Source organism: Rhipicephalus sanguineus, chromosome 8 (genome assembly GCF_013339695.2).
Source record: "Rhipicephalus sanguineus isolate Rsan-2018 chromosome 8, BIME_Rsan_1.4, whole genome shotgun sequence".
In the NCBI taxonomy this organism is placed as follows: Eukaryota; Metazoa; Arthropoda; class Arachnida; order Ixodida; family Ixodidae; genus Rhipicephalus; species Rhipicephalus sanguineus.
In genome coordinates this window covers 20,587,626-20,731,804 of record NC_051183.1, presented here as the reverse complement: position 1 = coordinate 20,731,804, position 144,179 = coordinate 20,587,626, and the positions used below count along the sequence as shown (strand labels likewise).

At 47.0% G+C, this 144,179-nt stretch overlaps 6 protein-coding genes across 6 annotated transcripts; 2 read left to right on the top strand and 4 right to left on the bottom strand.

Moving 5' to 3' along the window:
- Positions 1-21,887: 21,887 nt before the first annotated feature.
- LOC119403072 (acetylgalactosaminyl-O-glycosyl-glycoprotein beta-1,3-N-acetylglucosaminyltransferase) lies at positions 21,888-22,913 on the bottom strand. The gene has a single exon (XM_037670020.1). It carries the CDS (start codon positions 22,911-22,913, stop codon positions 21,888-21,890), a length of 1,026 nt encoding a protein of 341 aa, XP_037525948.1.
- Positions 22,914-33,867: 10,954 nt separating this feature from the next.
- On the bottom strand, positions 33,868-37,780 carry LOC119402627 (17-beta-hydroxysteroid dehydrogenase type 6). The gene is made up of 3 exons (XM_037669751.2): positions 37,604-37,780; positions 36,010-36,142; positions 33,868-34,585 (listed from the first exon to the last, which is right to left on the bottom strand). Exons 1-3 carry the CDS (start codon positions 37,746-37,748, stop codon positions 34,249-34,251), a joined length of 615 nt encoding a protein of 204 aa, XP_037525679.2. The 5' UTR covers positions 37,749-37,780; the 3' UTR covers positions 33,868-34,248.
- Positions 37,781-44,440: 6,660 nt separating this feature from the next.
- On the bottom strand, positions 44,441-58,411 carry LOC119402626 (retinol dehydrogenase 7). Its single transcript, XM_037669750.2, has 5 exons — positions 58,214-58,411; positions 56,203-56,410; positions 54,671-54,853; positions 51,464-51,596; positions 44,441-44,779 (listed from the first exon to the last, which is right to left on the bottom strand). Exons 2-5 carry the CDS (start codon positions 56,330-56,332, stop codon positions 44,443-44,445), a joined length of 783 nt encoding a protein of 260 aa, XP_037525678.1. The 5' UTR covers positions 56,333-56,410; positions 58,214-58,411; the 3' UTR covers positions 44,441-44,442.
- Positions 58,412-74,718: 16,307 nt separating this feature from the next.
- LOC119403070 (retinol dehydrogenase 7) lies at positions 74,719-80,438 on the bottom strand. The gene is made up of 5 exons (XM_037670019.2): positions 80,231-80,438; positions 77,685-77,891; positions 76,876-77,061; positions 75,914-76,046; positions 74,719-75,059 (listed from the first exon to the last, which is right to left on the bottom strand). The coding sequence occupies exons 1-5, from the start codon at positions 80,436-80,438 to the stop codon at positions 74,720-74,722; spliced, it is 1,074 nt and encodes a 357-aa protein (XP_037525947.1). The 3' UTR covers position 74,719.
- Positions 80,439-96,048: 15,610 nt separating this feature from the next.
- Positions 96,049-116,242, top strand: LOC119403069 (D-beta-hydroxybutyrate dehydrogenase, mitochondrial-like). Its single transcript, XM_049418162.1, has 6 exons — positions 96,049-96,259; positions 113,089-113,295; positions 113,733-113,749; positions 113,919-114,102; positions 114,859-114,991; positions 115,764-116,242. The coding sequence occupies exons 1-6, from the start codon at positions 96,055-96,057 to the stop codon at positions 116,092-116,094; spliced, it is 1,077 nt and encodes a 358-aa protein (XP_049274119.1). The 5' UTR covers positions 96,049-96,054; the 3' UTR covers positions 116,095-116,242.
- Positions 116,243-117,605: 1,363 nt separating this feature from the next.
- LOC119401522 (D-beta-hydroxybutyrate dehydrogenase, mitochondrial) lies at positions 117,606-131,587 on the top strand. Its single transcript, XM_049418161.1, has 6 exons — positions 117,606-117,840; positions 127,258-127,464; positions 128,112-128,269; positions 128,492-128,516; positions 129,085-129,217; positions 131,257-131,587. Exons 1-6 carry the CDS (start codon positions 117,636-117,638, stop codon positions 131,585-131,587), a joined length of 1,059 nt encoding a protein of 352 aa, XP_049274118.1. The 5' UTR covers positions 117,606-117,635.
- Positions 131,588-144,179: the final 12,592 nt, after the last annotated feature.

The following is a 144,179-nucleotide window of genomic DNA, read 5'->3' as shown; positions in this document are numbered from 1 at the left end:
AATCTTATCCTGCAGGGACATTGCCAAAGTGTGCACTGCTTGTTGCGTTGACATGTAATGCATTCCCCCGGTGGTCTGAAGTTGAAGCCCCGTATTATTTCCCGACATATGCGACATCTGATAGAGCGCGCTCCGAAGGACCTTAATGGACTTTTTCCATCCATTATTACATATGCAAAATCTTGACAGGTAGAATATGTAGTGAAGAGTTCGATGAAAGTTCGATTGGTCAGGTAACATTAGGATGAAGTTGCGGTCACTAACCAAGTCAAGGCAAAAACGCACGAGGGATGTTCACGAGGATTGTTCACGCTAGGTTCCTTGATCACGCTAAAGCAGACAGAAGACGTCTCTTATACTAAAATATGACTTAGCGAATTGGTGTCGTCAGCGGACAGATTTCCATTGTTCCTGTTGGCGGTGTCGACTGAATAAAAATTTTAGAAGTATTCTAGTTGCTAGATTCTTCTCCTTAGCTATTGTATTGGAGTCATCCAAATCGATGCGGTGACCGTGAATGTCTGCATGCTCAGCCAGGACGTTCGATGCTTTCTTGTTGCCGATTTCTCTCTGACGCTCCTTCAATATCCTCCTGAACTTGCCAGTTTCGCCGACTTAGCTACAGTCTGCACATGGTACTTTGTGGACAAAGGGGAATTCTCGCTGTTTATCGGATCCCCGACGTTAGCAAGCTGATTTTTCAGTTTGTTGAACGGTACGCGTGGATTGTGAATGTCGTATGTAAACGTGCGGTTTAGAGCTTCGCTCACACCTGGAACGGACGGAACACCGGTGCGCCCTGCAGAAGGCCTGCTTTGAGACGGCTTTCGATAAAACGAGAGATAAAACAGCGGAAGGCTTCTGGCAAGCCTGATGGCATGAGTAGCCGGTATGAGTCCTTCCGGGCGCCGAACGAGAGTCTGTTCCTGTTCACTCACGCAGACGTGGAGGATGGAAAGGATGTTATCCAACTTGTATTCTGCAGTGAACTGTTTATATGGTGTTGAGAAGATTCAGGAGACTTGTTGCGTCTTACACTTGTATAATGCTGAAGCAGTCGTCTACATAACGGACGAAAATATTTGGTGTGGGCGCAAAGTAAGCGAGGGCCTTCTGTTTATGACCTCTGTTCCCAAGTTGCCGGTAGTCATGGAATGGAAGATCCCATGACAATTACGACCGTTTGCTGACATAACCGTTTCCTGTAGGAGGAGTATGTGTTGCTCAAGCACATCTCAAGCTCCCTTAGCTGTTCACTTAGCCATTCTCGATTAAGTAATTTTCTGCAGTAAAAGAGCTCAGTGTAGTAATTTTCAACATGACGGTTATCGCAAGATTAGGTTATCGCAAGATTTTTGGCTTGCAATTCCAAGGAGTTTTGTTAAGTCACCGTATAGCATGATTTCTCCTTATATAAGCAATGGTGTGGTTTTGTCTTTCCACTGTAGAAATATGCGTGCTCGTCTCCTTCGCAGGATCCGGAGAGTAGCAGAATTCGCGACGTGTCCTGGGATGCCCAGGGGTTCAGCTGTTTCGACAATGCTTCGCAGCGGCTCGGTGACCCATACCAGCGTACTTGGTGTCTTCTCCATCTGGTACTTTGGGGTTCTGTCGATCAAGTGTTCTGCACGACCGAGCGTGCTTGTCAGCGAGTTGCGTTCTCACCGCAATGGAGATGTTCAACCATTGCAGTAACGGTGGACCAAGAGCAGCAGAGTTCAAGGACTATGAAATGCTGGTGCGTAAATACATTCACCGAGGTGTATATTATCTATTGAGGACCAATAATTGCTTGCGTCTGGTTTCGCTTTTGAATTGGTCAATTGCGAAAGCGTATGCTCATTAGTTTGCACATTGAAACTCTTAATGAATGATGCATACGGAATAAAATTTCTGCCACCTTCATTCTATTACCACCGTAGGAGAATACTGGGCACAAAAATTATACCTTCAGTTCCGTAATAACTTTCAGCGAATGTTCGCACTAATGTCGTTGCGTGGGCAGTTGCCAACCTTATGCAGCTTGAATTTGACGTGTGCGGAAGTAGCGTAGACGTTAGGGTGAGTCGGGTGTAGCTCCATGTCGTGATGAATTGGCAACACAAAACCAACGAAAAGAACTGTGTTCTTTCTCCAGTCTGACTGCATTAGTATTTCGCGCCTAATTCATCACAACGTGACGTTTACTATTCGTTTAGAACTATAGGGGTTTAAGTCGAAGAACGCGTTGGTTCGTAGCGTCAAGTAGACTATTTAGGACCATACGATGTCAGAACTTGAGCCGGACGTAACGATAGCCGTTCGTTGTGTGAGCCCTGAACGCATACCAGTGCAAGCTTGTGTTACGTAGTAGTGCTGCGTGAATATTCCGAGCAGGAAAGACTAAGATAGTGGACAAGAAATGCCGGTGGTGATTGTTTAATCACACATTGAAGGACGTTAAGTTCAACTAAGCTTAGATTTGTCACACTTACCTGAACATGTGTGTTTACTAATAGGTCTTGTGGTTTTTTTTGCACTTAATTAGGGTGAAGAGGAGAAGGCTGGAGGTCGGCGAAAGTGAAGTTGATTCCGTGAGCGGCTCCTGGCGGTGTGCGTCTGCTTCGAAGGAGAACTCGCTCAAATCGTGGAAGAAGCGTCGATTAAAGGCAGCCGCGACGTGAGCGAGAGCTTACGCGAAAGAATGCGTGACCACCCTGTACGCATTGGATATGCCCCTAGACACTGCGCAATATTTATGCGCTGGACGTCGTATATGTACATATTTGTCGCGATTATTTTGGATTACTTTCTACTGCGCTATTCTATTTAGCTGGTCTTGTTATTGTTTGTCTAATAGCACGACCATGTTCATGGATGGGTTAGCCGGCTGGAACATTGGCTGACGTGCCATATTTTCCGTGTATAATAATACAGAAAAGTTATTAAAAGGTGCGTGCGGTTGTTGGTGCGTCACTGTCGTTCTTCCAGGCTCAGCCAGAACAGGTTGGCGTAAGGGGAACCTCTGAACAACAACAACAACAACAACAACAACAACAACAACAACAACAACAACAACAACAACAACAACAACAACAACAACAACAACAACAACAACAACAACAACAACAACAACAACAACAACAACAACAACAACAACAACAACAACAACAACAACAACAACAACAACAACAACAACAACAACAACAACAACAACAACAACAACAACAACAACAACAACAACAACAACAACAACAACAACAACAACAACAACAACAACAACAACAACAACAACAACAACAACAACAACAACAACAACAACAACAACAACAACAACAACAACAACAACAACAACAACAACAACAACAACAACAACAACAACAACAACAACAACAACAACAACAACAACAACAACAACAACAACAACAACAACAACAACAACAACAACAACAACACAACAACAACAACAACAACACAACAACAACAACAACAACAACAACAACAACAACAACAACAACAACAACAACAACAACAACAACAACAACAACAACAACAACAACAACAACACAGATTCGTGCCTGCGCGCACAGCAAACTTCGTTTGCTGGCGCTTGGCCTTACTCTGCCTGATGGTAGGATATGACAGATTCGTGCCTGCGCGCACAGCAAACTTCGTTTGCTGGCGCTTGGCCTTACTCTGCCTGATGGTAGGATATGACAGATTCGTGCCTGCGCGCACAGCAAACTTCGTTTGCTGGCGCTTGGCTTACTCTGCCTGATGGTAGGATATGACAGATTCGTGCCTGCGCGCACAGCAAACTTCGTTTGCTGGCGCTTGGCCTTACTCTGCCTGATGGTAGGATATGACAGATTCGTGCCTGCGCGCACAGCAAACTTCGTTTGCTGGCGCTTGGCCTTACTCTGCCTGATGGTAGGATATGACAGATTCGTGCCTGCGCGCACAGCAAACTTCGTTTGCTGGCGCTTGGCCTTACTCTGCCTGATGGTAGGATATGACAGATTCGTGCCTGCGCGCACAGCAAACTTCGTTTGCTGGCGCTTGGCCTTACTCTGCCTGATGGTAGGATATGACAGATTCGTGCCTGCGCGCACAGCAAACTTCGTTTGCTGGCGCTTGCCTTACTCTGCCTGATGGTAGGATATGACAGATTCGTGCCTGCGCGCACAGCAAACTTCGTTGCTGGCGCTTGGCCTTACTCTGTCTGAGGGGCGGATATGACAGACTCGTCCTGCGCGCACAGCAACTTCGTTTGCTGGCGCTTGGCCTCGCTCTGTCCTGAGGGGCGGATATGACAGACTCGTCCTGCGCGCACAGCAAACTTCGTTTGCTGGCGCTTGGCCTCGCTCTGTCTGAGGGGCGGATATGACAGACTCGTCCTGCGCGCACAGCAAACTTCGTTTGCTGGCGCTTGGCCTCCGCTCTGTCTGAGGGGCGGATATGACAGGACTCGTCCTGCGCGCACAGCAAACTTCGTTTGCTGGCGCTTGGCCTCGCTCTGTCCTGAGGGGCGGATATGACAGACTCGTCCTGCGCGCACAGCAACTTCGTTTGCTGGCGCTTGGCCTCGCTCTGTCTGAGGGGGCGGATAGTGACAGACTCGTCCTGCGCGCACAGCAAACTTCGTTTGCTGGCGCTTGGCCTCGCTCTGTCTGAGGGGCGGATATGACAGACTCGTCCCTGCGCGCACAGCAAACTTCGTTTGCTGGCGCTTGGCCTCGCTCTGTCTGAGGGGCGGATATGACAGACTCGTCCTGCGCGCACAGCAAACTTCGTTTGCTGGCGCTTGGCCTTACTCTGCCTGATGGTAGGATATGACAGATTCGTGCCTGCGCGCACAGCAAACTTCGTTTGCTGGCGCTTGGCCTTACTCTGCTGATGGGAGGATATGACAGATCGTGCCTGCGCGCACAGCAAACTTCGTTTGCTGGCGCTTGGCCTTACTCTGCCTGATGGTAGGATATGACAGATTCGTGCCTGCGCGCACAGCAAACTTCGTTTGCTGGCGCTTGGCCTTACTCTGCCTGATGGTAGGATAGACAGATTCGTGCCTGCGCGCACAGCAAACTTCGTTTGCTGGCGCTTGGCCTTACTCTGCCTGATGGTAGGATATGACAGATTCGTGCCTGCGCGCACAGCAAACTTCGTTTGCTGGGCTTGGCCTTACTCTGCTGATGGTAGGATATGACAGATTCGTGCCTGCGCGCACAGCAAACTTCGTTTGCTGCGCTTGGCCTTACTCTGCTGAGGTAGGATATGACAGATTCGTGCCTGCGCGCACAGCAAACTTCGTTTGCTGGCGCTTGGCCTTACTCTGCCTGAGGGTAGGATATGACAGATTCGTGCCTGCGCGCACAGCAAACTTCGTTTGCTGGCGCTTGGCCTTACTCTGCCTGATGGTAGGATATGACAGATTCGTGCCTGCGCGCACAGCAAACTTCGTTTGCTGGCGCTTGGCCTTACTCTGCCTGATGGTAGGATATGACAGATTCGTGCCTGCGCGCACAGCAAACTTCGTTTGCTGGCGCTTGGCCTTACTCTGCTGATGGTAGGATATGACAGATTCGTGCCTGCGCGCACAGCAAACTTCGTTTGCTGGCGCTTGGCCTTACTCTGCTGATGGTAGGATATGACAGATTCGTGCCTGCGCGCACAGCAAACTTCGTTTGCTGGCGCTTGGCCTTACTCTGCCTGATGGTAGGATATGACAGATTCGTGCCTGCGCGCACAGCAAACTTCGTTTGCTGGCGCTTGGCCTACTCTGCTGATGGTAGGATATGACAGATTCGTGCCTGCGCGCACAGCAAACTTCGTTTGCTGGCGCTTGGCCTCGCTCTGTCTGAGGGGCGGATATGACAGACTCGTCCTGCGCGCACAGCAAACTTCGTTTGCTGGCGCTTGGCCTCGCTCTGTCTGAGGGCGGATATGACAGACTCGTCCTGCGCGCACAGCAAACTTCGTTTGCTGGCGCTTGGCCTCGCTCTGTCTGAGGGGCGGATATGACAGACTCGTCCTGCGCGCACAGCAAACTTCGTTTGCTGGCGCTTGGCCTCGCTCTGTCTGAGGGGCGGATATGACAGACTCGTCCTGCGCGCACAGCAAACTTCGTTTGCTGGCGCTTGGCCTCGCTCTGTCTGAGGGGCGGATATGACAGACTCGTCCTGCGCGCACAGCAAACTTCGTTTGCTGGCGCTTGGCCTCGCTCTGTCTGAGGGGCGGATATGACAGACTCGTCCTGCGCGCACAGCAAACTTCGTTTGCTGGCGCTTGGCCTCGCTCTGTCTGAGGGGCGGATATGACAGACTCGTCCTGCGCGCACAGCAAACTTCGTTTGCTGGCGCTGGCCTTACTCTGGCCTGCTGGTAGGATATGACAGATTCTGCTTCCTGCGCGCACAGCAAACTTCGTTTGCTTGTGCGCTTGGCCTTAATCTGCCTGCTGGTAGTGCTATGACAGATTCGTGCACTGCGCGCACAGCAAACTTCGTTTGGCTGGCGCTTGGCCTTACGTCTGACTGCGTGGTAGGCTATGACAGCTTCGTGCCTGCGCGTCCACAGCAAACTTCGCTTTGCTGGCGCATTGGCCTTACTCTGACTGCGGGTAGGATAATGACAGATTCGTGCCTGCGCGCACAGCAACTTCGTTTGCTGGCGCTTGGCCTTACTCTGCCTGCTGGTAGGATAATGAAAGATTCGTGCCTGCGCGCCACAGCAAACTTCGTTTGCTGGCGCTTGGGCCTTACTCTGACTGCTGGCTAGGATATGACCAGATTCGTGCCTGCGCGCACAGCAAACCGCGTGTAGAATGTGCGTCGTTACTGCCTCACGAATCGACTGCTGCAAAAATTTTTGAAATCGGTCAGGTAGAAGCGGAGTTATAGTGATTTTGTCGCCCCCCGCTCGCATGATAACAATGAATGTGTTAATGTGGCGTTTTCCGGGAGTTTCTTGTTGTGATTTTTTCTACTTTCTAAATTAAAAGGGCGCTTTACAGTACGATGTTCAGGTTGGTCGTGAATAGGGGCCACAACTTCTTGAACTGATGTATTTTCATTTTATAACTGACAGACTGAGTCCCTGGCTTTCATGTGGCTCTGATCCAGATGAGCTTTCTAGCGACCGTCCGTCTCTCTTTTGTCTCTCTCCCACAGTAGTGAGGTTTTCATCGCCATCACAACGACAGGCCTGCGTTTTTTATCAATTCAGCAGGAAGTCACCGGCGAGTTTTCTTCAGCTGGTATAACCGCTTTTAGGGTCCTTCAATGCTTCAACTCCCATCGCTCTCCCTTTGCAGTGAGGCAACGGCCCCAGCACTCAAGGGTATTTCTCGGCACGCTTTGCGAGAACTGTTTTCTGATTATTTACTTGTAAATTTACCTGAGTCTACTCTTTTCTACCAAGCTGTCAAGATGAGAAAGAGAAAATAGACAACCACCCATTTGTAGCAAAAAGCCACAAAGAAATCCATACGGATTTCTCAGAAATAAATCCTCTAAGTCGCCGGAATATTCGTCCTGGTCCGCCTTCAGTTCCGCAAAACTGATTTGCAAGCTGTCAAGATGCGTGTTTCTAGCATTTGTTAAACAGAGCTCCCAACACGTCGTAATTCACGGACCTACTCGACATAGCACTGACAACTTGAGCATGGTAAAAGAGGAAAGCGTGCTGCAGTTTTACTAAGCATATAAAACAATGATTTTCACAACAGAGCAATACGAAGCGGTGCAGATAAGCAATAAAACGACAGGTGTTGTAGACCGCTGTTTATGTAGAATCCAGAATAGATCAAGATGGCTGATCAACTACAGAAATTCAGCAAAGTAGGGTACTTGTAAAGAGGTATGGGTGGACATTCAAAGATTTTGAAAGACACAGATGTTAGTATTCAGATTAAAATTAACCATAAAAATTTCCCACTTCATTACTTGATTTCTGTGCTGCAAATGCAGTGGCTTCTAGTTGTAAGCTGACTTTGTACACGATATGTTGCTTGCTCGTAGGGTGCTGCGAAAATCATGTCCTTCAAACTCATTACACCCACGGAAACACGAAATATGTACCTGCATAGATAAAATGACGCGCCAATGCTTCTAGTTACGTTGTACAAAACAATAGACGTAGTGAAGCGAGCCTTACTTCGCCTTGAAGAGTAGAACGCGACAGCATAATCGGGCCCCGTGCACATCGTTTTCAACCGTGCCGCGCGGAAAGGAACGTTCGTGCTTGACTGTTTCGAACTATCCTAGAATGTCTACTGCAAGTGCAGTTGCGAAGCGCCCACTACGCCATTATTCCTCCATTTGCTAATTTCCGAAGTACTCACTACGCGTCAGTTAGGTGCCACGCGCACCTGTGCACTTTGTAATGGTTGGGCAGCTTTAAAGGGACACTAAAGGCAAATGTTAAGTCGACGTTGATTGTTGAAATAGCGTGTCAGAAACCTCGCAGTGCTTGTTTCGTGCCAAGGAAATGCTTATTTTTAATGAAAAAAATCAGGTTTCGGTGGTCCGCACAGCGTTAGCGCATTTCAAATCATGCGCCTGAGAAGGCCTAACGTAGCATTTGCCTTGCGCAACATTGCCCGCCTTTACTGCCCGGCAGCCGACGCCGTGGTTTCTGCTCTCAAGGGCACATTACACAACATCGCATGGCCACGGCCTTTTGTCGGAGTTTCCGCTAGAGCGACTTTCACGAGCGTGCAAGGCACACACAGCAGTACGCGATAACGAAACTACCACTGAGACGCGACCGCGCGAGCGGAGCGCAGCCCGGCGAAAACGAAACTTTTGCACAACCCGTGTTGCACAACGTCTTGCAAATCTCGGAATGTTCTTTTTTATAATGAGTAGCTTGACTACTAGTGATAATTTGTACTCGGGACTCTTGAAGCCATCGGGCTCGTTCCAAAACGTCCCACTGGTGGCGCATACAGTGTCCTACATTTACCTTAAAGGGACTGTCTACCGTCCTTCATCGCTTTTCTGTTTTGTACCGCAATAGAAAGCGTACTGTCTGAAGTGTCCAACCTTGCAGCGGTTTCTCTGGACAGTGAGTAGAAATTTTTAAAACAGAATTTTTCCATCTGCGTTCGGTCTTCTTCCATTGGCGTGAAACATGCCCACAACACTGGTTGGTGGACGCGATGACGATTGTAGTGCCGGTAAAAATTAAAACCGAAAGCACATCTGATTTCTGTAGGATTACTTTATTTTCGCTGAACACTATGAATGTAACAGTCGTTTTCAGCGCGCTAGCGGTTAAATGATGCCTTGTTATACGATTACAGAACACTTGTTTTTCTGTAATCGCAGTCTATGCGTTTATTTTAGCACTGCTGCCGCAATCCAAGCCAAGTCGATTCATCAAAAAGAGACAATATATGCGCGCCTTCACAGCGCAGGACATGTGAGACATCCTATCAATAATACAGCGGCGCAGTGCGACCCAGCGCGGAGAGCCGCATGGCATAGCGCATGAGTTGAAGCAGAGAAAATCGAAGACGGCGCCGCAAGCAGCGCCACCGGGCGCCTTTTTGGATGCGTGAGGAAAAAAAAGGCATAAAATTACTCTCTGACGCAACCGAAAGGTGCCTCAAGTGCGTAAAATACAATTTCACGTTATATATGTTTGTTTTTAAGCAAAATGAGTCTACTTTCGAGGATTTCTTGTCATACCAGTGGATTGAACCACATCGCCGTTGGGTGACGCTAGCGGTCATTCTTTCACGATTTTCAACATCGAATTAAAAATATAATTCCTTTTTTGTGGGGCAAAAGCATGCTCGTTGCCGCCGATGTGACGAACGATCTTCTCATTTTCACCACAATCAGAAAAATTTTTCCGAGCGGTAGACACTCCCTTTAATTTCTTGATTACTAGAGCACTGCTATTTATAATATTGACGTTTTAGACGTTCTCAAACAATGACCTTTCACTCTGACGTAAATTTTTATTTGCCTTTAGTGCCCATTTAAACCACCCTCTCTTTGCTCAATTCAGATATTTTGACGCCTGGCGCGATTCTAAAATTCTGCCACGCAATATTAGGGTAAGGCGGGGCAAAATGAGACGCGGGGCAAAACGCGACATTTGACTTTGCCGCCCTCTACAGCTAATACAAAAAGTACCTTTTCTTCGTTTCTCTATTTCAGCGATAGGTGCCGATAGTTTTCGACGTTTTTGTGTAAAAGTTGATGATCGCTCACAGCGTTCACGCGGGAAAAATTGCGCGGCTGATGTCAGCAATGTCAGTGTGTTCGTGACCCGCCGAAAAGGGGCGTAATTCTGCTCGTCCAAATTTTCTGATGCGTGCATGAAGCTACTACGGCGTCAGTCCAACAACGCAAGTATTTACGTTGTTAGCTACATGCCCCCAAAAGTTTAGTTCATTCGGTGCCATGGGCCAAAGGGGAAATATTTTTTGAATATGGACATGTGAGAGGGGCAAAACGCGACAAAAAGGCATTGAATTGCCTTAGAGAGTGTCTTATTAAGTGAACCATTTATTTACGCTCATTATGTATAATATTCTTTTGTTTAGGATGGTGCGGACGTGCACCAGGATATCATCTAGAGCTTCCTGGGTAGAAAACGACTTGAAAAATGAACTGAATGTTGTTTGAGAGATTTGGAGTAACACAGCGCCGGGTTCTGTATTGATTCAATGCGTGGAGTGCAAAGACTGTGCTCATGAAGACGGCGTGAGGGCCCACGGAGTGAATTTTATGTGCTGTACTGTAAGAACTGAAGGGATGAAATTTTTTCACACCGTCTCGTTTCGCCCCACGCAGCGTCTCGCCTTGCCCTGCAGATTGGGGTAAAGTGAGACATCTGGTGCATTTTTGTTTCTTTTTAAAATAAACTTTTTTCTTTTTAAATAAACTTTTGTTCTCTTCTTTTGTTTTCTTTTTTTGTGTTTTTTTTTCGTGTTTCTAATATGCTTTCAATATGCTATCAATACAATATCGCTAGGAGGTCCCCCTGACAGTGTTTACTTCGGGACCTCCTTCTGTAATACTTATGAACCATGTCACGTGTATTTTCGTGATGTTAGAATCAACTTCAAACTTCAACAGTCCCAACATCGCCATATTTATGTAGCACATACCTCGTACCCAAAAGAAAGTTTCGGCGTTGATGTTTTATGGTAACAAGGGAAATAAAAAATAATATTCACTATTTTCACATTTTTGTCGCATTTTGCACCGCCTTACCCTACATGTGGTAAGGCGACCCCTCCCAATACATGACATTCTTATAGCGTTTTTTACGAAGCAGTTTCAAGCACTGGTGTAGCTTCGTGGTTGAACAGCAGCTTGTCATGCACAAGGCCTGGGTTCGATGCTCAGACGGGCCGAAGATTTTTCATTATTTACTTATTTGCATCTATCTCGAATTTTAGCTCACGGACAACGACGCCGCCGCCAAAGCCGACACCGACACCGGAATTTCTGTGAAACGAGCTCTTTAACGCTGTCGCGTTAACATTGGGGCAGCTCCGTACTATGGTGCGAAGACTGAGGAAACAGCGGCGCTGGTTGCATTACCCTCCTCCTTTCCCTCCTCTTCACCTTCTCTTGCCTTTCCCGCTCCTTGCTTTACTATAATGTACAAGTATATTCTATGCTTTACACTCTGCCATCCTCCTTACCCTCAAATGACTCCTCCTCATCCTCACTTTTCTTTCTCACCCCTTGCTATACTCTTCCATACATTGCTATGCTATGATTACCCTCTCCTCTCATCCTTTCTCCCCTCCTCACCCCCACATATCACTCCTCCTCACAATCACATCCCTTTCCGGCCCACTTGCTATATCATACTATAGATGGCTACGCAATGCCTTACCCTCTCAGAAGATCTTCTGTAGGGATTAGTTAGAACATAATGGATGAAAAAGTCAGCGATTCAAAGTTCACAAAGAAGGCAGACACGAACGATGAGACGAAGCGCATCCAGCAACTGATTTAAAAGTAGACAAGGAGTGGTGGGTAAAAACATAAAAGGATAGGGCACTGTTCGCAAACCGCGCATGGGCAAACGTGAATGCTATCAATTGTAAAAACCCTTGCATTTTTCTTGGAAATTTACGTTACCAAAATGCCATATCAGAATCCAAGATGAAAGATGTACGGCGACCAAAATCTTTGTTTCACTAGAAATGCAACTTGCTTGTCTTTAAGTGCAAGGACGGAGAGCTCACGCATGCGCCAAACTGTCCCGACGGCATAGCGTACGCTTCAACAATTGTCTTTTTTTTAATTCGGTTCCTGCTGTGTCAACATAGTTTTGGCACTGAAATTCGGGTTACGCTTACAGGCAGATCAGTGCTGAGCGTGATTCCCCTCGATTGCAACTCTATTACACATATTCTTTTGTTCCTGTAGCCTTTCGTTGAGGCACCTGCCCGTCTGTCTAATGTATAATGAGCCGCAGGACAGAGGAATCCTATAAACTGTATACTTTTTCCTTGCACTCAACAAATCACTTGACACGTTTGACGTTACATGTTGCATCTCGGGCGTCTTCACCGGTGCTCTACATGTTAATTTTAGACACAAACCTATCGATTTTTTGGGTGCCGAGAATATCATTGGCGCATCGCACCGGGAAGCCATTACTGTTAATTAGTGCGTTATTGTGTGCAAGAACGGCAACACAACCACCGGATTCCTGTTTCTTTTCTAACACGAAAGTGTTTTATGCCGGGGTCCACTGAGACTTTCATGACGTATTTCCGTCACTGAAATACGTCGGCAAAATGAAGGCCATGAAATGGCAAAAAAAAAGAAACTGTCAAGAAGTTTTGATGGCAGGAGTCGAACCCATGACCTCTCGGTCCGCGACGATGGCTGGCGGGAGTTTAGCCCACTGAGCTACCGCCAAACAAATGACGGAGGCTACATGAACGCGCCTTTTATCTTTCACACTTTCCTCTCTCAGTGCTCTTGGATCGATGCTATGGGCGTCCTCTATATAACGGGTCGGTGAGATGTGTGCCACCAGGTTTAAAAAAAAAACGCGCCGTTTTTTCCAGTGTAAACTGGAATTGTGTGTTTACACTGGAAATGTAATTTCTTCAACGCTTTAAACACCGCGGGGTGGCTTTAGCCCGAGCCTCGCTCATAGCATCCGTCGCTCTCCGACGCTCGCCTGGCTGTCGCAACGCGTTCCCCGCTCGCCCTGTGCGAATTAACGGCCAAGCTAGAAGACACGATGCGCGTAGCGTTTCTCTTCTCGTTTCACGGCGTTTTGACGGAGTGCATATCAAGTTTCAGTGTTTATTATGTGCCCGTTGATGCCATATATGCACGGGATTCACCATATGCGGTGTCCACATATATGTTAAGAACTTCAGCTGCAGCTAGGGTTAAATCATGATCATGGGCGTTAGTCGTAGGTGCGGTGATGTGCCACTAGGTGTCAACGTGAGTGCGTCCACATCAAGCGGTGCTATGTCTCCCAAACAACAGTAGACATTGTACAAGCTCTCACATACCTATGCACTATAAACAATCAACTGCTACTGTGACGACACGTTTCACTTTCGTGTTATACCGATTCCTATGACAGAGGGATCAGCCATCTTTTTCTTTAGCTTTACCGGGATTGTTTCTTTAGCTTTAACGGGAACACGCGAACTTACGCAGCTGTTCAGTGTGTTGATGCTTTTGCTGACGATGATGACGCTTAAATATGTCTCAGCGCTTTGTAACGGGTGGGCCTTTAAAACACCCACTCATCGTGTAATTCACATGTTTTGACGCCTGGCGCGATTCTACGCGTCTGCCACGCAATATTGCATGCGTTAAAGAAACTCCTTCCACTACATGACATTCATATAGTGTTCTTTTTTTTTCGAAGCAGTAGAACACGTGGTAGAACACGTGCTTCCCACGCTGACGGCTTGGGTTCGGTTCTCACTTGAACCCGAAGATTTTAATTATTTATTTTATTTGCATCTTTCTCGAATATTCATGTACTGTTCTTTTTTTGTCGAAGACGTTTCAAGAAATAGCGTGGCTCTGCGGTAGATTACCTGTTTGTATCAGACGGCCTCGGTTCGATTCTCACTCGAACCCGAAGTTTTTATTATTTAATTTATTTGCGTCTTTCTCGATTTTTCGGTCACGGACAAGATGCATCATTTTTCGCTCACAACCAGCGACGCCGTCACCGACGTCGACACCGACACCGACGCCGACACCGGAATTTCTGCGAAACGAACTCTTTAACGCTGTTGCGTTGAATTCCTGATACCATGAGAATAAATTGTTTAACTCGTATCCCACGAAGTAAAATGCACTACATTGAAATATTTCACGTGCAACAGCAGCGCCAGAAGACAGCCTAGGGAGCAGAAGCAAGATCGGAGGGGCGGAATAAACATCCGCCGTGGTAACTGGAATACCTCATCGCGAAGCAATAGCGTCCGTAATCTGGAAAAGTTCACATGCGCATAGCATGCGTATGTAAACTTTTCCAGATTACGCACGGACTAACTTATGCTTGCAATAGAACATTCCCAAGCCTAATTTCGGCGAAGCTTAGTGTGTGACACTCCCGCGTTAACGACGAAGTATAAATGTGTGGTTGTGTTCAACGGGTCGTATCTTTTTGCCCCCCAGTGACCCATGTCGGCGACTTTGGACTAATAAATGTTAGTACTGCCCTCTGAATTTTGTGAAGTGCTTATTGGTTGTATCGCATGACTGAATTTGTGAAGATGAGGGACAGCGTTGTCAAAGGCACCGAATAGGTGTGCTTGTCTGAACAGGAAAATCTCAAGGGTTCCTTATGCAATCACCTAAGACGACTCGAAGGCGAAAGCCATTTTCTTGTTCTTTTTATTCTCGGTCGACGTGCTGATCCTCCCCTCCACCGTAACATTCAAAAGCTTTCTGAACTTAAAGGGAGGCTGAAGCACTTAAAAAAGTGACTTTGGAGTGTGTAATCATACTTTGATCCCTGCTGCATTCGAAAACCAATGTAATAATTCACAGAAGTGAACGCAAATAGCATTTCTTGGCAAAAACTGCGGCTGCAGCCGCAGGGCTTCTTGAGATGCTGAGTGAACGCGGTGACGTCATCTTCGGCGGGCCGTGTCATCGGCAACATCAGCACAGTTAAAGAAAGCATGGCCTTGCGATCAGTTCCACGAACGCGCGCAGCCGGAACTAGTCACGGAGGCCACGGTTGAAGATACGACTGTGCTACGCGGCTCCGCCAAAGCTACCGACGACGACGTCGTTCCGGTTACTTTCGGCGCGTTCGCGTGGGCGGAGCAAGACGAACTTTTCTTTTGCGTATTTTAAAGCTCCTGCTGCCAAAACAGTGGAAACAATTACGTCATCGTCGACAATAATGTTGGCCCTTTTTAACAACAATGTTTTACCGAATTCTAAAACCTCTACAGCTTCCCTTAAAGGTGGTTTTGAACATGCCTCCAGGGTCGGAGGCATTGCAAGCTTTCTGCTCCTCACAAGGTTTTGCAGAGCCTCCGTGACTGGCCCGCCTTGACCAAGCAACGATGTCCTTCGATGTCGCCACTACGATGTCTCAAAATCTGGCGACGTACACAGGCACGCGCATATTCACGTGAGTATCACGTGACTCTAGACCCTGAATTACTTTTTTTGCATCCTTCGACGCCGTCGCCGGTCTCGCGAAGTATCGTCACATGTCGCCAAATCTCGAAGACGCCGGCAGTCAATTTTCGCGTTTGATGAGACACCTAAGGGCCTCATACCAGTTGGCTGATGTTTCTATGGGCGGTGTATTCGTCAGGTGCATCATAAGCGCGGCATGAAAGTCATGTCGTACATGATATGCATGTCCCAATTTGCATGTTAGGACCTGTCGTTTATGTTCTTTATACAATCATGTCATGCCATATCAATATTGGTATATATCCAATGAATGAAACGGCCGCGAACGCACCATGAGCGTGGCATGTAAATCATGCCGTACATGGCATACATGTCATGATTTTAATGTTATTACTTCTAATTTATGTTCGGCATATAGTCACGTCGCACCATACAAGTTTTGGTATCTATCAAACTAGCGAAACCGTTGCGAGCGCACCCTGAGCGTGGAATAATAGTCATGCTATACATGACATGCATTTTATGATTTTGATATTACCACCTGTCATTTATGTTGATCATGCAGAAATGTCACGCCATACGAATTTTGGCACATATTCATTTAATGACACGGCCGCGAGCGCCCCAACGCCGTGTCTTGTAAATCATGCTGTACATGACGTGTATATCATGACTTGCGGGTTACGACCAGTCAATTATGTTCGTCATACACTCTTGTCACGCCTTACCAATTTTGGTATACATTAATTTAACGAAACGGCAACGAGAGGACAAGACCGTGGCATGTAATTGATACCGTTCATGATATGCATGTCAAGATTTTGAGCTTATGACCTGTCATTTATGTTCGTCATGCAGTCACGTGATGCCACACCAATTTTGGTGCACATCCCGGTAACGAAACGGTCAAGAGCGCACAAAGTCGTAGGCGGCTTGATAGATAGATAGATAGATAGATAGATAGATAGATAGATAGATAGATAGATAGATAGATAGATAGATAGATAGATAGATAGATAGATAGATAGATACCATGATGAGGATGACCATGATTACTAAATAAATATAGATGTCAGTGCTATTATTAAAACGCTACATCGCCATTTCGGATACTTTTCGTTTGACAGCACTGAACACTAGGTTGCATATAATTAAATGATAGTAATTAATCTTGATTACTAATCAACGATAAAAATGAACAGTAGAAATCCATTATATCAAATTATAATCTATCGTCTTATCGTAACTATATACCTTGAAATACCGTCTATACTATACATGTGCTTCTACACTATGAGCTTGCGCCCATAAATTTCAAATAAATTGTTGTTATTATTTCTTACTATTACGAATATCCTATACGTCAGCGTGATAATGTGCATCACATCTGCAGACTTTTCTGAGTGTTAACGTGATCAACATGCACTTTCTCATCAATTTAGCGACAGGCATTTTTTTACCCCTGTAGGGCTGCTTTTCCGCAGTAGGATTTAGAAAAACTCTACGGGAAAAAAATCCAGCCAGCGCAATCATACCAAACTGCAAGCACATGGAAAGGTTGTCGTACTGTACATGCCACTAGAGTGCATTTAGCGAATAAATGATCGTTGCGCTACAATTAACTTTTGAAATATCACCCCATGCATTTTCAACGGATCCACGAAAGTGTCTCGGGAAAAACATCCAGCCGGCGAATTCAAACTAATCGCGATGTACAGCACAAGAACGTTGTCAGCGTTAAGTTCCTTAAGTGCAATTTGCGAAAATTAAGGCATTCTTCAGTAATCAATTTTTAAAGAACGCTCTCCATAGCGTTACGCCGAGCGCTTCCCCTTAGGGTCGACTTTGCCGCAGTACCCTATGTCCCAGATTGCTGGACATGGATACCTAACAGGGAAACAAACTCTCAGAACCGTCATCCATATTTGAGTCATTTTGGAGGTAGATATGTCGTTGGAATCCTGGCAAAAAATCCCCTTCAGAAATGACCCCATTTATGAAATATGGGAAAGGTCTTTCACATGGCAACGCTAGCTGGAATTTTGTACAAACTATTCCTACCCGCCCCCCACTCTTACCTTCGTCACTGTGCCCTGGCCCTTGCGGGAGTAAATTTACGTGACTGCGGCTCGTAAGCTGAGGTGAGTTTGAGACCCCTGGCATAAACAGTGAAGGTGCAGTTAGCAAATAGGCGCGTCATACATTTGCTATTTGGTCAGCCGTCGAAAATGAAAGGTTATACGGTAAAAGGTCGCTAATTCGCACCCCGTTAATTCGGCAAATCAGATAAATCGGACGTGTTCTCTGGTCCTGGCAAGCTTATGCATTGTTTAATTGTATCGAACTCTCGTTAATTAGGTTATATTCGACCGCAACCCGGTTAATTCGGACGATCCTCGGAGCGCGCCAAGCACGAAGCGCTACATATGCTCGACTCACAGGAGAGAAAACGGCGTTCGTGAACAACTCAAACGGCTGCGGTCCTTCATAATTACGACGGCTGCGGTCCACTTGTTTCATCTTCGATTTCACTCGGCATACGCGAACTGCGTGGGCGATATATCTATGATCGCGTACATAGCGCCTGCGGCAACTGCGGGTCAAAGCTGCGACAAGCAATAGTTTCGTTTTCACCGCGTCCCTTTAGAACTGCGTAGTCGCCACCCCATTATTGTGCATTAGCGAGCCAGGTTTATTCAGCAGCGGATGCTGTGCTATATATATATATATATATATATATATATATATATAAGATAAACTGCAGGCGCACGTACAAAAACAAAAAGTTACATTCATTCTCAACGTTTCGACCGGGGATCCGTTTCAACAGTAACTTTTTGTTTCTGTGCGTGCGCCTGCAGTTTATCTTACTTACTATTCACCGGATCCAAGAAACATCTTCCAAGAAACGCGCGCATGAAGACATGTTTCAGACATATATATATATATACATACATACATACAGGCCATGGCCTAGTGGACAGGCACCCTATCCACTAGGCCGTGGCCTAGTGGATAGGGTGCCTGTCCCGGCTACGGGAGGTAGGCGGTCCGAATCCTACCGCCGGACACCCACCGGTTGAAAGGGAAAGGCCTTACCCTTCTTGGTACCCGGTTGTGCATGGGGTGTATCTCGCCGGAGGATGTAATCTGGGCTTTGCCTCGCCGAATGGGCACATTAGTTTCGATCGCTATCCCTACGAGGTTTGTACGGCTACGAGGTTCCTGCTTCTTGGTTTGACAACCAGTATATGAATACAAGGGTTGGTTACAAAGCTACAATGTATTCTACACACATCTATGTCGACACCTATGTATATGAAACGTCGATACATATTGCACTCTATACATGTGCACATACATATCCGCATGAATTTCCAGCACCGTAAACTCCCAGCATGGTAAAGGTCAGCGCATATGTGGATGACATATGCATATGTGGGCCCGGAGCTACTCGTCCGCAATTGCGTTCTCGACTTCAACGTGCAGTGATGATAACAGTCAAACATCTACTGCGCCAGGGTCTCACTCTTTCCATTGATAAATGCGCAGTGCTTGCATTCACGCGCAAACATATGTCAAGGTACCCTATAACTATTAATGGAGCAGCGACACCTACTGTAACGCACCACAAGTTCCTTGGGGTAATCAGAGACAGGGATCTATAATGGTCAAGACACGTCGCAGCTCTGAAATCAAAGTTGAAAAGCTTTGTTCTCGTTCTTCTGACTGTGGCAGGTGCAAGATGGGGCCCATCGGAATTGTCACTTCTTCAACTCTACAATGCGCTGTTTGTAGGATATATACGGTACAGCATGCCGGTGCTCTCAAACATGAGACCGAACTGTGTGAACACGCTAGAGAGTATTCAAGCTCAGGGATTGCGAACATGCTTGGGCCTACCACGCTGCACGTCAACGAATGGAACCATCGCGCCACTTCGAGTGCATCTTCGCCTGTTGACCCGGCACAGGCAGCACCCGCTATCAGCACTCCGCGTCCCCCACCCAGACCGCACTTTTTCAAGAGCTACATCACGGCATGAAAACATTCTACCATCAAGATTTTCTTCCCCGAGATTTCCTGGCACGCCTCCGTGGGTCCTGCCTAAACCGCCTATTAGCCTTGTGATTCCTGGAATTATGAAGAAGTCCCTAGTTTCATTAATTGGCCTCAAACAACTGACCCTACATCACATTTATACAGCGTACGGCGGTACCGTGCACGTGCATACCGATGGATCTACCACGCTATGTACCTCCGCTGCAGCCTTTGTCATCCCACAAATGGTTATAGCTCGACGGTTCAAAGTAGACCACAAGACCACATCAGCTGCCGCAGAGCTTGTTGCTATCCGGGAGGCAATAAGATTCATTTCTGGAGAGCAACCTCATACATTGATGATATTCTGCGATGCCAAACCTGCTTTGCAAACTTATTAATTGCGTCATGGGACAAGGTCCATATTATATTTTAGCCATAGAAATTGCGGAGCTTCTTCACGTTGCTTTAGCAAATGGCCACCTCGTCACCTTTCAGTGGATTCCTGCCCACAGCGGCATAATGGGAAACGAAGAGGCAGACGCCAAAGCTTAAGGAGCCTTGAACAGTGGCCCTGAAGTGCGCATTGCGTTTTCACGGCCAGACACGAATGATCTGCTTCGGTACGTAATGCGTAAGCTCACACTTGAGCACTGAACCAAACCGGAGCGACGACACCGGCGACTGCACAAATGGGATCCGGAAATGAGGTTCTGCATGCCTCGTAAATTAAAACGACACAACGCAAGTATAATTCACCGATTTCGTCTTGGTGTGGCCTTCACAAGACGTTATGCACATATCATCGGCTGCAGTGACACCGGTCCCAACTGTGATCACTGCCAAGTGCCAGAAACACTTGAGCACATATTTTGTACCTGCCCAGCATACGCACATGAACGACACAAATTGATTTCCTCTGCTGAAGGATTGCATAATAGGCCATTAACTGATGAGGTTTTGCTGGGCCCTTGGCCTGACGCCAACAGTACAACTGTGGTCATAAGAGCGGTCACAGCGTTCCTACAATTCCACTGGACTGGATGAGCGGCTATAGCACTGCGCCACCTTGACGGGACTGTACATACTCACCTCCCTTACTTACCATCGTCATCCATAACTCCTTTTTCTCCCATTTCTCCTTCCCCGGTGTAGAGCAGCAGGCTAGAGCATGCTATCGCTCAAGCCGACCTCTCTGCGCTTCTGTAAATAAACCTCCCTCTCTCTCTCCGCATGAATTCTATATTATATTCTACACACATGTATATTCACATCTACGCATATAAAACATATATACTCCGGTCCTTACATGTAGAGATACATATCCACATTTATTAATATAAATTATATATATATTGTTAAGGTGTTTATTAGACGGCACTCGGAGACAATGCGTAATGGCGACAGTCACGGCCAGGCACGAACCCTCAGCGCGAGCGGCGTCCGTTCAGGAATCCAAAGAGGACGACCCACTAGAAGGCGCTGGAGAACGCAACCCATTTGTAAGTTCGAAGGCTTCGCTACAATTACCCCGGGTACGAAAAGGGAGCCGCCCGGCGGCTTAACAGCTTGTCACTATGAGCGGGTCATAGTAGGCCTTGAGGCGCTCCACGCTGGCAATGTCGCGCCCTCGACGGCGCATGTCTCAAGACGGTTCGATGGGTTCGATCAGATAGTTGACCGGGGTTGTGCGCTCGACGACACGGTAGGGGCCTTCGTATTTCGACAGCAGTTTTGAAGATAGGCCGCTTGCAGTGGTAGGGACCGAGAGCCATACGAGCGCTCCAGGAAGGAACGGGCGCTCAGATGTGGTGGTGCCATCACGAATGCTCTTTCTGCCGCTCTTGTGCATGCGTCGTAACGGTCTTGGCAAGCTCGACTTCGCTACAACATGTACGCATATCCACATCTATTTACATACAACATTAGCACTTAGATCTATACATGTGAATCCGCATAGCATATGAACAAAAACACAGTTGTGCGCATGCATAGAAACCTTATCAATGCAGAAATGATAAGGAACGTAAGTTACTCTGAGTGCTAATAAGGTTTTAATAAATATTGGCATTGTCCAGCGGAACGAAAAAGAAAGCAAAGAAGTATAAAGGAGGTAGTACTGGACTGCAAGTACACAATCGCAGCCGCGCCGCGCACGTCTTAATAGCTGCCCTTGAAACATTCTAACGAACAGTAGGAATTCATCTATTCCTTAGTTAATTGCGTCTTAATAGTGCGTTTTTCACTGTCCGTTCTTATACTCCTTAGTGCTCAGCGCGGACGACGCGTAAGGCATTCCTTGCAAATACGAAGACAAGTTAAGCGGCGGCAACTGCAGTCGTCTTCCTAAGGCACGTCGCGTCTCGTGAAAAGCGCGCCTGTACATCTGGTCGACCAGTCGGCAAGAGGAATTGAACGCGTGTCTACCAGGAGTTTCTGTCATTTGCGTCCAGATCATCAGTTCCCACTGCGCTCTCCGGCCAACGGAATTTCCGTAGGCAGAGCGCTCGTGCGTGAAGATCGCATTACGTTTGAGCATGCGTTCGGTGTTGACATCCCAGGTATCGAAGCTCATTTTTGTGTCAATGTCCACGTGTCCAACGTTGGCCAACAGGGCGAGATGTCCGCTCACGTAGGCGTCGTCGATCTGATAACCCTTGACAAACTTCGAGGCCCTGTACAGCTTCCTCATCGTGTCCGTCGTCATCATCATGGAAAGACCGGAACAGTAGTGCGGGTAGAAGTCCATGGCAAGCTGGTCCTCCGGGACGCAGTGTGAGTCGCCGCCGTCTCGTAATACGTCAGTGTAGCTCAACACGTTGCAATGGATCGAGCTGTTCTTCAGTGGCAGATTCTCGTTCAGGTATCGCCGAAGCTCAAATGGGTCCACGCCGACGTCATGGTCGATCTTGACGATGTTCCGCACCTTGGGACAATATTCGTTCACCCACCGCATGCCGCGGACGAACTTGTAGACGGTGGTGAAGTAGGTGTCGTTGTAATCGAATACCACGACGTCTCCCATCACCTCGGCTTCGAGCTTCGTCCAATCGTTGACCAAGGGGTCCTTGGCTTGTCCGACGAAGAAGACGCCCGTCCAGTTGAAAGCTGCTCGTGCGGCTTCTTCGAACAGTGTGGCCCTAAGGTGTATACGGCTTTCCCAGTAACTCGGCGCGACGTGCACGAAGAACAGAGTGTCCAGTAGTTGACTGCAGAACTGGCGGACCTCCCAGCCACCTGTGTGCCACTCCTTGACCGGTCCATGCATGTCCCATGAGTCGATCGTATGCGGGCAGCCGTCAGCTCGCGGGAATTGGAAGGCCCGCTGCGGTGTGTTGCGTTCGTCATGCGGGACTACCAGCGAGATAGAAGATGGTGCTGCTGTCGCGTGAAAAGCTTCTCTATATGGATCGTAGAGATCATGGAGAGCATGGCCGTTCCTGCGAGGAGGAGGAATTTTTGATGTTGCACTTCTGAGGAAATGTCGCCATGACGAGCCTTGATGATGATGATGATGATGATGATGATGATGTGCCTCTACACATGGCTCATACCCACACTGGGGAATTGTCCAAGAATTGTAGATATGAAGATTTAAAGTTATCACTACTCAGTTAAAAGACAAGCAAACAGAAAAAAGAACGAGTGCAATAATTATTTCTACATTCAGCCCAGACTTCTCATCCTAACTAGAAATTAGAATAATGAAATTAATGTGGTACCGAACGTCTTCTTTTTATTGATTTGTTTTTTCTCATTGATTCATTGCTACTATCGGAGCACGTTTGCAATTAGGAACTTAAAAACGCATTCGTTTTGTTTCATGGAGAAAAGCACTAACAGCATCAAAAACATTTCTGTGACACGCCCAAATCCGAAGCACCGAAGGTGAGAATAGCGTCTATTGTTAAGATTATCCCCAGCTTAGCACATGATGTTTCAAGGAGTCTTTTTCTTTGTAATATATAGCGGCGACACGATAAAAAATAATGCTCTATTGATTCGATTTCTGAACAAAATTGACACGGGGGAGATATCGCCAGACCAGCCCTGTGTGCATACAGATTCAACGCCGGCACTCGGCATCGTAATCTAGTTAATTTTACTTCTAATTGTTTAGTTTGACACCACTGGACTTTCCATGGAAATTTTAAATGTATAAATTCTGTCCATGAAGTTATTGATTTTATGGCGTCTGCTCGAAGGGAAAATTTCCTGTACCTAATCGCAGTTATGCTGGCTACTACAGGAAGGACCGAAATTATTGGACCGCTCAATGCCGCTCTCGCTATGTGTCGGCCATTTCATTTATTTCTAATCCACAATGGCCAGGTACCCATAATAATTTCAAAAATTTCAACTGTGGAGGAACTAGCGTAAGAAGCGTTTTTAAGGCAATTGAGTTTGATGAAGTTGTTAGAAACGTACGAGCCTTCGCTGGGGTTGTTGTTCTTTTTCCTCAGTGATCGTGGATCATACTCAGTGCACGGTACTGGTCAAGAAGTGGGAGGAGTTGGTGGCGATATCCTAAACACATCATGATGATGTGTTTAAAACATCATCGTGATTTGGGCGGTGGTGAATTAATCAAAAACTCGGGCGGTGAATAAATACAGTCGATTGAGGAGAAGATGTCGTTCACCTTCGAGTCCAATTCCCCAGAGTGGGTATGAGCCATGTCAGAGGTTACAACAACAACAACAACAACAACAACAACAACAACAACAACAACAACAACAACAACAACAACAACAACAACAACACAACAACAACAACAACAACAACAACAACAACAACAACAACAACAACAACAACAACAACAACGACGACGACGACGACGACGACGACAACAACAACGACAACAACAACAATAACAACAACTACATCGAGCCGTCTTAGGAAAATGCATAAGGAACTGGAGGGACATTTATTGTTTCGCTTCGCGTTGGATAGTGTTCCAAATATTAGGCTATTGGTTTATCGAGGCACATGCAAGGGAGCAAGCAAGCATATGCTTATGTGATTATAATGTGCCTATTTTCAATATCGGGACCTTTATGAACAATATATGTAGCCTCAAGTTTCGCTTTCGAGTGCAGTTTGAGACCGCTATTTAATTTACCGGGCAATACTGACTGTTCGGAACTCTATGGTGTTCAACCTAGTCTTCTAGTTCAGCCAACTTCCGGAAAACAACCACTAGCAGCAGTGAAATGGGACGCGCAGGCCAGCACACGCCGCCGCGCTGACGTTGCGCGAGCGGTTGCCGAATGCGAAACCGCAGAGAGCAAAGGGGGAAAAAATGGGGTGCGCACGCGGCTTTTGTTTTGTTTGTAACTTATTTTTGAAGGTGTTTACCGACAGGGAAGAAATCGTCCCTACGCGATTCGACCCGGCCAATACGAGGCATCCCTATACGTACATTATGGTCTTTTAGCGATCTAGCTATCTGCCGCTGCTCTGCCCTTCTAAGTCATGCGGGAAACGAAGAGACCCAGGGGTGTATTGATTCGAAGTGGGCACTTGACTCACCATGCTACGTAATAAAAGGAGAGACCGTGTTCTGCGAACCGTGCGGGAAAAAGGGCAATTGCACGACTATGCCCAACTGTTGGCGCCTTTGTGCTGCCATAAACAATAATATTTCTTGCCTTCCTGTTGTAGATACAGGTCGCGCACGTCTTTGTTTTGAAGTTATTTGTCATTTAACTTATTTGTTTGAAGTTATTTATGTAATAATTTATTGTACCTATATTTACGACGTCGGAGGCCTAAACCGTTGTTCTGCCTGCCTATTTCTGGCGCTTAAAACGCGCTTTTTTAGTGCTTAAAAATCCAACCGCTGTAATAAGCCTTCGCGACGTTAAGTCGATTGAAGCTGCACATAATTTTGTTTTAAGACGGGCAGTTGGAGCGACATGGGAACTGTGGCTTGGTGAAGGAAGGAAGGAAACAAGCGGAAAGACAGGGAGGTTAGCCAGTTCTTAGACCGGCTGGCTACCCTGTGCTGGGGAAGGGGATACGGGGGATAAAAGATGATAGAAGAGAGATGTTACGAAAAAAAAAGAGAGCGAAAAAAGGAAAAAGAGAGAGAGAAAAAAAAAGAAAGGAAAATACAACACTGCTTAGAGTCTGTCCCTAAGACAAGTTATCCGCAAGAAGCGCAATAATGCTTTCAGAGCCTTCTGTGCTGACGACGGACTCGGCCAAGGCCCCTAAACCCTTTCTTCCGACAAAGGGGCGATTATCAAGTTTACCTAGCGCATTGGAAAGTTCTTGTCTTGGCGCACTGAAACTGGGACACTCACACAGAAGATGGGAGATCGTTTCTTCGCAGCTGCAGTTATTGCATGCAGAGTTGTTGGCCATTCCGATCAGACAGGAGTAGGCATTCGTGGGCTTGGTGAAGATCGTTGCCGCTAACCAAGACGCAAAATGCCCTCAGCGTCCTGCGTGGCGCTCCTCTCCTGGGGATGCACTGGTATTTCAGGCCACGCAATCGATGCAAACACCAACTACGCTGTTAAATGGCCGTGAGGGAAAGCTTACCGAAAATACGGTCAACGGAACACCGAGACGCCTTGCTCGCTCTACTGAAAAGATAGTTGGCTCTCTCATGGGCTACATAAGGCCAGAGGTCTAGTTTATTTATTTATTTATTCATTTACTTATTTATTTATTTATTTATTTATTTATTTATTTATTTATTTATTTATTTATTTATTTATTTATTTATTTATTTATTTATTGAAATGCCCTCGATGCCATTTGCGGCGTTACGTAAAGGAGTGGTGTTACAAATTCAATAAAACTTTTGTTGGGCCTAGTTGGTACATAGCATTTAGGAACAGAACTTCAGCGCAAATGAAGACGGACCACGAATACTAGAGCGCCAGTCCTTGTCTTTCTAGTCTTCGTGGTCCGTCTTCATTTGCGCTGAAGTTCTGTTCCTAAATGTTGCAAATTCAAAATGGCAGTCTTGAATGATGCATGATCGGGGTTGCTGGCGAAGAAGGCAGAGGGATGATTCCGTTCTGATGATATCTTCCCGTAGGAGTGGACGTGCATGTTCGTCTGGCAGAATGGCACTGAACTTCGAAGTTATGGCTGATGTGAGACGAAACATAAGGTGGCGAGAACAACGTGCGTTTCAGTTCTGTTTGTAGGGTCCACGAAATTTTCGCAATAAAGTGCTCGAGCGAACTCTGGCGCGGCGCTCGTTGCAGCTATCACGGTAATTATGTTTACTTCATGAAGGAATCTGACCTTCGTGCCTGCGCTATCAAACGTTCCTGTGACATTATTTACTTAGTGTTACTGACCATACGGTAACTCAAAATGCTCAATGCAGTTACACTTACAAACATGCACTTACACACCTGTCTGCCTCCCTGTGTATGTACATAGCTTCACAAATCTCTCGTCGGCTGTGGTCGTGACCTGACCAAATACTTTAAGAGGGTATCAAATCGAGCTTGTTGGCGTGGCTTCATCATAGGAAGCAGCGCGGGCACATGGGTCTAGAAAGACAGACAGACGATGCATGCGTAGTGGCTTCCCCTTTCCCTCATCTTTTCTTGTTTATCTCTTTCGAAGGAAGTGTATATTTGTTCAAACGAAATAAACGCTCATGTTGTTAGCAGCGCAACATCCTGTCTGTCTTTCTAGTCCCGTGTGCCCGCGCTGTTTTCTATGCTGAAGGCAGTTGTGTGTCGGTGCGTCCCAGCATCCAACACAACCTGAGTTGCGTTGAATGCTGGGACGCACCGACACCGCTTACAATGGTGGGCCAGGTGGTCCTCCGAGGCAAGCGATGTGATAAGCTTCTTGCAAGGGTGCATGCACGACACATATCTTGGCACATGTACCCTTTCACATAATGGTGACGCTACAGTCAGTTTAGATGTTTCTTTGTGGTGGTCATCACTTCATACGTCATGTGTCCGAAGTGAAATTCAAGTTCATGTCTAACGATAATCCTATGCGCATCTTTCTTCGTCCCCGTCTTATTGTAATAATAATATCCGGGGTTTCACGTCCCGAAACCACGATGTGATTATGAGAGACGCCGTAGTGGAGGGCTCCGGAAATTTCGACCATCGGGTGTTCTTTGACGTGCACTGACATCGCACAGTACACGGGCCTCTAGCATTTCGCCTCCATCGAAATCCGACCGCTGCGGCCGGCATCGAACCCGCGACCCTCGGGTCCACAGCCGAGCACCGTAACCGCTACACCACCGCGGCGTACCCCGTCTTATTCTCGCTGGTGAAATACATTTCAGTGGAAAGCAACCAGCCCAACTTTCAGCTTCAACAGTGGTGAGTAGAGGGGTTTGCCCAGTTTTTGTGGAACATACGCTTTTACCCGCGGGCAGTTCTTCCTTTTTAGTGGAGTAGTGATTGGTAGTAGGGCTTGTCCAATTTCTGTGGCGCACATCTGCGCCACAGAAATCGGACAGTCTGTCTACGGGCATCCGTTTTGCATAGGCCTATACAGCAGCGCTGCGCAGAGGCCAAGTGAGTCGAAATGACTGGGGCCTTCATCCAAGAAGGGCGCCAAGCCTTCCCCGTACCTTTACCGAGTCGGACGTCTCCCGCCATTTGTTAATGTCCACGGCTATGACCACGCAGGTTATTGGCGACAATGATGGCCGAGAACCCCTTAAGTTGCATTCCAAGGACTGTTTACTTCCCATATTCATACGCTTCGAAATGCGTGACACCAAAGGCAGGCCGTTGCGGGAAGCATAGGGTTTCCTACAATGTCTACTAAAGGGGACTCGGGCGCTGCAATCTTTCAGTACATGCTGAGTAATACATGTATTTGCTTAGTCTTCGTGCTTATGGCTTCGAACGCACTTGTGGCTTTATTTATTTTCGCGTTTTGGTTTTTGTTTCCGGTAAAAGAATGGCTATCTGTGAACCTCGTGGACTGATTTGAAGCGGTCAGACAAAAAAAGGGTCAGGCTGGTGAAGTGGGGCTGCTGAACTTTATCTTGCGACAAAGCGGCTGTAGTCCACATCGAGTCGTACGGCGCTGAAAGAACGAAGCTTAGGCAAATAAATCCACGTGCTACGCTTCATTTTCTTGCTGCCTGAAACGCCATGCGTTGCTGCTCCCATAGACACCAACGCCAGATTTTTCCATAGTACCAGCAGGCCCACGAGGCGGCCGCCAGGTATTCTCTGTCGGTCCCTACGTGGGAGACGCCCGCTACGCGCTGAGCGCGTTCTGCAGGACGTAAATAAAGTTTTTCCAATCCAATTACGAAACACTGTGGTGGGAAGCTCGTCATCCATTTATTTTCATTTTAGCATTCACTGCGAAGTTTGTTTTCTCACGGCCGGTTTAGAGGCTCGCGCCGATCTAGAGGTCTAGAGGCTCGCGCCTCCAGACCGGCCGTGGTTTTCTTTAGAAATTATACAAAGAGGCGGGGGGGGGGGGGGCTTACGGGAGCACTAGCGATAACTCTCGAAGGTTCGATGACTGCTTTGTAAAAGACACGCGCTTAGCTGATCAGATTCCTCGACGGCCGACGACTGTTCACGCCGCTATCAGTTCACAGTGTGAATCGCTCGCACGTTGTCTTTTGATTTTCCGGGCACAAGTTCGCCCAAATAAAAAGTTTGGTCTTGAACACGCCGACTGCTGCCTTCATCAATGTAATGACCACGTGACAATATTCTAGTATGCTATACCATGCGCATGCGCCGCGGTATGACACGAGATTTCGCTTCCACTTGTTGCCGCTAAGACAGCGCCGCTTCTCAGCGTGAGCTCCTTTCACACATAATGAACACATAATAAAGCCGCAATTCATAATTATACACAAACTGTAATATTACGCACGAATTAATTATGGTGCATCTAAACAACAGCCCAGCGTGCCCGGTTGTCAGTCCCTTTAAAAGTCAGAGTTAGTAGAGACTAAAAAGGAAAAGCTGGGCCGAAAGAGCGCCGAGCACAAGATTTCAGCATTACACTCCCATTGTCAATGTTGCCTTTGCGATTATTTACAGATTGGCTCAAATTAGAGCTGTTCGATGTTAATGACATTGGCAATATAGATCAAACACGGGCATCTTGAAAGAATTGGAAACGTGCGGACAGTGTTCAATGTTTATTTAGAAGATCTTTAGAAATATTCAAGGCTATTTAGGCAATTTACTGCGCGCAGGACTCGTGGCGCAGAAAGATGATTGTGCAGGCACTTGTACTAGATGGCGCCACCATATCCACGTGAGTTCGAGATGGCGTCCGATTGCGCGTCTTGTGACTGAATTGTGAGTCTCTGTGCGTCGTCTGGCGTCGCCGTCTGCGCTTTCTGTTGACACGTACTTACAACTGTCCTTCACGTGAGCACACTTTCATTAATTCCGATGAAAACTGAATACCTCCCTCAAGTTTAACGCCCATCTCGGGGGCTAGTAACGCTCGTACAGTAGTGCAATGGCTGTAGTCGAGGCGCCCTTGTGGTCGGAGATTCTAGTGCATGGTCCCTATGGGGAGCTTTTCCTCTATAATCTATATAGAACTCCATGCGTTAAGTACTACCCCGTTTGTCCGATGTGACACTTTCACGTAAGACAGCAATGTCGTACACAGGCCCCCCCTTTACACGGAATAAAACGTATCCCGTGTTTATTTCTGAATCGAGTACTTCTTGGATGCTTTTAATTCTCCATACGTTTTTGTATATCGAGACAAAAACAATAACTTATGTCGAAGCCACTGATTCAGCTGGCTTCTGACATTCCTTATAGGTAGTGACTCACGATAATTTTCTAACTACTCCTATGCAAGTGAGAATTAAAAAAGTAACCTTTCTGATTTTCACCGAACTCATAAAAGAGCCGAAGGACCTGAATAAGGTTATTCATCCATCCATCCATCCATCCATCCATCCATCCATCCATCCATCCATCCATCCATCCATCCATCCATAAAAGAGCTTCTTGGGCGATTTACAAATGTTGACACGTGCAAAAAGCTACGCTAAAGAAGACGAAGAAGAGAGGTTGGTTAGATTTAGGTTATAAAATCTACTTTTCCAAATTTTTATTTCTATTTTCTTTTCTGTTTTTCTAAATTCTCGGTTTTATTGCTTCAACTCTATTCTTTATTATTACTATTATTATTATTATTATTATTATTATTATTATTATTATTATTATTATTATTATTATTATTATTATTATCCTTTTATACTTCTTCCGCATTAATTAAACAAAGTTTCAACTTCAATTTCAAATTTGCCTTTAAAAACTAACCGGTTCTTGGCCAATCCCCCAGTGTGGGTATGAGCCACAGCTTCGAGGGTCTACTCTACTCTATTCTACTCTTAGCCAATCCCTCAGTGCGGGTGTTAGCCATTCACAAAGGCAATCATCATCTTCATCAAGCGTCACGACCACCGGTCATGAAGACAATTTCCGTGAAGAGGAACAAGAGAAGACTTCTCGCCTTCGCTGCTACGACCCTAGTCAGCCTCCTATCGGTGACTTACATACGGAAGGCAAGAATCTCAAGCGCTCCACATTTTTTCAAAAAGCGGCAACACATGGGCTGCCCGCACAGGATCGGCTCCCTGGATGGGCCGGCACTGGGCAAGGAGTGGCACATCGGTGGCTGGGCCGTCCGACAGATCTGCAGTCAACCACTGGACACGCTGTTCTTCGTGCACACGGCTCCGAGCCACTGGACGAATCGCGTTCACCTGCGCGCCACACTGTTCGAAGAAGCGGCTAGAACCGCTTTCAACTGGACGGGCGTCTTCTTCGTCGGAGAACACGAGGACCCTTTGGTGAACCTCTGGACGAAGCTCGAGGTTGAGGTCATGGGAGACGTCGTGATGTTTCCTTACAACGACACCTACTTCACCATGCTGTACAAGTTCGTCGGCGGCATGCGATGGGTGACCGAGCACTGTCCCAAGGTGCGAAACATCGTCAAAATCGACGATGACGTAGGAGTGCAACCATTCGAGCTTCGCCGGTACCTGGACGAGAAGCTGCCCCTGAAGAACAGCTCGATCCATGGCTTCGTGTGGGCCGATACTGATGTGTACCATGACCCCCGAAGCAAGTACTGCGTCCCGGAAGACGAGCTCGCTATGGACACCTACCCTCTGTACTGTTCAGGTCGTTCCATGATAATGACGACGGACACGATGCGGAAATTGTTCCGGGCTTCGAAGGTTGTGAAGGGTTATGCAATCGACGACGCCTACGTGAGCGGTCATCTCGCCTTGTTCACCAACATTGGACATGAGAATATGTCAAGCATCAGCTGGTTACGGCCCCGGCATGACAAGACTGTACGCATGCTCAAAGGTGAACTCATCTTCACACACGAGTATTTTGTCTACGGAAAAACCATCGGCCGCCGAGTGCAGTGGGGACTTGTGCTCTGGGTGCATATGATGGAGGCTCCTCAGAGGCACTCGTATGACTACTCCGATAGACTGTCTGATAAAGAGTACAGAGACGATTTTCTGATGACACGACGCGCTTTACAGGAAGGATGGTACCTGCCATCACCTCAGTATTATTCATCATTGCTTGGACTTCGTAGGGCACGTTTGAACCAGAGAACCTAGTCTGTAAATGTGCAAATTACATCGTAAACTTTAGCTGCATAGCCGCGTCTTTCTGGAACATCGGAGTACGGCGGAAATAAAATCACACGCTTGTACGAAGCGGTACTGTGGGTTGAAATGCTGAAATTTTGTAATTCGCAGGAGCGGTGGGCACCGTCAGGCGAAAGAGAAGTCTTCTTCCTCTTGTTCTTCGAGCTCCTTGATGATGATATTAACGCAGGCAAAACCGCATATAGCACAGCCAACTGTAGCATGCGGCGCTCGCTCCACTCCGGCGCGTGCTCTAGTTTGATAGGAGACCGCTAGAGGGCTACAACTGCGCGCTTCCTCTCTCCTTCGACAGTCGGCAGCCAGTGCGCTTCGATACTAATAACATGAACGAAGAAGACAAAGTGGCGGAGCGGAGGGCTCGCAAGGCAGCAGCAGCGTGGGCTCGCCGCCAAGACCCTGCGGTGAGAGCTCGCGAGGCCGCAGAGAGACGTCAGCGTCGTGCGAACCCCGAGATACAAGCCCACGAATCCGAAGCAGCGCGGAAGCGGCGGCAAGAGAACCTCGAGGAAGTACGGGCGCGGGATGCAGCGGCCAAGCGCCGAAAGCGGTTGCTATACCTGAAGTTGGTGGCGCCGACGCGCGCTGCAAGCGCGATTTCCTCGACCACACGTTCGGCCACAGCTGCAAGGTCTGCGACCGCTTGTGGTTCGACAACGACCTGACCACAACCTCTACTATAACAACGTGTCACGTCTTTATATGACAGTAGAAGAATTGTACGGAGCATTCACGGTTTACCCGATTATCTCCGAGCAAGCTCCTCTAACATCATTCACTTCGCAGATATGGTGGGGATTTTTTACTCTCAGTTGCGTGGGAGTAGTTAAAATTATCCTGAGTCATTACCTATCAAGTATGTCGGAAACTTGGCTGCAATTACGCGTTTGTGTAATAACTACCTCGCCTCACGTGCATAGAGCAAGAGCAATGGCTTCGACATCCATTCTGTTTTTTTCTTGCATTACAAAATCTTCCGGAGAATGAAGAGCGGCCGAGAAACACACGATGTAGAACTAAATGCTGGATGCTATTTATCACTTGTAAAGAGAGGGCAGTGTACGACATTGCTCTGTTCTGAGGAAATTGTTACATCGAACAAGCTGGCTGGCACTTAAATGGACTGGCAACTAGGCAGAACATGTCGTCAGACGCTAGTGGAAATGGCAAGACCGTGAATTATAGTGACAGAATCGAGCATTACTTACGCGATTTGAATAGGATTTATGTTTGAAAATGGATTCGAAAGTTGCAGCAACCGGCGTGTCGTGACATTCATTATGTGCGGGGCACTTTGGGGGTCATGCCTGTCGTTTCATTTCGTCGCTTGGCGTCACATTCAAAGTAGAAAAATAGGTCAAAAGAGGGTGCTACAGGTCGGGTCGAGGCCGAGATAGGTCAAGAGAGGGCGCCACTGCGTCACAAGTGAAGGTTTCCCTTTCCGCCATGGAGGCCGCGCAGGCTGCGGGTTTGAAACACCAGCGCTTGCTTGGCCGTGAACGCCAGCGAATTAGCCTAAGGGCTAATTCGTCTGTCCAAGCCAGCTAAGCGATAGCGAAACGCCAGCGCCGGGAGCTAGACGCCGATCTACGGAAGAGAGAAGCGGACGCGATACGCCAGCGAATGCGTGGTAACCCTGAGCTTCGGAAGACTCAGACGCAAGCCGAGCGCCAACGGAGAAAGGCGAACCCGCAAGTTCGACCGAGACAAGCACACGCGAAGCGCCAACGGAGGCAGGCGGATCCTCCACTTTGCTGCGCAGTTTCTAGCGTTTTCACGGCGCGAAGGAACTGGCGCGATTTATTTTTTAGTGCGGCAATTACACAGCTAATGCTTAAATTGTGATGCGTTTGCTAGAGACGGGGTTCAAAACTCATGCGAGTTGAGCGCACGGTGCAAGAAAAATAGTTTTTCTTACACCGCGGTTTAGCGCAAAGATAAAAGACGATTGCTACTAGCTCTTCCACGTGAGTATCGCGAGCCTTCGCGCCACTTCCACGGCTTCGTCGACAATGTCCGTCGGCGTCGTGTCGAAGAACAAGCGAATGGCGGCATCCCGTAGCCCGCCCGGCTTGTACGACGCTCGTGGAAGGCGTTCTCGCACGGCCGACTTCATGGCGTCTACGGCCTCTTGCACGTTGTCCCTCGTGATGAACGAATGCAGCGCAGCCGCCGTGAGCTTAGAGCGCGCGACGGAGCGATGGTTGATGGCACTGCGAATGCCCTCCGGCAGCAGCTCCATGTCGCGGTCGTACGTCTCTTCCATCTTGACGTGGTCCATTATGGCCGTCCTGCGTGAAAGAACACACGGCATCGTGTTCCGAGTAATACGCATCGGTGTCCTTACCTTGCTACAGTAAACTACCACTTGAACAAACGGAAGTTTAGGACAAGATGCAAGCTTGAAAAGATGTAACATTTTTGAACACTGGATGTAGCAGTAGCCAACGTTTCGAGAAGCGGTCTTGTCTTCTTCAAGGCTGCGACCTTGAAGACGGGACCGCTGGTCGAAACGTCGGCTCCAGCAACCCCCCTTTTCACGAATTTTTCATCTCTTCAAGCTTGCATCTCCCGGTGAACTTCTGGCGAGTCTGGACTTAGGTTGTTATGTGTTTTTCTGTAGCCGCTCTAAAGAAGATTTATTTATTTATTTATTTGATTTGCATACATACAAGCACAAGGACACAGAGAAAAGAGGGAGAGAGCAAGCTGGCAACTGCCACCAGAAGGGGCAAAACGCCTGCCTGCTCTTTCGGGAGGAGGGAAGAGACAGAGGAAAGGGAGTTAGGAGGAGAAAAAAAGAGGAAAGGAGATAGGAAAGTAACGAAAAAATTCACGAAGACTTGGACAAAAATAGGTAAACACAGGCGTGATTAAAAAACCCACGCGGTCCCTTGCGCATTCGCCTAAGACGACTCGAAGTCGAAAGCCGTCTTCTATTCCTGCTTCTTTTTCTTCTCAGTCGACTGTATCATAACGTCATGACGACGTCACATATTTTGGCGATATGTGGCCTGATTGTGGTGTCATAGGGTGACGTCACTGATGACGTCATGTGACAGGAGATCAGTGGCCCTTCGGTACACCGTCGGCACACATACGTGCACATGCTTAAGTATTACGGGGCTTTTGACCGACTTTTATTAGTTTTTATGCATCATTTGCGTTGACGCTGCTGTCTCGCGATGTCTCGTCGTGTCTCGCCGAATTGCTTGACTCGATGAGACATATAAGGCTTTCGACATACGCCCCTAAACCACTCCCAGTTCAAAGACGAGAGAGTGGTTTCTTTTTCGCCTTCACTACCCTTCTTACAAGCGCTATCGCCTCCTCGCCATTTATTTATTCATAAAACACGTGGAGAATATCAGCACTAGGAGTTGAGCCTATCAGGATTTAGCGCTTTTTTCCTACACGCTTTCGTAAGTCTCCGCTTGTGTAGTCGCAAACGCACAAAACGAAGTGAAATCAGTTGATCGCGCAATACAGTCATGGCCGACAATGCAGAACGGGCGTGCGACTGCATGACAAAGCAGGGTAGTAGATAATTCACAAGTGATATCCTTCGTGTATGGACCAGTCGAGAGCTTAGTTCCTAATGACGTCACGTGAACCGACTTCTGGCGTCACGCAATGTGCCGTAAAGACGGGAAACGCCAGGAGAGAACGCTCTCGGTTTAGGGGCCCTCTAAAATTAGGCTGGCCATGTACAAACCTGTAGGCGGTGGGCTCGACGGTGCACACGTGAACGCCCCTGTTGAGATACTGACGTCGGAGACCGTCGGCGAGCGTTGCGCAGGCGCTCTTGGTCATGCAGTAGGCCAGGCATTCCGGTAGGGTAACTCGACCTGCGCAGAGCAAGCCACGGCCGTGTCGGACGAGGAAACTACGTCCGAGCGAACGTGGAAAATGAAACCAGAGCCTTTATATGGCTCTGAATGAAGCCAGACTATGACTGTACCTAGCAGAGCAATTGTATTACGGGGGATGATCACGTTGTGTGGTCGATCATCATCAGCATGATTCCATTTATGTGTACTGCAGGTTGTATGACGAAAACCTTACCTTGCAATCTCAGATTAACCCTTGTCCTTCACCGTCGAATGCATTCATTCGAATAATGATGATTGTTGGGATTTTACGTCCCAAAATCAGAATGTGATTATGAGAGACGCCGTAGTGGAGTGCACGGGAAATTTGACCACCTGGGGTTCGTTAACGTGCACCTCAATCTAAGCACACGGGCCTCTAGCATTTTGCCTCTACGGAAATGCGGCCACCGCGACTTTCGGGTCAGCAGTCGAGCGCCATAACCACTACACGTCCGCGGCGGGTTGTACCCCTTCATTTCATGTGCCCACGTTTCCTCTTGTCATAATCTAGCCACATGATCAAGATCTACACTGCAGTTCAATAATTTAAAGCAAGTGTCTAGTATGAAAAATAAACTAGAACTATTCCACTGCTGTGAAGACGGAAGCCACTGGCTGCGGCTGCATGTTCTGCGGCAGCGGCTTCGCGTCGTTTTCGCGCGCCCATTCACGCTTCTGTGCTCGTTGACGCCCCTTCAATTCCCGCTGTTCGTCCTCCGAGCAAACGACACGCGTCCATCCCATAGCGAGTTCAAGGGCAACTACTGATAACAGCGCTAGCGCGATCTCTACGTCACGCGACAAAGGGGCACATCGACTGGTGGGAAATGCCGCTGCCGAGTACCGCGACACTTGTGAGAGGCATCGGCTGCGGCGAAGGGGCGAGGCATGAGCGTCACTCAAAACTATTGTTATGCGTGTCGTTCGTCTACGGACGCGATCCGCCAGAATATAGACTATTTTACGGATGGGTTTTGGTGTCGTCATATTAGGCTGTTAACCTTGACGTTCTGCATTGTCAACAAATAAACGAACAGTGCTACAGGGGCTATACGCATTGCAGGTTTTGGGTCTAGCGCCGCGTACGAATTGGTAAGAAAGATGACAGATGATGATGATGATGTGCCTCTACACATGGCTTATACCCACACTAGGGGATTGGCCAAGAATTGTAGGAAAGAGGCGCCTCTTTCCTGTCATCTTCTTATCAGTTCGTATGCGGCGCTACACCGAAAACCTTCAATGAAATACCAACTAGCCTGCCTTGACACCCTTGTTCGCTACACACATAACCGGTTTCCTGACCTTATCAATTCACGTCACGAGATAAAAAATAAGAAAACATTAGTTTAACAGCCCAAGGTGGCGGCACCCGTCTGTCTTATGTAAAATCGTCTGTAGGCAGATGCAGCTTCGCAGTGAAAAATGAATACAGACCTAAAATACTGCTGACGAGGACTAGCCTTCCGCCAGCCTTCTTGAGTAGCGGCAGGAAGGTGGCAGACACGGAAAGAACGCCGAATGTGTTGACGTCGAACACGGAGCGGACCCGGCTCAAGGGCTGCCACTCGATGTAGCCCATGCTGCCGACTCCGGCGTTCGCGACCACTGCCCACAGTTCTAAGTGTTCAGAGAGAAAGGGGGGTAGATTAGTACGACGACAGCATCACAACCAGTTCATCAGCTCGGCTGTGCCAGCCGACGAATCTATGAAAGGACAACACGGGGCACAAAGCGTTGCAATAGGAAAGATAGAATACAACAGTTTTTTTTTTATTCTACGCCTTTATTTCGCTATCACAGCTCATCCCCCTCTAACACCTGTTGTTTTTTTATATTTTAAGTAATGTGAAGTTCTCGGCGCTTTACTACGAAGAACTCATCATCATCGGGCTCCCATATGGGTGGGGTTGTGGAGCTACGAAAACATAAACATAGATAAGCTGTCGCTTCCCAGAAAAAAAAATTCCTTTGAACGTTGGCGCTAGCGACGTTCCTTGTTGAATGCCTGTTGATCGTTGTCGTACTGCATTAAACAGACCAAAAATTCTCTCTTCTAACGGAAAGGTTAAAGCGGAAGACACGACCGATATCCCCTTCAGGCGCGAATTATGATCGACAGTCTGGAAATATGTCAAATTCGCAAAACACAACTCTAAGGCATCCGATATTACATACCAAGAAAGGAAATAAAGTAATATGTTGTTTTGTGCGATTTTTAGTAATTAATCGTTATTAGCGTGTCATTGAATGTTTAATAATTCTGCAGTCGTATTCTATTTTTGCATAAAAAGCATTAAATCGCAGGCTCGTAATGCATACGCAATTTGTTTTTGTTTTTGTTCATTAACAGCAAAGGAAAATAATAGTTTTGACGTTGGTCTTGAAACACGGCACGTCGGCCAAGGCGTCAAACATCGTAGCGCCTTCATCGAAGTGGTCAGATGCAGTGATACGCAGCACATCGAGGATAAGGAAATACACAGTGGTTATGCAGAAGGTTCCTGCAGTGGTTATGCAATTAACGCCAAGCGCAATGCGTCTTGCTCTGTCTTGGCCATTAGTCTAAAGAACTAGCAAAGTTGCGTCCACATATGGGGTCGCTGAACCTCAAGGGGATATGACAGAAGAAAGCGCAAGAGTACGAATTCTTGCTAAGTCAGCACTTGCAGGCCATGCTTGTGCGAGTGTCACTATGATCTTACTCCTGCCGTCAAGGGTCTCGACCACGATCTGGAACGCTCGAGCAACCTCATCTTCCTTGGTGACGTCCATCTGCAAGACCCGGATGTTCGTGAAGCTCCCCAGCAGCTTCGAGCTCTCGCTGTTCTCGTTCAAGCAGCCGGCGTAGACGAAGTATCCTTCCTCCGCCAGCTGCTTGGCAAGCATGTGCCCGAACCCGGTGTCGCATCCTGCCATAAATGATTTCACACCTTATCATAGCGCGAGCCTTGCATACCTCATCAAACGCGAAAATTGACCTTCGGTTTCTATACGAGTCATGCAAGAAATCATCATGATGTGATGACGTCACCATATGACGTCATCATGACTTGACAAGTCGCAAAACTTGTCCATGACGTCACATGATGACGTCATCACATGACATCGTCTCTAGGTCAAAGGTGGGCCGATCACGGAGGCAGTGCAAATTCAGATGAGCTGCAGAAAGGTTGTAATGCCTCTGATCCTGGATGCAACACAAAAGCACGTTAGGTGCAGAATACTTTCAGAGGGGAGTAGGGTAGGATCAGTACATCCACTGAGAAGGGAAAGAACCGAATACTGGACAAGTTGGAAATCCATACTGGAAAGGAAAGGCACAAAAGACAAAAAAAACAAACAAAAAAAACGGAGTGGACGACAAGACGCGGAGTTGTCCGTTCCTTCTCGTTCTTGGTTTTTTGTTCCTTTCATTTCCAGTAAGAAAAAGATGGCTTTCGCCTTCGAGTCATCTTAGGCGAGTGCATAATGGAATCTTGTGAGTTTTGGAAATTGGTCCATCATCAATTACCGTAATCTACCATTATGATGGAATGTTTTCCCTCATAATGGCGGATATTGTACTGTACATGGTGGAGATGAGTGTTGTGTGCCTCACTGAATGCACATTTAATGCGGCTTGAGCCACCTGCTCCCCACCTGCAGCCAACTGGAAGCCTATGCGTCTGCTTGCAGTTGGCTACCTGAACGGGGATCGAAAGAGAGCAGCAGTTCATACCAACAACTGCACACGGCATGAATATTCTCTGGGTCGGAGGATACGCCTACCGTGTGCGTCTGTTGATGTGATTCCACTACATATTAACACACTACAATAACAGAAATACACCCACAACCACACAAAAAGCTAGGTAGATCACCAGAATTGGACTGCAGACGTCTACAAACGAGAACCTTTCAAAATACACTGCACCTCAACCGCATCTACCCCAGGCAATTCCCTATGTAAACACGACTACGCAGACGTAGAACACATCCTATAGAAATGCACACACACTGCGAAGCTCTTTAACCATAAAAGCCTGGTCCTCCTTGAGGCGCGTTGGCGTAACGCTCTGGCTAGCACAGAAGGCACAGGACAGGCAGCGCCTGTCCTGTGCCTTCTTTTACTTCGTCGTCGTCTAGTGAGCGCTGTTTCAACAAAGCTGAAAATGCGACTGCGCTGAAATTTGCCTTCCTCCGTGCCCTTCGCACGAGCTCATTGTTGTGTTTCGGTTTCGGTTCTGTTGCACTGTACGAATGCCATGGGTTGGTGTTGAAAAACTTTAGTTTTGAGAAGGCCAAGAAGGTGAAAAAAATATTTAAAAAATGAAAAAAGCAGCGTTGTGGGCGGCCTTCAGGCTGCCGGTTGTGGGCGCCGCTCTGGCGTTCCTGTTTTACCCAGGCGACGTGTAAATAAAAGAGTGTGTGGAGAGTACTCGTTGAGTGCGGACGTTTCTCTGCTTCAGCGCTTCGCGCCAAACCGCGTTTTCGGGCTGGCTGGCGTCCCCGCCGGTCGCGTTGGTCACCGCCGGTCTTCGCCTGCTGCAGCGCCGGGACTACCAGCACGCAACACAGCACTCATGTTTCCCGACGTATTGCCAGATGGCGTCCATATCTCACACAGCGCCTCTTCTATCGTCTTTACACGACATTTGCAGCGAAGCACGCAGATACGCGGCCAATTTTTTTCTTCATGTATTATGCTCCAACCAGCGCAATAAAACACACTGCATACCATTCATTCTGACGTTTCGACCGCGGACCGGCCTTTATCAAAGGCCGTTTTCTGGTCGAAACGTCAGAATAAATGTTGGATCTTTCACCGCGACTTCTTACTCTTATATATCCACGACAACCTCACTCACGCGTAACCAGAATGCTGAGTAAACAGCTCTGATGGATATGGTCCCGGACAACTCCGTCATGGCGCCCCTGACAACTAACTTCAGTGCACCTTTAGAAAGTTGAAACCAGTCTTACCTGTTACGAGCACGCACTTTCCTTTGGGATCGACTATTCCGTTGAACAGAGCACGGTGAGCGTACCACAGCAAACAGTAGCCCGAGAGCAGCAAAACCAACAGTAATCCCGAGTTGGTCGCGAGATTCAGGAGCCACGGTATCCGCGAGAGCACCAGCCACAGCAATATGGCGGCCAACCAAGTTAGGCGGGTAGGGGTTAATCTGATCATTGCTAGTGCTGCACAACGATATTGGCACCGCGCGACCAAAGGTGGATGACTAGAAGACACTCTGCTTTGGAACGATGCGGCTATGTTTGTGCCTTAAGAAAAAAGTGTGGCTAAGAGTAGAGGCAGTGTCGAGGAGTCCGCGAAGAAAAAAAAAAGACGTAAGTGCTATGGTGTGGAGGAGATGAACGTGCACATATGTTTTTCTTTTTTGTTCCGACATACCGCTACTTTATACAATCATACTTTGTGCGCTGACGGGCGCGAGCATGCTGGGCACGTGGATGCAAGTACGTTCTGACTTACCCGCCAGGAAAGGAGGCATAGTTCAAGAAAAAATAATGCGTGAGGGAGGAGTTGTGAAGTTTAACTCACAAGACAAAGAGGGCTGACACAAAAGATGAAAAGGCGGTAAAAAAAAGAATTGAATACAATGTCAATTTAAGGTCAGACGGTGACTTAGCATTACAAGACTCCCTTGCTAAGTAGGCGTGCAATATGACGCCACAAAAATAAATGTGAAGGCGCGGTGGTACACCTAAACCTATATGGCAGAGTGTGGGGTAGCTTTACCGTAAGCTAACGCGGGGATTTAAAAAGAAGCAAAGTGGATGGACTGCGTCGTGCAACACAGTAACGTTTAAAAAGAATACGTGTGAAGGACGTTCAGTAGGCATATAACAATGCCTTGCGGTCAACATATTCGTCTCACACGGAGAAAGGCTCTCAGATGCCGCTGCCCTTTGCAACGGGTTAACGAGACGGTGGTCGTTTACGGGTTTCCTCTTGAATAACTTTGCCCTGTCACAATATCCTTAAAAAGAAAAAAAAATAGTATTTGTGGTTTGAAGTATTACCCGATAGTAGTATACTCATATTGTTCGTATCCCATTCAATCCGGTAATCTCGCTGTAAAAAAAAGCCTTCGTGCAGGAAATAAAAAAAAAAATATGGTGACTTTTAAATTTGCACACCTAAAGCGTATTATGCCTCGACATGTGGGAAGACGCACGCTTTTTAGTTATTTGTGCTTTGTACGGACTAATATAAAGGAAATTCCTAATTTTAATTCAAGAATGAAGATTGTTTCTTTTTCGTTGGAACCAGAAAAACAGATCAAAAGCGTAGTTTCTTTATAAAGCGATGTGCTGATCATCATCATCGATGCCTGGGCCCCAATAAGACTTTTCCATATATAAGGCTTACCTAACCTAACACCCTCGTTGTAAATATTTCTATCAGGTTCACTTGCGCATTTAATATTTTTTATATTCTTTCTTTTTATTATTACACATTTTCTTCCCTCTGTCCTCTAGTCTTTCCATCCCGTTCCCCATCCCTACACATAGTAGCATGCCAGCGGTATACAGACGCCGGCAAAAATGTCTGTTTTTCTAATAAAGAGTCTCTCTCTAGTGCCATGAGCAGTGAGTGACGCTCTTCTTTCTCTTGCAAGCATATCCGGTCGAGCACTTCCGGTTTGGTGAACGTTCGTAAAGAGCCTTTTAAGAATAGAAATGGGGGGTTCTCGTTCAAGTTAAGAGTTATATTGGATACGTATGATGTCGGAGCATGACTTAAGCACCAATTAACTGTCAGGATGATTAATAAAAATTGACTGTGTTAATTGAAAGATTGTGAGCAGGTGGGATCGTTGCGGCACCTGGCGTAGCAGATCTCAACCGAGCGCACCTTTCTACATGGCCTTTGAGATCTACTTCGGCAAACTGTTACGAAGTCGATAGTTCTGGTTAAAGTTAACAGCTATATTGGACGCATACGACATCGGAGCGCAATTTTACTTAAGATAAGAACCAATTATAGCTGTCAGGATGGTTGATAAATTTAATTGATTGAGTTCATTGAAAGACAGTGAACAGATGGGACTGTTGCGGCACTTGGAGAAGCAGACCCGGACTGCCCGCTTATCTCGACGTGACCTCTGATATTCGCTCTGGCAGCGCGCGGAAAGCAAAGTGAGCCCAATGAATAGACCAGGGCAGACGAACGCCGATGTGTGAGTGCTGCTACCAGTCTCTTAAATCAAGGATTAGGGTCGCTTACAGAATTTTTAAAGCGGAGCTGTTCTAGGAATGGACCTGGCGACTGATGAGTGCTCGTCGTGTCCCGCTCCGGTTCTCAGATACACCCATAGATGGCGTAACTGGCTCGGTCGCGGACGAAGCGGTATTTCTTTGTGGTGTTGAAAGGAGAGGCGCACCGGAGAGGCGCTAATCAATGCGAGGCCGCGGTAGGCGCGAGGAGGAGAGGCGCGGTGGAGACGGTGCAACCGGCTATCTGTACAGGAGCGGAAGTTTATGTGCGCTGCGTCCTTTCCGAAGATGGGCGAGACTTCTCCTAGGCCCTAGGACGAAGCCGTTTGTCGCGAGCGGAGCGGGAGTTGGCACGGGAGCGTATCACTGTTTCGATAGCTTGTAAAGACGATAGTCTTTCTCGAGGAACTTCAACGCAAAAATTTTGGTCTATCTATCTATCTGTCTGTCTGTCTTTCCGTCTGTCTGTATGTCACGCGATTCAGCCGCCCGGCCAAAGTTTAACCACTTGCTGAACGCCCAGCCATCTTGAACTGGTAGCTGCGTTCATACTTATGAACATTTTCGATCAAAAAGAAAATGTTACGCATATCTAAGGCTCAATATACCAATACGTAAGTATTAGGTGGTGTGTTCCTTTACTAGAAAACACATAGATACGTAATTCTAGACCCTTGTGTTTCTTAGGCTGCGCTGAAAATGCTAGTGTTTCTTAGGCTGCGCTGAAACGGCGCAGAAACGGCCGGCAGAAAAATAACGGCCGGCAGAAGACTATCGTCTTTCGACGACATTTGCAGTGTAGCATGCAGATACGTGGCCATTTTTTACTGCCGGGAGCTAACTATCTTTACATTTTTTTGGTTGGCACTTTACTTATCCCGAAAACCAAAACAGCGGAACTGGCTGGTAATAACACGTAAGCACAAAGAAACTTCAGCAGCAAATCACGTTTGCGTGAATTCATTGACGATGGCACTCCGGTAGTTTTCGGCATCGACAGTCCAGGGTGTCTTCGAGTCACCCTCAACCGAATCGCCGACGCCGCTTGTTTACTTTCTTTTTATGAGCGTGGATAGTCTGCGCGCCGCGTCCATCACTTCGTCGACCAGCTCGGTTGGCGTTACGTTGTGCAGCCATCGAACCACGTTGAGCGTGCTAGCTCCAGGAGTGTATGAGGCACGAGGCAGTTTCTCTTGAACGGCCATCTTCATCGCGTCGACCACTTCCTGAAGCTCGCCCCTCATGAACAACGAGTGAAGGATGTCGGCAGTGTGCTTGAAGTAAGCGACGACCTTATCGTTGACTCGTTTGCGCACCCTGTCGGAAAGTAAGTCCAGGTCCCGGTCGAACAATTCTTCCATCCGCAAGTGGTTCACCAGCGCTGTTCTGAAACAAACAACAGCGTGTGAGCGCAGTTGGTAAGTCGATCATCCGGTATGTAAATAACAGTTTGTTGAAGCGGAAGCCTATGCTTGGACCTTGACGCATGGTCAAGAACATAGATCGACAAAAAGAAAAAAAAAGAAAAGGAAACGCCAGCCAGACCTGCGCGGAAAGCGCAGCACAGTGGCAGCGAAAGCGGAAGGGCGGCATTTCTAGAGCCCGTTGTAAGGTCTCTTGGGGCCATGGAGGAAGGAATACTAAGGAGAGGCCCTATCGTATTTCAATGCATTGCGAAAAGTGTGGCGGAAGTGACGTCACATTTATGGGGCAAACAAACCGGTATGGGGCAAACGAAACAGCAGACGCCCCGCGGCGTGCTCTCCGCGGTGATTAGCTTCTGCGCAGATTTGTAGTACCGGCGTAAAGTTAGCGCGTATTGTGCGGTTCGCACGCAGTAAAATGTTGCAAGCAAGCGTTCACCAGGCTGTTCGTGCGTGGCAGGCCCGATCGCTGCGTGCTGAAATTCTTCGTGGAGCGTTCTTGTGCAACAGTACAGAATACCGGTACGTGCCGTGATCAAAAACGTTCAGCCCCTGCATCATCTTATTCGAACTCACCTAGCAGTGACTTACGCGTTCTGCTGGGCGTTAGGCCTTCCCTTTCTCGTAGCCCGATTTCCCGATCTGTTGCCAGATTAGCGGTTCTTTGTCCGTGTATATGGAGTGAGCGCGTAGTACGCCAACCTATAGTTGACGTAACTTCACGTCGAAAAGGACACCGCTATATTGTATACGCGATCGTGCACGTAAAGTTTGTAATTCCAGTACGCACACAACAAGCACGCAGCGAGCGCACACCGCACAATACATACATCACGTAGTCCGATAACAACAACATAACTTTATTGCCCTTTCGTTGAACGACACAGCTTCTAAAAACGTACGATGCCTTCGGAGCATGTTACGTACGGCGCGTCAGACGCCAAAAACAAAAGTTCACGTGTGTTTTGAGTTGACACAATGAGTAAGAAGCAACAGAGCGCACATCCGAGAGCTTCGCATGCAAATACCATGCATTAGTGATCAGCAATGAAGCGAACGTGTACGTACACATGAAAAGTGACACCCGGTACTCTCCGCAGTGCACGCGATTTGCACCGGGTATTCGCAACCATACGCAACAGCTGGGCATTGCGTAGCTTTCCTATAGAACAAACACAAGGAGCAGCACGCGTGAATCGACTGCGCCGCGGCGCCGCTTGCACGGCGAAAAAAAAAAAAAAAAGGCTCGAATCGCGCATGCGCTTGCAAACGACACGACGGAAGTCGCGAAATGTTTCGAGGCTCCTTCGCTAGGAGGCGATGCGGGTGTTTGCGATGTGGAGGCTTCACGAATGTGACGTCAGGGCCTCTCCTTATTTTTCCTTCCTCCATGCTTGGGGCTACTAATACAAGTACACTAGCAAGGTACCCACTACGCCATAAATCACAATATTTGTGAAGTTAGGGCGCACCCACCACATTATTCGTTATTATGCGGAGAAGCGAGGTACCATGTGTAAGTCATTATGCGCACTGTTGGTGCGACGGCTGATGACTAGAGACCGGATTTTAGGCAAATGTCTATTTTGTTCCTTGCATTCCTATCGTGCCACTTTGATATATGAGCATGAATTAGAGGTTAAGAAGGGGTTTTATAGTGTTTTTAATGTGCATATAAATGCCTATTTTTGGGGTTCGTGCCTAAATCACTAGTGCCTATAAATGCCTATTTTCAAAAACGGCGCCTATACGAGCACTATTTAACCTCAAATTTCGCTTCGCTTTCGAGTGCCGTTTGAAATCGTTATTCCTGTTACCGGGCAATATTGACCTTTTAAAACTCTATGGGGTTCAACCTAGCCCTCTAGTTCAACCAACTACCGGATAAACAACCGCTTGCAGCAGTGAACCGGAATGGTAGCCCGTCTCAGCGTCTGCAGGGGAATGGGGAGAGGGAAATAAAGACGGTAATCAGAAAGAAGAGGACAGTGGCATCCATTGCCCAGGACGCGGAGGGTGGCTTGTACAGCCTGTTGTCCAGTCCAGTGTCCCCAAGGAAGTCAAGAAGAGCCTTGAAGGCCTGGGTGTGTCGGTGGGCAGGGAACAGGAGGTTCCTCTGAGCAGCCGCGGGAAGGTGGAGAACGAATGCGAAACCGTGGAGTGCCGTGAGGGGAAAGGAGGACTTAGATCAAAATAAATAAAAATGTGATGCACACGCGGCTTTTGTTTTCTTTGTAATTTACTTCTGAAAAAGCCGCTCACGAGGTGACATAAGCAATTGTAGTTAGACACCGGGAGTTGTTGCGTGCCCAATGAAGAGCGTTCTACCACAAGAATGTTTCAAATTGGTTCATTATGAGCAGAGAAACCGTGATGCGAGAAGGCGATCTTGAAACCCTTGCCACTAGCCCCGTGTAGCCTTCGCAAGACAAGTCCCTTCCCTGCCCTCTTCAGTATCGGAGCCGTAGGATCACATGACGCAGACGCATCAACATGTCATGCGCACGCAAGGTGACGTGCGCATGACGTGCCAGGGCCAGCTCGTGAATGCGATCGCTGTTGTGTCGTTTCGGCGTTCCTCTCTGTGGGACGGACCCCTCGGTGCGCGCACGTTTGGAGAGGCTGGCTCGGATCATGTATCTTTACCGCGATACACCGCGTTGCACAGCTAGAACTGTTGTAAGGGACGATGCACCAAAAAGGCGCCAAGCGTTGTCGGGGCTGGCATCGGCACGACGCGGGAATGGCGAGAACACGAACGCATGCGTCGCACGAACGCAGGCAGATTAGTCTGGCATCTCGCTGCGATTAGAAGTCAAAAAGAAAAAGAAAAAAAAATGGCGATTGTTGCACTAAGCCGTGTAAAGCTCCAAACAGCGAAATTGGACGATTCTGAAGACTCATCTGGTCCGCTTCGGTTGTTTCTAGGCCTTAGCTAGGTGATGCAGGTTATTTATACGTTGATACTCAGCGTAGAGAGGTTCGAGTTAAACCAGACAGTCACAGACAAGACACGGACGTCCAAACTCCCGAGACAGAACTTCGCGCTGAAACGAAGCGTTCGCACCTCATAGATCTACGGGCACGTCGTCGTTGACGTAGGCCTTCCATCGCTTCGGGGTCTTCTCGAAGCCACCGTTACCTTTTCCGTTTCTAGTATTCTCTAGTTGTACGTACTCGGGCTCTTCGGCTCGCCGCCAACGCTTCTCAGCAATTTGTTGGGCTAAATGTTGCCTTCTTCATCTTTAGTTGACCAGTGGTGAGTAATGAGACTTACCCCATTTCTGTGGCACATACCCGTTTACGATGATGATAGTTTTCTGATATGCCGTGGCACATATCCGTTTTCTGGTAGGCCGCACACATTACGGCTAGCCTTAACAGCTTTGCTGTTAAAACGCGTGCAAATTCCGTTTCTGTGTTTTATTATTTCTCACAGCTTTCGGTTAATCATTCAAGGAACAGATTGAACAAATTCCACATGTCGTCTCGAATACTTCTCGCAGCGTCATATGCTATTGTTGGCGACGTCAGAGACTCAGAGCATCAATGTCTACGTAGGTGAGCGACGCAAGAGCACAGGACCACTCATTGTTGAACGTCAGCCCTTCCTGCACGACGCAGGACTACTCATTGTTGTACGTCAGCCCTTCGATCTTGGGGCGCGCGCCTACGAGAAGAAGGGCAACGGCGTTCAGTTTCAAATTTCACATCTTTCCGCGGCGCGTAGCGTTGTAAACCTTGGCAGACGTGATCGTGAGCACCCAGTGCATAAATTACACTTGTCAGCTCGAAATGCTCAAACATGGTGAGGGGCCCTTCGGGGTGTTCACCAGTAGGGGAGAAATTGACCCTACGCTATTAGCCCCGGCTATTATCCCTCCCTTCTGGTCTTTTAGCGGTCTGGGTATCTGCTCCTGTGCTGCCCTTCTGAGCCACGCCGAAAAGAAAGAGACCCATAGTGCGTTGATTCGGCGGTGGGCACTTGACTCACCATGCTAGACAATAAAAGGAGAGACCGTGTTCTGCGAGCTGTGCGGGAAAAGGGACAATTGCATCGCTATCCTGAACCGTTGGCGCCTTTGTGCCATCATAAACAACATTATTTCTGGCTTTCCTGTCGTACATACAGGTAGGGCACATCTTTGATTGAAATTATATGAATTTATGTAAAATTTATTGCGCCTATATTTACGATTCTGGAGGCCTAAAACGGTGTTTTGCCTGCCTATTTTTGGCGCCTAAAACGCACTTTTTTAGTGCGTAAAAATCCGGCCTCTACTGATGACGATGAAGAATTATGGCTGAACCCTTTATAATGGGTTGGTAGCTTTAACGACCCACTAGTTACGTAATTCGCATTGTGTGACGCCCGGTCGTTATTTCACTCTCCCACCACGCTTTATAACATACGTTAACGTGTGAAAGAGAGAGAGAGAGGGGGAACGAACTTTATTGTGACCCTGAGGAAATAGATCACGGGGGCCTTATGGGCTTCCTTGGCAACCAATAGAAGAGCGCTTGCGAGGAACCCTCTACGCTATAAATCATCGTAATTTTTGTGAAGTAGGGAAGGAGCCATTATGTCATTTTTAGTCATTCGGCTGAGAACCGTGGTACCCGCTAAACACCTGTAAGACATCATGTGCACTTTGTTGATACTGTGGCTGATGACGATAAAGAATTATGACAGAGCGATTTGTAATGGCTTGGAAGCATTCAACAACCCATTCGTCAAGCAATTCGCATTGTGTGACGCCCGGTTACAGAATTTGCGTTGTGTGACGCCTGGTTGTTAATTTACTCTTCAAGCACGCTGCATTACATATGTTAATGTGGTTCCTTCCCGACATGAAACCTTTACAGGGTCTTTTCGCAAACAGTTTCAAGCACCGGCATGGCTCTGAGGTAGAATACTGGGCTCCCACGCAGAGGGCCCAGGTTAGAACCCCCGTTCCATCCTGGATGTTTTTTCTTATTTCGTTTTTTTTTCTTATTTCGTGCGATAGCGGTTGCGGACACCGGCGGCAGCGCGCAACTACGGCGCCAAAAAAAAAAAAGCCCTTGTTGTGATCTCATAGCAGCTTTCGCTGTAAAATGGAGCTCACTCAGACTCACTCAAGCAACACATTTTACCCTTAGAGCTCACTGGTACTCAGAGTCACCAAAATTTTCCTCAACAGACTCACTCGTACTCAGATTCACTAAATTTTTTCTAAACCGGACTCGCTCGGACTCAAACTCTCCATTATATTACTCACTCGGACTCTCGCACACTCAGACTCATGGCTCGATCTGAGTCTGGGTGAGTCGACTCATGAATCCGTTCACGTATATTACCTTTTTTGATCGTGGTGTCAATACACTTTAACGCCAATATCTCGCAGAATCGGTGATCTACGATACGCATTTTTATCTCGTACCTTCAAATACAAGTTATCAGTGGTTGCAATCCTTTTTATTGAAAGTTATGACTCACACAAGATATCTTTATCAAGAACTTCCTGTGAAATAGTTTGCGGAGGGGGGGGGGGGAGAGCTCAAGGCACCTCAGTCCCCCCTCCCCCGTAACGCGCGCCTCATATCAATAAATATTGAGCTGGTTTATGAATGCTAGTGCGTTGAAGTATGTGTGAGTATAAACGTGAGCCGACATAAGGATAGTAATGCTGAAGTTGAGTAGTTATCAGACTCAAGACGTAACGTGGACGTTCAGTAAGGAAAGGAGCTCAGCAAGGAAGGATGAAAAAAGGAGTTCAGTTGCTGGTGCTTGCTTGTCACCTATGTGACTGGCTGATCATGACTAATAGTAGTGAAGATATACAGATAAAGGTGAAGAAAATACATGGATATTAAGCAGAGATGATTTCCAGTTGGCTGCCCTGAAATTGCGAAAGATGAAGTATGAAAGAATGAAAGACGAAAGCATTGTATGAAGGCGCCACATTATGACCATGGCAAAGTCGGACTAACGCTAAAAGCATAATCATTGCACAGACACAATGTGTTGGTCAAACCAATCTCGCTAAGGAGACGCAGCAACGCTTCTACGGCGGCTCGTGCGGACGTCTTTGTAGGCAGTGACCTAGAACTTTGCCTTTCCTGAGTGGGAAGTTGTCCAGCTCGACCGGCTGCGGCTGACATCGCTGATCTTTTGTACTTAAACCAAGGGAATTCGCAGAGAAGATGCGAGATTGTTTCGCTGCACCCGCAGATTCCCCAAAGTTTGTTATTAACCATTCCCATGATAAAAAAAAACAAAACAAACGTAGTTGTAATCCTAAGACTAGGTAAAGGAGACCACCGCCTTTTCCCGTTTACACATAAGATTCTAATCTACTTTCGGCTACAATAGCCTACAGTATCCTGCGTAAACAGAGTACATGATATGTTCGAGACATTGCATATAGACTTTCGCTCACGCTTACAAACAATGGCTACATTCGCAAGATCCAGCTGCTAACATGAACTTAGTTCTCAGTGTGTCTTCAAGGTGATGTTGTCGGAGCACCTTACCATAATAGGTAACGGCGAACGTGCTAGTCCTTCCGAGACGAAGATACACTTCATCAGAATGCGGCTGCACGACAATAACTTGGCACATTGAGCAAATCTTGGCCCAAACTGAATCACGTATAATACCTACCTGTATGCTCCTGGCTCAACAATGCATACGCGGAGGCCGTTGTTGAAGTACTGCCGGCGAAGGCCGTCAGCCAGAGAAGTTGTAGCACACTTGGACATGCAGTAGGCCAGGTACTCAGGCATAGTTATACGACCTGGGAAAAAATTGACAAAAACAGAGGAGCCATTCCAGTCGGTGAAAGTGGATGATCAGCGAAGATTTATAGCACAGGACACAGGCATAGGTCGGCAAAAGAATGTGGAGCTCACTCTGACTCACTCATGAAATATACTTGGCGCTTAGGGCTCACTCGTACTCAGACTCAACAAAATTTTCCTCAACCGGACCCATTCGCACTCGGACTTGCCAAGACTTTTCTCAGCCGGAGTCACTCGGACTCAATCTTACCAAACTATTACTCACTCGGACTCACTCAGACTCACGGCTTGATCTGAGTCTGAGTGAGTCGACTAATGAGTCCATTAGCGTATAATTGACTATTTTAACCTTGGTGTCAGTGCTCTTTAACACCAATATCTCGCATAATCGGTGCTCTACTTGTCGCCTTTTGGTATCGTACCTTCAATATGAGTTATCAGTGATTGCAATCCAGTAAGGACATTTTTATTGAAAGAGATGACTTACACAAATATTTTTATCAAAAACTTCTCGTGAAAGAGTTTGCGGGGGGAGGGGGAGGCAGGTCACGGCACCCCCTCTCACCATAATCCTTAACTCACGACTGTGATGAATAAATATTGAGCTGGCGTATGAACGCTGGTGCGTTCGTTGAAGTATGTTTGAGTCGGCGTGAGTATAAACGTGAGCCGACATGTATAAGGATGATAGTAATGCTGAAGTGGAGTAGAATAAACCATAGGTCGGCAAAATAAAATGTGGAGCTTACTCAGAATCGCCCAAGAAATATATTTTGCGCTTAGGGCTCACTCGTACTCAGACTCACCAAAGTTTTCCTCAACCGGACTCACTCAGACTCACTAAAATGTTTCTCAACCGAACTCACTCGGACTCAAGCTCACCAAAATATTACTCACCCGGACTCACTCAGACTCAGTCTCACGGTTAGATCTGAGCCTGAGTGAGTCTGCTTGAGTCGACTCATGAGTGAGTTTGCCGACCTATGCACATAGGTGATACAGAATTTCGAATCATAGTCGATCGAACCATAGCCCTGCAACTAAGTCCAAAATGCTTGCCAAGAAATCCCGTTTTCAATCTTAGCAGCATACGTCTTTGCCGCGACATGTCTTGTTATCTTTTGTTTGGCACATAGGTTGGTGTTTGACTCTCATGTTTGCCCGTCTTCACTTCTTGGGAACAAGGGGTGAGAAGTGGGGTTTGTCCAATTTCTGTGGCACATGCGTTTCTTCTTGCTCACAAGCGGAATGCCGTAGCTTCGCTGTAAAATAAAATTTGTCGGATCCTTACAATACACAGTACGCCAGCATAAACCGAGCAAAAGCAGCAGGAAAGCTAGCAGGAAAGATGAATTTTGCAATATACAACATGTAGACAGTCTCAAAAATCTCTGCGATAGTCCAGGAGCGAAAGAAAAATGTCATTTTAAGATTGTTTTCAAAGTAAGGATGGCCAGGAACCATCGGACTACAGCGGACAGTCGAGCGATTGCTTCTTATTCACCTTTTCTTAAATCTGCATAATTCTCAAGAGTTTTGTCGACTTTCTTTGCTTTCAATCGACGCTTTGTTCAACTGCAACTGTACAGGATGCGCGTATCGGAATATTTTTAGGACAATGTTGTTTGGATGTTTGGGAACACATGGATAAAAAAAAAAAGAACATGGTTGATCCCTCCGTCATAGGAATCGGAATAACACGAAAGTAAAGCGTGCCCTTACAGAAATAACTGAATGTTTGCTGTACATCGATATAAGAGAGTTTACACAATGTATACTTATGTCTGGCAGCTATAGCACCGTTTAACGTGGATGTGCCCACTTTGATGATTGGTGGTACATCTCCATCCCGACGATTAACGTCTTTGTTAAATGATTAAACAAACCCTTGTGGTAGCTGTAGTAGTTAACGGTGAAAGCGTAATCAGAGAACTACTAGTTGTGATAGCCAGAAGAGCGTCGCTTATTGGACGCAGAACTTGGTCGCCATCACGCGGCATGTTAAAATGTCATTGAACACTACGGCCGGACTAGAGGGAAACGCAAATGATCGTCACGCCGCCCCGGTAGCCCGGCCGCGATTTCTCTATAGGGGCGAGAGCGTGAGCGGGGAACGCGGTGTTACAGCCAGGTGAGGTAGGCGCGCGTCGCAGAGCTATGAGCGAGGCCGACGCTTTTACGACTGCTTTGCTAAGGTCACCACCTCGCGGTGTGTTAAGACATTGACAAAATTGAACTTCTATTGAAAACGCGCCGAATGGGAGGGACGTGTAAGGCGTTGCAGGTACTAATCGCGGAGGTCACAGTAATGACGAATTACTTTACTTTACCGCTCCCAGAGGGCAACACCACCCCACCGACCGGGAGAGTGGTAGATATAAAAGGCGCGTTTGTAGAGCCTCTGGAGTCTGTGACCGTGGCGCGGCGCAGTGGATAGCAGTGCCCGGCATCTGTTGTAGCGGACCGAGCGTTCGTGGGTTCGATGCCCGTTGACGGAACTTTTTGTCTTTCTCATCTGCTCGTGTATATTTTTCCATGACGGAAACACGTCACTGAAGTCTTGGTGGACTCCGGCATAAAACACTTTCGTGTTAAAAAAATGGCCACGTATCTGCGTGCTTCGCTGCAAATGTCGTCGAAAGACGATAGTAGTCTGCCGGCCGTACTACATGAGTCCTCCTCCTCTATGTTGAATCGCCGCATCTGGCTCATAGCGTTCGCATTTGCAGCGCAGCCCGAAAAAACACTAGCATTTTCCACGCAGCCTAAGAAACACTAGGGTTTTTAGAATTACGTATCTATGTATTTTCTAGTAAAGGAACACACCACCTAATACTTATGTATTGATGTTGCGCCTCAGATATGCGTAACACTTGCTTTTAGATCGACAATGTTCGCACGTATGCACAGCGGTACCTGCTCTAGATGGCTAGGCGTTCCGAAAGTGGTTAAACTCTGGCTGGGTGGCTGAATCGGGTGACAGGCAGACAAACAGAAAGACAGACAGACCAAAATTTCTGCGTTTAAGTTACCCAAGAAAGACTATCGTCTTTAAAAAAGAAACACAAACCCAAGAAGCTTGTCACGAGGACCAGCCTTCCCCGTGATTTCCTCAGCAGTGGCAAGAAGGCTGTTGAAACCGACAGGGCTCCAAACGTGTTTACATCGAAAACAGACCGCACTCTGCTCATGGGCTGCCACTCAACGTAGCCCAAGTAGGCGACTCCAGCGTTGGCCACAACTGCCCACAGCTCTGCAGATACAACACAAAGAACATGAAAGCGCAGCTGTCTTGAAATGGCGTGAATCACTAACGATTCCACGGCTACCTTGAAAACAACCATAAGTAACGTCCGAAAGAAGGGGAACTTCTACGATGTGCTCGTTTCTTTGTAAGACACAACCGGATGACACGACCAGACAGTCAGGTCAATGAAATCATAGGGAACATTAATCGTTGTCTTTAATTGTAGTGTAGTAATTAGGATGTGAGTTGAAGCAAATTAAAGCGGACTAAAAGATCCTCCTTTCCTTCGGTGGGATCCAAACCGACAACATTCGAATTACGCGTCCAGAGTGTTCCATACCGAACGCCTTGTCTACGAGTGGCGCTGGCTAACACTCCTGGGATTAACAGTACAGAAATGCCAAACGAAGTGGACGGGGAAACGCCTTCCATCATAGCCCAATTGGTGGAGCATCGAAAGCGTAATTCGAAAGTTGTGGGTTAGGATCCCACCGACGGAAAAGGTGATTTTTCGCGCACTTTAATTCATTTCAAATAATATCCCAATTACTACACTACAGCTAAAGACAGTTAATGTCTCATGCTTCCCTCGATCTAATTGTCTGTTGGATTCGGTTGGTTGTGTGTGTATAACATAAGTAATGTCGTTGTTTAGTGCGAAGTATTTCGCAAAGTACACTGTTACTAAGAACATCATACACACTACCAACAGTCGCGAGGTCACAGAGCGGCGAGTTCTTGCTCGCACATTCCAGTCGCCTTGCTTCCTGAATAGTGGTCACTTCCGCGTACCACACAGCTATGGAGCCATTGTGTAAATATTGCGTTAAAGAACATTCGCACCCAACTCTTGCAAGGCATGAAAGCGCGGTAGCCATATTGAATCGCACAGATAAGAACGTATGCAGGCAAGAACATTGCACCCACTGTATTCTTGAAATGGAGACCTGTTTTTGTATTGGTTGATGTAGCACAAAATAAGTAGCAGAAAAGAAGGGGTCACATAAGACTATACCATATTACGCACCTGCCCCGTCCATCTGATGTGATTTCTGTTTTAGAGCCAGCCTATTAAAACGTTCCATGTGTCATTTCAATAATTCTGCATGTTTTAGTACGGAATCCATATAGAGTCCATATATTTTCCATATATCTGTCATATATTTCCGTAAGAATCATAGGGAACCATATGGAATTGTTGTAATCGCATACGGAACGTTCCAGTAGGGCATTTTCTTTCTTTCAAATGAAATTCGCAGTACACCGCATAATTACTAATGTAGCTCAGCGAAGGCGACACTAATTTTTCATCTAGTAAGCATGATTAATAACAACGGTTAATTAAGAGGTCTCACCTTTCCCGTCCAAGTGTTTTTCTACCACCTCCAGCGCTTGATTTATCTCTTCTTCTTTGGTGACGTCCATCTGAAGCACTAAGGTGTTCTCTACGTTCTTTATGTACTTTCGCGCCCACGCCGTTTCCATCTAAGCACCCCGCGTAAACGAAGAATCCTTCTCTGGCCAGCTGCATTGCCAACAAGTGACCAAAGCCTGTGTCACAACCTGCAAATGATGGAGAATGAAACGAAGAGGGTTTACGGCTGTTCTTGAGAGACCAGTGCCTGGTACACGGAACGTTTCGTATAGTTTCGGATGTTTGTGCTAAGGTTAACAAGATAATGAAAAAATCGTGAACACGGAGTGCCTCTGGAGGCTCCAGCACACCCCATGTTCACGGATTTTCATCTCTTCACGATTCCGTCTTCCCCTGAACTTCTGCTTTTTTTTTTCTGGATAAACAAGATAATGTGGCAAAATGTAAAATAAGTTTTAGGAGAAATGGCCGCCCAAGCGCTCCGTACCAGAGAAGCTGAAACGCGAAGCCCCGATGTTTGTCACGAGCTGAGATCTATCGAAGGGCTATCTGTTGTAGCTTTTCATTTCTCTATCACCACATTTAAGAGATGCGTGTCTCAACCTTTGCTTTTGGTGACGTTACCTTGAAGTATATTAAGAACACCTAAATTATTTTATGGGTAGCGATAGGTGCTGCAGCAAGTATTATCCCTAGCTATATATGCAGAGAAAACCTGAAGAGAAATTAGTGCAAGCGCGGAAAGCCTTCGGGGTAGCTAGCATATATGTTAGAATTGCTTCTTAATTTTTGTTGGACCAGTGGTGACTAGTGGGGCTTGCCCAGTTTGTGTTGCACATGCCCGTTACTAATGATAGTTTCTGCGCACTCAGGGACCGCCCCATTTTACCACCCCCTATCCATATGCAACTTCGGCGTAAAACGGACAGAAATAGCGCCAGACATTCGAGTAACTTTATTTCTAGCACACCACCCAAACATAGAAGATCGTCAAAGAGGCGCAGAAGACGAAAGCGCAGCACATGAAGACACACTACCTTACGCCATGATCTGAATATCGAGATTTGATTTTGTAAGGAGACACGGAATGAACACTAATGCAGTCATCACCTTTCTTCTTAAATGTGATGCACTTCGAGGAAGGACAGGAAGAAGCCGGGAAGCATTAGCCCGAAAGGTGCGCGAGCCATATCACACTGATAACATGTGTGATGGCTGCATTAGCGTTCATTCCAAATCCCTGCACAAAAGTGAACGTGAGTGCTTAGATTATGTTGTCTAAGAAAGCGTGGCATCATTTGCTCCACTTTTGTTGCGTGTGCATCTTTGGCGAGCGTATATATTTGGGCGTTATGCTAGAAATTACATTAGTTGAAAGTCTGACTTCTTTCTGCGTTCTTTCTTCCTGAGGGTTTTTACGTTGGACCACATGAACCTGATACTTTTTGCGCTCCATCACAGAACGTGGTTATTCTACTCAGAGGCAACAGACACAGTGGCAGAGAGCAGGAATCGATGCTAACGAAGCCTGGCGCAGCGGGGAACTGGCAGTTACTGAGGAAGTTCCTGGTAGGGCATTTCATATAACTACGCTGACGTCGCCAGCATGTCAATCTCTATGCTTCTGTAGTATGCGGAGCTTTACAACAGCCGGTTTCTTGACAATGCATATTTTACAGTTAAAACAAGTATATTGTAGTGAAGAAGAGTGGCCCCAGCGGCATCGGACATCAGCTCGTGGTTGTGGCGGTTGGCCGAACGCTCCTGACTGTAGCCCATTCTTCCGCATTCCTTGCTAATAAACATCTTACCAAGTGGTGGAGGTGCTGGCTGGGTAGAGTGCGACTCAGATCTTCCAGGGTGACCGGCATAGCGCAGAGATGTGCAGGTCACTCTGGAACTTCTGACTTTCAACTAAGCACAGAGGTAAACATCACCAATCATAGAATGAGCACCACCTTCGACGGTAAAGCCAGCAACCTCCTTCTTACCTGTTATGAGAACGCACTTCCCTTTCGGATCAACGAGTCCATTGAAGAGTGCTCGCCGGGCGTACCACAACAACCAGTATCCGGAGTACAGCGCCAGCACCGCCAGGCTAACGTTTGTCACCGCGGTCAGCAGCGAAGGGAGTCGCTGAGCGGCCAGCCACAACAACACGGCCGCGGGAATGCTCAGTTGGGCCACCGTCGGCATGATTTTTTGCCCAGGGGTACGGGGTGTCCGCTCAATGTGCACGCCACAAAGCCAAGTGGCAACACGCGCTGGACATGGGCACGCGACTACCTGGGAACACTTTGTTTCGTTGGAAAGCGACCTCGAGCCGAGAAGGTTACACGCGTCCGACGGCTAATGGTTATGCAAGCATACGCGGAACGGAGCCCAAACTTAAGACACTTGACAACGTATTCCTCAGCCTTACGCGTTGCACAGCGCTGTTTGAACATGATCCCAAGACAGAGTTGTGCTCATTAAGGTAAGGGAAAGAGAGCGTTATACGGGAAATAATGAGCGAACACATCTACCCTGTAGTTCTGAAACAAAAAATTACCCTCACCATCTATCCGCCTTTCTTTAACGTATATAAAATGAGGGACAGCAGACGCACGTGCTCATGCTTGCCCTCAAGGAAGTAAACAACGGAGTAGGCGTGCCGTGCTTTGTTGTGTCACGAAAGCAACGGTAAAAGCCTGTGCTTGCGGTGTCCGCGACCATTTTTAGCGTTGCAGGAAGTGAACCAAATCGTTTTACAAAGAGAACAACACATGTAGGAGAGTCACTCGCAAGCAGGTACACACGTACATGGTGGCCGAAAAATACTTCGATAAGCGAAAACAGCCATAACTCTTCAACAAATGAACAAAATGAGGGACGCTTTCTTTTATTCTGTAGGTCATTCGATTCTGCACAAGAACGCAAATGTTAGTTCCGAAATGTCCACCTTGCACTTTGACACACGCTCGAAGACTGTTCTGGAAATTTTTCAAAATAGCCGCGATGTACTCCGGAAAGATTTTGTCCCGTTCTTTTTCCAGAGCACCACTTAGCAATTCGAGTAATTCCCGCTTTGGTGCCGGTCGTTGAAGCCGCCTGGCTCGGGAAACGACGCGACAAACTTATGCTGCAATCTGAGCATCTCTAAGATCTCTGGTATTGTCGCACCCTGCTTGCGGTGTGCAACGATTGTGTGGCACAACTCTTAAGAGAATACTTTTCGTTAAAAAAGGTTGGACACCAACGACAGTACATATGTCTGTTCTGTACCAAAAAACAATAACGATGACAATTTCAGTAACGCGTCTGCTGAAAGATGTGAATAATAGACTGAATTAAAATAAAATTCAAAGTGCTTTACATAGTTTTTCGGTCACCCTGTAAAAGTTAGGAACAGAAATGTCACATGTATGCGCACGTGTACGCACTTTAGCATGCGTGCACGCTTACCGTTTAACACAAAAATACTATTTGAAACGCAGAAAGCAGGGAATTGACCCATTCAGCAAGTTATAGTGGAGGGTGTACTTATCTGCGTAAGCATTACATGCAAACGCTTTGACACAGATCTGTCTGGCTGGGTTGAACAATTCCAGAAGCTGAAATGACTCCAGGCACAGTATTGGAAATGGACCCGATGTTAACCGCTCGCTCCGAACATGCACTAGACATACGCGCACGGCCTTTCGCCACGCTATTACATTCTAGCCACTGTAACGCTATGAAAAAGAAGGAGCCGAAGTGAAAGGATAAGAAGCGACGCCGCTTCCGAGACTAATACAGTAACCCCCTCTGTAAGGGACAGAACGGGTCCCGAAACGTCCGCCCCATTTCATAAACTGCGACTGGAGCCATTTTAGCGTCTAGGAATCTGCTTAAAGCAGCATACCGTGTGTGCAAAGTAGCCGGGACCTTATTGCGTTTCCGCATTAGAAGAACGAAAAAAAAAAACGGCAACAAAAACAACAGTGACATCTTGTGATTCTACGTGTCGAATCCCGGGCATGAGTATGAGTCACTGCAGATTAAATCTGACCACTTTTGCTTTCTTAACCGGCACCTAGTGTATGTACTTTCATGAACACATTCGTACTTTCATCCGTCCCCCATCGTACTTGCGTACTTTCATTCGGCCCCCATCGGAATGCGGTCGCCGCCGGCCGGGATTCGACCCCACGGCCTCCCATTTAGCAGCTCAACTCCACAGCCTGTAAGCCATCATGGTCGATCCGGTAAAAGATTGTCGCTAGATGCGTACGGACATGTAATTTGTGGGCCTGACAATCGAGGGTACACGCGCACAACTAAACAACAGAACACACGCCGGGATTGCGATGAAGGAAGCCGCGACAAAGCGAAAGCTTGGCATTGTGTACTCCGAGTAGTGACAAACACTTCCTCAAGGGATCGCGAACGAGTGAAACACAAAGGGTGCTGTACACCTTGCGGTGATCTTTTCCGTAAGCCCTGCATGTAGAATGCCAAACAATATGTCATATACGGGCTCGTCCTACAAGCTATTGTATGGGAGCACGGTAAAGAGGCGTGCATTACCGTGCAGTTAAAGCATGACGCCTGTGGTCCATCCGTTATTTGGTTGGTTGGACGCAGTTGGTTGATTAATGCACTTGCGATAAGCGGGGTTAGTCTGGCAACGCCTAAATAAGGGCACTAGCCGAAGCAGTTATCGCGTTCACCTCTTCACAGCAACCGATGTATAACAAGCATACGGCGCAAACCACTCATAAGTCGACTCACTCAGACTCGCGTTGACGTGAGTCGCTGTCCGAGTGGGTATCGCTGAGTTATACTTAGGTGAATCTGAGTCCGAATGAGTCCGCTCGAGGAAACTTTTGGTGAGTCTGAGTCCAAGTGAGTCCGGCTGATATCAGATATTTATTAGTTTGAGTCCGAGTGAGTCCGGTTGACGAAAATATTCGTGACGTGAATCAGAGCCCGAGTGAGTCTGGTGGAAGGAAAATTTTGTCAGTCTGAGTCCAAGTGAGTCCGTTCGAGGAAAGTTTTGGTGAGCCTTAGTACGAGCGAGTCCGGCTGCGGAAAACTTTCGCGACTCTGAGTCCGAGTGAGTCCGCTTCAGTAAAACGTTGGTTAGCATGAATCCGAGTGAGTCCTAAGCGAAAAACATTTATTGAGTGAGTGTGAGTTAGCTCCATTTATCTTGCCGACCTATGATAACAAGACATTGTATCGGGCTGGTTGCTGCATAACTGACAGTCTATACCAGCAAATGCTCTGCCTGATCAAATGCTTCCTTCACCTTTGGAGTTGGGCGTTGCCACGCGTCATTGTTCTTCAGTAAACCGCAGATACTTGGGAAGAGCGACAGACATCACTTATTACAGGCTGACTTACTTTCGGCGAGGCGCATGCGTAATTTTGCAGTGTATTGGCCTGGTTTTCCTGCCTCTTTGTGCATGCTGGCACATTAAGATGCCAAAGTTTAAATACACAAGATGCCCTAGCTTAAATACACAAACAGTGCAGTCTTCTTTTGCCATCGAAACGCTCTTTGTAGCGGCCAAGGATGTCGCACAGCGAGTAGCGGTAGCACTGAATAGTTAATGGTGCTCAGCTGCTGCGCACGAAGACGTAGCCAGGCCTCTTGCAGTCGCATTCTCAATGGCTGGTGGTGGTAGCCGTACTAGTATTTGGTCGTAGCAATAGGTGGGGCTTAGCCTGCCGATCGATGCCGGCTATTGATTCACCATAATTAGTTACAATGCCACCGACGATGTGGCATTTGTGAGTGGAATGCGCAAAAGCTCACATACTCAGATTTAGGTGCGTACTATAGCTGTGAAATGCTCGAGCTCGAAGTTCTAAACCCCTGGCAAACGACGGGTTCCATGGTGGAACAATGAGTGCCGGAAGGCGCGCAAAAAACAAAGCAAAGCATGGAGGTTGCTTCGGGACTCTCCGACAGCCGAGAACCTTGACATTTTTAAGAACATAAAATCTCAAGGCAGGAGAACGCGCCGACAGGCAAGAAGAGAAAGTTAGGAGAAGTTTTTAACGCGGATCAATTGGTATACAAAGGAGGCTAAAGTCTGGAACATGGTTAGTAGGGTAGCAAGGCGGCAAGTACATTCACTTCCTCTAGTCAACACACAAGGCGACACCTTGGAAGACCAGGCAAACTTCCTCGGCGCACACTTCGAACAAGTGTCTAGTTCCGCGCATTACTCAGAAGTCTTCCAACGGTACAAAACAAGAATAGAAAAACAAAAAACTAGAGCGGAAATGTACAAAACACGAGGCATACAACCAACCCTTCAGCTTAGCCGAGCTCCACGTATCGCTTAACAGCTGCAGTAATTCCGCCCCAGGTTCTGACCGTGTGGTATACGACATGTTGAAAAACCTACCTGCCGAAACGCAAAGAACCTTGCTTTCCTTGTACAATGCTATCTGGTTTTCCGGCCAAATCCCCTCGTCTTGGAAAGAGGCCATTGTCATTCCTATTCTTGAACAGGATAAGGATCCATCCTCCGTTACGAGCTACAGGCCGATCGCGCTAACAAGCTGCCTGTGCAAACTTTTACAGCGAAAGCTGTTATGAGATCATTTCACCGGCCGTTTTTGGCGCCGTAGTTGTCCGCCGCCGCCGCCGCCGCTGCCGCCGCCGCCGCCGCCGGTGTCCGTAACCAGTATCGCTCGAAATAAGAAAAAAAAGGAAATAAGAAAAAATTTCCAGGATGGAACGAGGTTCGAACCTGGGCTCTCTTCGTGGGAGCCCAGTATTCAACCTCTGAGCCATGCCGGTGCTTGAAACTGCTTTGCAAAAAGGTCCTATACAGGCTTCATGTCGGGAAGGAACCGCACTAGCATATGCAATATAGCGTGGTTGAATAGTAAAATAAGCACCAAGCGTCGCACAACGCGAATTTTGTAACCAGGCGTCACACAATGCGAATTGCGCAACGAGTAGGTTGTTGAATGCTTCCAACCCATTACAAAGGGCTCTGCCATAATTCTTCATCGTCATCAGGCACAGCATCAACAAAGTGCGCATAATGCCTTACATGCGTTTAGCAGGTACCAATGCTCTCCGTAGAATGACGAAAAATGGCACAGTGCCCGCTGCCCTACTTCTCAAAAATTACAATGATTTATAGCGTAGTGGGTTCCTCGCAAGTGCACTTGTATTGGTTGCCAAGGAAGCCCATAAGCGCATGATCCACTTCCTCGGGGTCTCAGTAAAATTACAATGATTTATAGCGCAGTGGGTTCTTCGCAAGTGCACTTGTGTTGGTTGCCAAGGAAGCCCATAAGCGCATGATCCACTTCCTCGGGGTCTCAGTAAAATTACAATGATTTATAGCGTAGTGGGTTCCTCGCAAGTGAACTTGTATTGGTTGCCAAGGAAGCCCATAAGCGCATGATCCATTTCCTCGGGGTCTCAGTGAAGTTCTTCGCCCCCCCCCCCCCCACCCGTCTCTCTCCCACGTCAACGTATGGTATACAGCATGACGGGAGAAGGAAATAGCGACCGGGCGTCACCCAATGCAAATTACATAACTGGTGGGCCGTTTAAAGCTTCCAACCCATTACAAAGGGCTGAGCCATAATTCTTCATCGTCATCAGTCGTCGCGTCAACAAAGTGCACATAATGTCTTACAGACGAGTAGCTGGTGCCTCGCTTCTCCGCAGAATGACGAATAATGGCTTAGTAGGTGCTTCCCAACTTCAGAAAAATTGTGATTTATGGCGTAGTGGGTACCTTTCTAGTGTACTTGTATTGTCGCCCCAAGAGAGCTTAAAACGGGCTCTAGAAACGCCGCTCTTCCAGCTTTCGCTGTGACTGTGCTGCGGTTTCAGCGCAAGCCTGGCAATTTTTTGAAAAGATGATAAACCGCCGTCTTACACATTTCCTGGAAACAAACAATCTACTTGACCCGTACCAGTGCGGATTTCGCGAGGGTAGATCCACGACCGACCACCTGTTGCGTATCGAGGCACAAATCCGTGACGCATTCGTGCACAAACAGTTCTTTCTTTCTGTGTTCCTCGATATGGAAAAGGCTTACCACACGACATGGCGCTTTGGAATATTAAGAGACCTGTCCCACCTTGGTGTACGTGGTAGAATGCTAGATATAATAGAGAGCTACCTGTCGGATCGTACGTTCCGTGTCCGAGTAGGAAATGTTCTGTCAAGACCATTCCTTCAAGAAACTGGAGTGCCACAGGGTGGTGCACTCAGCTGTACACTCTTTATTATCAAAATGAATTCCTCGCGTCTTTGCATACCACGAAATATGTTTTATTGCACATATGTCGACGATGTACAGGTCGGTTTTAAATCTTGCAACCTTCCATGTGTGAGCGGCAGGTCCAGCTAGGTCTGAACAAGATCTCTAAATGGGCAAACGAGAATGGTTTCAGTCTTAATCCCCAAAAAAGCACCTGTGTCCTGTTCTCTCGAAAGAGAGGCCTTCATCCTGACCCAGACATTGAGCTGCATGGCCAACATCTCTCCGTGAAGACGGAGCACAAATTCTTAGGCCTTATCCTGGATAATAAGCTGACGTTCGTATCACACAAGAAACAGTTAAAAAACAAATGCATAAAAGCAATGAATGTTCTAAAAGTGTTGTCACGCACTGCGTGGGGTAGTGACAAGAAGTGTCTGATGAATTTGCATAAAAGCCTCATACGCAGTCGCCTGGACTACGGGGCAATAATCTATCAGTCGCGACACCAAGCGCCCTAAAGATGCTTGACCCTGTCCACCATCTAGGCATTCGACTATCTACGGGCGCCTTTCGCACCAGCCCCGTGGAAAGCCTTTACGTCGAATCGAATGTGTGGTCGCTACACCTCCAGAGATCTTACCTATCATTTGTATATTTCCTCAAAGTGAACGCAAACAATGAACACCCCTCATACACTACAATCAATGAGTTGTCTGCTTCTGAACTTTTTCACAACCGTCCTTCTATGAGACAGCCGTACTCACTTCGTGTGAGGGGCCTAGCTGAAGAAATGGGTGTGCCACTTCTCGAACACTGTCTAATGGCTCCCGCTGCCCATCCCCCGCAGTGACAGTGGCAGCTTATAGATTGCGATGTTTCTTTCGTCGAACTTACCAAGCACGCGCCACTTGCGCATATCCGTACACACTTCCTCGAATTACAATACAAGTACCCACGCCCTGAATTCTTTACAGATGCCTCAAAGTATAACACTTCTGTGTCATACGCAGCCGTCGGTCCATCCTTTTCCGATTCCGGTATTCTGCACCCTGATTCAAGTATCTTCACGGCAGAAGCTTACGCGATACTTGCGGCAGTTAAACACATAAAACAATTGAAACTACAAAAGGCAGTGATATACACGGATTCTTTAAGTGTAGTGAAAGCTTTAAAAACTATGACAAAGCACACAAATCCTTTCCTTGTCTCGCTATACTCTATTTTATGCACGATCTACTCCCTCAAACAACATGTCGTAGGGTGCTGGGTGCCTGGGCACCGCGAGATACAAGGCAACGTCTTGGCGGATCAGCTAGCAGCATCCGCCCACGAAAACAGTCCCAATACAGCCGTAGCTCTCCCTCCGCTAGACGTAAAACCATTCCTCAAAAGAAAGCTCAGGGCCTTTTGGCAGAGCACATGGGATAGGCACGCGCAAAATAAACTGCACGTTATCAAGCCGCAACTAGGTAATTGGACACCAGTATCAAAGTCACGCCACACAGAAGTTACACTCTGCAGACTTAGGACTGGCCACACACACAGTACACATTCATACCTTTTGTCCGGAGGCGATCCACCTTTGTGCGACTACTGTGGCGATCCTTTAACCGTACTTCACACCCTACTACAATGCACGGAACTAGACGCTCTCAGGAGAAAGCATTTTTCATCTGCATACCTGCAGTTCCCACTTCATCCTGCTATGTTCATTGGCAGAGAACCCCTTTTTAAATATCAGTCCCTCTTTGAATTTTTAAAAAGTGTACATAATTTCAACGTAATTTTTCCAGGCGCTCCGCAGCGCGGCCTCGTGATTGAGGCTGCTGCTGCGGTTTCTATCAAAGGAAGCACCTGCCTCCCGGCCTTTGGGCTCAAAGGCCTTGAGGAGGCGCTCGTGCTGTTTTCCCGCCTCTCACTTGTAAATACCATACTCACTCGTCATTCAACCCACACCCACAGATCACACCACTTGTCACTGCCATAATTTTATACTCTATACACCCCTTTTACGCTTATTTATAGCGCGTGATTTTAGGCCTCTATACAGCCATAATACACCCTGTCGTCGAAATCATTGGTCATCGCCAACACCACACAAAAGACATGGCGCTCTTTGGCCACCCATGGCCCTTGCGCCACAAAACACCACTAATCATCATCATCATCATCGAAGTTCTAAACCAAGTAAGAACAAACTTGTTAACCTTTATTTCTGGCCATATAGACTACGTTTGTACAATACGAATAATCAGTTTTTGTACCAGTTACTATTAGTAGGGAGCATACTTTATTACTAAATGTTGTGCCGACACAACCAACGAAAGCATAGCGGACATTATTGGTTTTCTTTTTAAAACTGTAATCCAATGTTTATAACGTAAGTTGAAAGAAATTAAAGGGACAAAAAAGCACCCTTTCCGTCGGTGGGATCCGAACTCGCAGCTTTCGAATTACTCGACGGTCATTGCCTGTGTCTACCAAAGAAACGAGCCCGTAGAACAATTCACCTTCTTTCGTAAATGTTGTACTGGACTCTTGACGCCTGAAAACTCGTTCCACTGCGTCAAAACTTCTGCTATGTGTATTTTTTCGCTGCACCACGCTTAAACCAGGATGTTGAGGTGTCACTCGGCGTAGCATATGCACGTGTTCGACATTACACTATTAATGAACCCAGAGTGTAGTCCAAATTTTTTTCGAAGGACCGCGCACCCCGAGCTGTCTTCCTTTCCACCAACGCCAACGTTTCTCATAGTCCGCGTGTAGCATATCGGAATGTCAGAACCCGTAATGCCATTCTGAATCCGTGACCTCGGTCGCAACAGGAGAATGCCGTAGCCCATGAACCGTCGGGTTGTACGTAATGCGGGAGCAAAAAAAAAAAAAAAGCCGCTCCCCGTATTCCGCCGGCGTGGTGAATGCTTTCCGCTTCGAAACAATGGATGTCGTTGCCATCGCTTCGTGGGCGCACGACGACGTAATTGTGGCGGCTTCCACAGTGGTGGGTGGCGCAGGGAATGACTCTCACGGACGGTAAATGCCTCCGAGTGACCTTCAAGGTGGCGGAAAATACGCTGGTTTCAGCCCATCTCGTTTTCCGCGCTAATCTTTGGGGTTTCTCTTACAGTTCCGTGCACTCGCACGATTTCATATTTCTCTACGACCCGTCTTGGTAGCTTAGAACGTAGGGTGTCGCGTTGCGAAGCTCAAGCACGCGGGTTCGAATCCAGACCACGGCGACCGCGTTTCGATGGAGCCGAAGAACACCCGTGCGCTTAGATTCAGGTGCACGTTAAAGAACCCCAGGTGGTCAAAGTTAAACCGGAGTCCCCAAATACGCCATGCCTAATCACATCGAGGTTCTGGCAGGTGAAGCACCAGCACTTATTATTACTCGATTTCTTATTTGTGGACGCGTCGCCTTCTTGGACATTTATGCGAATGGCTGCTCAGTTTTGTGGGTCGTGACGTCAAAGTTTACGCGATTATCAAACGCCGAACACGTGCCATTTTCACTTTGACGCGAGTGAGCTTGTAATGCCGTTCATTTAAGTGTCGCGTACAAAACGACAGCTTTATCAACCCAAGATGGCGGTGGTGTCCGCCTCGGTGGTTCAGTGGTTACGGTGCTCGGCTGCTGACCTGAAAGTCACGTGTTTGATCCCGGTCCCGGTGGTTGCATTTCGATGGAGGCGAAATGCTAGAGGCCCGTGTACTGTGCGATGTCAGTGAACGTTAAAGAACACCAGATGGTTAACATTTCCGGGGACCCTCCACTACAGCGGGCCTCATAATCATAATTGTTTGGCACGTGAAGCCCAAGGTGTTATTACTATGACGTCTTGGGTTTCGCGGACTGTATATTTCAGGTGGGAGTATCCCGCCACGAGTTAATACTTTTTTTCCCTAAGGCATCTAAGGCTTTCGCCTTAATTGTGTCTGCGTGAATAGTTAAGACGATTGCCAGGCTTTAGATTAGTACTAGTACAACGCGCGAAGTAATTGAACACGAAAGGGAAGGCAGTCGGTAGACCTTTTCAAGCACACGAGCGCCACCAAGGGGCGCGCCAGCGCTCACGGGAAAAGTGTGTACGCCGCAGCAGTCGCCGCGACTAGCCTCACACTTTCCACCTGCGCCATGACAGCACGTCCCAGATCAAGTGAACGTGACAAGGTGTAACATATATACTACTGCATAATTCAGCCATGAGCTTATTCTGTGTTTAGCTACGGCGCTATCTGCACGATTTACATCTTTCTAGTGTTCCCCCGGGCCACTGTTGGACCAGCTGAGCGGTTGTGAGCGTTTTTTTTTTTTTTGGTGCCAGTATGCCCTACGACATAGATTAAACAAAAAAGATACAACTTGGTTTCCTAGAAGAATATTCCTCAAGCGAGAGGTCAATGCAGTTCGCGGATCCCTTTGCAATCACCGTCCCCCGACACTGTTGACGAGCACAAGGTGAGGATCTGAGATGTAAATATTACGCGAGAGAATACAGTCGGCATTAGTAAAATAAGATACAATGATTAGACAGCGTGCGCCTCGATCGCTCGCACCGCATCTCACAAAGGATAAGCTTTTATCACCATTCGTTCAAACTAACTGCAGATGTTATATTTTAGAAACGCTGGTGTGTGTCCGCGTGTTGGCTCACATGCGACCACAGTGTAGATATGTATAATCGTACTCGTAGTGGTGAGCAATACGACACTACCTATTAAAGGTCATAGCGGCTAAACGCAGTTGGCAAGCGCAGAAGTGTTCGGGACACTAAATGCTCGAGCGGAAAGCTATCGCTGGCAATTCGATACGTGACATTTGTATCATTACGTACTATCGCGCTCAGTATGAGCTACATCACGCGAGCGCGTGGCCGAGCGCTCTGCAAGGTTGTACAGTGGCGCCGATCACGGCAAATTTTTGAGTTATCGGGAGAGAGTTTGGCTGCTCGTGCGAGCGCGCATCGCCCCCACTTGCTTGCTTGCATCCTCGAAGTTATCATTTTCGAAGCTGATATCACCGCAGGGCTAAACGAGGGCGAGGGTGAAAGCAAGTGGAGGCGATGCGCGCTCGCAGGGACAGCCAAACTCTCTCCCAATAACTCGAAAATATGGCGTGATAGGCGCCACTGTACAACCTTGCAAAGCGCTCGGCCACGCGCTCGCGTGGTGTAGCTCATACTGAGCGCAATAGTAGATTACAAGTAATCGCCGAATAAACATGAATTCACTGTTCCAGCTCATGGACATGACGTCATCACTAACCCCATAAAACTAACACGCCAGGGATGACAAGGCGCCTTTGACAAAGATAGGTCCCCTATCGAAACGTCGGCCAGCCTGATCTGAGGCACTTTCTCCTGTTTTGAAATCTATAGCTCATATTGTAGTGCGTCTTGACGGTGCCGGCACGCGATAATGTGTATGCTGCTAACTGCTACATCCGATACATATACGGTCGGTAATACCTACACTACTCTGCGTTCATCCTTTCACATTTCATGCGTCGAGAGGCATGCAGATGCGTTCGGAAGTGTGCAGTATTTACAATGAAAGAATAGTCAAGAATCGGCGACGGTGTTCTTTTCGTTTCGTGCTCCCCACGGCGCCAACGAGCAACAGCCGACCGAACCGCCAGCTCGCTCGGCGAACACACTTTTCCCATCGTGCTCCGCGCGCCCGCGGGGTGCCCTGGGACTGCTTGAAAAAGGTCTAATTAGCACGCATCATCCAATCGAGAGGAAGGGCCACACACGTCCAAAGAAGTGTGCTGCGCGGGCTCGTCGCACTTGATCAACCATGCGCGACTATCTACAGTCTGGAACAGAGCCATCTTTGCGGTCATGACTGCGGTCTTACGGTAACCGCGATGACTTAAGGCACGAGACGAATCAGGGTCACACGTACGCGCTGTAATCGCGTCTTGCATTGACATTTTCTCAGGTTCAAGGCAACGTTCACTGTCGCGCAGGTGATTAGTGGGTCCACTTACAGGTTTACTCAATCGGTATCACCCTGAACCTGGTGGTAAGAATATCATACTGAAACACTTGTTTATTTTTTATTGGCATGCTGAAAAGAGATGTTTGCGCTCAAATAAGGCACTGGCTACTTCATAGCTCTTAGAGAAATCGAACGCCGAACATACAAAGTCTAATGTTTACATTTAAAACATTCTCTCAGTAACACCCGAACATAAGAAATACGCGGTACATAGAATATATAACTTGAATAACACCATAACATTGCAATATGGTGTCTCGAAAATACAGAGAATAATGACCCCTTATGTGAAGTTCTGAAGTCGCATAAATGGCATAGATGAATTATCACGTACAGACATAACATAATAGTCAAGACAACATAGTGAATAGTGGCGTATATGCATATACACGTTCACGTTAAAATAACACACACACACACACACACCACACACACACACACACACACACACACACACACACACACACACACACACACATGATAATTTTCTATCTTCGACACACGGCAAACCTCGGCCATAACAGCTATATACTGCAGTAGTACTGCCTTAGTGTGGTTTGGAAGGGAAGAAGCCTGGCATTGTAAGTTTTCGCACGGGCGCAGCACTGTGTGCCCACATTAAGTGACTATGTCTTAGCCAATCACAGAAGCGATCACGCGAGTATGAGCGTCCCTGCACCACGCGTCAATCACGTGGCGCAGCTATAGTGACGTCATACTTTCAGTCACAAATGCGGAAGCGGGTATTGTAGGTTGAATATGTTGTTGACATAATGAAATGCCAGTTTTATGTAACCGCACACAGCCGAAACGCCGTTCACCCGTCAAGAGAATATTGAAACACTTATTTATTAGAACATATATTTAACTCGGGCCGTGCAACATTGTACAGTTGTTCAAAAAAGGACGAAATGTTGTTGGATTTATGATTTGCATGTATCATGAATTATTAATTATTAATAAGGTGTAGCGTCAGTGGTTTGAGGCCCAGTTTGTCACTGCCTTACTCGACTACGGCTTTTCGGACAGTTTTTCTTTTAGTTCAGATGAGCAGATACAGGTGAAACTTCGCGCCGGCGTGTGAGCAAAGCGTTGCGCACTTGAATATGCATCGTGTGGTGTCACGTCGAGCGTGCCAAATACGACAAGTTGGAATTTGTGAATTTCATCGCCACTATCTTGCGATTTCGCATCGGCACACAAAATGACGACTGGGGTGGCGTAAACCAAGGTGCGGTTGAAACAGCCGGAGCTGGGAAACGTATGCAGTTCCCGAAGGACAGTATTTTGCTGAGTCCGACTGTTTGCTTCTCCACAGGGTGCCACAAGATTCTGCTGGCGCACATTACGGTGGTGCAAGTGACATGGAAGGCCTCGCCTGTCACACAAGAGCACCAAGTATTGTTTTCTTTTTGTTCTCAAACAATGCGACAAACCCAGGATGCGAATAATCAGCCTGAACTGAGGCGAATAATCAGCCCGAACAGTCAAGAGAATGTTGTCTTCTTTTTGTTGTCTCAGACACGCTGGTACACGGTGCAAATAACCCACCTCTGGTGCTTGGTCGTAAAATGGAGGGAAGCATTTTAAGCGGCGACGCATCCGATTCAGTTATTGCGCTGTCATCATCGCAATCTGCACTCGGACTTGGGGGGGATGGGTGTACGAATTGGAAATAGAAGCATCACGCGAGACAGGGTACACGACGGAGCATAAAATACATCCCGCCGCTCTGCGCCCAACTTGTAATGGACAATAAAATGCACACAGACAGATATACCAACAAAGAAGCAAAAACAAGCGAGCACGAAGGGGAAAAATGAGAAGCGTTCCGATTTCTTTGTTCAGCCAAAAAAAAAAACTATATTTTATTTTATTGTTTCAAAACCAAAGTCTACCTTTAAGCCACACGTCACTCGCATGTCCCGCATTATATGAAAGGGTCCTGGTGTAGCCAACGGGGGTGGGGGGTCAGACCCCACCGAATATTTTCAATTTTACATGTGTATATGTACACATACACATACAAACGCACGCACGAAGACGCATACAGTTCTGGTTACCCATGGTTGGATTCCATCTTAGGTCGTACAATTGCTTTCCTAGACAGCGGTGAACACCGGAACTTTCAACAGTGCTGGGACGAGCATTAAGTTTGGTATTCAGTACTTAAAACAACATTGTACCACATGAAATACCTCTTGCTCACATTAATAAAACAATCTGTGAAATCGAAAGTTGAGGTGAACGCTACACTTCACTTTGTTGTCCTGAAAGACTTCACATTGGAGGTCCAAATAAGGTAGAAGTTCAGGGGAACGTGCAAGCTTGAAGTGGTGAAAAATACTTGGAACGTGGGATGTCGCAGGAGTTCCAGCGACACACCGTATTCCAAGGATCTATCATCATCAAATTGGTGGTGCTACATAAGGGTTGGGATTAACAATGCTAAGTTTCTCAACTTAGTGGCCACGCTTCAGGTTAGATAAGAAACATTACAATACGGCTACAAGCAGTGGTGACGCGGTCATGTTACTGAAGTGCCGGGAAGAGTAGCATTGAAACGGTTGTGCAACGTGACCGTGGACAAGAGCACATCAAGGTCAATTTGGCTTGAAGAAGAGCACGCTGATGACGCGTATAAATATTAACACATGAATGTAACGTCAAGTTCAATTCGCTGTGCATAAGACAACGTTGTAAATATTTCAAACAAGGTGAATGCAACCACATGAAACTAAGAAAAGTGTAAGATGCGCTGTTTGTATACCTTAATTTAGGTATAGTAATTACGAGATGGTAGGAAATTAACTTGAGTGCACGGAAAAACAATATCTGCCAAGACTCAGACTAGGCTTTCCAGGGTTGTGTCTAACAAAAAGATTCGTTCAATGAAATGAAGAGCGCTTGATAATGAGTAATAAGGGATAGCCAATTTCTTTAGACGCAGCAGGCGGGATGACAATGCCTCAAATGCCCGCTGTTGCCTGCAGACATCCTGACAAAATGATGATGATGATGATGATAATAATAATGATAATAATAATAATAATAATAATAATAATAATAATAATAATAATAATAATAATAATAATAATAATAATAATAATAATAATAATAATTGTCCGGGTTTATCTTATCGTGGTCTCAAAACCACGATTTCATTATGAGAGACGCCGTAGGGGAGGGCTCCGGAAATTTCGACCAGCTGGGGTTCTTTGACGTGCACCTAAATCTAAGCACACGAGCCTCTAGCATTTCTCCTCCGTCGAAATGCGGCTTCCGCGGCCGGAACTTGATCCCACGACCTTCGGGTCAGCAGACAAGTGCCATAACCACTAGACCACCACGTTGGGTTAAGCCCTCAAGAGCGCCGACAAGCGAGAGAGAGAGAGAGAGGCGAGGAAAGACAGGGAGGTTAACCAGACGCACCTCCGGTTTGCTAACCTGCACTGGGGGAGAGGGATGAGGGGGCGAAAAGAAAGACAGAAGAAAAGGCAAATATTAACGGAGTCACGCGCAGAGTTGGGGGAGTACATTGCACACTTGTTGGTCGCACAGACCTGTCGACACTAAGTACGTCAGCAACGCTTTCGTTGCCTTCTGCGCCTTCGAGGCGCATGTCCATTGTCCTAGATAGATAGATAGATAGATAGATAGATAGATAGATAGATAGATAGATAGATAGATAGATAGATAGATAGATAGATAGATAGATAGATAGATAGATATGAGGAGGAAATGCAGGGAGGTTAACCAAGCTTTGGCGCGATTTGCTACCCTACACGGGGGGGGGGGAATGATAGATAACTTAGAGAAGAAGGAGTCAGAGTAAGAAAAGGAATAAATGAACAGTTAGCGGGAACACGCACAACTCGCGCTGGTAGTTCACGGGCGCTCGTTAAGTCCGGTCGTCTTCAAGCAGCACGATATGCCTTTCGTGACCGTGTGCACTGCACGAAACCAGTGGGCCAAGGTCCCAGGATCTTCTTTTCCGGTAGTGGTCTTGTATCAAGACGAATGAGTTCGACTTCTAGAATACGTTGTGGAGTCTGGTAAGGATGGGCACTGGCATAGAATGCGCTCAATCGTCTCCTCACAGCTGCATAAGCCGCATGCCGTGCTGTTTGCCGTTCCAGTGAGGTAAGAATATGCGTCCGTAAATGCCACACAGCAAAGATGCATCGCGTCCTAGAAGTTCAGTTCACAGATAAATGTCCTTGAGTCCAGCCTAGTCGCGAAGAGCTTTCATGATCACAATGCAGCAGACAGCTATTCTATGCTTTGCGCCTCGCAGCCCGGGCAACTTTGCGGATCATGTGGACCACTTCGTCCGTCACTTCTGCCGGTGCCACCTCGTACAGCCGGCGCAGGAGAATGTCCTTGAGTCCGCCGGCCCTGTAGTAGGCCTTGGGAATGAGGTCTCGCACGGCCGACTTCATGACGTCCACGGCCTCTTGCGAGTCGTCCCTCATGATGGACGAGTACAGAGTGTCGGACGACTTGCGCAGACTTCCCAGGGAGTGGTCGCTTATGCCGCTGCGCACGCGAGGTGGCAAGAGGCTCAGGTCATTGCGCAGTGTCTCCGCCATGGTGTCGTGGTTGGCCATGGGAGTCCTGATATGCATGATAAAATTAAAAGACGCGTTGGTGAGGACTTAGGGTATAGCATTGAAGAAGGAAGGACAGCGATAATGTAAGGAATTGTTTTCATTGCTCTCGCTGTGTGTTTTGTCAGTGGTGGCCGCCCGCTGCCCTGCCCTTATCACCTCTGATTATCGAACCAGGAAACATGAGCGTCGTGAAAGGAATAAAAAGGCACCAAAGGATTCCCTAAAGTTTACTGCGCAGCATTCAAAGCGTTCGATTCGTTTACTTGCAACATGAGCGGCTTCACGGTTGCGTGCTTTACCTGAAGATAGAATGGCTGTACAGTATCAAAACAAATGTTATTCATTCAGGCATGCCTGAACACGTGCGGAAATCCTGCGCATAGGCGCGCATATGTGCGTTAGTGAACCGACGTTGTTTAATAGTTCATTTAAGCATTTTGACACCACTCCAGGCCCTATTTATACAGTGAAATGAGAATTTCTCAATATTTGCTCCCGGTATGAGTATGCTCTGCTAACTTTTTCCATTGATTTTTAACGGTGCTTTACATAGAGCACATATTTATATAGGTTAGATGAGTGTCTTGCGAGCAGCTTAGACATCAAATAGTCAATGTCTTCATGACAAGCATTCTTGCAGAATATTCTCGAATTGTGTACGTCTTCTGTAAACTTCACAAAACACCCTAAAGAATTAAAGGCATTGCATCCATTGGGTCGGTGTTCGATAATTCTGAAGATTAAAAAAAAGCTAAGTCAATACCAAGTTCTCAATGGACGAAATCGCGCAAAGAAGTTAAAAACAAAACATGGTGCTTTGCCGTTCATGTATGGAAGAAACCGCTCAACTTCGCTCACCTGTATGCACCTGGCTCAACTGTGCTCACGTGCACACCCCTGTCGTAGTATTGGCGGCGAAGGGCATCCGCCAGCGATGTGGAAGCGTGCTTCGACATGCAGTAGGTCATCGATGCAGGCATTGACATTCGTCCTGCAGCAAGGTACAGGCGAAAACATAGAGGTTCAAGCAAATATTGGATAGTATGAGGATATTGAAACAAACCTATCAAAATCTTGCATAGATGAATACAATAAAACAACATTCCTGTAGCCCTAAGTCTTTGTTGAGATGAACGAAATGAAAGCAAAAGTAAATTAGCGATATAAAATTGTACAGTCCTACAATCCCTCAGAACAAACCTTGGGATTCCAAGAAAACTTGGTAAAAGAAACCTGAACAAAAATACAGACCCCCCCCCCCCCCCAATAACCCTTCAACTCACTCCGAGCCCGCAAAAATTTGCTCCGGCCGGACACACGCGCTCTTATTCTGCCGTGTGTCTGCTCCCTCTCCCTTCACCTTACTAGGGTGGAGGAAGTCGCGCTTAGGAGGCTTCGGGCCGGGGTGGCCCTTACACCGGCTGTCATCTCAACGTGGAACTGATCGAATTTACCACTGGGTGCTACGTGTCCGCACTGCTCTATTCCAGTGATGCAAGCAGATGCATACCCTTTTACGTGGACACGCCAAGGGTTACAGTCGGAACGCTTCCGTCACCTCCTGCATGCCGGCCTTCGCTACAGTGACGCGACCAGTTATGACCGCTGAATACACGATAGCGGATTCTACAAAAAAACTGCTTCACTTCATACACAACACAGATATTACGGCACACATGTAATACACATACACGCACAGAATGTTAGGCCTCAAGTGCGTGTCTATGTCGCAATGAAAAATTCAGAGAAGAAACCAACAATTCAATTTCTTGATATCAAACTAGCACTACCAGGACCCCGAAAGTGTAGCGCGAACGTACCTAAAAGACTGGTGACGATGACAAGCCTGCTGCCCGGAGTCTTGCGCATGAGTGGCAGGAATGCCCTTGCGACTCGGACCACACCGAAGGTATTCACTTGGAACACGTACTGTATCCGGCTCATGGGTTGCCACTCAATGTAGCCGAGACTCGGTACGCCAGCATTGGCCACAACCGCCCACAGCTCTGCGGAAGCAAGGATTGAGGGAAGTTATGGCCAGGGAACGTGCTTTTCCATCAACTAACTTCATTTTTTATACCAGTATCTAAATATACGTTGAATATACAAGGAATATTCAATAGCTTCTTTGGACCCAGAGCCAACAATGCAGTACCACGAAGCGCTGTGTACCTCTCTTCAGCGCTTCGCGGTGTCTGTCCGTTCATGTTACGTGTTTTGCGCTGTGATCACGTAAAAAGGCTATAGTGCCGAATCCAACCACTGCTTGTATTTCCTTTAAGGCGTAAAGTTGGGCTATTTCGTGTCGAGCGTAGTAAGACACGATTACTAGCGCAAAGGGGACAGGGATGTGAACAAGGAAAACGGGGCAAACCTGGACTTCAGCTCACTATGATCATTTGAAGTCCAGCATGTTAGCGCGTTTCTTGTTCAGGTCTCTGTGCGGTTGCGCCAGTAATCATGTCATCATGCTTCTGCCGTATTCCTTCATGATCTGTCGGTTTCACATAGTTGGGGTCAACAAAAATGGGTACCTCGATCCATTCCCCGTATTTCGTCCATTACAATGGTTCAAATTAACGTTTAGATACGAAAGCACAACCCTTACATAAAATGCCCCTGTACCTACCTCTTTTGCCAAGAGTTCTCTCCACGGTTTCATATGCAGCCTCGACGTCGTCATCTTTTGTTACGTCCATCTGTAGCACCTCTATGTTGGTCTTGGTGCGAAGGATTTTGGCTCCCTCTCCAGCGGCACTGAGACATCCCGCGTAGACGAAGAAGCCATCGGCAGCCAACTGCTTAGCCAAGATGTGGCCAAGGCCGGTATCACAGCCTGTGAATGGAGCATAGTATTCTCGTAATTTGTTATGGCATTTTCATAGTTATTATATGTTAGTGTACTCAACTTCGTTCCTTTTTTTATCCAGAAAATAGCAGTGATATAAATTAGGAACCCATAAAATGCACAGATACTTGTTTGGGGCACTGGGCGTATTACTTTACACTGGACATATGTGAAATGTGCATGCCTTCATGGCAAATTCATTTCACTTCATCATTCTATCTCCGCAAGAGAAAATATACGCATTAAATGTATTGCGTAATGTCACGTCGGCACTGACATATTTTGCTGTATATTTTTGAGTTCCACCAGCGTTGTGCATTTATAAATTGCATTTACCGAGAAATAGCGTAGTACTTTCATCGTTCGAAAAAAGAAAACACATTGGCTTCTGTTATTGAAATTTTCATATTCATCAGTATTCATTGTGCGTTATCATTCTGAGCTCAAATATTAAGCAGAAGCACAACTTGAATACTCGACAAACACAATAACAGGCCCGAGGCTCTAGATATAGCGATTTCGTTCTTTGTACAGGGCCCGTCAATGATTAATTCTTTGAAGGATCGAGCGATTGCAAAATAGTGGATGAAACGACGAAAACCAAGAATAAACGAACAATGTTTACGCACGACCTATTGGTCTTAGACAACGCAAATAGAAAGTGACACATAAAGTCAGCCACATAGGTCGTTCTGCAAGAAGGAACAAATTACGACGATATGATCACTCCCAGATTGAAAAGCTCAAACTGTTCGAACTTGAATGAGTCGGGGCATGTGTACGTGTTGGCACCTCTTCCTTGTCATAGCGAAGGAGAACCGAGTGCGCTCCGTTTACTGCGGAGATTCCTTTTCGAAGACCAGGCTAGGTTTCCAGCATAAGGCCAGTGGGTGTTTCTTGCTTTCCACAAAACTTAACATTGAAAGAGGCTTCTCGAAATTTTCTTCACAGGAATGACTCGAACAATATCATTAAGTTTTTCTTTATGAAAAAAAAAAACAACGAAAACAGTTCGAGGAAACACACACACGAGTACAATCCTTCAGGCGATCTAAGTTCAGACGATCTAACGGCGATCGTAGAAAAGCCTCAGTAATGACATACTCGTCGAATATTACTCTCACTGGGAGCAAAGTACTCTTATTTGTCTTATTGATCAGCGTGTAGGCTCTATATCTACGGTGATTTAAAATTGCCGAACAAGAAACGTCGCTGGGGTCAATATTTTGATTACTTACCTTGTTTGTGTTCGTCAGGGCGAAAACATTTCCTTGTCGAAACATGACCTCCAACTACAGTGTTAGCTCGACGAGTTCTCATCACTATTAGCCTCCATGTTTCCTTTTCGTGTTGGGATCTCAGTTCTACAGCTGCACAAGCTTACTTTAATACTTCAAAAGCGTGGGAAAAATTGAGACACAGCCTCAGAGACGCGGTAGTGTCTACAACGCCTGCAACGTGCATGTATTTATGTAATTACAACGATTTAATCACGTTGTTGTAAGTCTCGCAATGCAATAAACATAACGCATTGAATTCAAGTGAACAGGACTCGTCTTTTGAAACGTGATTATTTGCAGACCCGAAACTTATTCAATGCGATTCTTGCACACGGTGACCGTTATAGAAACCATGAACTCATTTTAGTTTCTAATAAAAAAAATTGCGTTGGCGTGTGCCAAGAGCGTGAGAGGGAGTGGATGGCAATCGACATTGGATTATGCCCAATGTCTGCTAGCAGCATGATGCCACGGGCATTATTAACGTTAACGCAAAGTTTCGTGAGTTGAAGGAGGAAGTTCCGGTGTTGTGTTTAGCTTTGTTAACAGCAGATTTGAGAATACCATTAACTGTTAAAAAGAGTGGTTATGAAAGGGAAAGTTGGCATCCACTAGTCTGCAGCACAAGGCAACAGTGAAGTTCTTGTGGGTGTGTAAAAACTTAAAGCTCAGTTGTTGTTTCTGATTTGAAGAAAAAATGGTGTTGTCCCTGCAGCAGTATCCGTAGCTCTGTGGAAGAAAACGTTCACAGACGGAAAGTTGTATATATGCAGAAGTGTACTAGAAGTGTATTAGGTATGTGATTCTTTTGGTAGTATATTCAAGAGCTATAGTATTTGACATATTCCTTGCCTTCTAACGACGGGTGTAGAAAAGCCTCAGTAATGACATACTCGTCAAATATTACTCCTACTGGGACAAAATACGGTTATTTATCAAAGATTACTACTAGCATTACATATAAACACATGTTCAAAGTTTTCTACGAAGATTATCTTGAAATTAGAGCGGGAAAAAGAAACTCAGAAATGATAGGCATTCACTAACCTGTAATGAGAACGCTCTTTCCTCGTGCTTCGACAGATGCGTTGAGGAAGCGTCTTCGTACGTGCCACAGTGTCCAGTACGACACGAACACTGCAAACGCTGCCAGAGCAGCGGCGGTGACCAGTTCCAGCGTGTGATGCGGCAATCGCCAGCTGAGAAGCCATAGAAGAGCCGCAGTTGGCACGGCCATCTGGGTAACTGTCGCCATCTTCTAACAGTGTCTATATCTTGCACGGACGTCGAAGATGCGGATAAAGCAGTTATGCAAGGGTAGCTTGACAGACCCACCCGTCAGCTGTGACGAAAGAATAATAAATAAAGAGCTTACGACTTGGATTGAAGTTGGAAAAATAGTCTTTGGGGCTCTCGAAGAAATCTTGGTGCTTCAAATAAGAGACGACTCTCAGGTATCGCCGCACCAGTAGTTGTGAAACCGTTATAGTCTTTAAGCTGGGCAAGAAACCTTGCTTGAGCTGTGCTTCAAATCGGTACACGTCTATTGATGCCCAGATATTGCTGCGCCATCACTTGGGAAACCGTTGTCGAGATGTGAAAACGGACTAGGGATACCAGGTCATCAAATAAAGCAGCTTGAGTTGAGTTGTAAAGGTCGACGCTTCTTCCCTTGCTCACGAATATGATGCATCACTGCTCAAAGTGTCTGCTGCTCTTCTAGGGTTTCCGCCGCAGGAGAAGATGCGAGCACGAGAGGTCTTGAAGACATCAGCAAGTGGTGAACTGACGGTACACGACGTGTCCTGTAATGACTGTCAGTACGGTAGCCGTGTTCTTTTAAATAGCAGGGACTACACACGGGATGCTGACTTGCTCAATCATTGTGCGACACTTTCAGAAAGGCACGGTGGCAATTACTGCCGCTTCCTTCTTGGAAAAAAAATTGTGCTCTTATCCGATGATGGCTTGGCTTCGTAGGCTCGCCTTCTTGAAAAGGAAGAGGCCAGGATATCGGGCTATTATTCTTTCTGCTCATTGCTTTTTAAATTAGAACGTTAGCACATAGTCGGAACAAAAGAGGAGAGTGTGTCGCAAGCATACGGATGATCCTGTCCGTATTTTGTAGAAAGGGTCCTTGAGAAATTCACGTAGCCACAGAAGCAGCAGTCAAGTATGAGTATATTGTTCTCACGTGGGGCTCTATGAGAGACAGGAGCCTTGTGTGATCCGTTATGATAAACGCAGCTAAGCAGTCATACTGGTACTTCAACTAGGCATGACACTGCGGCACTGCCGCTACGTAGACACTAGGCTGGCTGTTCAACACGTAGTAACAGACCCCTACCATTCAGGATGTGCTCAGGTGGAACAATCGCCGGCCATGTAGGCCAGGCTAACCCCGCCTGCTGCAACATCACCACCACCACCACCACCTAGCGCGATATTTTGATAATTCTGTTACGGAAGGAGCAGTTGACTAAATACGCTTATTTTGTTTTCAGGTGGGTTTTTATGTGAGACAGGAGCCTTATGTGATATTTTGTGATAACTGCACTAAGCAGGGATACTCATGCGTCAACTAGGCATGATACTATGATGCTGCAGCTACGCGGCGGAATGGTTTGGAAATTTCACGTAGCCGTGGAAAGCGCACTTGATTAGGTCTGGGTATTTTGTTCTCAATTGCGGCCTTATGAATACAGTAAATCTGCGATATTTTATTATAAATGCAGCTGAGCAGTGATACTGCTACTTCAAATGGGCATGATACTATGATAATGCAGCTATGCAGCGTGATATTTTGCGAATTTTACCACGGAAGGAGCAGTTGACTAAATATGCGTATTCTGTTTTCAAGTGCTTTTTTATGTGAGACAGGAGCCTTATGTGATCTTTTGTGACAAATTGCAGCTAAGCAGTGATACTGATACGTCAACTAGGCACGATACTATGATGCTGCGGCAACGAAGCGGGATATTTTGAGAGTTTCACGTAGCCACGAAAGGTGCACTTGATTAGGTCTCGGTATTTTGTCCTCAGGTGCAGCTTTACGAAAGACGGGAATCTTGTGCTGTCGTTTGCAACAAATGCAGCTAAGCAGTGATACTGATACATCAACCAGACGTGATAATATGATACTGCGGCTGCGCAGCTGGCTGTATTTTAATTTGTCACACTTTCAGACTACGGTTACACTATGCCTGTGTTGGCAACTATTGAAAGTTCCAATGCCTTCGATGTAGTTAATGATAACTATGTTGTGCGTTTAGCTCCTTTTGCAGGCACCACTCTCATTAAAGCACCACGAAACAGAGGCAAAGATTAATGGCTACTATTTCGCAACTGTTGCTTCTAAAATGATTGAACATGTATGAGCCTTTATTAGAATCAGGATGTCTCATTGGGCTTACCCTGGTTCTTTAAATTACTGTAACCTTGAAAAAGAGTTCAGGACGACTGTAGATATTTTTAACCGACTTCTCGTAGACCCTCTAGCCTTCGTTGGATTCGGCGCTGTGGCTAGATCACATTAACATAAATTAAAAAGGAACTAATCGTACTATTTCCGTTTATATATGCAGCTTACAGAATTCTGTCAGGAATAGCACCTAGCGGTGTGGGCACACAATGTTTTTTTTTCCTCCGCACAACGACTAAGAATGCATTTTTCGACTGCCACTTCGTAAGGCACAAATTGGAGTCGGCTGCATATGTTATTATTTGTATACTATTCGCAGAGCAGTTCAGAATGCATGCGAAGGTCGGCAGGGCATATCATAATGATGAAGGGGGGGGGGGGGGGGGGAAGGGGAGACGATTCCACAGCAGCTTTTGCCATAGTTCCCAAGCCGAGCGCGTAGAGACAAAAGCACGTCGATTTTGGCCGGCAAAAATATTGCCATATTGGCGCGCTTAGCTCAGGAAATGATCGAAGTGAAGTGGTTACGGTTTCCGTTGCCGTTTTTGCCTCATCAAGGACGCCGAGCGGCGGACAACACCGAAAGCGAACGAAGGAAGCGAAAGACAAGTGACACGTGCCTGAGAACAATGGGACCAGCCGAGACGGTGACGTGTTAGGACGATAGCAGGAAGGAAATACTCCGCCTGCCGTGACTTCTGTGAGCGCACATTACGCCGTATCACGTAGGCACTCGCGCATTTAAGAGGGTGCGGTAGCGTTCGGTTTTGGGCTAGTTGGTACATAACTCCATGTTAAAGGTGCAAGGCGTCAAAGTGCTTCCAGCAATATTTATTAGAGGGAACTGTGTCCGCCTCCGTGTTGCAGTGGTTACGGTGCTCGCCTGCTGACCCGAAGGTCGCGGGTTCGATCCTGGCCGCCGTAGTGGGGGGCTCCAGAAATTCCGACCATCAGGTGTTCGTTAACGTACATTGACATCACGCGGTACACGGAGCTCTAGCATTTCGCCTCCATCGAAATGCGACCGCCGTGTTCGGGATCGAACCCGCGACTTTCGGGCCAGCATGCGCCGTATACATCGACTTTCACGGGATGGAACGGAGGCGGAATTTCCTTTTTTTTTCTTCGTTCAATCGCGCGGTGTGAAACTGTCGCCTTTATCTATAGTGTTTCACCTTTTTTAAGTAGGCCATCCTTGTGGAGGCGCCTGTCCGTAAAGGCAGCGTGCGCAAGGATCCGTCCTTGAAAAGAGCGGTGCCCGAGGAGAAGACTTTCGAGCTTACTGAACTCGTTGCACTGTTTGCAGATATCTGCGAAAGTAATCGTTGTGGCCTCGTTTGTGATTCATGGACAGAACGAATGTCAATGTTGACGCTCTTGGAAGGCATGCGAGCTGCTGGTTTTGTGTCCTCGTCTCTTTCAAGTCAATTGGCGTAGCCAGCGCTGTGGGGGGGGGGGGGGGGGTCGTTATGCTAAACGGGAGTCGTTATGCTAAACGACGACCGTACAGTCATACACGCTAAAATAAAAGACTTACCTGCCGTAACAGATGCTGATAGCCACCAGCGAAAAGAAAAAAACTCCTCATAAACGCGTCGTTTTCCACTCAAACAGCAAAGACCAACGCAACGAATATCTGACGGGCAAAAACAGCGCGCAGACGGACGGGACGAAGAAAAGGTAACACAGAACAAGCGCTGTTCTCAACTGTGATTTATTGGAATATGTAGATTATTTAAACACGTACGATAAGCATAATGATAAGCAGCGCTTGTTCTGTGTTACCATTCTTCGTCCCGTCCGTCTGCGCGCTTGCATCACCAACTAGCCCAACTTTCAGTACGAATTGAAAATCAGTTCTGCGGAATCCCGCAAGGTGGCAGAAGGGTTAAGAAAGGGAAAACACATTAAGAGACTGTATTTCTGAGAATTCCGTATGGATTTCCTAGTGGCTTCGTGCTACAAACGGGTGGTTGTCTCCATGCCATGTCCTCTTGTTGAAACTTTGGTTCGAGCAACATTTTCTGTTCAACAATTTCTTGTCACTTCAAGTCACCAGGATCTCCTGGAGTTCTGTCTCGCGTGAAACCTTTTAGCAGCGGAGCAGTTTAATCCGGCCATAAAAGCTTTGGTGTGTACAAGTGTGTACAAAAAACTATCAACACCATGAACGGGTACGTGCCACAGACATCGGGCACACCCCTCTACTCATCATTGGTCCACTAAAAAGGAAGAAGGCAACAGACGGGCGGCAAACACCAATTCAGATTTCTAAACAGACGTTACCAGTAATTGAGAAAAGCCTTAAGAAACCATCGGGAATAACCCAGTGATAAACACCCTGGCCGCACATTTTGCTGAAGCATCTGTACGGAGTGCTTCAGCGGTACGTACAACGAGAGAATACTAGAGAACGGGAAAGGCAACGGCGGCTGCGAGAAGATACCCGAAGCGATGGAAGCCCTGCGCGAAAGACGACGTGCCTGTGGATCTATGGGAGGTTTCAGCGCGAGTTTCTGTCTCTGGAGTTTGGACATCCGCGTCGTGTCTGTGACTGTCTGTGGTTTAACTCGAACCTCTCTGAGCTAAGAAGCAACCTAGAAACAGCCTACCATAACCTAGATAAAGCCTAGCAACAACCTAGAAACTACCTAGCATCACCTATCTAAAGCCTAACGACAACCTGAGAGCAACCAGATTCGACTGCACGATCGTACAGCTTCCCCGTTTCAAGCCTTGCGCGACTTAGTGCAAGATTCGCCATTTTTTTTAGGGGCGAAGCTTCTCTTAGTCCAACCTTGTCACGCGTCCTGCGTAAGGCGTAACCGGCAGTATACTACGACCCATCACCGATCCTTTGCAAACTGCCCACTACTTCGTCTTTGCAGACATCCCACTACGACCCATCGCCGATCCATCACTTCACCGACCATAAAGCCGTTATAATGAAGGGGGAACGGAAGCCACGTCTAGCTACCACTTACGATTAATAAAATTTCTTGTATAAACATAGACAGTGTTTGTCACGCCTTTGACGACGTACTGGGCTATCGCTGTGATTACTGCTGGGCGAAACCACTAAAGATTTCACGGTGTAACCATGATTGCTCCAGGAGCTTCGCCCCAGTCCTTCATCATTCACCCGTGGATATGCTGTGAATTTTTTTAAAATTTATGTAAGTGTCTTTTTTTGGCGTTTCACACAGAAACCGAAATGCCTCAAATTGCCGATAATCGATCTTTATTTCACGGTCTCAATGTTTCACAGACCTTGATGAAACTCTTCATTAACAGAAAAACAAGGAATAATGCATATGCAGCGTTTACAAGGACTTTTATTGCTGCACGGACAGAACATCAATAGCCAATTCATTCTCTGTGCCTAAGAGCATGTCACAGAAACAAAGGAAAAATAAATTAAGGCAGCTGCGAATTAGTCGTGCCAAGCCTGAAGGAGCTGCGGAGCTGGGCGGCCTTCTTTCTCTTTATTTTCTTTTTCTTCCTTCCTCGCTTTCTTTCTTTTTCTCTCATCTCTCTCTTTTTTAATGTCTTTTCTGTCTCTGGTTATTTCTATTTATTTCTTTCTATATTTATGTATTTCTTTCTTTTACTCGCTTTTTCTATCTTTCTTTCTCTTTCTTGCCTTCATTTCTCTCTTTCTATTCCTCGCTTCCTTTTTCTGTCTCTCTCTCTTTCTCTTTATTTCTTTCTCTCCCATTCTGTCTCTCTATTTATTTCGTTCTCCTTCTTTCTATGCTATGTTTTACTCTCTCCCCTTCTAATTTCCCTCCTCCTCATCTCACTTCCCTTTCCCACTCCATGCGATACTATACCACACAAAGCATGCGAGTATGCTCTGCTAGCATTTGCCACCTTTTGCCACCCTTTTGCTATACTATACTATACAAGGCTATGCTCTGCTAGCGTACCTGGATAGCCGAGTGTTTACGACGCTCGCGTTCGGTTGCGGGTGCGCGGGTTCAAATACCGCCTCGCAAAAAATTTTTTTCGCCAAGAAGGTTTCTCTTTCTCTGTCGCTCTGTACTCGTTCTCTCGCCTACCGGAGTTATAGGGAACCCAAGCTCAAGTTTGCGGCGCGACGACAGCGCCGCGCCAGCCGCGCTGCGGCTCTGTTGGAAAACTCTGAACCGTGGCGCGGCCGACTCAAGCCCCTTTCACGGTAGCGGTAGCGCACGTGCGCTCGCGTTCTTCTCTCGGCGCGAGTAACTGTGGGGCCGTCAGCTCGGCACGTTGAACCGAGAGGCTTGCTGTGCGAAGTTGCGCATTTCCACGATGGCAGAAGCGACCCCGCGGAAGCGCAAGCGTGGTCCGAAGTATTGCGGTTTAGTGGCCAGCCACAACAATGCAGACAAGGCACACGATTCACGTGTTAAACTGTATCGGTTCCCGGGCGTGTCGCACGAGAAATAAAGGCGGCAAGCGTGGATAGCTGACAGCGCTGTCTCGCCTTCTATTTTGGCTGTCTGAGTTCATCGCTTTCGTTCGTTCCGACTACCTGAATCGGTAAGTAACGGGGCGCATGCACGCAGCGACTACAGTAATGATTACTCGCTGTCTTCTCGCACTGTTAAAGTCCAGTTACGGTTGTAGATGAAGCAACTTTGTGTTTTGATTCCCCGTGCTCGTAAGACCTACCCGTCGTTGTTGAACGTTCACATTTGCGTTATACCGTTAGCGTTGCGCGGTTGGTTGAATTCAACTGAACTTCGCACATTGTCAGAAGTTCGGCACCTGCATTTCACGCGTCGGGAAGGCTGCTTTATCACGCCGGAACGGACGTCTGTGCATTTTCAGCAAGCTTTGACATCGTTCTGCAGGTTTGCTTTGTTTTTGTCACTTTATTGGGGTGATATATATTTAAGCCGCTAAATATAACTGGCACTTCATACATGCTTTGCAATTGCAACCTTGAATTAACCACCTTCTGACTTTGTGCGATTTTCTAGCCGCGTTCACGCAACAGGTTTTATACGCGTGTCAAGTCGGTATCATAAATAGAGACTGCAAGCATGACGCGAGAGCCGAAAAAACGAGGCGAGCAGTTCATCTTGCTTCACAGTGGTTAAAGCTCAGCTAGCTGCCTCGCGTCTTAATCGGCGGGTGATTCTCCAGCGGCACGGAGGACTTGACTCTAACCTTCTCAGGAAGCAGTGCCATGGCCGTATAATCTTTTTTTCGCGCGCCGCAAACGTTTGTTCACGAAAGTACACGGCTGCTACTGTAAGCATGCCATATCAAAACAACAATCATATGATTCGTAGTCCACGCCGCAGAACATCGATAGCGTGTACGGCTTCATTTCGGAGTGCATGTGGACCAATATTCATCTTTAACGTGACAGAATGAGACTTACGTCGAGGTATACGTCCTACAGGGTGTAATCGCGACTTGGGAAATGCATTTCGCTTTGAGTCGGGCGTGGTTGTCGTCGATCGTCTGCTCTTCACCGTTAACGTGATTGACGAGCCTTCCTCATTTTATCAAGTTCGCTTTGCGGAAGTGCCAGTCAAGCTTGAAGATCCTTTTGAAGCCGCACTGCACGCGGTACATTGTGAGACGCCGCAAGTGCACCGCGAGAGCTCTGCACGTGCACGGAAGCGAGCGGCAACGCGGTGGCGAGAAGGGAAAACGCTCGCTGACCACGCCCCAGTTTCTCTTTTTCTGCCAGAGATGGCGCTGCCTGTCAAGAGCAGCAGCGCCGCTAAGCGTTGCTTGGGAAGCGCTCGTGTTCTGGGAGTGAAGCGGAAGACGACGAAGAGGAGAGCGCGTGCCGGCTCACGATGATGATAGTTTTCTATCAACGACTAGCGGCATAACGAAAAGCTTAACAGCTTGCACGAATACCGGAAAAGCCCTGCTTAGAGATTATCCTAATATATAAGGAGAGCCTAATGTATCCCAGTTTTTCAAGCTTTGCTCGTCTCTGATTCATGGCAACTACGATTATTCTGGGAGCACGTGTTGGGGTCTAGTTGGTAAGACACATTATGTTAACTTAAAATGCGCTTAGGACGAGACACCAGAGTAGAAGCAGACTGTCCTTGTCCTGTCGGCTTCTACTCTGGTGTCTCGTCCCAAGCGCAGTTAAAGTTTGCATAATACGGCTATTCTGACATCCCTGTTCGTGGCAGGGTTATGGTGATCTAGTAAGCACGATGCTTCATATTCCTGGAGTTATTATTATTGTTGTTTTTCAGGGAAAGAAATTAAGAATGGAACAGGTATGCTCTCAACACGTACATTGTACACCATGTTTATATCTATAGCAACCGCGCCGAGCGAGCGTGCTCGGCGCTCGGAGTCCACGTTCGCATCGTGTTGTGTTTACTGTGCGGGCACGGAGTGTGGCCTGGGAACTCGAGTTACGGCGGCCGGGTCGGCCGGGTGTTGTAAACACAGCCGCCGGGCCGAAGCTACGCCAGTCGCCCCGTCGCTGCTGCCTCGTTCACCTCGCAGCGCTTTTGCTTAAATATACGAGTTCAATTTGTAGACGTCCAGGGCGTTGGTTGCGTAATGATATTGCGTGTTCACAAGTAAAGAAAGACAAAGGCACGTCTACAAATTGAACTCGTATATTTAAGCAAAAGCGCTGCGAGGTGAACGAGGCAGCAGCGACGGGGCGACTGGCGTAGCTTCGGCCCGGCGGCTGTGTTTACAACACCCGGCCGACCCGGCCGCCGTAACTCGAGTTCCCAGGCCACACTCCGTGCCCGCACAGTAAACACAACACGTATATAGCAACCGCGCCGAGCGAGCGTGCTCGGCGCTCGGAGTCCACGTTCGCATCGTGTTGTGTTTACTGTGCGGGCACGGAGTGTGGCCTGGGAACTCGAGTTACAGCGGCCGGGTCGGCCGGGTGTTCCGTACCCGCGCAGTAAACACAACACGATGCGAACGTGGACTCCGAGCGCCGAGCACGCTCGCTCGGCGCGGTTGCTATAGATCAAACGCAAGATTCTTAATCGAAACATATTCACCGAATGTCAAGCAGTGCGTTATATTGGTTATCGTTTGTTAATATACACTGCAGTGCTTAAATTCACGCTTCCTAGTAATAATAACCGAAATTCGCCAGCGTGATGTATCCTATTGTCAGAACCAGAATTACCCTACCTTTTGTGTCCTATCATTTATTCTAGTTCGATTCAGCCTGTTTGCTTTGTAACAACATATATTTCTGTTTAACGTTCTTGTCATGCAAATATTCTTATTTCAGTTATGTACCTATTATCTGTGCATCACATTCTCACACTATTATTTCTTTTGTTTTCCTGAATATATAGTTTCTAATTATGCTTTGTATTTAATGTCATTTCCCTGCCTAATAATGTTAGCTTCCCTCTGACACGACGATTCCTATATGCCTGTTATTTGAACACTTCCTACAGCTTAATTATACTTAATGCTGAAAAACTGCTAGTGTTTACTGTACTCGATGTATATAAACTGCTGCAATCTATTGTTTACGTATAGCCTGTAAAAAGAGGTCCCATTGCAGTGTTTGAGTCTGCGGGACCTCCTTTTGCGCATTGACATTCTGTAATATTTTTAATCATCGCAATAAACTGATTCTGATTCCCTGTTTTCGTAGTGCTTGTCTTTTTGAATAGAGAGGAGACTGACGAAACTGCAGCAAATGAGCTAGGACGCGTCCTCGCAGAAAGTAGACGTAATTAAGGACCTATATTCTCTCTTCTCAGTAGTTTCAGCACAACAATCACTGATCGAGTGTCGTCGCAAGGCGGGAACGCAGCATTTAATTACTCATGCACGAGTTATAAATTCCTTTACTTTTTGGCTAGTACGAGATAACCTCCAGCCTTAGCCTTGCACACTTCCTCTCGTGTGACCTTTTAATTAGCCAAAGGTGCTGGTAACTACAAGTTCGAATCTCCGTGACTATATACACAGCATTAATATACAAAACGGGATTGACTTTCTCTGTGCAGATGAAATGGACGATATGAGGTGGGATTGCTTCCGCGGAGGTCGTCTTGTTTCGGTTGTTTCGAAGCAGCTGCAATAACGGTGGCGATGTGGTTAAGAACCCAGCGTCGTTGTTAAACATGCACGAATGAATTAATACGAACAAGGTCCTTTCGAATGTCTCGGAGCACGTTAATAATATATTCCTTAGCCTTTTCGGAGTTGCAGGCGGTTGCAATATCACCTCCAAGAGCCTAAGAAAAAAAGTCTAAATGATATTTCTCGCAGCGCACGTGAAGGACAAGGCCACATTATGCAGATTAGGCTATGCAAATTACCTACGATATCGATTGCTTGAAGGTAATCCTTGTTGCGAAAGAAAAAAAAGTAAAAAGAAGGTCCTTGTCTTTGTTTTACTCTTCTTTTTGCCCAAGGCCACACAGTCATCGGAATCGACAATACGATCCTCAAAGGAAAGTTTGACGGAGTTAAATAACTATGCTGAACATAACTGAGCTACACAGATGACGAAAGCTGCAGCTATTACACGCTCTACCGATCATAAACAGCTGCAGATCCCTGGAAGCCATAGTCGTCGATCCGTAATTAGATGACTGACTAAGAAACATTTGTTGGGAAATAATAACAAGGCCGAAGCTATTGTCATTGTTAAGACGAGTAAAGAGACGATATTACTCGTCTGATTACTCTAACATACTAACGCGGCCCCAGCGATGAGGCTCGAATGGTCTCAGACATTCTGGCGTGGTTTGCGCAAGTCATTAGCTACACGTGCAGTGGGCCGGTAACATAAAACATACAAAAGAAATGAGCGTGGGTGACAATATGCGTTTTGAGGAGCCCTTGACGTCAGTGTTGCTTACGGATCATAGGGGCAATTTGTGCTGCCGTAAGTGCTTTAAGTGAATAAATGTTAGTTTGACACTATCCCTCCAGAGAAAGTACGTAACATCCCCATCTTAACCGGTACTCACCCGCGGGGCATAATCTGGCTGGCTTACGAAAACTGGGTTCAACTTAAATTGAGGACGACGCAGCAAGCCTTGGAAATAAAAAAAATTATAGCTGTAACTTTAAGGGACAAGAAGAGAGAAGATTGGGCCAGGCAACAAACGGATTTTAAGGCCATGTCAGTCGAAATCAAGAAGAAGAAATGGGCATGGGCAGGGCATATAGCTCGAAGGCAAGGTAACCGCTGGTCATTAAGAGTAACACACTGGATTTCAAGAGAAGGCAAGCGCGCTAAGGGGAAGATGGGCGTTAGGTGGGCAGATGAGATTAAGAAGTTTGCGGCTATAACGTGGCAGCAGCAAGCCCAAGACTGGGTTGACTGGCGAAACACGGGGCAGCCCTTTGCCCTGCAGTGGACGTAGTCAGGCTGATAATGATGACAATGATAATGATTATGATGTTGATGAGCATGAAGTGCATTAAGCACAGGTACCGCGATGAGTACAGTTTGGAGAGACAAGCATGAGACACCGGTACCCATTTATCCTTCTCAAGAGCTTTGGGCGAGAGCACCGACCAATTCCTACATCGATGACCAGCACCAGATGGTATTGAGTGCTATTGAAAGAGGAAGAGATTTTGGACTGAAGACTCCACTGCTTTTGCACAATAAACGATGTTCATTCGAGAGTACAGATTTTTGGGCTAGTTGGTTCTTTGCTATAAATGGCGCCACAACGCTGGAAAGACAGGGCGTGCGCGAACCATCAACTGAATTTTATTTCAGAGAGCGAGGTGTTTATAGTGACACGATGAATACGCTGTCAATTGACACTGACACCACGACACCAGTTCTCGCTTTTTCACCTTATGTATAAAATGGTGAAAATAAAAGATTTTTATTGATTGATTGCTTGATTGATTGATTGATTGATTGATTGATTAATTGATTGATTGATTGATTGATTGATTGATTGATTGATTGATTGATTGAATTCATTCAGTGGTTAACCTTTAGAACATGGGAACAGGCAACCAGATCCCTTCTTCGGTCATTCGTTACGACGATGTCCTTGGAAAAGCCTTGAATTTTATCCGATTTATTTGCTGACACCACTTCCACATTTCGACATAAGCAGCGTAAATATACCATACTGAATGTTTTGTCTAGATGCGTTTCCTTCTTTCTTTTTGTAACTTTTTTTGCTCTTGAGCGAGTTTCTTCTGCTACTATAATTATCCTCGTACGAGCTGATCGAGTGGTCTACGTTTTGGCCGTACGTGGAACTCTCAAACCTTTTCAGAATGTCCTGGAAGTTTTTGACAAACCTGTACTGAAACGTTCCCGTATGCCATTCTAATAATTCCGTATGTTTCCTTAAGGAATCCGTATGTTTTCCATATATTTCCGTAATAATCTTACGAAAAACATACAGAATTATGGCAATGACATACGGAATGCTTCAGATAGGGATTCGTCTATCGAAAACGTTCACGAAGGCTACTTTCGCAAAGGGTCGGGATTCAACAGCGCGACCCTCTCACAGGAATGAGGTGAACTAAATATGGTTGTGAAATATTGTGCACCGCAAATAGTCTAAGACCTTGCTAGCACTTCAATAGAGAAGATTTGCCTAAGCCTGAACGGTCGTGATAAATGATTTGGCGGTGGCTTGTGTGAAGAAAGCAACCACTCCTATTACAAACCAAAAGCAATTTGAAATGTTGGTCGTGACGGGGCTGATAAACATGCTTAGCTTCCTTTGAAGTTTTACTGCATGCAACAAAGATGACTCGTTGCACGCGTGGGCCTTAACCAAAGCACGCAGAACTTCATCTTGTCCTTCGCGCGCTTAAATTTTTCTGAGCGCGAAGTTCCAACAAAACTTCAATTCACTCATCTCTACAGTTATGTACCTGCGTGCGTCCATATGTCTGCGATGCCGCTGTGACGAATTAGCACGCACAGCTTGACGCATATTTGTTTAATTACATGTTGTTTAGGAGATGTTGGAGCTTTTATATAACTGCAGCAAACTTTTATTAACGCCGGCTACTCATTTTCACCGATAACAGAATTTGTGAAAATCACAGCAATGAAAAAAAAAGTACATTCGAAGAACACCTAGGGAAACTTCACGTACGTCAGTGAGCCATACTGATGAAGTCCATTCACGTAGCAACACGAAAAAACAGAAGGAAGATACGGTCCAGTCACATAACACTACAGTTTATATAAAATGCATTCACACGAACACCTTATCTGCTGAAAATAACACTACACAGAATGTCCAGTCACGTAACGACACTGAAATTGGCAGTTTGAAGATACAGAGACTACAGAATAAGTTTGAATAAGTTTACACATGAAGGGACACATTAACGTTACACGGTCAGATGCAACTATATGCATAAAATCAGCCTAAAATGCATTAGTTTGTACGCTGTGCCATTGGTGCAGGTGTGACCTTTTCTCCTTCATTCAATCCTGGACCTGTTGCGTCTTAAAACCACAAAACATCCGCGAAATGCAACCTCGTTGGCGCGTCTGCGAGAAAAAAAAAACATTGGCCAAGGTAACAAACACAATCAGGAAGAAAAACACTCCGCGTGGAGGCTAAAATTAGATCGGATCGATAACGGCTGAAGTAAGACTGCTATCGCTATGTAGCATCAACGTTCTCTTTCGCACATATGGTCGATCGTTTGCCAGGTTAATCGGCTTTCTGATCTCATGTCCCGATATATGCATCCCGAGCTTATGCACACATTTTAGGGTTTCTTTAGTAGCGTCGACGACTGTGCCTTACTCACGGACTGAAACGCGAAAATTGAGGGCTAAGTAATGCACGCACTTTCACCTGACAGCGTCTGAAGTTCGTGTCATATTGGCGTAACTTTCACTCAAATGCTTACATCGGAGAAAACATTAGTTTAGGGGCCAGATTTGGCAGCGACATGATGCGGTTATTGCAAGCAGTGGCTTATAGCAGTCGTTATAAAAAGAAACGATGTCGAATTTCAATCCGCGAGTACTGCACATTCCGACAACACCCTCAGCAGTGGCACAATTCAACAGCCAGTTATACGAGGAGTTTTCAACTGTTTCTTCATTGTTCTAGTGCAGGAGACCGTACGCATCACTTGTTCAAGTGCAGTCCCAAAAGAAGCCGCACAGATTGCAGGTAGTGTGCGAATATTCAAAATGCCGAAAGAGAAGTAGTCGAGTTTGACAATTTATTGTATCTAAATACAATCTTTCGTGCCTTTTACAATACTAATAGATGGTCTTGCAGTATGCGCCGACATAGATGACTAGTCCCTATATGCGACAAAGGAAATCAAAGCGAAGACTTGATAGGCTAAATGTTGATAATATCGCATATCTACTGGATGGGATGAGCCATTACCGAGGTACCAATGCCACAGGTAGCGTTTGGATAGCGTGTGATTTCCACAATGTCTTGCTGTTGATTACTTGCTTACAGTGTTTGTAGCACAACGTAGGAGTGTTCTCACTACAATATCTTGTTTCGTACATACGTATTATACATCATTACTTCAGGTGGCAATTGAGACTGACTGATTAAGTGACTCACTGACAACAAATCAAGATGCTTCTTTCTTTTGTTCTAACGCCGATTCCATACACACATTATGGCAGAATGTTTTTTCCTGAGCTAACTCGGCCTCGCATATAATGGCGTCGTTTTTCCCCTGACAAAGCAAACATCCTGATTAAATTTCTATAAACAAGTATTTCCGAATAGGTGCATTCGATCTTGCCTGCAATCATCACTCGGTGCCAATCGCCGTCATTACAAACAATCACCACATAGCTGTTTCGCTTTTGTCGAAACACCAACGCACTTTGTTGTCCTTGCAACAGGGGGTCATTGTATGACGCAGGCGAAATCACGCGAAGGCGAGCGGAAACGAACCGATTGCAATTTATTACTGTGAAAGCACGCCTCTCACCTCTATATACCTTCCCGTTTGAAAAAACAACAACAACTAAAGACTAGCCATGCTGGTTTACCAATAGGTTTATCATCCCGTCAGATCAGAATACCCCTCTAGCTTTCACGCAATTGAACCCATTATCTACCCTCTCTGTCAGACTGCCGGCATTTCTCGTTATGCATAGGGCGCAGCCCCAGCTGCCAAGGTCGCGCACCTCGTATTTTGTCTATGCACAGCTTTCGCTCTCATTCTTTCTCTCCGCATTCGACGCTGCGTTTCGATTCCTCACGAAAAGAGTTCCTTTCTTACTCGCGTTCGCGCATTTACGAACCTTCGGCACCGGGGTGGCTACCCTCTCAATGACGACCTTCAGGTTGCCTATCGACAAAAGCTGCCCAAGTCGCTGCGTCGCGGAAGACTTTGGGAAGTGGCCGCGTTGCGACCAAGCTACACGTTGTCCCTACTCGATGCTATACTACCACCGGTGACGTCCGAAGGCTGCTACAGAGAGCGAGTGAAGACTTGTTACCTGGCCTTGAAGCAACAATCGACCTGGTTTGGAAACAGCATGCAGTCCGTGCTGCTGGTGACTGCCACGCTCATACTGCCCGTGCACTTGCTGTGCCTTCGAGTGCCCCTGTTGAAAGAAGTTGCCGGTTTTCTCGGCTCCTGGATACTGACCCTGGTTGCCAGCTACTGGCTCGCGTGCTTTCTCTGGAACAGGACGCTGAAGAGATCAGTGGAGCCCAAGGGCAAAGCGGTGCTGGTGACGGGTGAGCGATTTCTTTGGCTCATATTTTTCAAGCGAAGTGCGTTATGAGTTACAGATTCCGGTAACGGTGGCGGCGGCGTTGTACGCGAAAAACCCGGCGCTGGCGAGCCCTCCAAGGTGCGTCGGTCATATGCGTATTCGTATCCGCCGTTTTCCGATAATTAATTATTGCTCTCTCGATCGTGGGCTTTCCGGTGATCAGCCGCTTCTGGCATGGAAATGTGATCTTTTATCGTGGTCGCATGTCACTTCATGTTGTCACATTTCATTGCTGCCTGGATACGAATGCATGATCGTCGTGGTCATCTGTAGCAACTGAACTGTTGCGCTGCTGAGCACGTGGTCAAGGTCAGATTCCCGGCATGGAGGAAGGAAACATTTAAGAGGGGGCTTTGCGCAAAGCGACAGAAAGAAAAAGAAGTAGTAGGTCACGCACGCACACGCGAAGCTTCGCTTGTCCCCATGTTCCCGATGAGATAAAGGCTCTTAGATTTTTTTTTTTGCATTTCGCCCCCCATCGAAACGCAGCCGCCATTGTCGCGAATCGAACCCAAGCCCTCGTGCTTAGTAGTGGAACACTACAGCCACCAATGCAGCACGGCGTCTACAATGCACGTTGCATTCGACTAGTCCTCAAAGTTTGCTCGAAAGTGGTTACGGAACATTCACCCAATGAATGAAGTAAAGTCCATGCCGAACTGTTCAATGATTTATCCCCACTGGTCTCCGCACTAACTTGAAGTACAAATTGCACTAATTTGACCGAGACCATCGTGGCGTCACGAAAGATGCAATGGGCCTTTACGATGTTCGCTTCGAATACCAACACGCAACACGAAAATGAAAGTCGCAAAGAATAATTGTTGGGGTTTAACGCCCTAAAACCACGATATGATTATGAGGGACACCGTAGTGGAAGGCTCCGCAAAGTTCGACCACCTGGGGTTCTTTAACGTGCACCAAAAACTAAGTACACGGGCCTCAAACATTTTTGCCTCCATGGAAAATGCGACCGCCGCGGCCGGGATTCGATCCCGCGACCTTCGGCTCAGCAGTCGAGCACCATAACCACTAGACCACCGTGGAAGCTCACGTCGCAAAGAGTCAACCCGCCAACTCACCATACGAGGTTACACCGTAATCTGTGTTAAGTGAAAAGAAAGCGTGTTTTTGCTCAGAGCAGGGGTGACGCCAAGAGAGGGGGCGGCACTCCACCCCCCCCCCCCTTTCACGAGAGCGCCCCTAAAGCTGACCCAAATTAAGCGGTATGTCCCTCCCTGCTCCCCCGAAAGGAACTCACTTGTCGACGGTGCCCCTCGTCCCCCTCCCTCCGGCTTAAAAAAGACCTGACGCCTTCTTTGACGGTGACTAACTTGAGTAAACCATTACTTTCTGGGTAACATTGCCTAGCTGAAGATATTGCGTTGAGCGTCTAATCGAGGTACTTAAAAAAATGTATTACCGCGTCTGTATTGTAGCAGCCGCTCATAAGGACAGGCGTAAAGGCGATCATTTCGATCATTTTTTCTCTTCTACACCGTTTTCTATACGAGACATAACTCCAAGGAACCATTCAAGCTATGCGAAATCATCGACGACGGAGTGCCGCCGGAGCCGGTGTTTCGACGGGGGCTTGTCTGGCCCGACGACGTTTCGGGCCCTGACGCAGGCAACGGGGGGTGCTCGGGGGGTGGGTTGGGGACGGCCGCTCCCCCTAATAACCTAAAGAAGGGTATAAAGTTGCCCCCCCCCCCACCTTTACCTTTGCTCAGTCGGACCTGTCGCGTCATTGTTTGAAGAGCAACGTTATGGCCACGCAGTTTTAAACGATAATGGCGGCCGAAGGCCTCTGATATTGCATTCCAAGAATTGTTCACTTCCCATCATTACTGCCGATAAGCCAGCGACCAAAGGCAGGCCACTGTGAGAAGCACTTCATCACTGCATTTTAATTTAAATTGCGGAGCACTTTGGGACCCGGGCTGTCGTATGCTGTCCTCGTAGCTTGGCGTAACGCAGGCAAAATCACGTATAGCGTAGCCATCTGTAGCATAGCCATGTAGAGCGAGGGGGCGGGAAAGGGAAGTGGGGCTGAGGAGGAGCGATGTGAGGGCGAGGAGAAGGGGAAGGAGGAAGAGACGGGGAGGATGAAGAAAAGATGCTGTCATTGTATGGTGTTATTTATGACGTTCCTTGGCGTCACGCACACAAAACAGTGTATAGACGATTTTACGTAAGACACATGGGCACCGCCATCTTGGGCTGTTAAACAAATGTTTTCTTATTTGTGTACATCGCTACATGAATTGATAAGGTCATGAAGCGTCGAATGCACCAACCTAACCATTTTCATGCGCATGCGTCTACCATAGAGCTGTTCGTTTAGTTGTTAAAGGTACAAAACGGCGAGGTTAGCAGCCCAGTATGGCGGCACAGAAACCCATCCGTAAAATAGTCTATAGCATAGTCATGTATAGCAGGGGGACATGAAAGAGAAGTTAGGATGAGGAGGATGGAAAGGAGGAAGGGAGAAGGTAAAGTATAGCATAGCCATGTATGGGTATTAGGCAGCCAAACCATCTAAAGCGTAGCCATGCGTTGCAAGGCAGCGGGAAAGGGAAGTGAGGGCAAGGAGGAATGATGCTAGGGTGAGGGGAATGGAAAGAGAGAAGGGCGAGGGTAAAACATAGCAAAGCCATATATGGCGTCACGCAGGCAGGACCATGAAAGCGTAGCCGTGTATACCAAGGGGTGAAAAAGGGAAGAGAGGGTGATGCGGAGGGAAAGGAGGAAGAGAAAGGATAAAGCATAGCGCAGCCATGTATGGCGTTAGGCAGACAGAACCATGTACAGCATAGTCATGTATGCCAACGGGTAGGAAAGACCCGCCACGGTGGTCTAGTGGTTATGGTGCTCGACTGCTGACCCGCAGGTCGCGGCATCGAATCCCGTCCGCGGCGGCAGCGTTTTTGATGGAGGCGAAAATACTAGAGGCCCGTGTGCTTACATTTAGGTGCACGTTAAAGAACCCCAGGTGGTCGAAATTTCCTGAGCACTCTACTATGGCGTCCCTCATAGTCATATCGTGGCTTTGGGACGTTAAAACCCAACAATTATTATATTATTAAGGGTGGAAAAAGGAAGTGAGGATGAGGAGGATGCGAAAAAGAGGAGGAGAGAAGGAAGGAGGAGAGAGGGCGCCACTGCATCACGAATGAAGGTATCCTTTCCCGTCATGAAGGCCGAGCATTCTGCGCGCTTGGAACGCCAGGGCGCGCTCGCCCGTGAACGCGAGCGTCGCTCAAGGAACGCAGATCCTTCAGCGAAGCTCACAGGCTGCGTTCGTATTGTCTACATTACTCTGGTGTCTTGTCCCAAACGCACTTTAAGTTCATAATACTGTCTGGCCAACTAGCCCTCCCCCAACACACGCTCCTTGTGTTCGTCGCTGAAGAACACGCGAATCACTGCTCCGTGATTTCTACAGCTTTCACGTTGAGTGCAACTGTATAAATTTTTGGGGGGCGAAGCTCCTTAAAGCGGCACCCGTTCGTCCCCGTCGTAGTGCGCAACCAGTCTTAACGCTAGTACCAGATCTTGACCTCAAAGGTGGTGCCGGTGGGAGATTTCTCCTGTGCGTTGTTGAACAATAAAAAATTCGCAGCCTGAGCGTTAACTAAAAGCCGAATTCTTCTGTCTCTCATTCCCCATTAACAGCCATTGGCATGTTCCAGTAGGAAACGTTAGTAGAAGTAGAAGTGTAAGTGTTAGCTAAAAGCCGACTTCTTCTGTCTCTCATTCCCATTAGCAGCCATTGTTTACCTCCAAGGTAGTGCCTGGTGAGATTTCTCCTGTGCGTGATTAAACAATAAAAATTTTGTTCAAAACGCCGTTGATTGATGAAATAAACCAACGAAAGACGCCAGATGTTTTCTAAGAGCAAAACGAAAAGACGCCAGATGTTTCTAAAGCAAAACGAAAAGACGCCTGCCTAACGAAAGACGCCAGATGTTTTCTAAAGCAATGGTTTTCTAAACAATGAAAATTGACAGCGTACATGTAAAATTAAAGTGAGCTGCAAGTCATAGCTCTCATCGAACCTTTAGTATAAACGCGCCCGATCTCACGTCGGTGATGATGTACTGGGCAGAATTCACGGAAGATTCACGGTTTACCGATGAACCTCCGCAGCTTCGCCCACTCATCATCATTCACTCCGTGGATATGCTGTGATTTTTTCATCCATTGTGACGCATGTTGTTAGTCTCGACCGATGGGGACGACGGGAGGAGGGGGGGCTGTAATAAAACTCTGCCCTCCTCGAACGGGGAACCCTGCGCATGCCTATGCCATTGCCCAAACGTCGTCTCCGGCGACTTTCCTTGTTCGACGACTTCTCATCACTGCATAGTTTTCCGTACTTGCGTTGTGACACGCTTGTTATGACGCCCCACGAAACCGCCGTAATCTCCGGCGCAAGGAGTTGAGCCTCCGCAAATAGCCGTTTCACTCGCGGGCGAATGCGCAAGGTCACAATTCTTTATCCGTGCCTCACCGCAAAGGCTGTTCAAACTGTCGCTAATGTATCCGGCTACTTGGAAGCTGCACGAGAAGAACCTCCGCTTACGAAAATGACACGTTCTTGAGGAATTCGTTGCAAGTCCACTCATGATACTGGCGTGTTTGCGGAGCACGCACGCTGATTAGGCGGCGATGAATGCTTAGGAGTCTCTCCACGCTCCTCTGAGGCAGTTGACGAGGGGGGGGGGGGATCTTTTTTCCGCTCTTGCAGTCTCCATTGTGATGTTAAATTACGCAACGAGTGTTTACGCAGCGCGCACTGACCGACAGTGGCGCTCCGCTTCGATGGCCAGAGACACTACGAAATGTTTTTCACGGAGTTGTGAACCGCTAGATGGCGCCACCTTATTTTGCCAATTCTTGGGTTAGGGCATGTTAGATTTTCTCGCCCGATGGAAAGGGCACAGCTGCACATCATCATCATCGTCGAAGACCAATGTTTTTTTAACAAATAGAAGCAAAGACACCGCCAAGTCCGTAAAACGACTTGCAGGCATGTTTATAAATTAGTTTGAAGTGCACCGAAGACGCGGACAATGGAAGTGGATAGGCCAGGACATCGGTAAGCGCTGTCCTTTCAATTTCTATTGTCCGCGTCTTCGGTGCGCTTCAAACTAGTCCTTAAGCTTGAACGTCTACTAACTAGCCCAACTCGCCATCTTGTTGCCAGGCATGTTCGTGTTTCTAATATAAGTTTTCACCAGCTTGGTTGGCACAGCACTGTTGAATGTTGTTGCATTGCAACGGCCATTTAAGTTTGTAAACATGCTATTGTCGCTGAGGAGTTGAATATGACGTTGTGCTGGTGCAAATACCTTGCTCTGGTAAAGATCTTTCATGGTTTAGTTTTGCAAGCACAGATGATCGCCACGTATAATGATGATTGAAAGGGAGTTTGTATTAGACACTGCGGGGAAAAAAGAAAAATGTTGAGTCATTAGCCTTTATACTGAATGGAGCATGTGAGATGGGATCGCCGATGTCTGTAAAAATGTGGTGATGTTTTAGCTTGCGCCAAACGGCGCGTCAAGTGTCAGAAAATGTTCAACTCGTCTAAATTTCAATAAAACTACTGCTGAATGATTTGCGTGGGGGCTTCAAAATACCAGACAGTGTCTTTGACTCGCGACAATCCCATGAAGCAACATGACTGATAGCTACTGATGCTTCACGGAAGCAGTCGTTACTGTTATGGGGAATCACATTCTGCTGCCAACGCGAGAGCGCTTTGCGCCTTGCTTTTTCAATAGGGCACACCCCTGACTCTGTGGGAGGGTACATTTACATCAGCTAGGTACAACCCGGTGTGCTTTTCGATGGTGAAAACAAGTGAGCACATAAATGAATAAAAAAGTATTCGATCAAATAATGAGTCACCAAATGAGAGTCGCTTTGAAAATGAAAATCTAAAGTGGCGCTTAAGATCTTAAAGTGATTGTGCAGTTATTCCCATAGGCGCGCGCACAGGGCGGGGGGCCGGGGGAGCAAATCCTGCCCATACATTAACACAATCAGACCTTTCACGTCATTTTTTAATGCTCAGAGTTATGGCTGCGCACGTTTTTTGGCGATAATGGCAACCAAGGACCACTCATGTCACATGCAAACAGGGCTGTACCCAGGAATTTTTTTCGGGGGGTGTTTTTGCGTAGAACGGCTAACTTTGGCAACTCGTGGTTGCTGTGAAGGCGTGAAAGTATTTTAGTGGCACCCAAAAAGTTAAAGCATGAAAAAATTTCGGGGGGTGTCAGAACCCCCTCAACCCACCCTCAGTTACGGCCCTGCGTGCAAAGACCTGTTAACTTCCCACCGGAAAGTCGGCGACCAATCGCAGGCCTTTGACAGAAGCAGGTCATCGTTTCATTTGTATTTTTGCATTCATTCTAGAGCTCGTTTTCTTTCGGACTCAAACAACGGCGGGACGAGGGAGTGGGGGGGGGGGGGGGAGGCTTTGAAACTTGGCCGCCGCCTAATGCAGAACCCTGCGCACGGCTATGGTTATTCCCTTCCCTTCAAGAGGCCAACAACTTTCCTTGACTCTTGGCACAGAAGGAAAGCGGTGCAGCGGTTCCCTCCACCGTTCCTCCTTGCCAAACCGGAACGGTCTCGCGTGCTAATCTCGTTTATCGTGTGTCTATGAACCGCTGCAGGCATGGTCGCCCTATCGTCCGCGGAAGACCGGCCAGCGTGTACGAACAGGGCGGAACCTTGCGCTTCGGCTTTCCCTTTCGCCAGTGTACTTGCGACATCGGCCTCCGTTCACGGTTAACCTTAAGGGCCGCATGAGGCCGTGCTATATCATGCAGTGTGGGCCGGCAGTGTACCGTGCTTCGGAGAATTCGAATCGAGGACGAAACGGGAAATGTATGGCCGGGCCTTGTCTCGTTATCTCTCCTAGTGAACGGTATGCAGTGTCAAGACATTGCGCATGTCTGAACAGCTGCAGTACCGTCGCTTGTTTGTTTTGCTTCGTTCGAAGCAACCTCGGGTGCTGTCCTTATCAAGAAAAGTAGTTGCATCGAAGCCAGCAAGCCTCCTTTGGCGGTAATGACATGGTTGCAACAAGAAATCGTTGCAACATCCGGTATTCTCTCAGCTGCAGAAAATCCCCATTAAATCCACCCAATCCTTACAACACCAACGGGCTGTGGAAGAGAGCCTTGGCCAGCTCCAATATCGACGATCAGCTAAGGCTGATCGCGAAGACCCAGGACGTCGCCCAAGCTCAAGGCATCCTGGACTAAGAACGCCTTCCTGAGCTCGCTTCTCAAACAAAGACGATTATTATCACTCTCTTGGGCGAGTACGAAAGGTTCTTGAGTTGTCTTGTGATCTCACATTTCACGAGAAAGTATGAATTGAGGCAATTCCTGAAGTGGAATTTACCTTTGGAACATTGAGCTTTACCACTGCCAAGGCACATTCGACTGTGAGTACGTGGCTTTCACAAACGCATGATGAAAAAACGCGAAAGGTTACACCGGCCAAAGGAAGAACTGTAAATTTAACGACTTATAAACCAGTGAGAATCATCCGAACCAGTAGTAGCTCATGCACCTTTATAAAGAGTTCATGCGGTTAAGGCAGGTGTGAAGTAAAGCGGGCGTGTTCCACGTAGTGTGACATCACGCGCGAGCGAGCAAGTCCTTGTTGCTGCGTCCCTTAATTTCGTTGACATTGGAATGGGTTCCATGCCAACCACTGAAAAGTTATATTATGTCCTTTGTCCATTAGTTGATGGTGCAGTTTTCTTACTTCCGACACTAATTGGTCTTGTGCCCCACGACGTAGAGCAGCTAGAAGACATTTACAAGCATGCTCGCTTTCTTTGTCCCAAAGAAGTAAAGATAGCGAGCATGATAATTTGTGCCTTTGGTTAACGGTACGCTATCAAAGAGGATATACGTTGAAGCGGTCCGCTCTATGCACGGCTGGTGCGGAAGCCTAGCTCTGGTTCCAGCCGCACACAGTCGTGCCGTGCACGTGTTAACGTCCCCTTCCCGTAGCGCAAGTAAATGCAGCTACGACAGTTTCGGGCGAATAAGGCAACAGGCTAGGTCAACAAACAACACGTTATGGCTACGCTAGCAATAACGCGTAACCGTCGCGTAGAGGGATAGTCCGCTGTATGTAGCAAACAAAGGCTAAGGCTCACTCCTTCGATCGATCGTCGGCTCGCGAGTCTTGGAGGGCGAAGATGGTGACCGCTGGCACAAGAGAGAGCGTCTCTCTGTCTCGTCATCACCTTTATCAACTCTCGTCTCCCTCCCCAGCGAGGGTCCTTTCCCTCGCAGGCGACGAGTACCCTTTCCTGCGAGCAGGGAAGACGGGATTAGCGCGTGGTGTGGCGGGACTGAACGGGTTTCCAGAAAAGGGACAACGGTGCTCCCTTTGTGAGTGGCCCTCTGGTTCCCGCCGCCAGTCCGAGTTCACACCAGCGTTAAGGAAAAAAAAGGGCGTGGTTGCTCTCCTACATCCTCCTGCCCTTAGAAAGCTCTCGTAATATTTTGTTATTCCTCATCGAGGTAGGCTATGATGGATGGGTCCAGGCCCATGCCTTTGGGGTTGGGCCTCTGCCGTGTGTGTTGCCGTAGCCCCCACTGGTGTCGACGCTACCCCCAGTGTAGCAGCTGCCTCCGAAGTAGCCACCACCGGCATCGTGGCCGCCGCTGCCAGGTCCGCCTGCATCAGCTTTCCCAGTCGTCGCCTCCACTCTTACCCTCGCCGCCGTTGCTGCTGCGGTGCATCCGTCCTGCGCCGGCAGCTCGGTGGTCCACCCCTCGCCCCCTTGAACCCGGCTACTCCCCCTTGAACCCGGCTACTCCCCCTTGAACCCGGCCCCCTTGACCCAGAGGCACGGCCGCTGGATCCAGCGGCCGTGCCAGAGGAGCCATTCGGCGAAGTATTTCATTGCGGCCTGCCCTCTCCAGCATAGGCTGGGCTGCCGCCTTGGGCCAAGGCTGCTCTAATCTGGCGGGGCTCGGGGTTTCCCTTTTCGGCGAGCGAGCGGCGCCAAGGCCTCGAGGGAACACAGGCCACCGGGGGGTCCACACCATACTGGCACTTCCAGGTGGCCACGTCCCGGCGACTGCGGCACGAAGCGAGGCAGCTGGCTCTTGCGGCTGGGCTGGGGGATTGTCTCCGAGCGTCTCTTGCGCGGAGGCCGGGCGTTGAGGCGATAGGGCAGTGTTTAAAGGGCGAGACAGACGGTACGATTTTTCATGCGATTCGACGTCCGACACGGCGGAGGGGAAACCGGAATGGTGACCTTTCATAGCATCGTACAGCCACCATTCCCTCTCCCCCACCGCCGCGTCGGCCGTCGGATCGCATGGAAAATCGGACCGTCTGTCCCCCGCTTAAGTGCTGGTGTGATGTGCGTCCGTGGCGATGTTTGCCGTGGGTGGTGGGGCTGCGACAACGACGACGGAAAGCGGGTGTGGGGCTCGCCGTCAGAAGGCAGTCTCTCTCCGAGCCGTCCCGGCGGCACCTCTTTCAATTTTGGTTATCCATATGCTCGGTTGAAGAAAAGGTAAACACTCGCAGAACTCATTGCGTGTGATTCGGTACAACCCGCGTAGAACATATCAAACGCGGCTTACCATGCAGTGTTTTATCCACCTGTTACGCAAGTAGCAACGTGGCTCTTTACTCGGTTTTGAGCGTTCTCACCTGCGGCTTGGACTGATCGTCATCCCCATGCTTCTCCCGTGACACGTAGCGTTTCAAGTCGCATACGTCCGCCGCTCGGTTTGCTTTTCATGTACGCGAGCCCATAAACGAGCGAGGACACCTCTCTCACTTGATAACGGCTCGGACCATTCCGGTGCCAGCGAGGCTGCGAATTGTTTGGTAGCATCGCTGAGAGCATGATGGCGTCGCAGCGCCAGATCGCCCACTTCGCAGTGTACGTTCCGATGCGAGCGGTCGTACTGCGCCTTCTGCTGTGCCCTATCAGTGCCGAGATTACGGCGTGCTTTACGTAGAGCTTCCGCTAGCTGCTCGCGCAGCTTCGTTGCGTATTCAGCTCGTGCTGATGACGCGACTGGCACTCCACTGCTATGCGCAAGAACCGTCTCCATCGGATTCGGCAGTATTCTCCCCGGGTTGAGAAAAGAAGGCGCATACCCAGTCGAGCGGTTCCCAGTCGATCGCAATGCAAACCCGATCCCTGCAAGGTAGGTATCCCAGTCCTTGTGCCTTTCAGAGAACGTGATAAGCATGTACTTTATGTTGCGATTGACTCGTTCCGTGGCGTTCAACTGAGCATGATAGGTGGTTGTTTTCAGCGCGGCGCACTTGTCAACAAACATCCTCGCAGTGAAATAAGACGTGTTGTCTGTTATCAACTGCTCAGGGAAACCGAACCTGGTGAAAACCTCCATCGACCTCTCCTAGATCACTCAAGCAGTCAGCTTTCTAAGGCGGACAAGTTCTACCCACTTAGTGAAGTAATCCTTGACCAGCAACAAGAACTTGTTTCTGCTAGGAGTTGTGGGGCACGGTCTCATTGCGTCACATGCGGCAATTTTCCAGGGGTCTAGCCTGGCTGTTGATCGCCTCCATGAGGACGGCCGGGCGGTCGTCCGCCTCGGGGCTTGACGCTTTGGCACACGTGACATCAACGGGCGTAGCGAATCACATTCCGCTTCATGCCTCGCCAGATAGCGAGGCGACACAATTTAGCATATCTCAGAGCCCCCTCGCATACCCAGCGATGCACAAGTCATGAAAGTAGCGAAGCAGTGCTCCTCGCAGCTCGCGCGGTATCACGACCTTGAATGACTCACTTGTATCATCGTCGGATGGGTTGTACCTCAGCCGGACGCCATCAGAATCCAGCAGATGAGAATCCAGCGCGACACAGCACTACGAGCTTTTGCCGAGTGCCCCACACCGACAGCAATACCAGCTGCCTCCGTGTGCGCGGTGGCTTCGCCACCCGGCTCCCGGAGCCCGTCGAACACCTTTCGACAAAATGGGTCTTTCTGCTGAGCTTCTAACAACTCCCTTCTGCTGAAAACAATCCCCGCGCTAACGACAGCCTCGACGTGGTTCACACTTCTGCCTTGAACTAACGTTTGCTCCACCTTTCCCGTTCGCGCTGCGTCTAGTGTCTCACTCTGAGTCCATCTCGTGTTGGTTTCGTGACTTGCCTCGTGTTGGACTGAAGCACGTGATGGTGCGTCGTCCGTGGCATTGTTCTTGCCTTTACGGTAGTGCACGGTGAAGTGGTAACGCTGTAGCAGCAATGGCCAACGAGCCAGGTGGCCACTTGGTTCGTTCAAGCGCCTCAACCACGTGAGCGCCATGTGGTCTGTCTCAATAACAAACGCAACTCAGTCGACATGCCCGTTGTCCTACGTTGACGGAGCGTCGGTAGTCGCTCGCGTCCACGAAACTAGCCGCGTCGCCAAATTCGTTAACGTTTGGCGCCAGATGAAGAGGTCCACTCTACGCACGGCTGGTGCAGAAGCCTAGCTCCGGTTCCAGCAGCACACAGTCGTACCATGCACGTGTTAACGTCTCCTTCCCGTAGCGCCAGTAATCGCAGCTACGACGGGCTCAGGCGAATAAGGCAACAGGCTAGGTCAACAAACAACAGTTACGTCGCGTAGAGGGATAGTCCGCTCTATGTAGAAAACAAAGGGTAAGGCTCACTCCTTCGGTCGATCGTCGGCTCGCGGTGCCTGACGGGTGAATATGGGGACCGCTGGCACAAGAGAGAGCGTCTCTCTGTCTCGTCAGCACCTTTATCCCCTGTCGTCTCCCTCCCCCGCAAGGTTTGTTTCCCGCGCAGGGGACGAGTACCCTTTCCCGCTAGCAGGGAAGAGGGGATTAGCGCGTGGTACGGCGGGACTGAAGGGGTTCCCAGAGAAGGGGCAACGGGGCTCCCTCTCTAGGTGACCTCCTGGCTCTCGCCGCCTGTCCGCGATGGCACCAGCGTGAAAGAAAGAAAATAAAGAACGGAGGAGATTTCAATATTAATGTTATGGACCTGACAGGCGCTGCTTCCGATTTTATGTCTGTTATTTCAACAAATGGTTTCCAGAACCTTATCAAAACCCCCACACGAGTCACAGCATCGTCCACTAGTACACTTGACTTATTTATTGTTGATGTGGCTTCTATTGTAAACTGTGCTGGCACGATTGCTTGTGACATCAGCGATCACTGCGCTATATTTGCCTGTTTTTCGTTTCAAACCGATGACAGAGCTTGCAACCGTTGTGTATATTCTTACCAGTGTATGAGTGAGCAGGCTCTCTGTCTTTTTCGCGACTGTGTGCTAAACGCCGATTGGTCCGCAGTTCTTGCTTGTCCTGAACCTGATCAATCATACGAATTATTTATTACTTCCATAAAAGAAATTTATGACAGGTGTTTTCCGTGGAAAACGAAAGTTAAAAACGTTAAATTACGTAAGCCATGGATAACTCCCGAACATACCAAGATGATTAAACGCAAGAGTAAGCTTTTCAAACGTTTTATGGTTACCCGCGACCCTGTTGACCTGAAGGTGTTTAAAGCTTATCGAAATAAACTGAACAAAGAGCTTCGAAGGTCAAAATCTGCATTTCAAAACTGTTTCTTCGAAAAAAACAAAAACAACTCGAAATTGTTTTGGAAATATCTAAACGACACATTTCTAAGGAGGAGTAAAGGAAACGCCCTTGGTGAACTGACCATCGAAGGTATTGCAGCCTCCGGGACTGAATTAGCTGATAAGTTTAACGAATTTTTTTACAAGCTTTACGCCTTCTGGATGCCCACAAAAAGCGCTTAGTTTCGTTTCAAACACTGTTAGTGAGTCTGTAGTATTTCATGACACTGACAATGACGAGATGTTTTCCGCACTGATGAACCTTAAAACGACCTCCGCTAAAGATTGCAATGGGCTACAAATAAAGCCAATTAAGTTTGTTGCCGATATTTTAGTTCCTTGTCTAGTACATATATTCAATCAATGCATTGCATCGGCTGTTTTCCCCAAAGGAATGAAAACCGCGAAGGTTTCTGTTATTTTCAAAGGTGGCGAAAAAAATCTTTTATCTAATTATCGTCCAATTTCCGTACTTCCTTTATTTTCTAAAGCCTTTGAAAAAATTTTATTGAAGAAAGTAGACAGTTTTTTCCACAAGCATTCATTGATAACCGATTTCCAGTTCGGATTTCGTAAAGGGAAATCAACCGAGTCTGCTTTGCTGTTACAGAAAGAAATTATTTTGCGTAATATTGACCAGAAAAAATTAACGCTTGGAATATTCATAGATTTTACTAAGGCGTTTGACCTCTTAAATCACGAGATTTTGATCGATAAGCTCAATAAATATGGTATACGAGGTCCTTGCCTTGATGTTTTTCGGTCGTACTTGAATCAACGTAACCAAGCAGTCACTGTTGATGGTCAGGTATCTGCTCTGCGGTCAATCAAATGCGGTGTTCCCCAAGGTAGCTTGCTCGGCCCTCTACTTTTTAATGTTTATATTAATGATATAATTAACATTTCTAGTGACCCACAGTTCATTCTTTATGCTGACGATACAAGCATATTTCTTACCGGGCACAACCCCGACGAGCTTATATATAGAGGAAATGCTGTTTTAGAATCGATGAGTGAATGGTCAAGGGCAAATGGATTGCTCATAAACACTAAAAAAACGAAAGCTGTCTTTTTTCGGCCCATAAATATTGTGGTTGCCCCTACAAACCGCCTAGTGCTTTACGAAAATCAAATAGGTATAATAGACTCTTTTAAGTCACTTGGAGTAGTTTTTGACTCGTTATTGAGATGGACAAATCACGTAGCGTACATTGAAAAGAAGTTGCATCAGTCAGTTGGTTTCCTTTCCAGATGTCGATTTGATTTCCCTACCCGCTTAAAACTAAGAATCTATCATGCTGTCTTTCAATCGCACATTAATTATTGTCATTTGGTTTGGGGCACGACATCACAAACTAACCTAAACAGACTATTGGTATTACAAAAGAAAGCCGTGAGGCATGTTGCTGGCGTTAGTTACAGAGCACACACTAGAGAGTTCTTTGTTAAATATAATATTATTCGCCTTACCACAACTTTTGAACATCGGCTACTGTATCACTTTAGATTTTCACCACCCGCCTCAAACGAGTTTTTCATATCTTTAGCTAATTTAACCTTAAAAGACAAAGCTGTTTGCACTAGAAGTACTGATAAGTATACTGTTCCTCGCGTGAGAACTAACTACGGAAACCAAACTCTGCAATTTCTCTTGCCAACGATCTTAAACACATATGAAACAGCTCATAGCCACGTACTCACCTTGACACCTAAAGAACATAAAAAATATTTTGTAAGCTGCAGTGTATAGTTTTTCTTGTTTTTGCTTTCGTATGTCTGCTATACCAGTGGCGTATTTCATTTCATTTTTGTCGAAACTTGCGTTGATCTAGGTTGTAGGTCTAGCTTGTATGTAACCATACAACGCTATGTACAGTGTGATTATTTTACTTGTTGACTGCGTTTTTGGTATGTCTGCCATGTATATTGTATGAATGTATTATGTTGGGCCTCAGGCGCACTCAAGCTACAGTTTTGTAGCTTTTGGTCTGTGGTCCTTTCCCCCCCTTTTTTGCATGGGAAAAATAAAGACTATTTATTTATTTAAATGGGCGCGGGCGCTCCCCCACAACGTTGAGCGAAGTAGAAGTTGCCAATACTTATCAGGAAGCTCTCCGTTAGTGCCTTGGTCCGCCTACAGCGACCGCATGCCAACATCATGGCGCAAGCAGTGAACGATATCAATGCAAGGCGACGAAAAAAGGCCTTACAAGTCTGTGTGAGAGCATACGAAAGGTTTATATTAAAATTGCAAATCGCAAATTGAAAGCCTAATTGCAAACAAAGATACGTACCAAGGACTGTGTTCCTAGTATTACGCAGTGTTGCGACATCGCGCACTGATTTTTATTGAGTCGACTAGACATAACGCTAACCCTGCCTGACGAGAAGAAAGGTGACTTTGTTAGGCACAAGGTGAAACTAAAAGTGGTCACTGAAACGCTAAGGCCTTCGCTCGTCTCCAATCTTCGGTAGCATTCATCCGCACAGACTGACGAGGGAGGCAAGGTTGTACTTTTTCTTAATCGGTCTCTGATAAGGGTTACACAAACAGGAAGCACTGCAGAAGCAACCAGAGATCTTAAGATCAATAACGCAACGAAATGGGCGCGTGCGATAATAATAAACACGAACAATCGGTAAAGGGGTTAAACGCTGTAACTATTGCCTTGAGAAGTGTGCAATCGAAGGTAAATGTAGTATGTGTCTTAGGTAAAAACCGAAGGCCAGTAGAGGCCGCGAAATTGGCAGTCTTGAGGTTTTCTGCGAGCCGCTTAATTGCTCTAATGCTTTCCAGACGCCATTGCAGTAATTAAGCGATATAACGTGGACAGAGAAGTTACAAAAATTTCAAATAGGTAGCGGGTCGAATAACTAAACACACGCAAACAAAAAATTTAACGGAAACATTATATAAGGTAATATTTGAAATTAAGTCAACTGACTAATATTCATAAAGAAAGTTGAAGCCTTGTTTTTTTTTTTATTTATACAAGTACCTGCAGCGCCACGAGGGCATTATTGCAGGGGGGCAATTCAGGAAAAAATAGATACAATAGCAAAATATATGTAAATTCACATACAGACATGAAAATGTGAGCAAGCGTATAAAAAACTTAAGCCTGTAATGCCCATCTATGGTTCTTCCCGAAGAAAAGTTATTGCAAAATCTTCGCCTTTTTTTCTGTTTATGAAGAGCACATTCGACGACAATCACCAGTAAAATGTTATTTGTGGTATATGACATAACTACCATAAAATTAGTAAATACATTGTGGAAGTATCTGTCACTGTAACTTTGCTGCGTTATATGAAAATTGAAATAATGTGATATGCAAAAGTTTTCCCGCTTTAATCGGTAATCATGAGGCATCGTAATCAGTGTAACAAATACAACACAGTTGGTAATGCAGGGCTAACTAACTAACTAACTAACTAACTAACTAACTAACTAACTAACTAACTAACTAACTAACTAACTAACTAACTAACTAACTAACTAACTAACTAACTAACTAACTAACTAACTAACTAACTAACTAACTAACTAACTAACTAACTAACTAACTAACTAAACTATTTGAGGGAACTAAAGTACATATTTGACCTGACGGTGTCGCGTTTTGTGTCGCTTCACGCGCGAACTTCTGTGTCCCTGTGACTGGACGTAGCCAATTTCAATGTTGTTAAGTGACTGAACGTTACTTGTAGCGTTATATTCAGCATATCCGATGCTCGTGCGATTGAATTTTATGTGAAATATAGTGTTATGTGACTGGACTCTATTTGGTGTCGTTTGTATTGTGGCTACGTGAATGGACTTCGTGTATACGTGATACATTTTATGGCTTGACTGGCTTGCATGAATTGTCCCTAGGAGTTATTTTATGTATTGTTTTTTCATTGCTGCGATTTTCACGAACTATATTATCTGTCAAAATGAGTAGCCGGAGCAGTATAAAAGCGCTAACGTGTCCTAAACAGCATATAATTACAGACATTTATGAAATTGAAGTTAACATGTATTCAGATGTGAAAATATCGGTGTAGAGACACGGCGAATCCCGAAAAGGAATTTCAGCAGGGTGTGAACTACAGGAGAGAGCAATAGAACATTGGATTGACTGAACGAATCTCTCTTCTAGGTTGCGATACGGGCTTCGGCCATCATGCAGCGAAGCGCTTTGCAGACGATGGTTTCACCGTGTTTGCCGGCTGCCTGAATGCAACTTGTGACGGCGCCAAAGATCTCGCCAAGCGGTCCAACGTACGTGTTCTCCAGCTGGACATCACCAAGGAGGAACAAGTGGAGAAAGCACTTGAAACAGTCACGGCAAACCTAGGATCCAATGGTGAGATGACTTGCCAGAAACTAGTGCTCCCAAGACACTTAGTGCCATGCGTTTAAACTCGGTAATAGAAACCTGGGCTGAATAATTTTAACCTAGTTTAACGTCCTCACAAGGTTAGAGGGGACGAGCTTTGAGAGGGATAACAGAGACAAACTGTTTCAAGCAGTTTTGGGTCAAACTTGAAGGCGGTTGAAGCGGAAAAGATTATTTGAAGCCAGCGGAGGAAGTGGGGAGCGGGGCAGGGCAAGTTTCTCCGTTTAAATGACAGCCAGTAGGCCATGGGTCTTGGGGACGTCTTCGATGTGTTGGAGCGCCAGGAAGGTTTACTAAAAAAAAGGAAACGACTACATATGAGCAAATTAATAGTCACGTGTGCAGCATATAGTATTTACGAGTAGAAGCATGATCTATTAGGGTGTAATGAATTCCTTGTCCAGAGGACAACAGGCACAGAGTGAGAACAAAGGAACAGATGACGGCGCTCATCAGCAGTGACCACAGCTAGCTAATATTGCAAAACAAGATAGAAATGAAATCTGCTGTTTTTGTGTGCATAAACATGCATATTGGCTCCGCCGGTGGGCTTCAACGTTTCGTCCTTATTCGTTTTCGGTGACTTACAGTGCTCTGGGCAGTGCTGGCCAAATGCAGGCATAACTGCCGTGGGCCCAGTCGAATGGAATTCAATGGAAAGGATCAAGCAGATCTTCGAGGTGAACGTGTTCGGACACATACGAGTAACCAAAGCGTTTCTTCCATTGCTGAAGAAGTCCAAAGGTCGTCTAGTCATGGTCACTAGTGGTCTTTGTAAGTACAGGATATCATCGATATACTTTTATAGTGATACGTTTTTCATTTTCGGTAGCGTATGCGGGTGTATTAGGTTTCAAATGATTGCTTATACCGGCTAATGGCGTCTATCCTGTAGTACAGTAAACAGATATTACTTTCAGTCTCTCCTAAAGAGTAATGTTGCACTGCATACCTTATTATGGTGCGGTAATTTTTCTTTAAATGGGCAAGTACGGGAGAGGGGTTCTTTCTAGTATTCAATACTCATAAATGTAGTAATACATTTTTCATAGCTAGTGTTTATGCAAGGCAGTAAGAAATTGTTAGATGAAAATCGGGCGCTCTTTGGTAAGATCGGAACTATTGCTGTAGTCGGATAAAACTTAAGAAGGCAAGAGATGGCCCGCCCTGGTGACCGAAGCGCGGGAGCCCTCCGCTACAAGAAAAGTCCTGTTTATGTACTCTGCGATGTTGTTCGGTGGTGGGGCCACCAACCGTGCGGCTTATGACATCGCTCTGGAGCGCTCGCTCATTGGTGCAGGCTTGTGTTCATCCACCAATGAGGTGGAAATGTACCACTGTCTTATAAAGTCGCACCCGACTGTAGTATCCAGAACTTCATAGTTGTGCGCGCGAATGACCAGTAACGCCAATTTGAGCAGCAGCGTATAACGTAATAGTAGTATGGTTAAAAAAACCGTAGATTTTTACTTCATGTGTCCCACGACCACAGAAGTGTCTGAGTGAAGTCATTTCGTTGTCGCACCGTAGGCCGAGTAACCATACCTGGAGTCACCGTGTACTGCATGAGTAAGCACGCCATGCTGTCGCTGGTGGACGGTCTTCGAAGAGAATGCGAGGAAGAAGGCGTGGACGTGGCAGCTGTGGAACCCACAGCGTACAGGTGAGCCAAATATAGGAAAATATGACAATAGTGTTTATTTTCGCATCAATACAGCGTAAGGATACGAAGGGGTGGGCGGCATAAGCTGTCATTTGGATAGCTTGACGAAGCCGCAGGTCCCCTCATTGGCGATCGAAGCAGTGATGTCGTAATAGCACAACAACACTATTCTACAATGAGCATACAGCAGCAAAATAAAATACAGTCTAAGCTTTACAAAAAATACAGTCCTTTGCAGAGACACATAAAAAGCACGAGATATATAACACTATACAAATGGAAATTTTGCTCGATGAAGACCATGAGCGAAACACAAAACTCATCCAGGGAAAGCTCCAGAAACTGGCAGCACCCCATAGCACCTGTTACTGGCAGCACCCTATATTTTGGGAAATGTTCAAAGCTCTTCTGAAAGCGCTCTGTCGTATAGTTTGTTCAGCGCATCCTCGGATCGTGGTCCTACGCGCCGCAGGCCACCAAAGCGATGCGTTCATTGATACTGCTTTTAAACTCGACCGGTTTGAGCGATTGCATGTAGGCATGTAATGGACAGGCGCACATGTACCCTGACAGTGCTTTCTTCAATATTCTTTCTTTCTCTTAATTCGTTCATCACTATCCTTCAGTGTCGGATAGCAAACCAGACGCGCGTCAGGTTGACCTCCCTGCCTTTCATTCCTTTCCTCCTCCTTCAAAGCTGCATAACAACAACCATCATCTTGTTGATAGACTGCCGTAATGGTTTTGCTAATGTTACTGCTCCTTATTGCAGGACAAACATGCTCGAGAACATAGCCTGCCCGAAGTTCGTGGAGGCAGACCTCAAGCTCCTGCCCGACGAGGCGAGGAAGCTCATACCGGAGGACAGCGTCGACCGTTGGGCTAAGTTCCTGAGAGGAATGTTTGACCTGCTCACTCGCGAGAATCCCATGGAAGTCGTGGACCAGATGAGTTTTGCCGTCAAGGACGTCAGACCTCGCCCTTGCTACCGGGCCATGACTTTGCCGGATAAGTTCTACCTTCTCTTCGTCAAGCTCTTTCCGGACGAAGTCCTGGACGTCTTCTTCACGGTGTTTCGGGCGGTGGCCCAGTTCGTGAAGTAGGACGGTGCAGCAGTCAGTAGAACTTGTGTGCTGCGTTGTTAAAGTTTATAAGGTGTCCGCTGGCTGGCGACGTAGAGTTTCACTGCAAAACGCCTGCTAAAGAACTGACAGTTGGGCGAGTTGGTAGTGATTCATCGTTCAGTGCGCAAGAGTGGACAAGGACGAAGAGACCAGAAGAACACGAGTGCAAACTCGCAACTGGTGTATTAGAGCTTTCGTAAACCTGTCGAAGGCCAGTCCACCAGCCGCAAGGCTAGTTAATAAATTATCCGTTATTTTTGCTTGTTAGACGTGTGTATGTTCATTTGCACACACACACACACACGCGCGCGCACACACACGCGCAAACACACACACACACACACACACACACACACACACACACACACACACACACACACACACACACACACACACACACACACACACACAACACACACACACAACACACACACACACACACACGCACGACGCACACACACACACACACACACACACACACACACACACACACACACACACACACACACACACACACACACACACACACACACACACACACACACACACACACACACACACACAGTCTTACGCGAGCGGCAACTCCGAGACTGCTGGAAAATTGCAGCGTGTGCTATACTCTTACCTTTCTCGGACTAATACTTCTAGACCGCCAGTGTAGTAGTCATGAGTAGGTTGTGAGTATATTCGAGATTTATTATATATCCCACGAGTCATAAAATCGAGATTTTGCGAGACCTGTCGATACGGCGCGAGACTTCACGCCTTTGTCACAAGAAGTCAACACTTGACTCTTTCGCTTTTTGTCTGAAACACCAACGCACTTTATGTCCTTGCAGGAGAGGGGGTCATTGTATGACGCATGTGAAGTCAGGCGAAGGCAAGCGGAAACGAACTAGATTGCAATTTATTACTTCGAAAGCATTGCCTCTCACTACCTTGCTATTCGAAAAACAAATAAAGAAAGCAACAACAACACAATATTAGCCATGCTGGTTTACCAATAGGTCTATCATTCCGTTAGATCAGAAGACCCCTCTCACTCTCACGCAATTGCACCCATTATCTACCCTCTCTGTCTGGCTGCCGGCATTCTCTCGCGCTCCATCGTTATGCATACGGCGCAGCCCCAGTTGCCAAGGTCGCTCACTTTCAATTTTGTCTATGCCCAACTTGCGCCCCTTCCACCCCCTCCCCCTTACCACCCTCTCCCATTCAACGCTGCATTTCGATTCGTCACGAAAAAAAAAAAACTTCCTTTCTTACTCGCGTTCGTGCATTTACCGACCTTCGACACAGGGGTGGCTACCCTCTCAATGGCGACCTTCAGGTTGCCTATCGACAAAAGCTGCCTAAGTCGCTGCGTCGCGAAAGACTTCGGGAAGTGGCCGTGGCGTGACCAAGCTACACGTTGCCTCTACTCGATGCTACTGCTACCGACGACGTCCGAAGCGGGCTATTGAGAGTCAGTGACTGGCATACCGGCCTTGAAGCAACAAACGACCTGGTTTGGAAGCAGCATGCAGTCCGTGCTGCTGGTGACTGCGACTTTAATACTGCCCGTGCACCTGCTGTGTCTTCGAGTTCCCCTGTTGAAAGACGCCGCCGGTTTTCTCGGCTCCTGGATACTGACCCTGGTTGCCAGCTACTGGCTCGCGTGCTTTCTCTGGAACAGGACGTTGAAGAGCTCAGTGGATCCTAAGGGCAAGGCGGTGCTGGTGACGGGTGAGCGATTTCCTTGCCTCTGATATTGTGATTCAAGTCAAATCTAAGTTTATTTCACATTACTTACGCAGGTAACAAACACTTATCGGACCTGTAGCCATGGATAGTTGAAGTTACGATAAATAAATACCTAGGAAATCCTAGCACAGCAAGGAATATCAAACAGCAGTAGTAATAGTTGAATGAACAAAGATGTCAATGTTAAGTTGTCAGGTATATAGAAAGTAAGTCAATGAACCAAGAACTGACATACATCAGAGTACCGAAGAAGAATGCAAGGGCTACATACACTTACAGGAAAGGAGCTATCGCAAATTTAGGATGTGCACTATTGTGAATTTTTTTACACATGTCCAAGAAAAAATGCAGCGTAATTATCGGTTAAACCTGCAGCGGCGTTGCTGTTTCCGTGGCGTTATGCTATTTCGCTCCTAGCGAAACACACTTCCCCTTACAGGGCACCATTGACGTAGTCGTGGGGAGGGGGGGGGAGGTTCAAACCCCTCGAAGTTTTTGCATTTTGCATGTGCATGTACTCACGTACACATACTTATAAACACAAGAACATACATACAGAGTGGTTGAACCACCCGCACCCACGAAAAGAATTCTCGCTACGCACCTGCAGCGCATGCTAGACACACACACACACAAAAAATCCCCGCCCAAGCAATCCGTACTAATAGTTAGCCTGTGAAGCTGGCACGTGCGGCCCCGGTATTTATAATTTGGTTAATCCCTGACGGAGCATTAAAATCTATGTAAATAATTGGTTACGTCTGGCCACAAAGCTTAGTTGGTGTTTGCCGCCCGTGTGTTCACTTGATATTTAGTGGACCAGCTGTGAGTAATGGGATTTACCGAATTTCTGTGACACATACGTTTTTTTTTTGCCTGCGGACGACTTCTTTAATTTTTAGCGGACCCCTTCCTCCCTTCTTTCCAAAGAAAGAAACATCCTGGCACTGCCTCTGACAGAGAGTAAAATTAGTAAACCGTTACTTCGTTATATTGCGTGCATCAAGATATTGCCTTCAGCGTCTGTATTGTGGCAGCCGCTAATAAGAACAGGTTTAAAGGCGATCATTTTTTTTTTCTTATTCTACAGTGTCTCATAAAGAGACTTAAGTCCAAGGGAAGATGGAAGCAACGGAATATCATCGAAGAGTGAGCGCCTCCAGAGCCGGCGTTTCGACACTGGGCTTGTCTGTCCCGACGACGTTTCTGCCAAACCATTTTCCGTACACACTCAAGCGCCGCCATCTTGGACTGATAACGTCGCAGTTTTATGTCCGTATCAAATAAACAAACAGTGCTACGGTGAACTCGCACGCATGAAAACGCTTGGGACGGTACATTCAACGTTTCATGGCCGTGATCATTTCATATTACGACACAGAAAATAGGTAGAACAATCGCTTATCAGTCCAAGATGGCGGCGCCCATGAATCTAAAATAAAATCGTGGGAGGGGCGAGAGGGGCGATAGCCCCCCTCCCCCCTTGTCTTCTTAAGGAGGGTGGAGAGCCTACCCCGTATTTTTACCGCCGGACCTGTCGCGTCATTCTTTAAGGTTATGGCCACGCAGTTTTTTTTACAATAATGGTGGCCTAAGGCCCCTGATATTAAATTCAAAGAACTGTTCACTTCCCATCGTTACTCCCGGAAAGCCAAGGACCAAAGACAGGCCATTGTGAGAAGCAACGTCATCGCTTCAGTTTCATTTTTTTTTTCATCCAGTGTAAAGCATGTTGTCTTTCGGACTCCCTTGCCCAAACATTGTCTCCGGCGACTTTCCTTGTTCGACGACTTCTCATCACTGCATAGTTTTCCGTACTTGCGTGGTGACACGCGTGTTGTGACGCCCCACGATACTGTAAGACAATTTCTCGACGCGAATCATGGAGCCTCTGCAAATAGACGTTTCACTCGCGGGCGAATGCACGATGTCACACTTCGTTATCCAGGTCTCTAAGGTATCCGTCCCGTCACTAACTGTCACTAAAGTATCCTGTCCTGTCACAAGTAACCTGTCACAAAAGTATCCGTCCACTGCGAAGCTGTACGAGAAAGCTTGCTCTTACGAAAATGCCGCGTTCTTCCAGGCATTCGTAGAAAGTATGCTCGTGACACTGGCGGGTTTGCGGAGGACGCACTGTAATTAGACGGCGAGCAATGCTCATGAGTCTGTCGACACCCCAGCGAGCCAGATGACGGGGTGTGTGCTTTTTTTCTACATTTAAAACCTCCATTGCGATGTCAGGTTACGCAACCAGAGTACGCACGGCGCAGAAACAGCGACAGTGGCGCTCCTCTTCGGTGGCCAGATACACTACGGAATGTTTTTCATAGCGTCGTCGGCCGCTAGACGGCAGCACTTTTTGAAGTTGTAGGCAAGTGATTCTTCAAAAATTGAGAACCCCTCCACTGTGAAAATGGAAGCCAGCGAAGTTTGCATATGGTGGGTCTGCTAATAATAATTGTTGGGATTTAACGTCCCAAAACAACGATATGCCGTAGTGGAGGGCTCTGGCAATTTCGCCCACCTGGGGTTCTTTAACGTGCACCTAAATCTAAGCACACGGGCCTCTGTCATTTTCGCCCCCATCGAACATGCGGCCGACGCGGCCGGGATTCGATCCCGCGACCTGCGAGTCAGCAGTCAAGCACCATAACCACTAGACCATCGTGACGGGTCATGCGGGGTGTCTGGTATAGGGAATATAGCTATAGTGAACTTATATATTATAAATACTGACTATAGTGAGCGAATACAGTCACATACCATCAAAGATCCTTGTGGTTCCTTTGCGCACGATGCGTGTTATTACATCAGCGGCGGCTAACGGCGGTCTCATATTGAAATCCCGTAGTACGTAAGAAACCCTGCTGTCTCGAAAGTACAAAAATGGCATGACGTTCGGTTCTTGTGCAAGTGGTCTTGTCTTTGATGCAAAATTGTTCACTTTATACTGTCTTGTCGGCGAAATCGTACACCTTTATATTTACTTTACGCCGTATCATTTTTTTTTTGACGCAAAAACGCTGGTTTAGTACAGTTCATCGGTTGGCCGAAATTGTTATTCTACGCGACTTTTGTCCGCGGACGCGATCCACCAGAACTTCGCCATATATAGCTTCGATGTAAATATAAGAACACGGACACCGCCAAGCTTCCGTACAAACTTGCAGGCATCTTCGTACTTCCGGTATTTAAGTTTTCACCAGCGTGGTAGACCACGGCCGGACTGGAAAGATGGAACGCGCGTGTGTCTTTCCAGTCTGGCCGTGGGTAGACAAAGAAGTAATGAACTGCATTGCCTGCGTGTTCAAACTGGCACTGATTTCGTACATACGCAATTTGATGAAATAGGACTTAAGGCATTACGCGGCAATTCCGTTTTTTTTACAACCTTAGAATGCTTCGACGAGAACTTTAAGAGCGGTTTATCGATAGTAGTGGAAGCGCATGCGGGAGCCAGCCGTAGATTAACCTGCATAAAGAAGAAGTGAAATATCTGACTAGTTATCTCTTGCGTCGGTCCCCACGTCGTGCCGGATTGACAGGTGGCGCTCGCGTGCGCAGATAAGTTATTGTGTCTATATATTCTTTCTTTTCCGCCGCCATGTGCCTTTTCAGTTGATCGGCGTTTGTGTTGTCTTGATCAATTCTCTTGCACATCTACCTTCTTTTGAGATGAATACTCACCTACTAGTTCAACTTTCTCATTCTTAACTTGGGGCCTATACCGTACCATGGAATGCGGAATTGGATTCCGTGTTGGTCCTTCCCGATTGACCATTTCGAAATACGTCATGGCGGTCCACATGGGCAGCGCCGGCGGTATGAAGCGTGACGACACGGAGGAAACGGAATAATAGTCCGCATTCCAAGGACTATTTTACGGACGGGTTTCGGTGCCGCCATATTAGGCTGCAGCCTTGCCGTTTTGTAAACAAACAGTGCTACGGTAGGTGCAGACGCATCAAAGTGGTTGGGATAGTGCATTCGACATTTCGTGACCTTATTAATTGACGTCGCGATACCCTAAAATAAGAAAACATGTGTTTAACAGCCCAATGTAACGGCGCCCATTTGTCTTACGTAAAATCCTCTATAGGGCCGCTTATTGCTCAGTTATTCCGTTTCTTTCAAGAGGGCAACAACTTTTCCGGACGCGTGACAGAGAAGGAAAGCGGCGTGTTGGTTCCCCCCCGCCCTTCCTCCTCGCCACACTGGATAGGTCTTGCGCGGTAATCTCGTTCATCGGGTGTCTGTGAACCGCCGGCGGCACGGTCGCGATAGCATCTGCGGAAGACTGGAGGGCGTGAGCGAACAGGATGGAGCCTTGCGCTTCGGCATTTTCCTTTCGCTAGTGTACTTGCGACACCGGCCTCCGTGCACGGTTAACCTTAGGGGACCGACGAGAACAGTGCCGCATGGGGCCGTGCCACGCACTGTGGCCTGCAGTGTATCCAGCGGCCGTGGCAGTGTATAGGGTTGCGGAGAATTCGGCTCGAGGACAAAACGAGAAATGTATGGCCGGGCCTTGTCTCTTTATCTCTCTTAATGAACGGTATGCAGTGTTCAAGACATTGCGCATGCCTGAAGAGCTGCAGTTCTCTTGCTTGTTTGTTTTGCTTCATTTGAAGTAGCCTTGGTTGTTGTCCTTTGAAAACTAGTTGCCTTGAAGCCCCACAAGTGTCCTTTGGCGATGTTGACACGGTTGTAACAAGAAATCAGTACGACATCCGGTGCTCTCTGAACTGCACAAATTCTCGATTAAATCCACTCAACCCTTACCACACCAATGGGCTGTGGGAGGGAGCCTTGGCCAGCTCCAATCTCGACGATCAGCTAAGGCTGATCGCGAGGGCCCGGGACGCGGCCCAAGCTCGAGGCATCCTGGACTAAGGACTCCTTTCCTGAGCTCTCTCCTGAAATAAAGACGTTTATTCTTTCTCTCTCTCATGGGAGAATAAACGTTTAAAAAATAAACGTCTAAACGAAATAAGGACGTTTATTCTCCCTCTCGTGGGAGTGCCGAAGGTTCCTCGAATTCGATCAATTAGTTTGTCTTCTGGTCTCACAATTCGCGAGAATGTGCGCCGCCCAATCCGATTGAAGCGATTCCTGAAGTTGAGTTTAGCTTGGGAACATTTATCTTTAGCACTGCGAAGAGAGAGAGAGAGAGAGAGAAGCAAGGAAAGACAGGGAGGTTAACCAGACGCACGTCCGGTTTCCTACCCTGCACTGGGGGAGAGGGATGAGGGGGCGAAAAGAGAGACAGAGGAAGAGAAGAGGGATGGACACAATCACGAGCACACTTGAGGGAGCACATCCAGTCTACAGGTGGTCGCTCAGATGTGTTGCTTTCAGGTACTTCAGCAGCAATTTAGTTGCCTTCTGCGCTCTCGAGGCACATGTCCAAGGTCCTAGAATCTTGTCTACAAAAATAGTCTGGGGTCCAGTTGATCCTGAAGCATCCGGAGCGGGCATGGCTGGGCGTTATAGCGAGCGCAGCTGCACAGGAGGTGTTCGATTGTCTCCTTGGTTCCGCAGGAGTCGCACGTAGAGGTGTCCGCCATACCGATGCGAAACGAGTACGCCTTTGTGAATGCAACACCCAACCATAGGCGGCATATTGGCATAGCATCGGAGCGGGAAATCCGCGAAACGTTTGACAGTGGGTACGCGGCTTTCATGAACATGATGAAGAAACGCGAAAGGGTACACCGACCAAAAGAACAACTGTAAGTTTAACGACGCTTTGGCTTATAAATCATGGAGAATCATCTGAGACAGTAGTAGCCCATGCACCTTTCTAAAGAGTCTGTACGGTGAAGGAGAGTGTGGACTAAACCGGGCGCGTGTTTCACATAGATCGTGCGACACCACGTGCGAGCGAGCAAATTTTTGTTGCTTTGTCACTGTCACGACTCGGGGCCGAAGCACAAGCTTCTCCCATGATGTGGCATGGGGGTTGGGCCTTTGGTGTATGGCTTGCGCCAATCGCCGGTATGAAAGAGTCAAGGGCCTTCTCCAATCAACGAACAAAAAAAAACTTTAATAATGAGTTGAAACAAAGAAAAAGATATTCCCAATCGAACAGAACAGTTATCTAGAATACAAGGGTGAACTAATTGTACATTCCACAATTATTCAGATAAGTGCAGCATGCATGAAAATTCAAATATGTCAAGACACTGAGCAGTATCAGATGAATTACCAACACCAAGAGCCGAGCAAATAATTAGAGTCCGCAGTCCACCAAGTTCAAGCGAATGACATACGTAACCGGGCGCAGCAGAGTCCTTCAACACCGGCGCCGTTCATGAGCGACCGTCGAAGCTGGCGAGATGGGTCAGCGGCGGCTGCACGATGACCGGGGGTGCTGGGTGGCTGCGTTTTGTCCCGGGAGTTGCCCAGCGTCGATCTCTTCTCCGGCGAAGAGCAGACTGATGAAGCATAGGATGGGGCCGTTTTTTATACGTTTCTCCGGCCGCCGGTCCCAGCTTATAGTGTAGTGTCGATGCATCCTTGAAACGGTCACGTAGGGACTGGTTGCTGCCGTGCATGGTTCACACTTCACGTTCGGTGTCCTTCACGGGCGAACCATTAGCTCACAGACAAAACACCAGTCACACGGTCGCTTAGGCACACGGTCTAAGACGTAGCTCGGATACAACGTCCCGTGATTCAGATTCCGCCGTCGGTGACATTTACGGCAAGCCGTTTAATAATAGACACAACAAAAGCACATGATCTGACACGTGGCTCGGACACAACGTCCGGTGGTTCAGGCAAAACACAAACAAAAGCACATGATCTGACACGTAATTTGGATTCGCGTCTTAAGGCTCTGGCTCTGCTGGCGGTGACCTTCACGGCAAGCAGTTCCATACTAGACAAAACAAAAACACATGATCAGGCACGCAACTCGGGTGCTCGTCTTACGGCTCACGCTAACACACACTAAGCGGTGCACGTACGCTCACGGCACACCATTCTTAGAGCAGAATTAGAGCGCTTTCGCCTTGGGCGTAAGTGAAAAAAAAAAAAAAACCCTTTTCATGGCGTACCTTAGGACATTATGCGCAGGCAATGTTAAGCATATGCGACTTTTTTGACAGTCACTTTTTCACATTGGAATGGGTTCCATGACGCCATTTTCGTGAGCTTTCTGAGTCGAATCATCGGCATGCTCGTTACGGAAGTGATGATGCCACATTGACCTGGCAACCAGTGAAAAATATCATGCCGTTTGTCCATTAGTTGATGGTGCAGTTTTCTTACGTATAGCACTAATTGGTTTTGTGGCCCACAACGTAGAACAGCTAGGAGACAGTTACAAGCATGCTCGCTTTCATTGCCCCAAAAAGGTAGAGATAGCGAGCATGCTAATTTGTGCCTTTAGTTAACGGTACGCTATCAAAAAGGATATAGGTTGAGCAAAGTATAAGATGTCTATACTCATCGTGAAACTTTCTATGGACCTTAGTGCCTTGGTCCGCCTACAGCGACCGGGGGCCAATGTCATGGCGTAAGCGATGAACGATATCAATCCAAGGCGCTGCTCGCAGTATGCGACGGAAGAAGGCTTTGCAAGTCTGTTTGAGAGCACAGAAAAGGTTTATATGAAAATTGCAAATCGCAAATTGAAAGCCACATTGCAAACAAAGATACGTACAAAGGACTGTCTTTCTACTATTACGCAGTGTTGCGACAACGCGCACTGATTTTTATTTAGTCGACTAGACATAAAGTTAAGCCTGCTTGGCGAGACGAAAGCCGACTTGGTTAGGCACAAGGTGAAACTAAAAGTGGTCATTGAAACACGACGGCCTACGCCCGTCCGACCTCTAGATCTTATACTCCAATCTTCGATAGCATTCATCCGGGTAGGCTGACGAGGGAGCCAAGGCTACACTTTGTCTTAACCGGTCTCTGATAAGGGTGATGTAAACAGGAAGCACTGCAGGAGAAAGCAGACATCTTGAGATCAACAATACAACGAAATGCGCCAATGCGATAATAATAAACACTAACTATCGGTAAATGGGTGAAACGCTCTAACTATTGCCTCGACACGTGTGCATTCGAAGATTAATATGGTATATGTCTTAAGTAACAGTCGAAGGCCAGTAGAGGCCACGAAATCGGCAGTCTTGAGGTTTGCTGCGAGCCGCTTAATTGCTCTCACGCTTTCTAGACACCAGTGCAGGAATTAAGTGAGATAAGGTCGTGGAAAGACAAGTTACAAAGATTTCATATACGTATAGCTGGTCGAATGACTAAACACAGGCAAACAAAATAATGTGCCGGAAACATTATATAAGGTAGTATTTGAAATTAAATCGCCTGACTAATATTCATAAAAAAAACTTAAGCCTGTAATGCCCATTTATAGCTCTTTCTAGTGAAAAGTTACTACGAATTCATTGCTTTTTTTCTGCTTATGAAGGGTACACTCGAAAACAAACAGTAAAATTTTATTTCAGCTTTATAGCATACTTACCATAAAAAAGGTTGAATTAGTTAATACATTGTTGAAATAGCTCTCACTGTAACTTTACTGTGGTATACCGAAATTGAAACAATATGATTTTCATAAGTTTTACTCGCTTAGTCAGCAATCATGAGGCACCATACTCAGTGAAATATGATACAAGGGGTATTACTGGCTTCTTGTTCCTCTGTTTTCAACTTGGAATATAGCAATAAAAAAGTTTTATGTGCGTAATAACCGTCAAACGCGCATAAACTTGAAACACACCTAGAAGTTTAATAAATAAATAAATAAATAAATAAATAAATAAATAAATAAATAAATAAATAAATAAATAAATATTTGAGTGAGAAAAGTATGTAATTTGGCCTGACGGATTCGCGTTTTGTGTCGCTTCATGCATGAAATTCTGTGTCCCTGTGAATGGACGTAGCCAATTTCAGTGTTGTTAAGTGACAGGCCGTTACGTGCAGTGTTATTTTCAGCATATGCGGTGTTCGTGCGATTGCACTTTATGTGAACTATAGTGTTATTTGACTGGACTATATTTTGTGTTCTTTTTCTTGTTGCTACGTGAATGCACTTCGTGTACACTTGGTACACAATTATGGCTTGACTGACTTGCGTGAATTTTCCCAAGGTATTCTTTCATGTATTTTTTCTTCCTGACTGCGATTTTTCATACCTCTGGAAAGGAGTAGCCGGTGCACTATAAACGCGCTAACATCTCTTAAGCAACGTATAATTAAAAAAAAGCATTCATGAAATTGCAGTAAAAGTTCAGATGCATTCGGATGTTAAACATCAGGTGTAGACATGGCCAGCCCCAAAAAAGGAATTCCAGCAGGGTGTGAACTACGGTAGAGGGTAATGGAAAATTGAATTGACTGAATGAATCTCGCTTTTAGGTTGTGACACGGGCTTCGGGCATCACGCAGCGAAGCGCTTTGCGGACGACGGTTTCACTGTGTTTGCCGGCTGCCTGAATGCAACTTGCGACGGCGCCAAAGATCTTGCCAAACGGCCCAACGTATGCGTCCTCCAGCTAGATATCACCAAGGAGGAACAAGTGGAGAAAGCACTTGAAACAGTCACGGCAAACCTAGGATCCAATGGTGAGATGATTTGGCAAAAACTAGTGCTCCCAAGAAACTTAGTGCCGAGCGTTTAAACTCGGTAAAAAACATCTGGGCTGAATAATTCTAACCTAGTTTAACGTCTTCACAAGGTGAGAGGCGACGAGCTCTGAGAAGGATAACAGAGAAAAACCACCGCGTTTATGTAATTCAAAGACTGTTTCAAGCAGTTCTGGCTCAAACTTGAAGGTGGATGAAGCGGAAGAGATTATTTGAAGCCAGCGGAGAAAGTGGGGAGCGGTGGAGGGCAAGTTTCTCCGTTTAAATGACAGCCAGTAGGCCATGGGTCTTGGGGACGTCTTCGATGTGTTGGAGCGCCAGGAAGGTTTGCTAAAAAAAAGGAAACGACTACATATGAGCAAATTAATGGTCACGTGTAGCATGTAGTATTTGCGAATAGAAGCATGATCTATTAGTGTGTAATGCATTCCTTGTTCCAGAGGACAACAGGCACAGAAGTGAGAACAAAGGAACAGATGACGGCGCTCATTAGCAGTGACCACAGCTAGCTAATATTGCAAAACAAGGTAGAAATGAAATCTGCTGTTTTTGTGTGCATAAACATGCATATTTGCTCTGCCGGTGGGCTTCAACGTTTCGTCCTTATTCGTTTCGGTGACTTACAGTGCTCTGGGCAGTGCTGGCCAATGCAGGCATAGCTGCGGTGGGCCCAGTCGAATGGAATTCAATGGAAAGGATCAAGCAGATCTTCGAGGTGAACGTGTTCGGACACATACGAGTAACCAAAGCGTTTCTTCCATTGCTGAAGAAGTCCAAAGGTCGTCTAGTCATGGTCACTAGTGGTCTTTGTAAGTACATCATCGATATACTTTTAAAGTGATACGTTTTTCATTTTCGGTAGCGTATGCGAGTGTGTTAGGTTTCAAATGATTGCTTATACCGGCTAATGGCGTCTATCCTGTAGTACAGTAAACAGATATTACTTTCGGTCTCTCCTAAAGAGTAATGTTGCGCTGCATACCGCTGCATACCTTACGCTGCATGCCTAGTCATCGTCACAAGTGGTCTTTGTGAGTGCAGAATAAGATGTACATGTTTTCAAAGTGATGCTATTTCCATATTCGTGAACATATGCGAGTGCTTTAGGCTATAAACGATTGCTAATACCGAATGATGGTGCCTATGGCGTAGTCTTGTCAAGAAATATTTTTTTTCAATGTGTACTAAATAGTAATGTTTTACAGGAGACTGCTATGGTGGTGTAGTTTTTCTGGAGCGGGCATGTAGTTTAGGAAGGTGCTAACATTTTAATACTCACAAAGAAGGGGTAAATTTTTTCCTAACTAGTGTGTATTCCATGGAGCAAGAAACTGCTAGATGAAAATATTGTATTGTTGCTCTTGGTAAGAGCTGATATATACATGGTGTCTAAATACTTCGTGGTTGTGCCTGTCGATGTTGAGGACATTCAATTTGAATGGCAGCATATGACGTAATAAGTAGTATGGTTGTGAGACTTGCATAGTTAATGACCACCGCTGTTTTAGCCTACAGTCCTACGAGACTCTAGGTTAGCATTGCATGTGCTATATGAATACAGAAGTTTCTGAACGAGCTCATTTGACTGACCCACCGTAGGCCGAGCAACCATACCAGGAATCACCGTGTATTGCATGAGTAAGCACGCCACGCTGTCACTGGTGGATGGCCTTCGAAGAGAATGCGAGGAGGAAGGCGTGGACGTTGCAGCCGTAGAACCCACAGCGTACAGGTGAGCCAAATATAGAAAGATGATGACAATGGTAATGACGCTTATTTTCGCGTCAATACAGCGTAATGATACGAAAGCGCGGGCGAAAAAAGCTGTCACGTGCACAGCTTGACGATGCCGCAAGCTCCCTCATTGGTGATTACAGGGTGATATAGCAATTACACACCAACACTCTTCAAGAATAAATAATACAATGAACACAGAGGAGTGCAATAAAATACTCTAATTTTACACAATAAATGCAGTCTTTTGCGGAGACGCATAAAAAGCACAAGGTATGTAATATTTTACAAATATAATTTTGCTCGATGTAGAGCAGGAACGAAACACAAAATGTAGCTTGCAAGGGTTGACGCTTGGGTAAGCTGGTGTGGATTCATTTCAAAATGTTGACAGCGCATAGAACGATTAGGAAGGGACGAGACAATAGAGGTAAAGAGCGCTGACTTTCAACTAGTTTTATTTCGATAAGAAGTGCATAAATACATGACAAGGGAGAGGGCGCTAGACAAGAAACGAAGAGAGAGGATGTACAGGTGCTGCCATCGTTGCCTCGTCATCTCCAATACAGCGCGCATATCACCACGTGCGCCCTAAAACCCAGCCAGGTAATCAATTTCTTGATTTAGAAGCGCAATAGAAGGAGTCCTAACGCATTTATCTCCTAGCTCATGTATCAAATCTGCTTCAGTAACTTCGCGAGTTAGCTGATCCCTATGTCTCGCCATCACTTTGCTCTGATTGAAGCAGGGTGTACAACCGCAGTCACGGCAATGAATTCCAACGTGACCCTGGACCGTATTGAAGACGTTATTGTGGTGTTCGCGCAAGCGGTAATTTAGGCATCTGCCCGTTTCACCATTTAGATGTCTAAATGACCGCTTGCGCGAACACCACAATAACGTCTTCAATACGGTCCAGGGTCATATTAGAATTCATTACCGTGACTGCGGGTGTACACCCTGCTTCAATCAGAGCAAAGTGATGGCGAGACATAGGGATCAGCTAACTCGCGAAGTTACTGAAGCAGATTTGATACATGAGCTAGGAGATAAATGCGTTAGGACTCCTTCTATTGCGCTTCTAAATCAAGAAATTGATTACCTGGCTGGGTTTTAGGGCGCACGTGGTGATATGCGCGCTGTATTGGAGATGACGTTTCAACGATGGCGGCACCTGTACATCCTTTGTTTTCTTTTCTTGTCTAGCGCCCTTTCCCTCGCCATGTATACATGCACTTCTTATCGAAATAAAACTAGTTGAAAGTCAGCGCTCTTTACCTCTGTTGTCTTGTCCATTCCTAATCGTTCTATGCGCTGTTAACATATTGAAGTTAATCCACACTAACTTTTCCAGATAAATCACAAAAAAGGAGTTTTTTTTTATATCAAGGAGCATCAATTTGGAGGTGACACTAACTGCGAATAGCTGTAAAGGCCATGTGCTCTAATTGAACCATTTCGGTGATCATTCTGTTTAGTAACCTTGGTAGGCTATTTTCAAGCCTTTGTTGTCCACATATTGCTCCTACGGTTTGTATTTTCCAGCATTCCTTTTTCCGTGTTGCATATAAAGTAGTGAAAAAATCCGTAAACAGGGGGTGGGTGCTTGAGCTGACGTTTCGACAAGTGCACTTGTCTTCAAGGCTGCAACGCAGTTCAAAGCTTGAAGAAGAAAAGGCCACTTGTGCTCTTGGAACGCTGTTCCAGCCTTGAAGAAGACAAGTCCACTTGTCGAAACGTCGGCTCGAGCACCCACCCTCTGTTTACGAATTTTTTCATCGCAAGCTTCCATCTTCCTATTTCTGCCGTTTTTTGGATATATAGGGGTGTTATTTTGTAACCTGGAAATGGGCTTAAGAAAGACCGGTATAGTTTTGAACTCCTGTTTGCATGCTTACACAATCGGTAATCATACAAAGTCGACAATCGTACTTGCAGCGCACTATATTTTAGGAAATATCCAAAGCTGCATAACAACAATCGTCTTGTTGATAGGGTGCCGTAATGATATACGCTTATTACTGTTCCTTATTGCAGGACAAACATTCTCGAGAACGTAGCCTGCCCGAAGTTCGTGGAGGCAGACCTCAAGCTCCTACCCGACGAGGCGAGGAAGCTCATTCCGGAGGACAGCGTGGACCGTTGGGCCAAGTTTCTGAAAGGAATGTTTGACCTGCTCATTCGCGAGAATCCCATGGAAGTCGTGGATCAGATGAGTTTTGCCGTGAAGGACGTCAGACCTCGCCCTTGCTACCGGGCCATGACTTTGCCGGATAAGTTCTACCTTCTCTTCGTCAAGCTCTTTCCGGACGAAGTCCTGGACGTCTTCTTCACGGTGTTTCGGGCGGTGGCACAGTTCGTGAAGTAGGACGGTGCCGTGGCCAGTAGACCTTGTGTGCTGCGGTGTTAAAGTTATAAGGTGTCCGCTGACTAGCGACGCAGAGTTTCACTGCAAAGCATCTGCTAAAGAACTGACAGTTGGGCGAGTTTGTAGTGATTGATCATTCAATGTGCAACGTAGACAAGGGCGAAGAACAGACTGGAACAACAAGACTGTAAACTCTTAACTGGTGTATTAGAAACCAGAGCGACACTTAAATGCACCATCTTCTCCAGCACAGCTGGGGGTAACTAAACACGTGGTTGTATTGAGACACCATGATCCGCAATCACATTTACGTCTAAGTGTACAATAATGTAAATGTGAAAGCGGGCCGTGGCATGTCAGTACGACTGCGAGTTGCCAACAGGTGTGTTTGCGACGGTTATTTTATTTAAAGTGTTGCTCTTGTCTCCAATAAACTAGTCGAGACTTTGCGCTCGTGTTGTTTCCGTCTTCGCCCTTGTGTAGTGTTGGGCACTGAATGATGAGAGCGTCTGCTACCCGGCGTGGTGAATCACTGGCCATGTGGTTCTGCTATGAAGCAGAAGGCCGTGGGTTCGATCTCCTGTCGCGGCGGCCACTTGCCGATGGTCGCAGGATGCAAGAATGCTTTTCCAGTTGCATTAAGGTGCATGTTATAGACCACCAAGTGGCCGAGATTTTCAACTCCATCGTTTCAAATCAACACAACGCATGTCGTAAGTAACGCGACTGTCAGATTGTATCACGGCGCGACACAACCCTCACGACCGATAGCTGTGTTCATTCGCGCAGGTTTCACGCGCTTGAATCAGGTGCTTCGATGAAATTGCAATATTACAGGAAAGGTGGTTTTCATTATTCAGATACTTGGCTTCCGTTGAGATCAAATAACTTATTTATATTTTCCGTTCAGGAACTACGATGCGGCAAATATACGAAGCCAAAGTTATCCGCAGCACGTTTTTAGTGCAATAACCTTATCAATTTTGGGATGTGAAGTTGAGGAGGACTTGTTGTTGGGCTACTTGCTGTTTGGAGATCGTCATAGTGTAACGCGAACATACAAATACAAGTACACGGACGCGCTTGTGTTGTATGTCACCGTGTATTCGTGTGTGTTCGCGCTACACTATGGCGATCATGTCGAGTTGAGTACCGACTTGGCCCTTACATACGCTCATTGTAAACTCTACGCGGATAAGACCTCCAACCAGTCTCCACCGCCGCCGGGAGCAGGTTGCATCAAGAACCATTCATGTGGATGCTGTCTTGACGCCCGCTGGAGGTTGCCTGTGGGCTCTAAATCGTCAACCACCTTGCGGTACGACTAGTGTTCCCAGCCTTCTGCTAGCCGCCCTCGTAAATTTGTACAGGGACTTTTGGGGCACGTCCTTGGGAAACAATGCCGCTTCCACGACCTACATGATCGACCCCCAAGAAGGGGCCGAACGGATACCGAAGCTTCGGGTCCATTACACAAACTGTGGCTGGCGGCACTTCTGCATCTAGAAAGCTTTGGTAATGGGACAGCTAAGTAATTTAAAAATATTATTTATTTCTTACAATGTGTTTTCGATGTTTTTATTGTAGGCAAAAAAAAACTTAAATACTTGTATCAATGGTCACAGTGGTGACGCTTTCATCATGGCGCATAATTCGGCGTGCATCGTGGCTTATTGCCTTTAGAAATGTCGCGGGAAAGAGGTGGTATAGAGCATATTGTTGGGTTTCTTTATTTACAAACTCATTTTCGCTTGCATTTGTACAAAGTCACATCCTGCGACAATAAAAAGTGCAATAAAATGTTCAAGCACCAAGCGTTATTTGTGTTCTCTTTTGTAGCGTGTTAATCTTGGAATGGACACGAAGCGATGGGAAGCGTGGCCAAGGACGGCAAAGGGTTGTGTGGTGCGCCGAAATTAAGAAATTTGGAGGCATAGAAATGGAATGAAGCTGGCACAGGGCAGGGTGGGTTGGAGCTCATTGGGAAGGACCTTTATCCTGCAGTGGACGTAAGACGAGCTGATGGTGGCATCGAAAAGGTGAAATGGCGCGCTTTCTTACGCCGACATATTTACATAATAATAATATATTTGTTGGGGTTTAACATCCCAAAACCACGATATGATTATGGGGCACACCGTAGGGGAGGGCTCCGGAAATTTCGACCACCTGGGGTTCTTCAACGCGCACCTAAATCTAAGTACACGGGCCTCAAGCATTTTCACCTCCATCAGAAAATGCGACCGCCGAGGCCCGAGTTCGATCCCGTGACCTGCGGGTCAGCAGTCGAGCGCCATAAGGACTACGCCACCGTGGCGGGCAAACATTCATAGAACTGGAAGTTGTAGCCCCGAGAACAATAATGAATTTGCTCTGAAGTTGTCCCAGAAAGTTCGTACTAGGAAATGCGCCGCAAACGGTGTTACAAGCGGGACAGCTAAGTGGTGCGTGAGATGACACCGAAGAAGAAATGAAAAGATCACATACGGTGTGGTGCAGTATTAAAGGGAGCAGTTGGAAATCGGTGAAATGCGCATAACTAAACGCTACTCGTACCCCTATTGGTAAAAAAATCCTCTGATATATGTATTGTGCCTCTAAAAGAAGGAGGCAGTCATGGTGGCTAGAGCTGCGCCAACCAAAAGAGGCAGGCGGTTTATTTCGAGCCATTTTTAAAGCGAGCGATATGAAGAGAGGGAAAGGAAACAAAGGAGGACAGACTGAGTGTGACGTACAGTCACACTGATAAGCTGCAGTCTGATACAATATAGTCCATTAGACAAACATTTACCCATCAGAATTTGTCTGCGTTTTGCCCCACATCTCACTAACAATCGATTGGAGATACAAAACGCCGTGTCCTGTTTAACAGTTGACTGGACTGTACCTTTATTGTCCATTCATATGGAATCATATAAGTATGCCATTGTATGACAAGTGCATAGATATGCGTATGGAAAATGTTGATGCCACGAACGGAGGCCAGAATTTGCCTTGGTTCCGGCAATGCAAGGTCTGTGAGGTCACCACAGGTCTTTTCACCCTTACAACGTGAACTGCGCATGCGCGTTGATGCATCGACAAAATCATGGCGGCTTTGCCAAAACAAATTGTGGCGTGAGCATGCCTAATGCACCTGTATGCTGTCTTGTATCGCAGTAGTAAGTACTGCCGGAAATGGCAAGTTCCATTCTCAAAATGAGACCATTGGAAACATCTACCCGCGAACTCCCCTGTAAGGAATACCGTCACGCAAGAACGGTTTGCAACAGAGGCAACCGATGAAACTACTATTCAGATATTTAGAGAGCATCGGTCAGCTCGACAAACTTTAATGGCACCCTGAAAGCACGTAATAAGGCACTGTCAGCACGCGTCCCCGCCCAAGATACAAAAAGCTCAGCTTCTGTTTTTACCTCTTTTTTATTCTATTTTAACTTTTTACATTTTTTTCAATCTCTCTCTCTCTCTTTGTGTCTTCCACTCCCCAATCCCCTTCCCCACGCAGAGTAGCAAGTCAGCGAATTTACACACGCCGGCTAAATTGTCTGCCTTTCAATAAAGAGCTCCCTCTCGCTCTGTCTTTGCGTGGTTGCATGACCGTATGACCAAATGCTTCTTATTTCCTTTGAAGCTGTAAGAGAAGAAATTAAAGTGGACAAAAAGAATTCACCGACGATTACGATACTGCCTAATGTGAAGTCTGAGCGAAGCTTCGTGTTTGGGCAATGCCTACTGTGTTTGAAGTTCTGGCTTTCGGCAAGGTATCGATTACGCCATAAATCATAATTTTTATGAAGTAGGACAGCACCCACTACGCCATTATTCGTCTTTCCGCGGATAAGCGAGGAACCCGCTACACATCTGTAAGGTATCATATGTACTTTTTTGATGCTGCATGCGGCTGATCACGATGAATAATTATGGCTGAGCTCTTTGCACTGGCTGGGAAGCATTAAACCACACACTTCGTTGCGCAATTAGCATTGTGCGATGACTGGTTGTTATTTTGCTCTTCTGCCGCGCTATACTACATAGGTTAACACGATTCCTTGCCCGACAGGACGCCTGTATAGGGTCTTTTTGCAAATGAGTTCCGTGCACCAGCGTGGCTCTGTGCAATAAAGAAAAAAAAGCAGCGTGGCTCTGTGGTAGAATTCTCGACTGCCACGCAGAGATCCCGGGTTCAAATCCCACTCGATCCTATGTATTTTTTTCTCATTTTATTTCTTCGTGTCTGTCGGTTGCGCCACTGACGGCGACGGCGACGCCGCTCAACGCAGGGACGGGCGCCTAAAGGCCCGAACACACGTACGCGTTGCAGCGCGTCAACGCTTGACTTTTTGACGCGGCACCACGCCCTCTCCCTATGGAGAGGGAGGGCGCGCAGCTTCGCGTAGCCGCGCGCCCTCTCTCCCCATAAGGTGAGGGCGCGGCGCCGCGTCAAAAAGTCACGCGTTGACGCGCTGCAACGCGTACGTGTGTTCGGGCCTTAAAGGGGCCCTGCAACACTTTTCGAGCATGCTCAAAAAACGCTGCCGATCGGTAGTCGAGGCTCCCGAGAACACGCGAGCCAAATATTATAGCGATGCGCACGGCCTGGAATTTACAATAAATTCTCAAAGTCAGCTGAAAATCGCTCCCTCTTCTCTCGACAAATGATGTATTAGTCCGCAAAATATGACGCGATTGTCGGCAGTTCCACCATTGGCTGATGTTATAATCACGATAACACCCTCATTATTACTTTCGTTGTTAATTTTGAGTTCAATAAGTAGATAAAACGTTTGTTTATATTCTGTTATCGCGTTAAAAACACCGAACAAACATTAATATTAGCACTTCCGGTCTCACCGACAGCTCGTCTGCTCGTAGTTGCGTGGTTCCGTTTTCTTCGCCATGCGCAGTGCCTAAAACGTGAATATTTCTGTGCTTTTGACCATCGCCGGTTGCCGTTGAGAGTGGCAGCCGTTCGAGTGTTGCCTCGTCAGCTGGGAACTGCATCGTCGGCACGTTCTCACGACCGACCGAGGCAGCCGTGCAGCATGTCTCCGATAACAATGCTGGCGTCCGGTAATGGCGGCGCTTCGGGGTCGTCTGCCAGTGCCGTCTTACGAGGCGGTGTATCGGAGTGTGGGCCGAAACCGATCTCAGCTGTCATTCGTTCCGAACGAGCGCGCAGGCTTGCTTCCATGGTTGGCAGAGCGATGAAAACACTACGGCGTTCGAGGTGCACACCCAACATTACCAAACCGACGCGCAGTTTTCAAGCACGCGCGATACACATCGGCTCCGCTCGACGAGAACGACGCAAGCCGACCGGAAGTGGCGGCACAGACCACGTGGTTGCGCCCAGACGTCAGAGAGAAAAAAATGAAGAAAAAATTTCCGCCGGCGCTCTTGGGCGGAGCCTCGCTCGTCTGCGCTCCCTCCCTCGAGTCGCTGCCTAGCTCTCCGCGCGCTCGCGGCGTTGAGTTGAGGGAGAAAGCTGCGGAACGTGATCTCTATAATTTGGTAACACCACTTAGACTCGACGGATTCGAAAAATTTTTGCGGCATATGACTCGTGAAGAGTCATACGTCAATAATGAGACTATTCCAATATAACTAAGAAAGGTGTTGCAGGGCCCCTTTAAGAGATGCGCTCTAAAGTAAAAACTTGGAGGACGCTTGCGCTTCGCCTTCAAGAGTAGAACGCGATAGCGTAATCGAGCCCTGTGCGCATCGCTTTCCCAAATGCTAGCCTGGCTTCGGTTCTCGGTGCATACCTCAACAGTGCCGTAAGGAAACGAACGACTGTGCGCGTAACACTGGCCGTTTCAAACTATCCTAGAATGCGTATACTGCAAGTACAGTTATTAAGTGTCCACAACACAATAATGGCTCCTTTTGCGAATCAGCGAAGGGCCCATTACGCGTCCGTAAGGCAATGCGCGAACTTGCGCAGCTGCTCACTTTGTAGATGCTTTTGCAGCTGCTGATGATTAAATATGCCTGAGCGCTTTGTAATGGGTTAGCCTTTAAAACACCCACTAATTTCGCAATTCACATGTTTTGACGCCTGGCGCAATTCTACGCTTCTGCCACGCAATATTTATTGCGTTAAGACGACTCCTTCCACTACATGACATTCATATAGTGTTCGTTTGCCTAGCAGTTTCAAATAATAGCGTGGATATGTGGTAAAACATTTGCTTGCCACGCAGACTGCCTGGGTTTGATGCTCGCTCGAACCTAAGATTATTATTATTATTATTATTTATTTTATTTGCATCTTTTAGATTTTTCGGTCACGGAAGAGATGATGATTTTTTGCTCACAACCAACGACGCCGACACCGACGCCAACACCGACACCGGAATTTCTGCGAAACGATCTCCTTAACGCTATCACGTTAATACCTGCAGCTGGTGGCGGCCAAAGACATAACCTCTGCATTATGCCTGTGTTACCCTGACATTTGTGCTACTATGGCGGCTGCACGCTCCCCAACGTTCTTGGATCTTTATGCATTGTACAAGTTTTTTCCCCGGATAGTGTTAGCCAGCAAAGCCCGTGGTAATGACGGCGAATAACGTTCTTTTTTTTTTTTTTTGCACCATGGAACCTAAATACTGCGAACAGGCAGCTGACTAAAACGCCCTAGCATGCTCCATTAAGAAGTCAAACAGGACTGAGCTGAGGCCATTGCTATGTAATAAACCACAAGTGGAGACGATCAAGAAGCCCGTTTTTTTTTTAGTTGCAGCCATAAAAAAGTCAACAGGTAATGAAGTCAAGGCGAGCACATAGGCTGTGTATTAGGCTACCTACTATCTACTTGTGCAAAATTGTACCTGTAATCAATTATTCCTCACAGGCTATGTCAAATCATGCTATTAAATGGTTGAAGAACTCTCACACTGTACAGTCACTTGCTGGCTTCTTGAGCGAGTCTAGGTTATTGGCATTATTTTGAGAATATATTTTCTTCACAGGCTATGTCAAATCATGCTACCAAATGGTTGAAGAACTCTCACACTGTACAGTCACTTGCTGGCTTCTTCGGCGAGTCTAGGTTATTGGCATTATTTTGAGAATATATTTTCTTCACAGGCTATGTCAAATCATGCTACCAAATGTTTGAAGAACTCTCACACTGTACAGTAACTTGCTGGCTTTTTCAGCGAGAGTCTAGGTTATTGGCATTATTTTGAGAATATATTTTCTTCACAGGCTATGTCAAATCATGCTACCAAATGGTTGAAGAACTCTCACACTGTACAGTCACTTGCTGGCTTCTTCAGCGAGTCTAGGTTATTGGCATCATTTTGAGAATATATTTTCTTCACAGGCTATGTCAAATCATGCTACCAAATGGTTGAATGACTCTCACACTGTACAGTCACTTGCTGGCTTCTTCAGTGAGTCTAGGTTATTGGCATCACTTTGAGAATATATTTTCTTCACAGGCTATGTCAAATCATGCTACCAAATGGTTGAATGACTCTCACACTGTACAGTCACTTGCTGGCTTCTTCAGCGAGTCTAGGTTATTGGCATTATTTCGAGAATATCTTTTATTCCAGGTATCGCTTCATGGGCCTCATAAGTAGCATTTAGAATGAAAAAGAGCATTGTGCCTGCAAGGAAAAGTCATTGTTCGCCCCGCAGGCGGTGCTTTATCAAATTACATCACCCTACGCAACGCAATGTAATGCACATAATTCAAAGTTCAAAGTATATCCACACAAAATGCCGCTGAGCCGAAATCCGTGGGTCCGATCTCAGCCGCAGCTGTTGCATTTCGATGGAGGGGAAATGTCAGAGGCCCGGGTATTGTACGACGCCAGTGCACGTAAAAGAACACCAGATGGTGGAAATTAACGGAGTCCTCCGATGCGGCGTGCCTCAATCATATCGTGGTTTTGGCGCGCGAAACCCCAGAAATTATGGTTATCACCACATAAAATAATGGCCGTCGCCTGTTTCTTCGACAGTGTTCGGTGCTCAGCGAGTGCAACACGATAATTGGGCCAAATGCCAGCCGGCCCTTTCTTGCGCCACAGGCGAAAGCCATGCCATTGCCCAATGCAATTGCATCGCGTCATAAAGGCCCTCGCTTTCATCGTATACCAAACGCACCAGTTTGGTGTTACGGGTACCCACCGGCGACGCCAGAGGCACCAACCACCAGGCAGGTTTATTATCGAGCTTGAATAGCCGAGCAACGTAATAATTGGGTGAATAAAATGATTTATCGATTGATTGATACGACAGTATGAAAATAAGTGTGCTTTGTCTTCATAAACAGGTCAACGAAAGAAGGGCAATTTTTTTCCCGAAGCGCTTGTTTCTTTGTAAGACACAGTCAAATGAATCGAACGGAAAGTTAGGCTAAGGAAAGCATAGGAGACGTTAACTGTTGTCGTTAACTGTAGTGTGGAAATTATGACATTCACTGAAATGAGTTGAAGCGGACGAAAAAACAGGACAAGTATTTTATCAGCCACTGCAGATTATTGCTACTGCAGCCACAACACCTCTCGGAACTTTCGAGCAATATATGGGCACGTCCAGGTTTACAATCGGAACGCTCCCACCTCCTGCTGCAAGCCGGCCTTCGCGACATTGTCGCTACCAGCTATGAGCGCTGGGTACAAGATAACGAATTCCACAAAACACTGCTTTAATTCATACACAACAAATGACTCACAGCACATATATAATACACTTATACACTGTGGACTCAAGGCCAGTGGTCAGCTGAAGCCCTCAGAGGTGACACGGAGTCCCGAACAAGAGAGAGAGAGAGAAAAGAGAGAGAGAGAGATCTTTACTGCTTCACGATCCTGGCTCAACTGCTCCGTTGTCCTGCCGGAAAACCCTGCGGGCCCCGAGCTTCTTGCCGGACATTAAAAGCACGAACTTCCTATAGGCTAAACGCTTGGTGATAACATTTTCCACGTGTTTTATGAAGAAAAACTGGGGAGGGGTGAAGCATGTCGGTAAGGGTGTTTCAGCTCCATTAAAGTGAGACCTGGGGAGGGCCGAAGCATGCAGTGTGCACAGCAAAACCTTTACTCCTTACTGATTTACCCGCCACCGGTCCACTAACGCACCATCACTTTGCAGATATGTTTCAAGGAGTGGTGTTTCAAATAGACGACATTACCGTAGAGATGCACGTTTGTGCCTCTGGTTTTAGATAAGAAACATGAGCGCCTTGGTAAATTTCGTCGGGGATTCTGACACCGCTGCTAAGCCAAGCATAATGTTTTAGGCAGTAATGACGAACCTTCAACTCATGCATAGTATGGAGCGGTGGCGAGTAGTGGGATTTACCCAATTTTTGTGGCACTTGCCCGTTTATTATGGACCGTGACTACGACTTGACACGCCGACAAGGCGAGACCTTATGGTGCTTCGCCCCTGATAAAGTTATCCCATTTCATTCCTAAGCGTGAGAGTTCACCAGCTGCTCGTCTTCTTTGCCGATGCGAACTAGCGCCCCCAAAACACACACAGTAAAAAAGACTAATGATAAAGAGATTTGTGGGTTGGTGGCTCTTCTTGCCGCACTGCTCCTGTATACCCTGACCGGTTTCCATGCAATGTTAATTGCATGCAACCGTGCTTCGGGGATACGACTTCCTATGTAGGAAGATTTTTACAAATCGTGAACGTGGTAAAGATATCTTGACGACTGTTTTGCGCAGCGTGTGCGCTCAAAATAAACCGAGAAGCACTTTGCGCTCATGTCGAATTGTATGCGCAATCTTTAAATGATCCATTACCCCTTTTGAATGGCTCTTCCTTCCTGGGTTGTCTCTGGCGGCTGACGCGAAAATCACGGGTTTGATCTCCGCCGCGGCGATCGCATTTCGATGGAGGCGAAGCGACAGAGGCCCGTGTTCTGTGCGATGTCAGTGCACGTTAATGAACACCAGATGGTAGCCCCGCCACGGTGGTCTGGTAGTTATGGCGCTCGACTGCTGACTCGAAGCTCGCGGGTTGGAATCCCGGCCACGGCGGCTGCATTTTCGATGGAAGCGAAAATGGTTGAGGCCCGTGTACTTAGATTTAGGTGCACGTTAAAGAACCCCAGGTGGTAAAAATTTCCGGAGCCCTCCACTACGGCGTCTCTCATAATCATACCGTGGTTTTGGGACGTTAAACCCCATCAATTATTATTGAACCGAGGAAGTTGGACGAGAAAGGAAGTACTTAGGCTGGCTTTTATCGGCACTTGAACTCGTCGTAAAGCAGCGTTATTTATCCCTATGATAAGCAGGACAAGATAAACAAAAAGGGGTAACCTTAGCCTACAATCATCTTAATTTCGTAACCGGCATACAGACAATGCGACATTGCAAGTATAAAGTCGTGAGATACCGTAGTGATTGCCAAGGGAGCATGGCAACCGGAAAGCAAATTAAGGTGTGACCTCGGTCTATTCAAACTTCGTGTTTCGCTAAAGTGAACCAGAAGCGCGGGTGCTCGCAGTCGAAGGCTGCACGTGCATCCGTCCTCTCCTAAGTATCAATCAAGTAGAAGGACAGAAAAACAGTTACGACTTATCCGTTCCGTTTGTTGTACTTTACTGGTGGGACGCATGTGGCTTGAAGCTCGGTGGGTATCACAGCCATATACATCTCTATGTAGTGCAGATATTGGTATTTCTAACACGGACACTCACCGCTCGCCAGTGCCTCCTTACCGTTCCAGCACTAGTGCCCTTTCTGGGGATAAGGTGGTGACTTATATATAAACTTGCGCTGGTCTCGGTTGCAGGTGTATCTGGCTCTACCTGAAGGTCCTAGTCGGGAAGACTGCGCCAGTCGACGATCCCCGTTCAGACTGGTGCACTTGCTCAGTGTGTAGTGGGAGTTGGGTTAGTGATCCGGGTATTTCACAAGCTGATACTGGGCGCACACGTGCGAACCGGTACTTTGTTGGATAGAAGACGGAAAACCATTAGCAGAGATGATCTGAGAACAAGCGCGCGCATTTTTCGGCCATCTATTTGGAATTTTGCTAGAACACCGATCTATGCTCCGGAGTACAGAAACGCTGACGCAGGCCACGCCCTTTGAATAAGGTAAGATCCATCGGCCTGGAGCTAGAGAAAGAGTGTTTCTGATATTTCAATGCTATCGGAGTTCTTTGAGGACTTCGACCGCTTTGAAGTGTATCTGTGTGTAACCTTCTTAATGCGTGCTTGGGCCGATGAGCTTACACCTGAATGGACAACCTGGGAAGGAACAACTGGTATGCGCACTTGGACATGCATCACCGAGAACCCGCCGGTATTAACTTGCAGTACTAGATCAGTGAATAATGTGCTACAGAGGTATGAATTGGTATAAGGAGGGCTGGCCGACGTTTCAATTGGTGGACCTGTCTTCATCAAAGGCGCCTCATCATCCTTGGAGTGTCAATTTTGAAACGGTTATTCACTGACGTCACTTGTCCCTGGTCATGTCTTTATAGCACGCTGTGTTTCCATTCGTCGGTTCCAACCTGTGCTTTGGATTTAGATAAGTGAACAGAGTAGGACGAAAACGTGCGTTGGGCAAGGAGAGTTGGACTAAACAGCTAAACAGATGCAAACAAGATTAGGGTAATAAGAAATCGAAGAGGTCATTTGCACAAAAGGGAATAATTTAGCAACACGGTTGCTTCTCTATGTTGCTTCATTGCTAATTACAGTAGTTCTTATGTCAGTTGTGAGATATGTTCTGCCGGCGTTCTTTTTCACCCCATTTTTAATTACCGTAATTTAAAAAGTCCAGTTTCAATGGTCATTAGCCTCAGCTGCAAATTTCGCTGAGTTTTTCAAGAAAAAGGGCGAATGTTAATGAAATACCGTTTCATCCCGTAATGGCGTGACAAATGCCTTCCCTAAACTGGACAACACGAGAAACGATGGTGAAGGGTGGCATTCTCAGGCGGACCCTTTAATATAACTAAATACTGCTTTCGACTGACTCAACGCCAGCTGAGACATGACCCACATATTCGACAGTCGGATAATCGGGAACTTAATGAATCTCCGAATTCCTAGGTATCTTTTGCGGTGATGTTTTATACTACGAAGAAGTCAGGTATGTCGGCTTTGCAGCGTAGTGCTATGTTTTTTGACAAAAACAGGGTTGAACTATGGTCCTTTCCGAAGTATGATCTAATAAAATGCGGGCGCCCTGGCTTTGGCTAGGACGCGAATAGCTGGAATTTGTTACGTACGCCGGTTACTAACACGCCTGTTCCCCAAACTTTTAAAGTGGTTAGTCATGGCAGTGGCTGTAAGAGCTCAGAAGGGGGTAACGAGGCGGCAGAATGGCAGTGAATGTCCTGCCAGATCCCGAAGACAGGTTTGTCATGTCACTGCCGTAATTTGAAAGATAATGTAGAACTACACTAGAACTCTAGAGAATTAGAACTGATTATGCTCGCCATACATACCTAAGGGCTCCAAAGGCGTGGATCACTAAAGATAGCTAAGGCCTTACGGCGTCCGTTCGAGCCGTGGCCATTTTTAACGCTGAAACATTCTTTCAAGACGTCTTCAGATAGAGACATGGGTCCACAGTTGGGTGCGTGCGTGCGCTTG

What these genes read in the sequence shown, in the direction of transcription:
- LOC119403072 (XM_037670020.1), bottom strand. Translation starts at nt 22,913, where the DNA reads ATGCATGGACCGGTCAAGGAGTGGCACACAGGTGGCTGGGAGGTCCGC.
- LOC119402627 (XM_037669751.2), bottom strand. Translation starts at nt 37,748, where the DNA reads ATGGGCTACATCGAGTGGCAGCCCTTGAGCCGGGTCCGCTCCGTGTTC. An exon ending in CCTCGTCAGCAGTATTTTAG is followed by an intron (nt 36,143 to 37,603) that starts GTCTGTATTCAT and finishes TGCTCTGCGCAG; the next exon opens with GTCGAGTTACCCTACCGGAA. An exon ending in GTCGAGCCCACCGCCTACAG is followed by an intron (nt 34,586 to 36,009) that starts GTTTGTACATGG and finishes TCTTTCACGCAG; the next exon opens with GACGGCCATAATGGACCACG.
- LOC119402626 (XM_037669750.2), bottom strand. Translation starts at nt 56,332, where the DNA reads ATGGAAACGGCGTGGGCGCGAAAGTACATAAAGAACGTAGAGAACACC. An exon ending in CCTCGTGACAAGCTTCTTGG is followed by an intron (nt 51,597 to 54,670) that starts GTTTGTGTTTCT and finishes ATTTTTTCCCAG; the next exon opens with GTCGTATAACTATGCCTGAG. An exon ending in GTTGAGCCAGGAGCATACAG is followed by an intron (nt 44,780 to 51,463) that starts GTAGGTATTATA and finishes TGTTTGTTTCAG; the next exon opens with AACAGCGCTGGTGAACCACT.
- LOC119403070 (XM_037670019.2), bottom strand. Translation starts at nt 80,438, where the DNA reads ATGGCGACAGTTACCCAGATGGCCGTGCCAACTGCGGCTCTTCTATGG. An exon ending in AAAGAGCGTTCTCATTACAG is followed by an intron (nt 77,892 to 80,230) that starts GTTAGTGAATGC and finishes CTCCATTCACAG; the next exon opens with GCTGTGATACCGGCCTTGGC. An exon ending in CATCGTCACCAGTCTTTTAG is followed by an intron (nt 76,047 to 76,875) that starts GTACGTTCGCGC and finishes ACCTTGCTGCAG; the next exon opens with GACGAATGTCAATGCCTGCA.
- LOC119403069 (XM_049418162.1), top strand. Translation starts at nt 96,055, where the DNA reads ATGCAGTCCGTGCTGCTGGTGACTGCCACGCTCATACTGCCCGTGCAC. An exon ending in CAAAGCGGTGCTGGTGACGG is followed by an intron (nt 96,260 to 113,088) that starts GTGAGCGATTTC and finishes TCTCTCTTCTAG; the next exon opens with GTTGCGATACGGGCTTCGGC. An exon ending in GTGGAACCCACAGCGTACAG is followed by an intron (nt 114,992 to 115,763) that starts GTGAGCCAAATA and finishes TCCTTATTGCAG; the next exon opens with GACAAACATGCTCGAGAACA.
- LOC119401522 (XM_049418161.1), top strand. Translation starts at nt 117,636, where the DNA reads ATGCAGTCCGTGCTGCTGGTGACTGCGACTTTAATACTGCCCGTGCAC. An exon ending in CATCGTCACAAGTGGTCTTT is followed by an intron (nt 128,517 to 129,084) that starts GTGAGTGCAGAA and finishes GACCCACCGTAG; the next exon opens with GCCGAGCAACCATACCAGGA. An exon ending in GTAGAACCCACAGCGTACAG is followed by an intron (nt 129,218 to 131,256) that starts GTGAGCCAAATA and finishes TCCTTATTGCAG; the next exon opens with GACAAACATTCTCGAGAACG.